This window comes from Musa acuminata, chromosome BXJ3-6 (assembly GCF_036884655.1).
Source record: "Musa acuminata AAA Group cultivar baxijiao chromosome BXJ3-6, Cavendish_Baxijiao_AAA, whole genome shotgun sequence".
Classification (NCBI taxonomy): domain Eukaryota; kingdom Viridiplantae; phylum Streptophyta; class Magnoliopsida; order Zingiberales; family Musaceae; genus Musa; species Musa acuminata.
Window position 1 is genome coordinate 33,100,260 of NC_088354.1, and position 142,150 is coordinate 33,242,409.

The following is a 142,150-nucleotide window of genomic DNA, read 5'->3' on the forward strand; positions in this document are numbered from 1 at the left end:
GCTTTCTATTGCTTTTACTTTTTGAGACCAATATGTTGTTGTAGATCTATTTATTTTGTTAGAAATTATTGGATCGATTATTGACACAGATGACTACGTTCATCTTATTCTTCATTTAGAAAAAAAAAATCCATGATTTGCTATCAACTAAAACAAAACGTGAGATAAGAACAAATATTATGTTCTCCATCTTTCCTTGAGTGAGAGTGATATGTGTTATAAATTGTTCAAATTAAAAAGAAAAAAATTTTATTTTCAAAAGATTTATTTGAAAAGGTGGTTTCTTTTGTAGTTATTTTGGTAGTTATTTTTAAGGTTATCTTTTGAGAAAAATATCTATAAATAAGTATTTGAGGATAAATAATGTAGAAATCTCTTTCATACTCTTCTTCTTTACTCTCCAAGTGATTGAATTAGATATTCTCTAATTCTTCTTTGAATATTCTTTATTGTTTACTCAATATAGATCTTCTAAAGGTTTATCATATCCATTAAAACTATTTGCATCAAACCAATAGCAATCATATTGAGAAGAGGGTGCAAATATCATTTTTTAAGAAAGTATTTATACACATTTCAAGCCTAAATATATTTCCTAAAGTATTCTTGATCTTGTGTTTGTTATTTGTTTTTATAGTGTTTTCATCATCTTCTTTGTCGTATTTTTTCAACAATCTAAAAATGATATTTTGTGAGTTTATACAAATTCACCATGAAGGCTACAAATACCATCAAATTATTGAATCAAGATTTTGTTCGTTTGGATCGTTTTGATGGAACGAATTTTACCTGTTGGCAAGACAAGATGAAGTTCATGTTGACTGTTTTAAAGATCTTATATGTGCTTGATCCAAATCTTTAACCAATTCCTGATCCAACCGACGATGACATCGATGAAGTAAAGGCTGAACAAAAGAAGAGAAATGAAGATGAAGTCATGTGTAGAGGACACATTCTCAATGCTCTTTCGGACCGACTTTATGATCTTTATACGCTGGAACCATTTGCAAAAGCAATTTGAAATGCTTTGGAATTTAAGTATCATACCGAGGAAGAAGGTACAAAGAAATTTTTAATTTTTAAATATTTTGATTACAAGTTTGTGGATGACAAGTCAATTTTAGCACGAGTGCATGAGTTGCAGGTCATTGTTAATCAATTGAAGGCTGAAAAAATTAAACTTCCTAAACCTTTTCAAGTAGAGGCTATAATAGCCAAAGTTGCCTTCATCTTGGAAAGGGTATAGGAAGAAGATTTTGCATGACTCCAAGGATATCACTTTGGAGCAAATTCAAAAACATCTTCGAATCGAGGATGAGAGACAAGAGTGAGAACTCTTTTGACAATATAAAAGCAAATGTTGTGAATCAGCCTAAGAATTCCAACAAAGGCAAACAAAACAATAAAAATCATTTTGGCCCCAAAAGGGATCAAAGAAAATTTAAAAAACCAAAGAGTGGAGGCTGTTTTGTTTATGAAAAACCTGGTCATTTTGCTAGGGATTACAGATTAAAAAAGGGCCAGAAACCAAAAGTCAACTATGTTGAGGGAGATGATAATATAATCGCTACGGTGAGTGAAGTGAATGTCATATTTGGTAAGGTTTCTGGTTGGTGGTATGATACTTGTGCTACCATTCATGTTTGCTATGATAAGGCATTCTTCAAAACTTACAAAGAAGTCACAGAATGGCAAGAGATTCAAATGGGAAATAAAGTTCGTTCTAAGGTGATTGACAAGGGAAATGTGGAACTCACTTTCACTTCGGGTAAGAAAGTCACTCTTACTAATGTTCTTCGTGTACTAGATATGAGTAGAAATTTAATGAGTGGGAATCTCCTTGGCAAACTTGGAATTAAATCTGTATTTCAATCCGGAAAGTTAATTCTATCCCGTAATGGAACTTTTGTTGAAAAAGGCTATTCCGTTGAGGGAATGGTCAAATTATCTATTGTTGACAATGATTCTAAATTTAATAAAGATGTTACTTCTATTTATATTATTGATTCTTATTCATTATGACATGATAAATTAGCGCATATTAGAACTAGTACCATTAGAAGAATGATTAAGTGTGGCTTAATAAATTATAATTTTGATGATCTTAATAAATGTAAAATTTATGTAAAATCAAAGATGATGAAGTAACTCATCAAAAGTGTTGAAAGATATACTAATTTATTAGATTTAATACATTATGATATATGTGAATTAAACGACATATTAACAAGAGGAGATAATAGATATTTTATTACTTTTATAGATGATATGTCTAGATTCACATATGTGTACTTGTTGAAACATAAAAATGATACTTTTAATTCTTTTAAGGCATATAAAGCAGAAGTTAAAAATCAATTAGGGAAGAAAATTAAAGTTTTAAGAAGTGATAAAGGAGGAGAATACTTTCCTAATGAATTTAACTTGTTTTGTGAACAATATGGTATAATTCATGAATGTTCAGCACCTAGAACACCTAAGCAAAATGGATTAACAGAAAGGAAGAATAGAACTTATCTAGAGATGATTAATGCTATATTGTTGCATGCTAAATTATCTTATAATTTGTGGGGAGAAGCTTTATTGGCTGCATGTCATATTTAAAAAAAAATAAGATCTCTCCATATAAGTTATGGAAATGAAGACAACCTAACATTGGTTATTTTAAAGTGGGGGGGTGTCTTGCATATTGTAAGAATAATGATCCTCAAAGGATAAAGTTGAGACCTAGAGGATTCAAATGTGCATTTATAGGCTATGCCTTAAATAGTAAAGCTTATAGACTTCTTAATTTGAAGTCTAATATCATAATAGAATCTCGATATGTGGAGTCTTTGAACATTTAATAACTTCAAGTAATAATGTTCATCCTCCAACTAACGAAGAGTCACTAGTAGAGACATCTCAAAAGGTTGGTGAGCAACATAATATTCCTTAGATTGAATATCAATCAAGTTCACAAGAGGTTGGAGAGTAATATTATAAATTAAGGAGAAGCACTCGTGTACAAAAAGCAAAAATAATTCCTTTTGTTTTACAAGTGGAAGATGATCCATTCACCAAAGCTCTTATAAGAGAAGTTGTAAGATCAACATCAAAATGGATAGGGCTAAAACTCGAATAAAAGATCCACCAATGATAGCCACCTTATTCAACATTATGAAATGAGTAATGAAGAGTTCAAATGGTAAGAACAAGTCATTGACATGTTGTCACTGACTTAGCTGGTTTTGCCTAAGTTGTGCGGCACCCTTGCATATCCGTCCGCAAAGGTCAGCCTTCTCGAAGCCTTCCATATCCCTTAGGACTCACAAAAGAGAGAACGGGTTAGAGAAAACGTCTCATTCGGGATCCACAGGCAAACATTTCCGAAAACACTTCATAGACAATGCAAATTACAAACAAACTTTACAAGCTCTGAACAGTTGCACAACAAAGGGTAAAATGGTCCATTACAGACCGAACTAAAATGAGACTATTAAGCCTTCGGCTGTCCCTCTACATGCTAGTCAAAGTATGAACATACCAAAAGACACGGATATATATAAGCATTACATCAAACATCTTGTTTAGAAGTTTGTCCGTAACAATGTGGAGTGGTTTAGTACTTTGAAATATTTAACGAGTCTCATCTAAAGATGTTAAAGTGTTGGTTGTCACCAAATGAGGGTTGAGTTAATTATACTCTTAATGAAGTTTAGTTAAATTAGGATAAGTATTTCAAAGAGTGACAAAGATACTATAAGAACTTCACCTATATGAACTTAGAAGTGGTGCCACTTCGATTGAGAGTTGGAGTTTTCTCTCATAAAAGTTCATGAACTTGGATGAGCCCAAAGCCATATTAGGGCTGAGCGATATTTTATGAGGAATACAAAGATGTTATATTTATGTGTATGGTATCACTAGTGTTGTCATTAGGAATAACAAATTCAAAGCTTTATGCTATTTGAGATTTCGACTTCACTTTGTGATGCTTACACCAAGGTAATATTCAAATCGAAAGATATATTACTTTATTTATAAATACTATTTAATCACTTAAAGAAAATTTTTAAATTTGAACGAGTGGGGGATTGTTATAAATTATTCAAATAAAAATAATTTTTTTAAAAAAAGATTTATTTGAAAAGATGGTTTCTTTTATAGTTATTTTGGTAGTTATTTTTCAACGGTTATATCTTTTGAGAAAAATATCTATAAATAAGTATTTAAGAGTAAATAATGTAGACATTACTCTCGAAATGATTGAATTAGACATTCTCTAATTGTTCTTTGAAGATTCTTTATTATTTGCTCAATACAGATCTTCTAAAGGTTTGTCATGTCCATTAAAACTATTTACATCAAACCTATAGTAATCTTATTAAGAAGATGGTGCAAATATCGTTTTTAGGAAAATGTTTATACACGTTTCAAGCCTAAATATATTTTCTAAAGTATTTTTGATCTTATATTTATTATTTATTTTCAAAGTGTTTTTATCATCTTCTTTGTCGTATTTTTCCAACAATATATGTTTAGGAATTACCACTTGTTTTGATATGTTGATATATATGAGCTAATTGAACTTGCTTGGAGCTAATGACAGTAAATTTATTACTGTTTGTCTCAACATGCTGTGCATAAAGCTACTGGCTATATTTTGTTCCTTTCTGGAAGGTTGACTGTACTTTATGACTCAGACACTATTCATACTTAAAACAAGAGATACATAATTGAATCCAAAAACAAAAAGTATATTATCCACGGGCTAACTATTTACAGATTGAATAGTTACAATAAGCAGATGGCCAATTAAGTTCCAAATTCTCCTTTTTTTTTTTTTGTCATAAGATGTATCCCTTTTGCCCAATTCTCTTCGAGAATTTACTCTACAAAACAAAACAGGTACCATAAGCTCAACAACGAAGCAACCTTATTTCACTCATTCGTATTTCTTAATATTATTAAATCACTTACTAATTTTGTGTTGACTAATTTCATTATCATCATTATTATTATTATTATTATTCTTCAGTGGTAACCTATGATCGTAATAATAATTTTAAATATTATTAAAAGACACTTAGGAGGAGACGACCTCATAGCATGTTTACGCACAGCGCTACAATAAGGTGCTACTCGGGCGCTTTATTGAAAGCGGATTCAAATTTTGATTCGATTGGACTTATAAGTTGGTTCAATCGAACCAACTAACATGATTACCCCAACACCAGCCGAACCGTCTCCCTCGCCCCACCCAGTGAGAAGAAGAAACCCTAGATCTGTCGCCTTTCTTCCCTCTGCCAGCCGCTGCAGCTCAGCCGCCGTCGCTGCTACTCGTCGGCCAATGCAGCTCGTCTAAACCCTAAACCTCTTCAACCGCTATAACTCTGTCTGCTGCTGTAGTAGCTCTGGCCGCCGCCGATGGCAACCTCTTCCATTGCCTTCGTTCGCCGCCTTCGCACGCTCCGTCCGCCGTCGTCGACAACGTCGTCTGCTGCCTTCGTCCGCCACTGCAGCTTCATCGGTTCAGAGCTGCAGTTTCGTTCGCTGCCCTATACTTCCCCCACCTTCCTGTTAATTAAACTGCGAACGGACGAGCAGCAACTCGTTTGGAGCAATTTAAATATATTTGTTGTATCTACAACACCATGGGTAATATGCACTTTGATTTATACAAGAAACTCCCTTAGCTTTTACTTGATGATGTCTTGTAGCAGCAAAACATTTTTGGTTAATAAGATGGTTCTGAAGCTGTTTAATAATAACATAGGTCTTCATAAACATGTTTAGCGTATTTCTATTTAGTTGTATATTATTTTAATTATAATATTTGGGAGGCGCGGCTACTGTCTCGGGCGTTTTGGGACCTTACTGCCTTTTGTTGTATTTTCATACAACACATCGTAGGATATTATAGTGCTTTATCTAAAAGATTCCCTCCTTGAATTTGCTGAATCCACACTAATAATTTTTATGCATATTTCTATTTCATATGTTGGTTCTTAAATTCTTAGTTGCACCTTTCTGTAAGAGACCATATTTGATAGCTTTTCTGTACTTGTTTACAGCTGCTGAGACATTCTCAGAAAAATTTTCTGGACATTGCTTTAATTACTGTTCAAAAAAACCTAGAATATTCTTTAATTTTAACCTTGTCCTATGTACCGACTGCTATTGTTGTTACCTGAAAACGTTTGTTAGATATCTAAAACAATTTTTTTGGTCGCAGCGAGCTGGGGCCGGTGGCAACACGCACTATTGCAACTCAAGCAGGTCATAGGCCTTTACGATCCCACTCCATTTTTTATTGTAATAAGTGAATTTCATTAATGCATTTGGAGGGTCATTTTTTTACACATTCGACCACGTGATATGCAGTTAGAAGTTGGATGAAGGGCGTTAATAACATTCATGAGATCACAGCATCGAATCTCCAAGCTTCTCAAATCAGATTTGGAACATGTGGTATTCGGTAGCCATTTAATGCACTTATTGGGGATACACTTAGTATTCTTCCAGATTTCCATTATTTTAGTGCATAGATGCTTCTTGAAGGGTTAGCTATCTCGAATGCTTTTTTTCTAAGTGCTTAACCTCCCTTAATTTTTCAATATCTTCTTGTTAGTCTTTGTTGCCCTTTATTGGCGCTTATATTTTATCGTTTTGGACCTTTGGTATATAGTTTGAGCATGTTAGTTTGACGGTTGCTCATTTTGGAATTTGTGAAGCTAATTTGGTAGCGAAATTTGTATGGGTATTGCTTTTGAGCAGCTCGTTTGTTTTGATCATTTGACCTGTACTAATTGAATTATATTTTAATATTTCTTCATTTTGAGTTTGATTTGAAGTTTGAGATTCCCTTTTCATTACTGATTATGTTGTTGTGTGCTGTTATTATATATTAAAGCTCACTATTTTTTTTGTGAAGTGATCATTTTGGTGTGGCTGCACATATGATATAACTTGGTCCGTGACCTTTTGGTGTCAGCATTATGCCACTGGCATTTATGTAAATGGTTCTGTGGGTTAGAATTTATTGTAGTGTTTCTGGTTATATTGACCCTTTATTGTTCATTGATATATCTTTGTTCTTTATTATCAGGGTTCATAAACCATTATACTATTATAGTGGGGCTTGCTAGCTGAATTATTCATTTTTGTATATTGTAATTGTTCGCTAAATTTCTGACACCTTTTAGTAGTTGTAAATGATTTTGTTTGGAATCTTATCATTGTTTTTGGTTGTTTACTCAAAAATTAAAGATCAATGACTAAAAATTGATTTCTAGTATAGGATTAAAATAATATGTTATGTACTTGAAGCTAGAGATTCTTGCCTTTACGATTGTTTATCAGTTTTAAAACTTTGACACTACTTTCAAGCCAATGTTACATACATCAATAGCAAACGACCACCAGGTTAAGTGTTCCATGGGCCTGATCCTTGGGAAATCTTATGGAATGGTTAATCAAGATAAGAACTGTCTAGCTGGTACTGACATGAGGTTGAGATTTTAATCATTGAATGAAGGTATTTCCTCGTCACCTGGCATGTATGACCTTAGCATTTAAACCAAGGTTCGCTGTACCATATCGTACCGGCATTTCGACCCAGGCTTGGTACGGTATGGTACCGGTGTACCGGGCGGTACATCAGGGCATACCGAGCGGTATGCTCTGGCAAGGTTCGCAATACCGTACCATACCGGAGTTTCGACCTGGGCTCGGTACCGGTACGGTACGGTATACCGCTCGGTACACCCAGGTGTACCGAGCGGTATATTCAGACGTGCCGAGCACTGTAGCAGTGCTACACTGCTACAGTACTGCTACAGTGTCGGAACGGTAACATATGGTCCGCGTACCGAAAGTCTGGCGAACCGGTACGTACCGCCCGTATCGGGTGGTACGGACCGGTACTGCAAACCATGTGCTCTGGTGTATCGAATATTTTTTTTATTTTTTTCATATTGTAGCAATTCTACAGTATAGTACTGTAGCACTGTAGCGGTACCGGACGGTCTGTGCACTGTAGCGGTACCGAACGGACGGTCCGTGTAGCACTGTAGCGGTACCGGACGGTCCTGGTATGAGCGGTATGCTTCGGTACGGCAGACCTTGATTTAAACTCCTTAAACAAAAGTATTTTTGCCAAACCCTTGGAAAGATTTTTCAGACTTGCATCAGTTGCATGCTATGGCAGATGGCAGCAATACTCTGGCACCTGGCTACCTTGTTTCTATCTCCAAGAATAATCATTACAAAACAATTTATGGTGTGGAATGAACTATGAGATGTTAAAGTATTTAACTAGATTATAACATGGAGGAATTTTTTCCTTGATTACGTAACTATTATAACCCTGTTAGCCCCACTGACAAGTTGAACTATAGCACTACTATGGCACAATCTTGTTTTGTGCTGGTCATAAAGCAAACAATTATCTACTTTTTCTTTGTATTTTATCTTTTTTTTCCATGTATTTCGCATTGCTCAATTTTCCATGTAGGATTGTTATTCTTGTAACTATTTAAATTCAGTTTTAACTTGACATTCTTATTCTTTATGTTCAAGGAATTTCAGGCCACAAGTATTCGTATACACTAAATTTAAGGCATGCCTTCAGTTCAAATATAAGCCAGTTGCCTGTCATTGCTGACCCTGATATAGAAGCTGCAATGAAGGATTTGTTGGCGATTAACTGGGATGAAATTCCAGACTCTGTTATAAATGAGACAAAGAAGGCTCTGTCAAAAACCACTGAAGATAAAGCTGGCCAGGAGGCTTTGGCAAATGTATTTCGTGCAGCTGAGGCATCTGTGGAATTTAGTGGGGTACTGGTATCCCTTAGAATGGCACTTGATGATTTATGCGGCTTAAGTGGTGAGGTCAGTCATTTTGTTTATGTAGACTTTGAACTGAGGAACCTAGGTGCTATTTATCTCAATTTTCAAGCAATTGTCCATTTTGTTCTATTATTGACAAACATGATAATGATTGTCCACAGAATGTTGGACACCTGCCAGAGCATCTGGAAGATGCCATAAGAGCTGCATATAAACGATATATTACTTATTTGGATTCATTTGGTCCTGATGAGACCTTTTTGAGGTAAAAGGTTGAACTTGAATTGGGAACGAAAATGATACACTTGAAAATGAGATGCAGTGGCATTGGTTCTGAGTGGGGAAAGGTAAGCAAACTTTACAATAATGTGTTTTGCTGCATGAATTTTCACAGCAGGACTTATATTAGTTAGTTATTAATTTTTAAAATATATTATGTTTCTTTTAAGCTTTGAATTACTGAATTGTTTGATGTTAATGATCTCAAAACTCAGAAACCTGAATACAACTCTGTTTTTCTGTAATATTATATGTTATGCCTGTAATTAAGCTTCCCATATACATTACACTGTAGTTAGCGTCATATCTGATAACTCTTAGGGCCTTGGAGCGGTGTTCTTTTCCCTAAAAGTATGGATTACCATGTTGGCTGTATCAGCTATGTCATTTTTCGTGCCAACATGGTGCTGTGATTGACGCTTTCTGTAAAAGTTTATGATGTTATTGCTTGACACGGCCTGGAAGGTAAGAAATACTTCAGTTTTTACTATATTTGAAGCCCGAAGCAAACCAAGATGATCCGAGCCAATTTTCACCAATTAGTTTTTTCTTCGTCTTTCCATCGGCACGCCTATGGTGGTGTTTATCAAGCTAAGCCACGTGCCTTCTTGGCCGGTTGCCCAACTAGCACTCCTGTGACACAATTGTTTAGTTGGTCTAAATATAGCTGGTTGTTTGTGCAAAGCAGGCATGCTGCTTATAGGTTTTTTCTGCTTGCCATTAACATATCCGGTTGTGATATTAGAATAGCAGCAGAAGCCTAATTAGTTGGAAATAAATAATCGGTGTCTGTCTATCATGGCCCTCCCTAATCTTTCAACACAATCTGTAGGAGATTAATACCCTTTGACTGGCCATCGGAAACCTTTCTCCATGGTGTTTGGATACTATGTGATCATTGTTAGATATTTTAAGGTGAACCAAGAGTTTGATATTGAGAATAGGCAATCGACAGAATGATAACCCATGAGTCAACTCTTGGTTAGCCATGTTTTAGTTGACTTGTTGCCTACTGCATAAAAGTTGTAATGCTTGCTTGCTTGCATGTGTGTGTATATATGTGTATTTCACGAAAATGTAGCAAACTTATGATCAACTACTGTTACTTGCAGGTTACGCTTCTTGGCACCTCTGGGCTTTCCGGGTCCTATGTGGAGCTCAGGTCATGATAAGTGATTCTGAGAGCGCTTTTGGATGGCTTTCCGTTCTGTTGCGTGTTGTCGCGGCCATTGTTGGATATGTGGCTGTCTCCTTTCTATTGAAGTATAACTGCCTGCAAGAAACAAAGGAGATCCTTCGCCTACCTTTATCGTTCGGGCCTTTCTTTCGTAATAAATAAGTATGACTTCAGTACGAGATACAATATGTCGGTCATTCGCCTGACATTTTTCTACCGTACGAGTCCACCATGTTGGGTTCAAAGCCTTTGCTTGTGGATGTGTGGCATAAGTAAGAATGTAAGATATATTCATCTATCAAATCAGTTATCGTCCGTTGGCCATCGCTGGGATCTCAAGACTTTCTACTAGTATCAGTTCAAAAATTTAGCATATGAAAAAATGTATGATATAATACTTTTCCAAGAAATTTACTTGTATTGGATGCATTTGACTAATTGATAAAGATAGAGATTTTGAATCTAAGATCTTACAATAATTTATCAAAATCTTTACTCATCAACTTCCACCGCTTGATTCATTTGACTATTTGATTCTTGCGTTTTAGGAGTTAAAAGCTGCATATATTATAGAATGATGGTAGCTCATTGAATTCATCAGCCAATCCACCATGACGTATATAGTCTTGGCTGGTGATCATCGAATGCCAAAACCTGCATGTCATTTTAGACCTGTCAATTCGTGATTTGGAGTGCTCTTAACCACTAAGAATCCCTGAAAACCCAGAGTTTCATGTTCAACTGTTCGAATCTAAGTAGACTAATCATCTGGCCATTTCAAGTCTATGTTTTCGAGAGATCAATTGCTTATGAATGGTCTGATCATGTACGTCAACCCCAACAAAACAAATCTAAAGAACAAGAAAAAGAAGGTATCCGTAGCTTGCTTGTGATCGATTAATCCTTAGGCTTTTGGTTGCTTAGATGGCATATTATTATCGATCATTTACTTGTTTGTATATGACTCGAGCTATTTAAGTAAGAAGTAATGCAATAGACTGTCCCAACTCTAGCAATGATCAAATTGGTCTTAAAATTAATTTTGAACTACGTTATTGTCGAGTCTCAACTCGTTTGCATATGAATCCAGCTCACTCGAGTGTGGAATCAAATAAATGTTAAAAGTTATCTTGGGAATAGCCGGTCCGACGAGATGGTATAAATCATTCTTAACGTGTCCCGAGGTATTCTCCACCTAAACCGCATTCTTTAAAAATAGACTTAGCTTATAATATACATATCATTCTTTGACGCAATAATTGGGCCTATGCATGTCATTGAAACAAAACATTATGTGATAGACCATGTAAATTTCTTGCACCTAGTGTCCCTCCAAAATATATATATATCCAAGTTAACCACTTCTAGTCCTTATCAGTCATATTTTAATAGAATAAAGTATATAATTATTCCTTATTATTTATATAATTCTAATGAGTTTTTGGAGATATTAATTGAAGTTAAAGAGTTTCATCAACCAAGAGTCATCTTATAATGGTTAAAGAAGATTGACTATGGCGAAAGGGGTATGTATAGAGATGCAAAACTAAATTCCAGGAGGATCAACTTTTGTGGCAATGGCAAAAGACGTAACATGCATTATTGATTCCAGAAAAAAAAAAGATGTATTAAAGCGATGGAAGACGAAGGGATGAGGTTTCGGACATGAACCAATAAGAAAGAGAAAGCAGTCATCCAATCAAGAGATGAGATTGAACGTTGATTTAACAAGTCATGTGCAGGGAAAGAGACGGGAGTGTGACTTAACAAAGCCCCAAAGCACATGAGTTCCTGGCTTTTCTAGTCTTCTCTGGAACCCCAAAAGCAGAAACCTCGAAACCCTCATCGCTGAAAAGATGGCTCGGTTGGGTTTGGCTCGGCAGAGTCGTGGGCGGGTACAGCCGGGCCGCCTACGTCTATTATAAACCTCCGGATTACATGGCTCGTAACATTATTAGCACGCCGCACAGAACAGCGAACACCGTCGCCATGATGCGCGGCATTGGGAAATGGGTAATTCATTGTTCCTGAGAGTCCATAATTATCCTGCTGTGACACCTCATAATTTGTCTCCGTAACCCGCGGTGAATGATTAAAGTAACACCCGTGGGGCCGTCCGCTGGCCCCGCAGCTTGGCCCCTCATCGGACACTCTCGGGGGGAGGGATTCGACAGGGTTTCTCTTTGCGGGTTGTGTTCCTACACGGGTCGGATTCGAGTTCATGTACTCGACACGGTCCATCGTAAGCACGGTGGGGCCCAGTGTCCGATGGTCCCACTCTCGGGTACCGGTCAATCGAGTGCACGTATCCTCGTGATCTGAGACCACCCATCTTTTGACCTGTTGGCCACGATAAAGAAAGAAAGAGGAATGATGACTCGGTTACCCTCACCAGACCCAACCTGAGCTTGGTTTACGCTACGTAGCTCTGCTCTGGATAAAGCCGGGCGAGGGGAGTGTGTGACTTAAGCCTTGTTTTATCCCTCCGAAGCTCTCCTTTATATAAAGGAGGGCGAGAGGCGTGGATGCATCGTCTCACGCCGCATCCCTCTCCCACTTCGCTGCTGTTGATTGGTTGGCGTTGAGTGACGAGGATGGTTCTAAGGGTCGTCGTCACCCTCTGCATGGCTCTCATGGCGATGCTCTCGCCTCGATGCACCGCCACTTCGCCTTACTATGGCAACCCGCCACCGACCCCCGTGGCTAAGCCTCCTTCCGCTTCTCCGCCACCCTACCACCACCACCACCTTCCAGTTCCGCCGGAGCACCACCCTCCAAAGTACCACCACAGAGCACCACCAACACCGCCCAGCCATGGAGCGCAGCCTCCAGTCTACTATCACCCACCGCCAACCGCTGGTGCGCCCCCGCCGCATCACCACCACCACCACCACCATCATCATCACCACCACCAACCTACTCCTTCACCACCGACTCACGTCGGACACCCTCCGTACGACCACAGTTCTCATCCACCGCCGCCGAGCCATGCCCATATGCCTCCGTATGGCCGGCACCCGCCGCCTCCGTCACATGGTTATCCCGTCCCTCCAACTCACAAGCCCCAGACTCCGCCGCCGTCGTACAAGTCTCCACGACCACCGCCGGCACCATCGGTCCACCACCCTTGCCCTCCGTTGATGCCGCCCCACCATCCTACGTACCCGCCATCACATCCTACGCCGACGCCACCGCCTGTCCACAAGCCCCTTCCTCCGCCCGTTTACCACCACAACTCTCCTCCACCACCAGTTTACGTTTATCCGCCATCACCAACTCACATGCCCCATCATCAACAGCCGCCGCCGCCACCGCCACCATACAAGACCATCCCCGAGCATTCTCCCCCGCCGCGTCACGATCACTCTTCGCCGCCGCCATCACCACCGCCATACAACTAGTCTTGTGCTTGAATGCTTGCATTTCAATCTTCGTAAATGTTATCTCTTTACAGAATGATGCAGTGTCGTTTGTAGCGATCAGGGTTGCAAATAAGGAGCGCCATGCCGTGCCAAAGTTGCGATTAGGGAATGTGAAGGTTGTGTGCCTCCGGAGGAGCGTTTCTTGCAGTGTAGTCTGTAAACCGCTCTCTCCATGTTTGGGTTTCTCGATCTGAATGAATCTAGAGTTGGTGTTCAAATTATTTTGAAGCTACTCCATGCTTTTATTCCATGCTTTAACCCAATGAAAGCTGCCATGAAGCACTGCAAGAATAAGATCGGATACATTGGCTGTAAGGACGATTAAAACGACCGACGAGCATGACAGTCAAATAAACAAAACCAAAAGAGTTGGACCTGCACCTGAAAGATTTAAGGTCAGCAGTAGCGGCTGACCGCTAAGATCCATTGATGGTTCTCTATCAACTCTGAGACCTCTGTTGAATGTGGCGATGCATTCTATGAAATTCTCAATCATCATAAGTTTAATGGTGAATATGTTGACGTAAAATAATGTCAACAGGTAAAACGACAATTAACCTTGTCCTACAAGTTAATCTGATTGCAGAAAGAAAGCTATAATCAAAAGCGTGAAATATGATCGAGACAAAGGAGTTAAGAATGAGTTTTTTTACCCCAAGGAGCGAGGAGGGTCGTCGGAATTGTTTCTCGAAAATTTCTGACAAGCCCAAAAGAATGGTGCCGAGATGAGTTGAATCTGACAGTACGATGACTCGTCCAGCATCTGCAGCGCTCCTGCCAAAAAGCTAGAAGACCAGCTTGACCCATTCGACTTTGATACACCACAAACTGTTCATAATTTGACGCCATAACAGTCAGTAGGAAAGCAAGCTTGAGAAAAGATCCATCAGCACAAGCTCTGCTTATGCTTATGCTATAGGAGCACATTACGGCTCTCAAAAGTAGTGAGAAAACTTCTGCTACAAAATGGTCCCTTGATTTGCAATTCAAGTCGTCTCATAGAGGACTTTAGATTTGCACATTACGGCTCTCAAAAGTAGAAAAGTTCTGCTACAAATGGTCCCTTGATTTGCAATTCAAGTCGTCTCATAGAGGACTTTAGATTGCCAGAAGGCAAGTGCTTGCATTTCTGAGTTGCATTATAGCTTTTGATGTTTGGTTGGCTTGTTGCCGTGAAATGCAGCTTTTGATGTTTGCTTGCCTGCGTTTGAAACTGACCTGCAAATCCAACCAGAGATGTTATGTCACGGAAGGTTATGATGAAAGAGGAATGGCAAAAGGAGATGACCGTGGCTCAGGCGGTGGTGATCGTCATTGTAAAGTGGCACTCGGATGAAGGTTGAAGGTGGCAAATAACGTGTACTACGACTCGCAGCTTCTTTTTGCGTGCAAGTCCAACTGCAGTAGAAAGATTACAAGTTGCGAGTCCAAATGCCAAAACCTCGCAAGCAGTTCATACTCATTGAACGGTAATAATCCTGAAATCAGGCTGGCATAGAAAATAAAACATCCAATTTGTCAGTGACCATATCATCATTTAAACATGGATGAATCTCCTGCAGTGCAGACTATTAGAATTTTATTCGAATTAAAAACATCTAGTGATGCACATACAGAACTAGGGTAAACTCTGAGGATACAAACAATAATTTGGTGGGACGAACAAGACCACCTAATGGACTAGGTGTACTGTTCATATATCAGAATCCACATTGAAGATGAAAATATGGTAGTTTTTTTTTTCTTGATTTTGACCTGGAATATCTTACAAATCCGCATAGAAAACCTCATCCTCAATGATCAAGGTCTTTCTGTGTTCTCATAAGGAACTTCAGCGACACCATTAGATTCTGCAGGAGAATGAAAAAGAGAAAACAATGAGCAATCTGTCTGGCAGGCAATCGAGCTGCTAATGATTAAGCTGTTAATTAAAGAGTCCACATAAAATATCAAGAAGTTACGATAGAGTAAATGAGTTGGTAGACCAACATTGAGAACAGGCGTCATGAAGGTTTGTTGACAAAAATTCACTAGTATATCAAAGATAATTTCCCACAAAGACAAAGTAAAAAAAGTTAGTCTAGTGGTCCAATTCCCACAAAATGAAATAGAAAATGCTGCCAAAAACAGATTCTTATTTGTTATACCTGCATAACGAATCACATGTGACAATGAAGGACAACCACAGTTAACACAGCCAACTTCAAGTCAAGTCAGTATTATCACGAGGGATGGAATCTTCAAGACTAGTCGGGGGATTCTCGGAGGAAGCCTTTTCCGGTACTTGTAGAGCACTAACTCCAGAGATGTGACAAACCATTGGTCAGTCAAAGATCTAGACTACCAAAAACATTAGGAGGACCAATCTCCTCATTTACTCAAGTCAAACATGTCTAGATTATATAATGTTTAACAACCACTAAGTCTTTTTTCTAGTATCTATTCATTGCAATGTACTGTTTCAGTCTTTATGTAACAACAAGATCACATAATTCACATTACCTTATTTTGTGTTTACACCAATAACCAAAATCCCCTTAAAGTCAATTTTTTTCTATCAGAAGAACTTCTAGACAGTTCCTAGGCTTGTTTTTTTGAATTCAGACATCTTCTTCCCCTCTGCAACACTAGTGCAGCATTTCATTATGACAATTGGGGTTTGGGGCTTAATGTGCCGTACAGATGCGAGTACTCCATACCTTTCTCTGGCCACTTCCCCTACCCAATGTGACACAGAAATATTTCCTAAGATAACCTGGCCCTGCATTGTGCGTCCTTTCTGCTTCTCTGCCAGCATACTCGGCAAAACCATTATGTAGATATACCTTCCAAAATTTTCTCAAGACACTTGACCATCCTCTGCTTCTAGGTTTTTAGGCAATATTGGCAAGTAAGAATCAGTTTGAGTTTTAATTTTATAAACAGAATGAATCAGTTAGATCAGATCAAAGTTTGGCATCTTATCCAGAAAGTGATAAAAATATAAGGAAATTAAAACCAATGATTAACTTAGCAACGAAAAGAAGGCACTACTTTTCCTCCTTTGACACACTAGTTGGTGTTGTTGGCATCCTAGTTCATCTGATGGATTGGAAGAAAGGGGAAAACAAAACCAAACAGGAAAATAGTGGCAGCTGGAAATGTGTAGACCAATCTGGCATCAACATAGCTCGACTGTGATGCTGACTGGCTGATTCACATTGCTGGTTGGGGTAGCCATTGAGATATCTTATCCATCTTTCATCTCAAACCAAAGGGGAAGGATGTGGAAACTAAAAGACCATTTACAACTTTCATCCAATTTCTTGAGAATAGCAAGGAATACGACAACAATTACACTTGAGTCTCTAATCCAAAAGAGATGAGAAAGCTACTAGAGCAGAAAATTTTATTTCAGTTATTCATGCAGTAATGACTTTCCACAGAAAATTCCCATGCTAGTCGACGATCAGACAGGTTATTAGCACATGACCATGTCTATATAGGATCACTAGTACGAGGAAGCAGAGAAGAAAAAAAGAGAAAATGGATAAATAAACTAAAAAATTATGCACCTCTCAGCACTCCCCAGAATCAATGCCTCTTCAACAATTAGAAAGAGGAGAGGGAAGCAGAGTACATGAGAAGGAACAGGGCAGATGGTCCAAGTAACTGAGTAACTGGAACAACCTATGAAAAAAAGATTCTAACACCAATGGTCATAATCCTAATCTTATCTGGTTCTTATTTCGCCTAGTCTAATTTAGCAGGATGGAAAACGAGACACCAATGATACCATTTCCAAAGGGTATCAAAATATACACCAGTATTAACTGTCAATAACCTTTTGGTACTATTGAGTATTCACCCAAATGGGAAATTCATGGATCAGCTTTCATTTCTAACTCATCTAATACATAAACATGCTCAATAATTTCTTCAAAAGAATTGATCTTTGCTTTGCTAGACCTAACAACAGAAGTATTTTTTTTGCAGTTATTGTCTTGCAAGGAAGGAACTTTCAAAAACTAACAAAAAAAGATCTTGCATGTCATCAAAATTCCAAGAAAAGAGCTTCCGTTTTAAGGTTCACCTTCTTTGTTCATAATGCAACAAATTGGTAAAAAATACTAAAAATGATCTAAGAGAAAAGATGGATATCTTAAAATATAATCCACATATCTGGGCAGCTACGAAAAAAAAAACCTACTATCTCATCTTAGCCATCAAGATATTGTGAAAAACATAAACTACTACGTTGCCTGTCAAGATTAAAGCTAATACTCTCTAGGCTTCCCCAAGATTTCACAAAGAGAGTGTGCAGAGGTAAGGCTCAAGAGCTTTGTGCTTTGGCTGCTTTTTTTTCTATGTAGAAGAATGACAAAGGAGGAAGAAAATGCAGGAAAAAGAAGAAAAAGGAAAACACATATTCAACAACGAACTATATCTTCAGCTAGACACCATATATGTCATTGAACTAACAATTTAATCAGTCTAAGAGTTCTCCCTCAACTAAACATTAAGCAGCCTATTTCATCTTATCTTTTATCTATCCTACCACAACCCCTTGTTGACATCCCAACGAAGTACCATAAAATTTTGAATAGTTTGCCCCTTTTACAATTCAAATTCTGAACTAACTTGGACTCACAGTAACTGCAACAAATAGACCATTTGCAATTTATAAATACCAGTAAGTTTAAACTTTGAAATTCATGTCTTCTCAGTACATAAAAGAATGAAAGAGGAAAACTGAAGCATGCACGAACTAGGAAAATAAAGACCAACACTCGAGACACAAAAGGAAAATTAACATAATGTGGAGCAAAAGGCAATATTTTAAAATAAAGTGTTTGACCACACAAATTACTCAGTTGGAAGTGAACAAAGTTCCTGGACTAAGGGCACAAAAGCAAAATGCAACCAAACTATGATGAAATTGGATATTTGAGTTATCATGATTATCAAGAGTTTTTAAGATGGTGACAGAGAAAGTTCCAAAAGTTAATCACTGAAACCAACTTTGAGTAGTACTAGCCGCAATGCACTGAAGCCAAATCAACTCATGCTCGAATCCATATCCACACCTATTTTTAAGCAATTTACAGAATGATGAGTCAAATATTAACTCAATCATTGGATAACATAGATCACAAAATGCCACTTTTTTATTTATTCATTTCTTTATTTTTTAAACTTGTAATAGATGAGAAATAGAGATCTTGTTATTCCATATTAAAGATGTTTGGGATGTTTAGGTGATGATGAAAAAAATTCTTGCCTTCCAGACAGCCCTAGTGCAAATAAAAGTATCTATAATCTTCAAAGTTCATAAGAAAGCAATGATTGGATACACTTTGCAACTTATGTTCGAACCAACTGGAAAAAAAAAAAAAAATTGAAGTCACTTTGAATAGAACTTGGGTATGCCCTTCTCAGAAAATGTAAATTCTCTTAAACAACCACACATCAAGTTATTCTATATATTATCCTCCCATGCCTCTCTTACTTCTTAGTGTCTGTAAATATTGTTAGTTTCTATTTATTAATAGATATTCAATATATTGTTCTTTTCATCTATGCCTACTGTGATTTTCAAGTTGAGGTAGTGAAATCTGAATAAGAGTCTCGTGTGCATAATGTCATACTCTTTCATGCTGATGAGAACAGGCCAAAAATTGGCCTAGCCATGCATCAGTATAGCTGACATGACCCGGTATGGACTGACATGATTATCTTGATTCTACTATTCTCTTGTTTGAAAAGCTTTTTAACCAAGTCTCTTGAATCTTGACAACAATTGAACAAGAAATCCTCAAACCTTAACAGAAAACTTTGGGAAACCTTTAGCATCTTGTTTTTTTTTTTTTTTTTTAATGTTTAAGACATGTTAAAAGTCAATGCAATTACTCTTGGGAATACATCTGCAATGTTTGTCACCATCATTACGTCTGGAACAATCCCTCATAACTAGGGTCTCTTCTTCGTGGGAAAGAAAGTTCAAAACAAAGACATAATTGTACTACTGTAATGCTGGAACAAAGAAAAGACTGCCTGACCATTTATCTGGGTTCTGCAGTAAGATAAATAGATATTATTATACTTATAGTGACAGAAAGTGATCGTGCCAGATCACCCTCCTATAGTATCATCTTGACCGACCCCTTATTGGAATGGTCAATGCTCAACCAAATGGAGTTGGTTAGCCCATCTCCTGATGAACAGATGGAGCCAGGAATGGCTAACCTTGCCCTGATTTGGCAACTATTTGCTCCCTTGTTGGGACTAGGATAGGAAATTGCCACATAAGCCTACTACAATCATCTCTAACCTGTTCTCGTAAGAGATAAGAATCATCATCTGCTGATCGAAGTTTCACAATGCTAAAAATAGATTCTACCAAGGTTACTACAACCTTAAGATGGCTCAGCCAACATCATATGACCACCATGGCAGGATGAATAGGGGCCTATTAAGCGCCAGATAGTTCTAAGATGGACCAGCGAACCTGATGTTTGGCCAAGAAAAACTAAGACTGCCAGGAACATCATAATATGTTATAAGAACACAGATTAATTATTAAGTCAAAGATCCACTTATCCTTCCTCCATCGAGTCCACCAATACCTTTTTAGACTGAGTCCAGTTTCACCGAAATAAGCCAGGAAGTTGTTATAACTAGTCTCACCTATCATGCATCCTAATTTATCAGGGAAATCACTATAGATATCAAAGAATAGCATAACTGATAACAAGTATATCAAAGATTCAAACAATAAGCATGATGGCTTGCACCTTGAGATTTAATTTTCTAATAGACAACATCCATTCTATGAAAACTCTTCCAGGTTGGCAGGAAATTCAAGTATTTGTACTGTTAAAAGTATTCCCAAGTGAAGCTTATGACTTATCTGAGGCCATGTTTTTTTTTTTTCAATATATGGCAATGTAATTGGTTGATATAAAAAATTGAGAGTTCTGGTTGTTTTATGTATGTTGGTTGTGACTTTTATACATAATTTTCTCAATTATCTTTCATTGATAGGTGAAAAATACCTAAATTTACCAAAAAAGGCTAAGACCATAAACCAATGTTAATAATTCACTACAGTAACAAGAGCAAGTGACTGAAGGAAATAAGCAGTGAGATCAAAAAACAAACGACAGAGTTGATCCTTTAACTTGTATGGCTTACCTCTGGCAACCTGTACGTAGAAGAATGCATGACAGTCGTGGAAGCCTACTAAGGAGAATCAATTTAGGTACCAGCCATCTTAAAAGAACTAATTTGCCATCAAGGAAGTAGGTGGTAATCCTCATTTACCAATCCTTTTGGTCTTGACCTCCTTGCAATATATTTCACAAGATATCTATCTGGTGATGTAATACTATTATTTTCTTGTACTTCAGATCCTTCTATGACATATCTTCGACATGTAGATGTAAACAATACAACATCAGATACTTTTTTCTTCTCATAATCCAACGATACAGAGTCAGTGCTACAAAAATTTGCATCAGAACTAACAATTCTATCAGAAGAGTTGCCCTGATCCTCCTTTGGTGGCATAACAGCATGACCATCTCTGCCATTATCATCAATTAGCTTCTTCGGCTGGTTCCTGTTGGATTCTGAATCAACATCTGAACCCTGACCAAACACAGTTCTCGCTGCCACATCAAGAAAGGAATTATCTTCAGCACAAATCTCAGCTGCTTTGCAAATTCTGCGATCACCAGAATCAACATTCCTGCTCATCTGATCACCACCTCGGCCACACACTTTCTTTACGTCAATTGAACCAACAGCACCTGAACTTAAAGAGCAAGAAGAACTCCTTGAGATCCTCCTAGACCCATTCATAGCCAGATGTAGCTGGAGAGCCAGTTCTTGATCGGTAACTACAGCCAGATCAGCATTCTGCTCTGAAATGTCCCCCTTGGCTGCAAGAACAGCACCTAACGCATTACTAGCCCGTTCTGCGGCAAGTTTTGCGGCATCAGCCTTCTTCAGAGCATTTTCCCTGGCCCTGGCAGCTGCCTCGATCTTCTTCTCTGCCACAGAACTGGCTTCCCTCACCACCACCTCGAGCAAAACCCTAGAACCAATTCCAGGTTTCCTGCCCCAAAATTTAGGGATCACACAGCAATCGACGCAGGTGAAGGAGCCCGGCTCCAGGCCACAAGGATCGAGGCAGCGGTGCTCGCGGTCGACGCATCCGAGATGGACGCGGCAGGAGCAACTGAGGCAAGTGAGGGAACGTTCGGCGTCAGCGATGGAGGAGAAGGGGGAGAAGCAATAGGAGCAGATTTCAGCTGATTTGACGCGGGCGAGGCAGGTGCGGCAGAGGAGGGCGACGCGCCACTGGGATCGGAGGTGGTCGAGGGTGTTGTTGTTGTTGTTGTTGGACGGGAAGCGGAGACCACAGCTATGGCAGAGGAAGAGGTCGGGGGCGTACCGGGTCTTCTTAAGCAGGTGGTGAAAACAGGAGTAGGAGGAGCAGGAGGAAGTGGCAGCGTTGCGCTTACAGGGGGAGAGACGAGGAGGATTGGGAGAGGGGTGGCCCAGGCGGTCGGTTCGCTTCTCTCCTCTTCTTCCTCCTCCCGCATGCTGCTTTTCTTCCACCATGACCAGGTGGTTAGAACGAACCAGGAATCTCCTGCTTCGCTGCTTCTTATTCTTCTCCTTCCTCGACTCCGCACGCCAACGCGTGAGCGGCGCAGGAAGACCAGATGTGACGGGGTTTTAGCGAATGAGTGTTATTATTATTATTATTATTATTATTATTATTATTATTATTATTATTATTATTATTATTATTATTATTATTATTATTATTAAAATGAATAACTCGTACGGTTTGCTATTATACCGTTTATTACTGCGTTCACAACATTTATATTCCCTTTCGATTCAGTTAACCAATACAGATTAAATCAATTTTAATTTAAAAGATATCAATCGATCGTGTTTATTGCCTCCGCCTTTAATTGACCCAAAAATTCTTAAAATCCACAAATATATTTGAATTGGTGATCAAAATCGAAGAACAATAGTTACGTGTTGGCCTAATTTTAATGCCAATTTCGATCATAATTGCACTAAGATTCACGTTTCGTTTAATTGATTTTGATTCAGCTAAATTGAACTAATTTGTTTTAATATATATATTTTAAATATTGTTTAAAATTATAAAATCAGTTACTGGTTAATTAAACCAGATTAGTCAATCTTAAATCAGTTCAGTTAGTTAGTTAGTTAGTTGGCTTGCGCTCGCCTGAGCCGAGGCGCCAGTTGGTTCGATCGAACCAACTAACATAGTCCAACCCCCTAACATCGTCCAACCGCCTCTCTCGCCCGACCCCGTAAAAGAAAACAAAGGTGAAAGAAACCCTACATCTGTCGCCGCTCTGCTAGCCGCCGTCGGCAACCTCGTCCGATCTCGTTCGCCGCTGCAGCTCGTCCACCACTGCAGCTCCTCTAAACCCTAAAACTCTTCCACCGCTATAACTCTGTCTGCTGCTATAGCAGCTCTGTCCGCGGCCGATGGCAACCTCTTCCATTGCCGTCTTTCGCCGCCTTCGCACGCTCTGTCCGACGCTGCAGCTCCGTCCGCCGTCGTCGACAACGTCGTCTGCTACCTTCGTCCGCCACTGCAGTTTCATCCGTTCGCAGCTGCAGTTTCGTTCGCCGCCCTCTGCTTCCCCCACCTTCCTGTTAATTAAACTGCGAACGGATGACCAGCAACTCGTTTGGAGCAGTTTAAATATATTTGTTCTATCTACAACACCATGAGCAATATGCACTTTGATCTATACATAAAACTTCCCTAGCCTTTTACTTGATGATGTCTTAGAGCAGCAAAACATTCCTTGTTAACAAGATGCTTTTGGAGCAGTTTAATTCTAACATAGGTCTTCATAAACATGTTTAGTATATTTCTATTTAGTTGTATATTATTTTAATTATAATATTCGAGAGCATCTCGTTTCGCTCACGCGTTTTGGGACCTTAGCGGCTTTTGGTTCTTACAACACATTGTAAGATATTATAGTGCTTTATCTAAAAGATTCCCTCCTTGAATTTGCTGAATCCACATTAGTAGTTTTTTATTCATATTTCTATTTCATATCTTGGTTCTTAAATTCTTAGCTGATTATTTTTTCTTTGCACCTTTCTGTAAGAGGCCATATTTGATAGCTTTTCTGTACTTGTTTACAGCTGCTGAGACATTCTTGAAAAAATTTCTGGACTTTGCTTTAATAACAGTTCCAAAAAACCTAGAACATTCTGTAACTTTAACCTGGTCCGATGCACTGACTGCTATTGTTGTTACCTGAAAACGTTTGTTAGATATCTAAAACAATCTTTTTGTTGCAGCGAGCTGGGGCCGGTGGCAACACGCACGATTGCAACTCAAGCAGGTAATAAGCCTTTACAATCCCACTCCATTTTTATTGCAATAAGAGAATTTCATTTATGCATTTGGCGTGTCATTTTTTTACACATTTGACCACATGATATGCAGTTAGAAGTTGGATGAAGGGTGTTAATAACATTCATGAGATCACAAGATCGAATCTCCAAGCTTCTCAAATCAGATTTGGAACATGTGGTATTTGGCAGCCATTTAATGCATTTATTGAGGATACACTTAGTATTCTTCCAGATTTCCATTATTTTAGTGCATAGATGCTTCTTAAAGGATTAGCTATCTCAAATGCTTTTTTTAAAGTGCTTAACCTCCCTTAATTTTTCAATATCTTCTTGTTAGTCTTTGTTGCCCTTTATCGGCGCTTATATTTTATTGTTTTGGACCTTTGGTATATAGTTCGAGCATGTTAGTTTGACGGTTGCTCATTTTGGAATTTGTGAAGCTAATTTGGTAGCGAAATTTGTATGGTTATTGCTTTTGAGCAGCTCGTTTGTTTTGATCATTTGACTTGTACTCATTGAATTATATGTTGGTGTCAGCATTATGCTACTGGCATTTATGTAAATGGTTCTGTGGTTTGAATTTATTGTAGTGTATCTGATTATATTGACGCTTTATTGTTAATTGATATATCCTTGTTCTTAATAAGCTTTCAGGGTTAATAAACCATTTTAGTGGGGCTTGATAACTGAATTATTCATTTTAGTATATTGTAATTGTTCGCTAAATTTCCGACACTTTTTAGTAGTTATAAATGATTTTGTTTGGAATCTTATCATTATTTTGGTTGTTTACTCAAAAATTAAAGATCTATAACTAAAAATTGATTTCTAGTATAGGATTAAAATAATATGTTACGTACCTGAAGCTAGTGATTCTTGCCTTTACGATTGTTTATCAGTTTTAAAACTTTGACCCTACTTTCAAGTTTCAAGCCAATGTTACATGCATCAATAGCAAACGACCACCAGGTTAAGTGTTCCATGAGCCTGATCCTTGGGAAATCTTATGGAATGGGTTATCAAGATAATATAATTAAGGAAAAGGTTTCTAGAAAATTGGGTAGCCATGGTGGATTTTCCTGCAAAGCAACTCGCCAGTTGCTACACTATGTGACAGTTTATAGAATGTCCTTTAGTGCTCTCTCAGATGGTCAGCGTTGATAGAGGTAATCTATGCTCAGATTGAGGTAGATAAATACAAGGTTTTAAAGATCTGTCCAGCTGGTACTGACATGAGGTCAACATTTTAATCCTTGAATGAAGATATCTCCCCATCACCTGGCATGTATGACCTTAGCATTTAAACTCCTTAAACATAAGTATTTTTTCCAAACCCTTGGAAAGAATTTTCCAACTTGCATCAGTGCATGTTATGGCAGATGGCAGCAATACTCTGGCACCTGCGTACCTTGTTTCTACCTCCAAGAATAATCATTACAAAGCTATTATGGTGTAGAAAGAACTATGAGATGTTAAAGTATTAAACTAGATTATAAGATGGAGGAGTTTCTTCCGTGATCAGGTAACTATTATAACCCTGTTAGTCTTAGTCCCACTGATAACTTGAACTATAGGACTCCTATGGCACAATCTAGTTTTCTGCTGGTCATAAAGCAAACAATTATCTACTTTTTCTTTATGTTTTATCTTCTTTTTTTCATCTATTTCACATTGCTCACTTTTCCATGTAAGATTGTTATTCTTGTAACTATTTAAATTCAGTTTTAACTTGACATTCTTATTCTTTGTGTTCAAGGAATTTCAGGTCACAAATACTCGTATACACTAAATTTGAGGCGTGCCTTCAGTTCAAATATAAGCCAGTTGCCTGTCATTACTGACCCTGATATAGAAGCTGCAATGAAGGATTTGTTGGCGATTAACTGGGATGAAATTCCGGACTCTGTTATAAGGGAGACAAAGAAGGCTCTGTCAAAAACCACTGAAGATATAGCTGGCCAAGAGGCTTTGGCAAATGTATTTCGTGCAGCTGAGGCATCTGTGGAATTTAGTGGGGTATTGGTATCCCTTAGAATGGCACTTGATGATTTATGCGGCTTAAGTGGTGAGGTCAGTCATTTTGTTTATGTAGACTTTGAATGGAGAAACTAAGGTGCTATTTATCTCAATTTTCAAGCAATTGTCTATTTTGTTCTAATATTGACAAACCTGATAATGACTGTTCACAGAATGTTGGTCACCTGCCAGAGCATCTGGAAGATGCCATAAGAGCTTCATATAAACGATATATTACCTATTTGGATTCATTTGGTCCTGATGAGACCTTATTGAGGAAAAAGGTTGAACTTGAATTGGGAACAAAAATGATACACTTGAAAATGAGATGCAGTGGAATTGGTTCTGAGTGGGGAAAGGTAAGCAAACTTTACAATAATGTTTTTTGCTGCATGAATTTTCACAGCAGGACTTATATTAGTTAGTTATTATTTTTTTAAATATATTATGTTTCTTTTAAGCTTTGAGTTACTTATATTATGTTTCTTTGATGTTAATGATCTCAAAACTCAGAAACCTGAATACAACTCTGCTTATGTAATATTATATGTTATTCCTGTAATTAAGCTTCCCATATACATTACATTGTAGTTAGCGTCATATCTGATAACTCTTAGGGCCTTGGAGCAGTGTTCTTTTCCCTAAAAGTATGGATTACCATGTTGGCTGTACCAGCTTTCATTTTTCATGCCAACATGGCGCTGAGATTGACACTTCTGTAAAAGTTTATGATGTTATTGCTTGGCACGGCTTGGAAAGGTAAGAAATACTTTTTCAGTTTTCGCTACTATTGAAGCCCAAACCAAACCAAGATGATCTGAGCCAATTTTCACCAATTAGTTTTTTCTTCGTCCATCCATCGGTATGCTTATGGTGGTGTTTATCATGCTAGCCACATGCCTCTTGGCTGGTTGCCTAACAAGCACTCCTGTGACACAATTGTTTAGTTGGTCTAAATATAGCTGGTTGTTTGTGCAAAGCAGGCATGCTGCTTATAGGTTTTTTCTGCTTGCCATTAACATATCCTGTTGTGATATTAGAATAGCAGCAGAAGCCCAATTACTTGGAAATAAACAATCTTTACGTGGCCCTAGTCTTTCAAGGCAATCTGTAGGAGATTTATACCCTTTGACTGGCCATCAGAAACCTTTCTCCCTTGTGTTTGGATACTATGTGATCATTGTTAGATATTTTAAGGTAAACCAAGGGTTTGATATTAAGAATAGGCAATTGACAGAATGATAACCAGTGAGCACCCTTGGTTAGCCATGTTTTAGTTGACTTGTCACCTTTATTGGGATCTCACTACCAACTCTGAAGAATCAAGGGAACCTGAAATTAATTGTCATGCCTGACCGTGGTCAGGCCCACCGCATAAAAGATGTAATGCTTGCTTGCATATATGTATATTTATGTATTTCAGGAAGTTGTAGCAAACTTATGATCGACTGCTGTTACGTGCAGGTTACGCTTCTTGGCACCTCTGGGCTTTCCGGGTCCTATGTGGAGCTCAGGTCATGAGAAGCGATTCTGAGAGCGCTTTTGGATGGCTTTCCATTCTGTTGCATGTTGTCATGGCCATTGTTGGATGTGTGGTTGTCTCCTTTCTATCGAAGTATTAACTACCTGCCAGAAATAAAGGACATTTCGTAATAAATAAATATGATCAGTACGATATGCAATATGTTAGTCATTTGCCTGACATATTCTCATTAGGTATGAGTCCTTTATATCGAAGTATAACTGCCTGCAAGAAACAAAGGACATCCTTTGTCTACCTTGATCGTTCAGGATTCTCTTTCCTAATAAATAAATGACTTGCTTTTTTTATATGGTATGACTCTACCATGTTGGGTTCAAAGCCTTTTCTTGTGGATGTGCCACCTAAGAATGTAAGATGGTTTCTAAATTTGTACTTCTACCCATTGGCCGCAAATATATGTCTACGAATCAGTTTGAGACTTTCTACCAGAATCGGTTCAAAAATTTTGGCATATGAAAAAAATGCATGATATAATACTTTTCCAAGAAATTTGCTTATATCGGATGCATTTGACTAATTGTTAAAGATAGAGATTTGTATCTTCCACTGCTTGAATCATTTGACTATTTGATTCTTGCTTTTTAGGAGTTAAAGCTGCATTGATTACGTAGAATGGTAGATCATTTAATTCATCTGCCAATCCAACAATGATGTATATAGGTGGTCATCGAATGCCAAAACCTGCATGCATTTCTGAATTGCATTATGGTTTGAATGTTTGGTTGGCTTGTTTCCGTGAAGCTTTTGATGTTTGGTTGCCTGCATTTGATACTCACCTGCAAATGCAACCAGAGATGTTATGTCATGATGGAAGAGGAACGGCGAAAGGAGATGACCACGAGGAGTAGTGCCCCTGGTGGTGCTGATCGATCCTCGTCGGAAAGTGGCACTCCGATGATGGTTGAAGGGGGCAAAGACTCGCAGCTTCTTTTTGCCAACAAGTCCCAACTGCAGGAAAAAAGATTACAAGGTGCAAGCCCAAACGCCAAAACCCCTCAAGCAGTTCATCCTCCTTGAACGGTAATCATCCTGAAATCAAGCTAGCTTAGACAATAAAACATCCAATTTGTCAGTGACCATATCACCATTTAAACATGGACGAATCTCCTGCAGTGCAGACTACTAGAATTTTATTCTAATTAAGAACATCTAGAGATGTACATACAGAATTACGGTAAACTCTGAGGATACAAACAATAATTTGGTGGGATGAGAACACCTAATGGACTAGGTGTACTGTTCATATATCAGAATCCACATTGAAGATGAAAATATGGTAGATTTATTTTTCTTGATTTTGACCTGGAAAATCTTGCAAATCCACATAGAAAACCTCATCCTCAATGATCAAGGTCTTTCTGTGTTCTCATAAGGAACTCCATGACACCATTAGATTCTGCAGGACAATGAAAAAGAGAAAACAATGAGCAATCTGTCCGAGCAGCTACTAATGATTAAGCTGTTAATTAAAGAGTCCACATAAAAATATCAAGAAATTACGATAGAGTAAATGAGTTGGTAGACCAACATTGAGAACAGGCATCAGGAAGGTTTGTTGACAAAAATCCACTAGTATATCAAAGCTAAGTTCCCACAAAGACAAAAGTAAAACATTTAGTCTGGTGATCCAATTCCCACAAAATGAAATAGAAAATGCTGCCAGAAACAGATTCTTATTTGTTTTACCTTCATAAAGAATCACCTGTGACAATCAAGGACAACCTCAGTTACCACAGCCAACTTCAAGTCAAGTCAGTATTATCATGAGGGCTGGAATCCTCGAGACATGTTAGGAGATTCTCATCGAAAGCCTTTTCCAGTACCCGTGCACAGCACTAACTCGAGATGTGACAAACTATTGGTTAGTCAAAGATCTAGACTTACCAATCTCCTCATTTTACTCGAGCAGAAACTTGTCTAGATTATATAGTGTTTAACAACCACTAGGTCTTTTTTCTAACATCTATTCGTTGCAATGTACTGTTTCAATCTTTATGTAACAACAAGATCACATAATTCACATTACCTTATTTTGTGTTTACACCAATAACCAAAATCCCCTTGAAGTCAATTTTTTCTATCAGAAGTTCCTAGGCCTGTTTTTTCGAATTCAGACTTCTTCTTCCCCTCTGCAACACTAGTGCAGCATTTCATTATGGCAATTGGGGTTTGGGGCTTCATGCGCCATACAGATGCGAGTACTCCATACCTTTATCTGGCCACTTCCCCCTACCCAATGTCTAGTTGGTGTTGTAGCCATCCTAGTTCCTCCTTTGATACACACTAGTTGGTGTTGTAGCCATCCTAGTTCATCTGATAGATTGGAAGAAAGTGGAAAACAAAACCAAACAGGAAAATAGTGGCAGCTGGTAACAAGTAGACCAATCTGACATCAACATAGCTCGACTGTGATGCTGACTGGCTGATTCACACTGTTGGTTGCGGTAGCCATTGAGATATCTTATCCATCTTTCATCTCAAAGCAAAGGGGAAGGATGTGGAAACTAAAACATCACTTACAACTTTCATCCAATTTCTTGAGAATAGCAAGGAATACCACAGTAATTGCACTTGAGTGTCTAATCCAAAGGAGAAGAGAAAGCTACTAGAGCACAAATTTTTTTTTTCAGTTATTCATGCAGCAATGACTTTCCATGGAAAATTCCCATGCTAAACGATGATCAGAAAAGTTAGCACATGACCATGTCTATATAGGATCACTAGCACGAGAAAGCAGAGAAGAAAAAAAGAGAAAATGGATAAATAAACAAAAAAATTATGTACCTCTTAGCAAAGTTCGTTTTACCATCATGGCATACCGCTCGATGTGGGTGGTACGTTCTGATCCAATAGAGGATTGGTACAGGCAGTACATCGGTATACTCCCATGTACCATGTGTCGGTACACTTAGTACGGGTTGGTACATACCATACCGATAGTTGATTGGTACACCGGTAAGACGAACCATGCCTCTTAGCGCTCCATAGAATCAATACCTCTTCAACAATTAGAAAGATGAGAGGGAAGCAGAGAACATGAAAAGGAACAGGGCAGACGGTCCAAGTAACTGGGACAACCTATGAAAAAAGATTCTAACACCAATGGACATAATCCTATTCTTATATGGCTCTTATTTGGCCTAATCTAATTTATCTAGGTTAGAAAAAGAGACACCAATGATACCATTTCCAAAGCGTATCAAAATATACACCAATATTAACTGTCAATAACCTTTTGACACTATTGAGTGTTCACCCAAATGGGACATTCATGGATCAGCTTTCATTTCTAACTCATCTAATAGGTAAATGCGCAATAATTTCTTCAAAAGAATTGATATTTTCTTTGCTAGACCTAACAACAGAAGTATATTTTTGCAGTTATTGTCTTGCAAGAAAGAAACTTTAAAAGACTAACAAAAAAAGATCTTGCATGCCATAAAATTCCAAGAAAAGAGCTTCCATTTTAAAGGTTCACCTTCTTTGTTTACAATCAAGGTATACAGTTTCGAATGCGGGCGGTACGTAACGGTTCGATAGCATACCGATACGTAGACCGCCCGTTACCGGGCGAAACGCTTAAAAGCATCCTGTATCATACTATACGGGGTTATATCGTGCGGTAGCGATCGAAATTTCGACCGTTACCGCCAGGCACAGCTTGGTAACAGTCGATTTCGACCGTTACCGCTCAGTAAGAAGCTCATCGTGTTCACAGCCATCGTATTATGGAGAATCATACGGGCAACAACAATACAGTGATACTTGGTCATCCTTCTCTGAGCAACAGTATGATATCGAGCAACATATTAGTAGAAGAAGTAGAAGCTCTGACATTCACCAATATATGTCTCAGGAGCTGCCTCGGACAAATGTGATTCATGACGATCAGTCTACGATCATCACCACATTGATGCATCAATGACATACGGTGTATCAATACATTATGTTATGGGATCAATTTCATGATTGGATCCAACAAGCATATCATATTGATATGCAGATATATAGGATCGAGGACCTCGATCCACCATCGTGGAGGCCCATCATTCGTTTTGATGGTAGAATCAACAATCAGGTATATCTATATATGTGATTATTTAATTTATTTAAATTTTAGAGTTTATATTGTAACAAAATAGTCTAACAATTCAAATGATTTTTCTATAGATATTTCAATATTTACATAAGGATAATCCGTAACGGACTGAAATACGAACCTTACACAAGACTATTCCTCAAAGCTCAAAGAAGATATGTGATACTATTCTTACCTAATTTACATTGATTTTGCTAAAGTTATACTATTACTATATTTATTTCTAACTTAAAAACCCTGTCCTAAATTTTTTTTTATTTTCAGATATTTTCGGAGGATTTTACACCTAAATTAGGTGTACCGCTCGGTACATAGTACCGTACCATACCGAGCCAAGCTCAAAACACTGGTACGGTACGATATTTCAATCATTGTTTATAATGCAACAAATTGGTAAAAAAAATACTAAAATTGATCTAAGAGAAAAAGATGGATATCTTGAAATATAATCCACATATCTGGGCAGCTTCAGGAAAAAAAATCTGCTATCACATCTTAGGCATCAAGATATTGTGAAAAACATAAACTACTATGTTGCCTGTCAAGATTAAAGCTAATACTCTCTAGGCTTCTCCAAGATTTCACAAAGAGAGTGTGCAGAGTTAAGGCTCAAGAGCTTTGTTCTTTGGCTGCTTTGTCTCTATGTAAAAGAATGACAAAGGAGAAAGAAAATGCAGAAAAAAGAAGAAAAAGGAGACCACATGTTCAACATAGAACTATATCTTCAGCTAGACAACATATATGTCATTGAATTAACAATTTAAGCAGTCTAAGAGTTCTCCCTCATCTAAACACTAAGCAGTTAGCAGCCTATTTCATCTTATCATTATCTGTCCTACCGCAACCTTTTTTTGACATCCTAGTCCAACTCTAAAACATCATCAAGAAGATTATGAAGAGAATCCCAATGAAGTACCAGAAAAATTAGAATAGTTTGCCCCTTTTACAATTCAAATTCTGAACTAACTCTGACTCAGTATAACTGCAAAAGACCGATTTGAGTTAGCATTAATAAAACATTTACAATTTATAGACACCACTAAGTTTAAACTTTGAAATTCATGTCTTCTCAGTACATAAAAGAATAAAAGAGGAAAACTGAAGCATGCATGAACTAGGAAAATAAAGACCAACACTCAAGACACAAAAAGAAAATTAACATAATGTGAAGCAAAAGCCAATATTTTACAATGAAGTGTTCGAATTATTCATATAGAAAGCCAAATAGACTTTGTTGATTCACTACTTAAGGAAGGGTTGCCCACACAAATGACTCAGTTGGAAGTGAACAAAGTTCCGAGGGTAAGGGCACAAAAGCAAAATGCAACTAAGCTGTGATGAAATTGGACATTTGAGTTATCATGATTATCAAGATTTTTTGAATTGGTGACAGAGAAATGTCCTAAAGTTAATCACTGAAACCAACTTTGGTTAGTACTAGCCACAATGCGCTGAAGCCAAACCAACTCATGCTCGAATCCATATCCACACCTACTTTTTTTAGCAATTTACAGGATGATGAGTCAAATATTAACTCAATTATTGGATAACATAGATCACAAAATGTCAGTTTTGTTATTTATTCATTTCTTTATTTTTTAAACTTGTAATAGATGAGAAATAGAGATCTTGTTATTCCATATTAAAGATATTTGGGATGTTTAGGTGATGATGAAAAAAACTTCATGCCTTTCAGACAGCCCTAGTGCAAATTAAAGCATCTATAATCTTCAAAGTTAATAAGAAAGTAATGATTGGATACACTTTGCAACTTATGTTGGAACCATCTGGAAAAAAAATGAAGTCACTTCGAATAGAACTTGGCTATGCCCTTCTCCAGAAAATGTAAATTTTCTTAAACAACCACACATCAATTTGTTCTATATTATCCTCCCATGCCTCTCTTTCTTCTTATGTCTGTAAATATTGTTAGTTTCTAATTATTAATAGATATTCAACATATTTTTCTTTTCATCTATGTCTACTGTGATTTTCAAGTTGAGGTAATGAAACCTGAATAAGAGTATCGTGTGCATAATGTCATACTCTCTCATGCTGATGAGAACAAGCCAAAAATTGGCCTAGCCATGCATCAGTATAGCTGACATGACCCGGTATGGACTGGCATGATTATCTTGATTCTACTATTCTCTTGTTTGAAAAGCTTTTTAACCAAGTCTCTTGACAACAATCGAACAAGAAATCCTCAAACCTTAACAGAAAACTTTGGGAAACCTTTAGTGTCTTGCTTTTTTTTGTTATGTTTAGGACATGTTAAAAGTCAATGCAATTACTCTTGGGAATACATCTGCAATATCTGTCACCATCATTACGCCTGGAACAATCCCTCATAACTAGGGTCTCTTCTTCGTGGGAAAGAAAGTTCTAAACTAAGAGATAATTGCATTACCGTAATGCTGGAATAAAGAAAAGGCTGCCTGAGCATTTATCTGAGTTATGCAGTAAGATAAATCAGTGATTTAAAAAACACTAGACGCCCACCAGATCAAAACAAAACGCTCCCGAATATTATAATTAAAATAATATACAACTAAATAGAAATATGCTAAACATGTTTATGAAGACCTATATTAGAATTAAACTGCTTTGTATGCTTGTCATTAATTCTATAACCTAATATATAATTTTAAAACAATAAAGATTAGAGATTTAACAATCTATTATTAACAGTATATTATTTATTATTACCAGTAGTTAGAGGGAAGAAAAAAACCGTTAACAGTAGCAAAGAGGGAGAAAAAAAATAAGATGGAGAAAAGTGTCACCGATGGTTGACAATGGGGAAGGAGAAAGCAGCGGTGACGGAGGAAGCAACGGATGACAACAACAGTGATGGAGGAAGTTGTGGATGACAATCACAATAGCAGAGGAAGCTGCGGACTGTCACAGACAAACTTCTAAACAAGGTGTTTGATGTAATGCTTATGTATGTCCGTGTCTTTTGGCATGTTCATGCCTTGTACAGCATGTAAAGGGGCAGCCGAAGGCTTAATAGTCCCATTTTAGTTGGGTTGGTGGCCTCTTTAGGCTTGTAAATAAAGGTTGTGTCATGTGGACACGTGCGAGAGATTTTCGGTCTGTAATGGACCATTTTACCCTTTGTTGTGCCACTGTTCAGAGCTTGTAAAGTCTGTTTGTAATTTGCATTGTCTATGAAATGTTTTTCGGAGATGTTTGCTTGTGGATCCCGATTGAGGCGTTCTCTCTAACCCGTTCTCTCTTTTGGTGGTCCTAAGGGACAATGGGAGGCTTCGGGGAGGCTGACCTTTGCGGACGGACACGCAAGGGTGCCGCACGACTTAGGCAAAACCAGCTAAGTCTGTGACAGATGGTATCAGAGCGGGACAAGCACTTATAGAAACACTTAGCATGCAAACGTGGGGGACCTAGCGGGGCTGCGTTGAGGGCAGTCAACACACGCGCGACAGTTTGGGGAAAAATGGGCATGGAGATGTAGGGAAAAGGAGTCGCTCAGAGGAGCGGGCATCTGAGATTGGCATTCAGAGGAATGGCCAACCCTTCGCGTAAGGGGCACCACGAGAACAGGCAAGCTTGGAAGAATGTGGAGCGCACAAAGGTTGGGATGGCTGAGTTTGAGCTACGGCTCAACGTTGACAACATATACTTGATGGTGCTCAAGGCAAGCGAGGTACTTGGTAAAGGATGAGACCATCCAAGGTGGAATGAGTTGCTCAACGACCAAAAGAGTTATGCAAAGCTCACAGAGGTGAGGGGAATTGCTAACTCGAAGAATTTGGTACTCATGCATGGGTTTGTATGCGGACGATGGAATGTTCGTGGCCATCCCAAGGCGACCGAAACTCGGCACCATGGAGCATTGAAACTTTCTCTTCGGCATGTGAAGGATACGTCCGTAGGAGGCTGAAGTGTGCAATGAGTTCAGCATGTTGCTAGGCCTTGAGGGGTGCAGCGGGGGCTGTATTGACTGGGAGTCGCAATCTAGCAAGTGCGTTTGCAGGAGGCAGAACAATGCACAGTTTGTTCAGCAGATCGGAGTAGTCCAAGGGGATAGTGGTCTCCCAAACGAAGAGAGATGTTGCTCCAACGGGATAGTTATCCAGGAGGGATAAGTCCCGGCTCTCCAGAGGGAGAATCATATGAGACGGACCTCACATGTTGAGGAGGAGTACCTCAACAAACAACAACTCCACGAAGCTCGATGGACTGAGCAAGCGGCGAGGAGTCGTCGCATGATCTCGCTTGAGAGAATGCATTGGTGGATGCATTGCGAGATCAAGTGGGGGAGCGACCCAAAGCAACTTAAATGAAGGCACACTTGGAGTCGATGTGGAGATCGGACTCAAGGGAGGGCTGACCCGTGGAATGGTGGGCGCGAGGGCCACCATCGACTCAATGTAAAAACGAGGAGCGGAGCAACTTGGGTGTAACTTGGCGAAGTACTCAAGCCGCATGAAGGGAGCCAGCATAGAAGTTGGAATGTGGAGCAGAGGCACAGTGCTTTCCTTAGACAGAGGTCAAGGACATGAACTCTTGCAGAGGCAAGAGTAGGATCATGTTGTTCCATGGGTCCTTCATTCTGACGGAGCGGACTCATCTTGTATGGTGCCAAAGACGAAGGGAGATTCGGGGCACATGCACCTTATCTCGGAGAAGCATTTGATGGAGGAACTAAGGCGACTCAATTTGCGGAAGCAAAGTTGGGTACAGAAGGCCTTAGCACGGGGCAAGAGGACGCAGAGGTGGGTACTCTTGAAGAATATGCCACAGTGTTGCCATTCAAGTTGCCATGAAGGAAGCAGTGCGCAGCGAAGATTGTGCTAGTAGGGGCAGAGGCCCAGGATCCAGACAATGGTACACAAATTATAGTGAAGTCGGTGGACTTCGAGAGCTACTAGGCGACGGACTGTCCTAGAGCGGTGCTTCATCTAGGTGTGACCCAAGAGTGGGTGGATGAAGGTCGATTGCCAAAGGAGCGAACAAAATCGAAGGTGGAAGAGACCCTGCGATGTATTGGCAGAGGCCACACATGGAGGGTTCACAATTCGAGTTTATTCCACAAGGATCAGAATGCAATGGAGATGTCACCAGGAGGCGACATGGTGCAGCGGATCGTGGTGGAACAGTTCGATGGCAATGCGATACACACGACCTAGTCTCGGGAGGGACTAGATCATATGGAGGTATGATCGGGAGCTACTGGAAGCTCCACTTCGGTGAACAACACGACGGCAAGAAGGGCTATGGATTCAAGGAGTGAAGGCCATGGTACCGCAGAGGCGGGTCTTCCGTGCGTGCATCGAATTTTGCATCGGATAAAAACCTTGGTCATCAGCATATGGGGGCTGGGTTCCACCAAGGGAAAAGTTCGAATGCAAGTACCAGTGAGTTCCATGGGAGGAACTTGATCATGCAGAGGTATGATCGAAGCAGTTGGAGAGTTGGACTGCTCCAGAGCTCATATTCGCTTAAGGGAGCCCGGCAAGTCAGAGGACAAGGCCGGGTAAGCGAGCGTTGCTACCAAGGAAGCTAAGGAGAACAGAATCGGTGCAAACCCTACAACGTGATGGCAGAGGCCATGCATGGGAGTTGCAGTCTGTCTTTCCATCGACCAAACGGACTGCTTGGAGAACACAGAGGTGTTGAAGCAGGGGGTCGAAAGGGGCGAGGAAGCGACGACGAGTCCAGAGGGACTTAGCTACCCAAAATCAAGCATCAGTTAGAATGGAGGTAGACTCAGAGGAGTGCCACGGAGACATATCTACTGATCGTGAAGAAAAGGGATGCAGATGCGAGGCGACGGATAGTAGGGCCATGGGCATGGCAGCGCCATGGTACCGCAGAAGCGGGACTTCCGTCAAAGTCATTGATCCCTTGCTCTCATGGAGGGAGAGCGCTTGGTCGTGAAAGGGGCCGAGGAGGTGGAGAATGCAGAAGCAATCTCCAAGTATCGAGACAAGGCTGAAGGGCAGAGGCCGAAGAACTTCGTAAGACCGGTGTCAATGTGCTTCTCATCAAGATAGCCGAAAGTGAAGGACTTCGGGTCATGCAAGAGTGCATAACCAAGGAACGAAGCAGGCAGTACGCGGTGCTGTACCTTTGCTACTCAGAGGAGTAGGCAGCAGGGTTGATGGAGAAGACGGTACAATCCCAGAGGCGACCAAACCTATGAGAAAATTACTCCAAGTTGGGGTGAAAATTTCCTGCATTACAGAAGTTCGATGGCATTGAGAAGGTGAATCACAGTAGCTAACTCAACGCAAGGAGTGCAAACACTTCAAGTGCTTCAGAAGTGTGAGCAAAGAGCAGGCGAAGACCAGTAACCAGCTCGATGCATGGAGTACAACCTCGAGGAGGCGGGCGAAGTCAAGTAACCTTTGCCTTCTCAACTCTTAAGAGAATGGGCGAAACCGAGTACCCCAATTCTCTTATCTATCCAGCAGAGGAGCTCTGCACAAGTTCAAAGACCCTTCGAAGATAATGGAAGACAATAGTTGTCAAATCCTCACCAACGGTGATCAGTGCTACTGAGAGTAGATTGTCTGCTTCATTTCCCAACGAAATGCCAATCGAAAGCGGAAGTGATGCGAACCTACTTGGATGTGACAACTAAGTGAAAGAAGAGTCAATGAGCAAATGTTGTGGAGGAATGACCCAAAACTTCAGAAGTTTGCGAGACGATGCTCGTTAAAGCTCCAACAAGCATTCACCCAGTTCAAGCAGCATGAGAAATTCGAGAGACTGGCGTAGTAGGGATGGTCTTTTTCTTCATCTGGGGGATCCGCAGGAATCAATAAGGATCAACACAACTCAGCCAACCTCACACCAGAGTCAGAGTCATTGGTGAGTTGAAGCAGCATGGCGGATCAAAGGTTCGACTACTAAAAAACAACAGCGAAGAGCAGCAAGGAGCCAAGAGGCGCATTGTAGCTGGAGCAGAAGATTGAAGACTCAGTAAAGACGAGGAGTTACAGTGTCGACAAAGGCTTCAACGAGGACGTCGAAGGAATAAGTGGGGGAGAATGTCACGGACAAACTTCTAAACAAGGTGTTTGATGTAATGCTTATGTATGTCCGTGTCTTTTGGCATGTTCATGCCTTGTACAGCATGTAAAGGGGCAGCCGAAGGTTTAATAGTCTCATTTTAGTTGGGTTGGTGGCCTCTTTAGGCTTGTAAATAAAGGTTGTGTCATGTGGACACGTGCGAGAGATTTTCGGTCTGTAATGGACCATTTTACCCTTTGTTGTGCCACTGTTCAGAGCTTGTAAAGTCTGTTTGTAATTTGCATTGTCTATGAAGTGTTTTTCGGAGATGTTTGCTTGTGGATCCCGATTGAGGCATTCTCTCTAACCCGTTCTCTCTTTTGGTGGTCCTAAGGGACAATGGGAGGCTTCGGGGAGGCTGACCTTTGCGGACGGACACGCAAGGGTGCCGCACGACTTAGGCAAAACCAGCTAAGTCCGTGACAGAACGGCAATTGCGATAGTGGCGACAGCAACAAAAGCTGCATACAGCAACGTCATGGACGGAGGAAGCTTCCAAAGTGTACGCTAGTCGCGGAGGAAGCTACAGTCATCTCCCTTAATAGTAGAAGGAACTGCCAGCGACGGCGGAAGGAAGCTACGGACGAAGGCTACGCCGTCGAACCCGTCTGTTGGCAACAGATGAGGCCTCGGTCCGCTACGTCTGCGACAGAGGCAGCGGCAGAACCATAGGTGGAGCGCTCCCTAGGGTTGATCGCTCGAGGCCGCACGGGCATGCGAGGGTGGCTTTTGCAAGTAAGAAAGTGCTTAGTTGGTTCGATTGAACCAACTAGCCACTGTTGAATCGAACTAGACTTAAAATTCTGCTTTGGTTCAACTATTTGAACTGGGCACTCGCTTGAGGCGCTCAGTGCCTGGGTTCGGGCAAGCACCCAAGCGATGCCTCATTGAAGTGCATCGTCTAATTCACTGTTGAGGCGCTCGGGCCTCGCCTAGCCTTGCCTGAAAGCCCATTTAAATCACTGAAAAAAATAGATATTATTATACTTATGGTGACAAGAAGTGACCGTTCCAGATCACCCTCCTACAGTATCATCTTGACTGACCTCTTGCTGGAGTGGTAAATGCTCAACCAAATAGTGTTTGTTATCCCATCTCCTGATGGACAAATTGAGCCAAGAACAGCTAGCCTTGCCTTGACTTGGCAACTATTTGCTCCCTTGTTGGGGCTAGGATAGGAAATTTCCACATGAACCTTCTACAATCATCTCTAACCTGTTCTAGTAAGAGATAAGAGTCATCATCTGCTGATTGAAGTTTCACAATGCAAAAAAATAGATTTTATCAAAGCTACTAAAACCTTAAGATCGCTTAGCCAACATCATATGACCACTATGGCTGCTGAATAGGGCCTATTAAGCACCAGATAGTTCTAAGACGGGCCAGCGAACCTGATGTTTGGCCCAGAAACAATAAGACTGCCAAGAACATCATAATATGTTACAAGAACACAGAATAATTATTAAGTCAAAGATCCACTTATCCTTACTCCATCGACCAAACCCAGTTTCACCAAAATAAGCCAGGAAGTTGTCATAACTAGTCTCACCTATCATGCATCCTAAATTATCAAGGAAACCACCATAGATATCAAAGAATAGCATAGCTTATAACATGTATATCAAAGATTCAAACAATAAGCATGATGGCCTGCATCTTGAGATTGAATTTTCTAATAGACCATGTCCATAATATGAAAACCCTTCCAGGTTGGCAGGGAATTCAAGTATTTTTACTCTTAAAAGAATTCCCAAGTGACGCTTATGACTTATCTGAGGCTATGTTTTTTTTCAATATATGGTGATGTTACCGGTTAAAATAAAAAATTGAGAGTTCTGGTTGCTTTGTGTATGTTGCTTGTGACTTTCATACATAATTTTCTCAATCATCTTTCATTGATAGGTGAAAAATACCTAACTTTACCAAAACAAAAGCTAAGACCATAAACCAATGTTAAAAATTCACTACAGTAACAAGAGCAATGACAGAAGGAAATAAGCAGTGAGATCAAAAAACAAATGGCAGAGTTGATCCTTTAACCTGTATGGCTTACCTCTGGCAACTGTTTTCATGATTGCACCCAAAACACGTGGAGGAAGAAGAATGCATGACAGTCATGGAAGCCTGCTAAGGAGAATCAATTTAGACATCTTGGAAGAACTAATTTGTCATCAAGGAAGTAGCTGGTAATCCTCATTTACCAATCCCTTTGGTCTCGACCTCCTTGCAGTATATTTCACAAGATATCTATCTGGTGTTGTAATACTATTATTTTCTTGCACTTCAGATCCTTCTATGACATATCTTCGACATGTAGATGGAAACAATACAACATCAGATACTTTTTTCTTCTCATAATCCAACGATACAGATTCGGTGCTACAAAAATCTGCATCAGAACTAACAATTCTATCAGAAGAGTTGCCCTGATCCTCCTTTGGTGGCATAACAGCATGACCATCTCTGCCATTATCATCAATTAGCTTCTTCTGCTGATTCCTGTTGGATTCTGAATCAACATCTGAACCCTGACCAAACACAGTTCTCGCTGCCACATCAAGAAAGGAATTATCTTCAGCACAAATCTCAGCTGCTTTGCAAATTCCGCGATCACCGGAATCAACATTCCTGCTCATCTGATCACCACCTCGGCCACACACTTTCTTTACGTCAATTGAACCAACAGCACCTGAACTTAAAGAGCAAGAAGAACTCCTTGAGATCCTCCTAGACCCATTCATAGCCAGATGTAGTTGGAGAGCCAGTTCTTGATCGGTAACTGCAGCCAGATCAGCATTCTGCTCTGAAATATCCCCGTTGGCTGCAAGAACAGCACCTAACGCATTCCTAGCCCGTTCAGCGGCACGTTTTGCAGCATCAGCCTTCTTCAGAGCATTTTCCCTAGCCCTGGCAGCTGCCTCGATCTTCTTCTCTGCCACAGAACTGGCTTCCCTCACCACCACCTCGAGCGAAACCCTAGAACCAATTCCAGGTTTCCTGCCCCAAAATTTAGGGATCACACAGCAATCGACGCAGGTGAAGGAGCCCGGCTCCAGGCGACAAGGATCGAGGCAGCGGTGCTCGCGGTCGACGCATCCGAGATGGACGCGGCAGGAGCAACTGAGGCAAGTGAGGGAACGTTCGGCGTCAGCGATGGGGGAGAAGGGGGAGAAGCAATAGGAGCAGATGTCAGCTGATTTGACGCGGGCGAGGCAGGTGCGGCAGAGGAGGGCGACGCGCCACTGGGATCGGAGATGGTCGAGGGGGTTGTTGTTGTTGTTGTTGGAAGGGAAACGGAGACCACAGCTATGGCAGAGGAAGAGGTCGGGGGCGTACCGGGTCTTCTTAAGCAGGTGGTGAAAAGAGGAGGAGGAAGAGGAGGAGGAGGAGCAGGAGGACGTGGCAGGGTTGCGCTTACAGGGGGAGAGACGAGGAGGATTGGGAGAGGGGCGACCCAGCCGATCGGTTCTCTTCTCTCTTCTTCCTCCTCCCGCATGCTGCTTTTCTTCCACCATGACCAGTTGCTTAGAACGAACCGGTAATCTCCTGCTTCTCTGCTTCGTATTCTTCTCCTTCTTCAACTCCGCACGGCAACGCGTGAGCGGCGCAGGAAGACCAGATGTGACCGGGTTTTAAGACGCTGTATTGTATGTAAGCATGCGTTTTTCACACCCCTTCCCAACGAGGACGACGGCGGATGAGTGTCATTGTTGTTATTATCATCATCTTTATCATTGTTATTACTATTAATAATAATAATAATAATAATAATGAATAACTCGTACGGTTTCCTCGATAAAGTTGCTATTATACCGTTTATTACTGTGTTCACAACATTTATATTATTTTTGCTGAGAATGTCCCGTTGGCCGTTGCAACGTTGGATCGACAATACTAACACACCGGGAGCAAAAGCCCCTATTGACGAAGAATGTATTATACCACCTCAATTTGATCTTACGTGGAAAGCGCAATAAGATTTATTTTGATCCATTCATGATTAATAAATATATTATTATTCATTTAAATATGAATATTTTGACTGAGTGATTTAGGTTTAATTTAAATAAGATTTATTTTGATCCACTCATCTCGTTACATCAGATTGTTACTTATATAAAATTTAAAAAAAAATAAATAATGAAATTAGATATAAGTCAGATTATATATATACATATATATATATATAATAATAATAAATTTTGGAGGTTGGGCTTGCATAATTTTCTGAGAGACATACACTTATGCCTATTACCATCCCCTTTTTATAATATGATCCTATTGTATTAAAAATTCATGGTAGGACCCGAGGACTAACGTACGATGTCTCTAATAGATATTATCATGACATTATATCATGCCGAATTAGCTCATTTTTCATGATGCCATAAGAATATATCATGCCAAATTAACTCATATTTGGATATGCTACGATTATCTACGTCACCTTTCTTTCCATATCACATTACTCGTACGATCTGCGCGTTCGCATGAAGGACAAATTGCGATGCTGCAGCAGATTGTTTAGTTCGTATGCGGGCGATGCTGGACGAGTCACTTCACGCAGATTCTCTCTGCGGTTGACTGCACATCAAGAATTACAATATAACAGACTAAAAATATCATGCGTTAGATATAGAAAAGTTAGTAAGAGGCAAAGCATTTAAATTAAACAATTACTGGTCGGGAACAAAACGAAAGGTGTGAAGCCTGTCAGTGTCACTGCAGCAGTTTTTAGTAAGACGCATACCGCACTGTGTATCGAACGCATTAATCATAGCAATTGGAGATTCATAAATTACCAAGGGATCAGTTCCATAAAAGAACCCCCATAAAATATACACATGGTGTGGAAACAAAAGGACAGGCATCCTTCCACTACATAAATCGATTAGCCGAATCAGCATTTACAATCCTCCCTCTACCAGAAGTACATAGCTTTAGTCCTCGTTGCTCCACAGATAAATTCCGTCAGATATATCCACAATCGCTGATGCTGTTAACTGGAGTATCTGAGACCAGGGGCTCTAATAAGACAGATCAGTTCTCCCAGATTTCATCCCAGTGAAATACAAACATGTGAAACAGCACAAAAAAGGCAACATATTCGAAGAGAAATTACTACTGCTTCATTCTATCGGATCGTTTTCTGTGACTATGGACCAATTATTTGTTGTCAGAGCACCGTCAATTCTGGAGGAAGACTTGTTTCTCATATTCTTTTGAGGCATTATTTTCTTGATGATTGGTTGCTCTAGCTTCCTGCTTTTGCAGTAGGATCAGAGTTATCTAATTTGTCCACATGTATAGCAAATCGTAATCTAATGCTTCCAAATTAAACAAAGCATTTTCCATTATCTATAAATGTTATTGAGCCTTTTTTGCATATATTTTCAGTATCGATGCACCTGAATCAATTGGAGAAGTTCCTCAAGTTCGACTCTGATATCTGAGAATGTGGGCCGTTCTGCAGGAGCTGCCTCCCAACATCTCTGCATCAAGTCCAACAATCTAGGATGCATGTATTCGGGCAGTACAGGACGAAGCCCCTAATATTGGAAGTAAACATGATATAAGCTTCTAAATGAATGACATCCATAATCGATAGCACAGTTACGTCTTCTGGTAAAAGCTTTTGATGATAAAATTTCCAGACCATGTAAAACAAACAGTGTATAGAAATAATTACAGAAATATATGACAGAAAGAAGGAAAAAGAATAACTAATGAAAACATTTGAAGAAAGGGTTTTTCTTCTGGGTTCTACAACAATGCATAAATGTGCTGGCATTACGTTATATCCTTGTGGCACCATCAACTAGCAAAATGGAGTAAAGTGGATATGGGTGTCATATGGATTATGACTTATGAGTGCCACTGATTAGCCATGTTAGCACCGATATTTAGTGTACATTTTTGTGTGGACACGGAACATCATACTTTAGTTTTTAAACATCCAATGATGGTTGGTCTATAATATTCTAACATCTTCTTGCCTTAATCTGGCTTCCGACTTTTTTTTATCTGCATGTGTGAACCAGCTCTTTACAGAGAGAAGCATAAATGACTGGAAAGGAACTGTACATTTGAAAAAAGATACTTCAAAGAGACAGTACACATGAAAGAAAAACTAATTGTGGTTTTCATGAATACGGACACGCTAATTGGTTCCGAACATGTAGTACAGTAACACATTTGACTCAAAAGCAGACAATCAAAAAGAAGGAATGAAAAACCAATTTTGTTGTTTATGGACATACAAATTGGTTTTAGACACTTACCATGAGCATCTCATTTGGCAAGAAGAACAAGAAGTGATAAATGGATAGAAGACAATTGCTTTAATGTCATATAAGAATTATGTTCCGATTCCATAAGAATACAAGCATAAGTCTACAAGGCTTTAACCAACTGGGTCCTGGCCTACTGGTGGTCTATCTCCCTCAAACCATGTTTAATTATAATGGCATTTCAGTGACCACATACTTTCTCCAAGACAAAAAAAGGGTCATTTGTCGCCAGTCATTACTAATAATATTAAAAGCTATACATGATAAATTTCATATAAAACAAATCCAATATTGGGACGCATTATTTGACATGATTCTTGTTGTTTGATTCAAGAATCCAATAAGAATGCCACAATTTCAATACTTTGAGATCGCTATATAAATCACATGAATAGAAAAGGTGACTTTTGTTCCATTTATCAAAATACAGACCTGTCTCACTCCTAGGGCAGCTTGCAGAGGTGTCATGGTCTCATATGGGATCTGTGTATCAACACATTATAACAATGCCATATTAGATGGTATGACCCTTCATTCACAGTCAATCTCATATAAACAAGTTGAACTGGGAAAGCTTTGTTAACCTTCGATGTTGTGAGCTCCCAAAGTACAATTGCAAAACTAAATACATCTGCCTTCTGATCATATGGTAGATGATTTATAACCTAGAGAAAGACATAAATATGTTTGAACCATAAAAAGATATGGACCATAACTTCAATTTAATACAACACAGAAAAAATAAGATAAGTAATATCTACATTATAGAAGAAAATGCTGATATATCCTACAGCAATTTCCAACCAGAAAAGGGGAATATATTTAAAATTTCAGATCTGTCTCACTGGCAACTGTAGTTTAGTATCTCTATTACTTCTATAGTACAACAAGGATATACAGCCTCCATGTCACGAATCAATCTGAGATGGGATAACTGATACACTTGCAGGTAACAATAGGTCCACCCATCTTATAAGACAATCTAGTCTTTATCCACTTTCAATGTGGAACTCAATGGGGTGTCACACTCCAGTTTCTCTTTTTAAGTATTGTATTACAAATACTTTTGCATTTTTATTTTTAACTAATCTTCCATGCATAGTTCAAAAAAAAAGGTCTGTACGTACCACATCGACCAAGAACTGGCACCAAGATCGGGTGATGTGCCCAATCTGGTCCATAACCCTTTTTTTTTTAAAATATCCTCAGCCTGCTGTTGACATCCAATGCATCCCCACTCCTCAGCCTCCTTTCTTCTCCTTTTCCTTCTCTCCTTTTTCTCCTCATTTTCGTACTACTTTCCATTCTCCTTCTTTCCTTCTCCTTGTCCCCCTCTTCACTCCCTCTCTTTTGTTTGCACCATCTGGTATGCTGGCATATCATGTCAGTATGCTGGTACATCTGGGACACATCAGTCTGCCAGGACTGGTACGGATGCAATATCGAGATCTAAAACCATGCATCAGTGTCCACATAATTACATGCATTTGTCCTTGTATGCACCATCTAAAACAAAGTTTATTGACTTATGAGATTTGAAAGACACCAAACTTAGTGCCCAACATATCATCTTTAAAAGATTGTGCACAGTCATGTTAAGTTTCAAGATAGTTTCTACTACACCTGATATATGCTTGTACATAAGAGCATGTTACTCGCATATCAAATTTTAGATTCATATGGAATTGTTTCTCTATATTCCATCCTCATTCTTCCTGATAGTTTTTGGGGCCTACAGCCTGTTCATGGTCCAGAAGGCACTAACTCATGCACTTAGACACCATTTATACTTACAGGCTAATGTATACAGAGTGCAATTGGACATTTATATATTATCTGGTGACGGTATTTTAGATCTGGTATTCAATAGAACAGAAAGATTAAAAGTGAATCTATTATTCTACGAGTAAAAGCAAAGTGATTAAATTGGAGCAAAGCATCTATAGATTTGCATGAATTAGATCACAACCATCTTATCCCCTTTGGTTCCCAAGATCTGGTTGACCCTATAACCATAGGTCAATGGCCTAACACGAGATGGTAGTGGCATCACATTAGGGCAGGTCACTTCGAGTCACAAAGGAGGTTCTGCAATCAACAATATGACAAATCAAACTTAAATATTTAGCCCTAAAATTCCATTAAATAAATTTGGACATATTTTTTCAAGGACAACTTGAACTTTAACCTAAGGGAACAACTGGGCCATCTGACTGAGAAAGGGAGGCAACCAGCTCTGCATAGCTTACCACTAGCATGAGGTCTCACAAGGAAGCAAAATGTTTTATAAGAGAAATAAATAAGCCATGCCTTAGATATTGAAATGTAATGTGAGAAAAGGAGACTCTGCAGAGCTGATCACTAGCATGGAGATCTCACGAGGAAGTGTAGTCAATATAAGGATGTGGAGGTGTATAGAATATTTCAAGAAAAGATAGAATAAGGAATGTTACTATTTGTAAATAATTAAGTGTAGCTCTGATGTATGGAAATAATTATTAAGATGTAATGGATATGTTTAAAGAAAACCTATTGATCCCTTGGTCAAATGAGACATACATTAAAACTGGTGGGACAAGAAGAGAGAAAATCTAAAAAAATAAGAAATAATCAAAGAAGATTTGATTGTTCATAGTTTAACTAGAAATTTTGCCTTAACCAGATCTCAATGGTTAAAAAAATTCATATAACTAATGGGCATTCAAGCTTGTTGAAATGATAAATAAAATATGAAGAATTAGATTCTTAAAATTCTGTGAAATTGTTCTCTAAATGCATATGTTTCAAATAATGGAATCTTGTCATTATATAATCTAAATTACAGCAAAAGACCCAATTAAAGACATACCTCAGGCGCCATCCATCTATATGTCCCAGTTTCTGCTGTCATAACTCCAGCTTGATTCTGTATCCGAGCAACACCAAAGTCTGCCACTTTCACAACCTAAATAATAATTGGTGGAAAGAAATCTTAATTCATAAAAGATAACTAAAGGAAACATCACATGCTTGTGAAAATGTTCTTGACACTAAAAGAGACATATATATCAGAAAAAATAAAAATTTAGACTATAGAAAACAATATACCAACTTAAATTCTTGTAACAAAAGCTGAGAACCAAAATGTTACACTATTTACAAAATATGGTTCGATCTCGATTTCTGGGTGGTGTCACAAATGGCGGACAGTCACAAATCATGAATATTCTTGACTCGTGCATTGGCGCAAACCCTAAGGCTTAAGCATCTTAAACAAAAAAGAAGAAGAAAAAAATAAAACCAAACCGAACAGCCCAAAGAGGGACAGTCGGTGTCTCAGTTCATGTCCAGACAAATAAATATCAGCTGAATCAAACCCCAGTCCAGACAAAGTCAAGTTCCATGAATTAAGGACACCTTCTCTTTGCTAAATCATTTTGTAGAATATAAAATATCTCATGTATATAGGGATGGCAGTAGGATTTCCAACTGACTTCAAATAGGGCTACTGGTTTTTTGGGTGGAGAATGACAGTCTAATCCTTTTTTTCTTTTGTTAATTTACTCAGATGTAAGTGGTGACTTTTGAATGTGTTTTAGAAAGTAATTAAAGATTGTATTCATGAGAAATAGTATGGAAAGCAGCTATGCCTCTTGATATAAGGGACATACAAGATTGCTATCCATGAGGAGGTTGGCTGTCTTCAGATCTCTATGAATAATGTTGTTCTGATGTAAATATTCCATTCCCTTGCATATATCAATTGCAAATTTCAGCAGCATAGTGAGCTCAAGGATGTTATGATGCTTATGCAGATAGTCATACAGGTTTCCTCCATGCATGTACTCTGTATAAAAAATGCAATACACACCGGATAAGCACAATATATCAACATGACCAGAATCAGCACAAAAGTATAACACTGAAAGTAGTTCTGCTGCTAAAGTGAAAGAAACATGAGAATGAAAATGAACATCTGAAAAACAGCATATCAACAGATATATCAACATAAAATAAACCAATGAAACTATAGGAGATTCTTAAGTCTATCGACTTGCAACACACAGCTTTTTGACATGACCAGGAAGTGAGCAAACATACACATTGAATAGCAATGACCTTATGAATGTTAAGATGATTAATTATTGCAAGCAACAGTGTGTTGTATGTATAAGTATTGTAGATAAGTAATACTCATTTGGTATACCATATACACATTATTTGGAAAAGAAAACTTTTAAAATAAATAAAGTTTAAAGTCTTAGTCTGGTGCTGATACCAATCAACTACTGGATTGGTATAATACCCGCATGGATTCACTGCACAAACACTCGATACAGGTTGATTACACCCAACCAGAGCGAGGAAGATGAGGATTGGTGGAGAGAGGAAGACGAGAACCGGTGGAGGTGGCCGAGGAGGATAAGGCGGAAGAATAGGAGGCAAAGAGGGAAGTGTAAGGTTATTAGGATCACCATTTAGAATAATCAAAATAAATCAATTAAAGCTGGCTTTGTTAACTATCATATTATAAATGTTTCTTTTTGGAATTTAAAATGTTTTTGGATTCTCTTTTTTTTTATGCCATAGAACCACCTGGTTTTTGTATCTTAACTTTCTCCCAAATATGTTTTTGGAACTTCATAATGTTTTTGGATCCTTTTATGCTTTTATGTAATAGAACCACATTGAATCAAAGTCCACAAAAAATGCTCATAATTACTCAAATTAATTCCTAAGGCCCTTATACATTATACAATTAACCAACTATATAACAATTCAAAAGACAGCTATGCATAAGAATCCTAACATAATGGTTTCTGTGAAACACTAAGATGCTTAGTATAACATGCAAATACCTACAACCCTCGAGCTGCAATAGGGTACCCTTATCACCACACAACTTCGATCCTAATCTCATCATTGTATCAAGATAGTTATTTTCAGACCTTTATCAACATCATATTTCTAGAACATGTGCTTCCTTCAAACTGATCTCTCTTATCTGTTACTGCACCCTGCTAGTCTGCTTTCTTCATTAACAACAATCTATCTGTGGCATGCCAAACCTACCTACATCATGCAGACAATGAACTTTAGATTTTAGACTTCTCATGCATAGATTAGGTGAAAAACGGAACAAACAATCAGCCAAGGATTCCCATTCTGGTTAGTGGGAGTACCACCCAGCATGTACTGCACCAAGGGATGCTCAGCTTCAGGATCATATAAACACCTAAATTGGCATCCTAAAAGCTATAGGTTAGAGTTGATAACTTTTAAGTTTCGACAAAATAAGTGAACTGTTGATGGTCCCCTCTCCTCCTCTTGCCTCTTCCTCATTCGCGATGATACCCTCTGCACTTCCTCAGCATGTTGTACTGTACTAACAGCAAGCATAGTACCAGCTGCCACAAGGCCCGCAACAAGTTCCAAACAGCAAATTCAAAGGCTTACTAATGGATATAAACAAGAGAGAGATAGAAGGTAAGATGAGAGAGATAGAAGGCAAGACGATGATGACAGAAGGTAGTGGCACCTCAGATACGTGCATACACCAACCAGGATAGAGTAAGAGACATGTTTTAATCTGGTGCCATAAACATCAATGTTTGGCATACAATTTTCTCAACTCCTATTTTCTTTGTTATATTTTATTGTTTTCTACATTATTTTATCATTAAGCTATTACTTGGTTGGATTTTGATCCCACTGATCTAGTCCAACTAATCCTGGTCATACTGTCTCTAGCCAATCCCAATATTGATACAGATTGTGAATTATTTATACTTGACGCCATCAGTGTTGTTATGATGTCACTGATGCAATCAGACATGTGAACACCCATTGGACAACAATCAGAACAAACACCAGTCACCAAGTTGATCCGTTACACATTATTGGAATATTTTATTACCTTCCTATATTCCTATTACAAAGACATTGCATGTGAAATTGGAAGATGACAAGATGTCTAAAACTCAAACCTGAAAGCATAAACAGAAGAGTAACAAAGTGAAAGATAGTTGTCGGAGTTTAAAAATAAGCAACCACCACAACTTACAAGGTTACTAACCATGAAAAATGGAAGTTCTTAAAGATCAAAAGAAGCATGTATAAGTTATAGAATACAATAGTCTAAATGATGGACACTGATTCTAAAAATTAACAAAGCAGGAAAAAAAGTCAACATAGCAAAACATCTTTCATATATAGTTATGAACTAGCTAGTATAGTTCCCATGGATGAGCTGGTCACATATAAACCTGATTTCAAATAGAAAGATTACCTGTTACTATGCAAAATTGTGAGGGCTTTGTGCACGCACCAATAAAACGAACAACATTTTCATGTTGGATTTTCCTGAAAGGACCCACAATTATCATAAGAACCTTGTAAAAACCAAGAAAGCACAATGCAAGCTAATTACTAACAAGAAAATCAATTAAAATGTTGTGATATAATTATCATCTTTCAGAGCATTCAATGACAAGCTGCTCCTCCAAGTAGCAAGTAAATTACCAGAATAATAGAGGACATGACAAAATTTCCATGGACAAAGATGTAATCATTTACTTTAAAATTGACACTTCTTGATGGAACTCTAGTAGTAGAGATTCATTTAGATGATCTGATCGAATAACTTTAATCGCGACATCCTGACCCAAATAACTGCCACGGAACCTGTAACAATTTTTTTTTAAATCATAACGAGCACATTAGCTTGGTCCATCATGTAAAGTGAATGATATTGTAGTATTATTTGACTTACAGATCTCCACAGGATCCAGATGCAATTTTCTCTCCCATTTTCAACAATTTTCTCTCAATATCCCAGTCATCAGCTTTTAGTTGCACAGCAAGTATCCTCTCAGTGGCTGAAGAATGAGATGAACCCGACCAGGAACCCTGTAAAATTCAAAAGACCACAATGGAAACTGTTTCTGCATTAATTTCACAATAGATTATCATATCCTAACCTCAAACCAAGATGGAGCCACAACGTAAGCATAGCTATCCAACATCCAAGATTATTAGCATATCTCATGAACAAAACACGGACGTAGCACAAATTTCCTAAAAATGACAAGTTAGCACTGAAGTAAAGGCAAAGGAAAGAGTTTTGGTGATCCACAAATTTAAAAATTATGTTCATTGAAGCAAGATTTTTAAAAATTGGTCCAGTACCGATTTCAAGGATCTATCAGACTGGGATGACACCAATAAACAAGCCACAAACCAACTTGTACCTTCTGATATCATTTAATAAAATAATAGAAATTTAGTAAAATTAAAATTCAGTAGCTAAAGTAGCATCCTCAACATTCAGTAACTAAACTTTAAAAAGAAGATATATCCAATCATAATCTTGTAATAGTTGAGACATTATTGTTGTAGTATCCTGTAATAAACATCAAGGTTATATATCTCAGTCCAGTACGAATACTGGTCGTTGGCCAAACCAGTTTGATGCTGGTACTGCAAGGTGTATGATGTGCGACCAGTTTAGGTCCAACCAGAGGATGGCTTCTAAAGAAATGTACGTGACGGTGTGAGTCCTAGTTGTTCCATTTCTTAGACATTGGAGATTACCAGCAGTTCGATGCAATTTGGTGATATTGTAGCACATTGTAGCTTTAAATGGATGATGCTTTATGAATAATCACATTAAATTGAACTTCTCTCAACAGCCTTTTCTTTGTATAGTGCATATAAGTACTTCTCTATTAAACCACCAAAAGTTTATCCCTCTAAAGACACAACATCTGGAGCAACTATATTGTGTAGATTTTCCGAAAGAGAAGATGTAAGCTACTTCAAAATTCAAAAAAAGGCGACACATCACAATGGTCCCCTAACAGCTTGGATATCTGAGCTAAATTCCCCATGTTTAGTTGGATAAAGAACAAAGACCGAAGTACCAGCACCTCATACAACTCTAAAAGAAATAAAAGTAACACATATCCATAGCAAAATGGTCTACTTCTTTGATGGAAGGCAAATGGATAATAACAGTACAAAGGAAAAGGAAAAAGATCTTTACACCTCATTTCTAATAATTGCTGCCTCAATCTCCTTGTGCAAATCATCTGTATCCTGAGCACAGTATTGTAAAATCAGCAACCCTTAGCAACAAGACCCTAGCATAGCATTAAAGAAATAAGAATCATGATGTCCCTAGGTTATCTAGAAGGGTCAACATGAGATGGCTGTTAATCAGGGAGCATCATGTGTTCATCAGTCCAATGTCTATAAAACATAAAGATTTCATAGTTTAAACAACACAGCAGCTAAGAGAGAGAGAGAGATAAAGATGAAATCAATGATAGTATTAAATAAGCTCAATCTGAGTCAAAGTTTAATACAACTAGATCACCAACATCAAAGATCAACAGACAGAGAACATAAGTCTTCCTCATAGAGAGGAATATCTATTCAGTTCACCTAAGGTTCATTTTCAACAGTTTCAGCTATGAAAATCATCAAAAATATTAAAATAAGAAGAAGAAAGAACTTGAGTTTCAACAGAGTAAACCAATCACACTGACCTAATTCAACAGATATCACTAACACTTTTGCATAATCAGCTAAAACCACTAAACTGCCCAAAGAACTCATAAGAAGTTTCACATCATGACTGGCATAAAATTAAAGTACTAAATTAAATGCTTCTAATAAGATGAAAATTACAAAGTATATCTTTGTCTTCTTTTCATAAGAAAAGGCAAAAAAGATACCCAAATTCATCAAGTTACAACAGTACAACAATTGCATTAATTAGACATACTAATGATGCTTCCAGCATTCTACCATGGTGTAGCACTTTCAGTTTAGTTTACTTATCGCAAAGAAAAAGAGACTGCATCTAGTCCGAATGTATGCTCCCCTTCAGGTCAATTTGAAAAGTGTGATTGTTTCATAATTTCTTTCTGTACAATTATATGTCTAGGCATAAGAAATAAATTTGAAATCAACAAATGGATTTCACACTGAAAGCTTACCTCTTCAGACCACCCATCAACAACAAATACGTCCAAAGAATAGCCATCTATTGTTGAAAAGACATGAGCCTCCCGGATGTTGAGTCCAATATCAGATAACAATGTTGACAGCTAAAAGATGACATTGCAGTCAGAATAGTTTGGATGGTGAATGAAGACACAAAATAATGAAACAAACTATATCACCTACAGTATTATCAAAATAAGTAAAGGGAAAAGAAAATATACCAAGTCTGCTTGTTATCTGGCAATTCATCGAAAAAAGAATGCAATAATCTTCAGCACCAAATACGAATATGAATGGTTATAATGTAAACAAAAATAGAGAAAACCACTCATACACGAGAAATAACTAATATGAAAATACTATTTCTGAAATCCATGTGAAACATGTCCTTTATACCACGTGCTGTGCAACAGAAGCATAAACCATCCAGTGAAATTTGAGAAAGAGAGGAAGAAGCACAGATATAATTTGATATCTGCAGCTTTGATATGACCAATTGGCCATTAACCAGCATCACAAAATAGTAAGATCAACATAAGAGGGGCTAAAGCTCATAACTAAGTAGAGCGTGTACCTCCATGCACGAACCAACATGAAAAACCATTCGTTTTACTGAAAATTCAAATACCAGCTGTACCACTCAGTACAGTCCAGTAGTTATCGCTCCAATAGGGGACCAAAAGAAAGAGAAGGTAGAGGAGGAGGTGGTGGAAAAGGAGAAGGTGAAAGAGGTAGTTGAGGAAGCTGCGAGTCTTGTGAGGAAGAAGAGGCAGCAACAGCGATGCAGCAGGATGGAGAATGCAGTGACAGCAGGAAGGAGGAAGAGGCGGAGAGCACTGCATGAAAGACAGAAAAGGGAGGGGGAGAGAGAAAGAGAGAGAGAAGGAAGGAAAAAAAACTGAGCTGTTAGAAGCTATAAAACATTAAATGAATTATGGGGTATCGGATAGTATGCTTACCAACCAGTACCTTGGTTTTAACTAGTAAAACAGAACGACATGCCTGGTAAGTTAATCATATTGAACCATAAGCCCGGAACACTTCAACTAGGCAAAAACTGGTGGTCCATGTGCCAGTATACAGTCGGCCTGACAAACAACAGTCTGTACTAGCCGCACGCCCTAGGCATTAGCTAGATACATATTTGGCTAAGTTATCACCTAGATACATACTGGGCTAGATACATAAATGCTCCTCAAAGTATAAAAGGATAGGAAAAGATGTCAGAGGCAATGATCCATTGTTTTGACAATTGGACATAATAGTAAGCAAATGTACTTACATGCCCCAAAAACCAAGGAATTAAATCTTGGGTAGAAATTTTGTATCAGTGCTAGAGGGGAATAGTACAATGTCATTACAATAAAAATATTGGAAACAACAATTCATGCTTAGAATAATAAAATAAGGGATATTAATGGATAACCTTGGATCAATGCATATTGACCATTCCATAACACACTAGACATTTCATCAACATCCTCAAGTGAATTGGCACCAGCCCGACATGCCATTGGCAAAAGAGAAGAAAAAGGAGAGATGCAAATCATAGGTCCAATTACATAAACTTTGGTTCAAAACAAATTTACTTTGAAAACCTAGTTTTAATTATCATATTTATACATATAAGTGAATTTAGCATATAATATATACGTATATGCTTTCAGTCATTTAGTGTATATAAAAATTACTTTTATTTTATCTGTTCCAATTCCTTTTATTTGCTCATGTAATGTCAATCACTACGTACATAACTTGTCCATCCTGAACTACACACAGTTAAACTAGAAATTTGGACTTTCAAGTACAAGTAGTAGTATTGCAATATACAGTAACTAAAACAATTTACTTATAGGCAGCATATTGAGCAAAGGAAAAATCTGAAGCTTTTGAAGAACCCATTTCAATATTATTAATTTAGAAAGTAAAGCATAGAAAGGTAGCAAATAAACATCTCAAAGAAAATGTTAAGGTTAAAAGGTCTGATGACAAATTAAGTGAGAAATTTGCAACGATTTGGAGGTGAAAGAATTCTACATTTTTAGTTGCTTCTATTTATAACAGGTCATAGAAATAGCAAAGAGGAAATGAAGGAGTATCAAAGGCAAGGAAATAAGTGGTTCAATATGGACACTGGCTAGACTATTCTATGCATATAAATTTACAAAAAAGATCTATGCCTATCAGTATTGTGATCCATACCTAGACTTGGAATGGACTGGTATAATTATAGTACTAGTCCAACCCAAGGTCAGTATTGATATTCAACAGGTATCTAAAGAAAACTCAATTACTACACTTTTACTATTAATTAGGGAATGAGAAAGAACCTTTGTTTATCCAAGCTCACTTCCTAACTCTGCCCAACACAGCATACTCTTTAGTGTTCAGATTCTAATACCACTTGGTACGGAGGATGTGTAGAGAGTTCAAACTAATTATCTACAGAAAGTTTCCAAAAAGGTTAAGTGCATCTTCATGTCTCATTGGGTAAGTATATGATAAAATACGGACATTAAGAGTAAGCTTTTTTGATAGAAGTCATTGTTATAAAGAACCTATATACTCACAGAATATTCATGCTAGACAATCGAATGACAAGCTTGTGTTCTGTTTCCAACTAGCATATTAAAATACATGATTTGGAAGGTAAAGCTAGTAGAACTTGACAAATGCAAATGGATGCATCAGATCCTGTTGTTGCAGAACCTGAAGAGGACCAAATGTACATAGAGATGCAAACCATTGCATCATATCCCGCCATTGCAGAGCCTAAGGAGGACAAAATGTACATACACTTGATCACTTGCATATTCATAGTTCAAAGTTCAAACCCATGATAGAAGCGGAAAAACCTGACCACTGTTCCAACTCCTACCAACATAAGTTGTAAAATGACAATATACTATGAATGCACCACAACAAAATTATGAATCAAAGAGAAGAATAAGCACACCATCAGCTGTCAAACAAATTTTATAAAGAAAAGTGTCAGTTCAGGAATTCCTAAAGAAATGAATCACTATTAGTGACATAAAATAGTTCGCCAAGCAAGTATCTTTTTTTCCAATCTAAAAGTGAGCTTCAAGCTTATAATATGAACTAAAACAAAATATGCAATCAAGGGCCAATGGACAAAAATTATATATAAGCAGCACAAGTACCTGGCTTAGGAGCTTTGGTTTGTCAGTAGTAGAAAAGATAATTTCATGAATCACAGCATACGTAACATCATGCCTGCAATTTGGATGGGCAAGATACAGCTTTTAATATAAGAAAATTTAAAAGAATCCAAGATGTAACAAGAGAACAACTGCAAATTGCCAGTCACCAGGTGTAGTACCAACTAATATGCTTTCTCAAATTTATGTTGTGACCCCAATTAAATTCCAGAAGATTGCAAGACATAATTGACATAGTTCCTATCAACATTCTAAATATCGCTTGGACCTATCTGTGTTGGGCAGTATTTACCGGTTTGAAATTGAATAAGTACATGGACCAATCCTTTCTGGGTGATCCGGTACTCTTCCTTATTTTTTTACTTTTCTGATTTGAGGTTAACACCACCACCACCCGCCCCTCCTCCTCTCCTTTTTTCCCCTCTCCCATTGCTGCAGCACCTAGCCTTCCTCACATCTAGTGACACCTACCACTGCCCTGCTACCGCCGCCAGCCCACATGCCTTCTCCTCCTCCTCTTCTCGGTACCATGGCATGTCTCGATATACCGAGTGTTGACTTGGCCAAGCACCTGCATGGGTCCGACACCCATGAACCATGGCTCCTATAAGCTATGGTAATATGATACGAATGTCTCTCACTGACATATAAAAGGGTTTAAGTTCATCCTGATTTTATATCACATAAAAGGAAAATCCAATTTTGTTATGCAACTAACACGCAGCTGAAATAAATAGAACTCACTTGTGACACAACATGAGAACCATCTAAATGGAAACAGAAACTATAAATCAGTAGTCGGAACTAAAGATAAACCAGTTTATTCTTCTTGCTCTATTTAATTTGCACATAGAATTGAGCGATATGACACTTGGCGGTGCTATCTCTTTATGCAAGATTAACTAGAAAACTCAATGTCACCTGTAAAAATATAGATGATAATCAATAGAAATATAGCACATGACATAAATTTAGGAAAATCTTGAACAACTGAGGATGGGTGAAACTAGTAAAACGTGCAAAACAGAATCAAAGCAGAGTTCCAGATAAGAAATTAGTTAGTCATATAATATTTAATCAGGTTATGCTAGATTTCAAAATAGGATCACTAAAAGGAAAGTCTTTTATAGGTCCATCATCGTGTGTATCACCTTTAGATTATAAGTCTCATATTTATAATACAGACAGCTATTACAAATAAATAATTTTACATTTGTTCAAATGGATCTTCAATATGATTCACATCAATTAATGCTTGAGATGGATACTCATAACCATGCAGCACTAATATCATTAAATTGGAAATAATTCTTGGGTACTAAGAGTAGGTAAACACCTTGCAGAAAGAGCATCTCCAAAATCAGATTCGTCTTCAGTGTCCTCATTGTTCTTTGTCACATCCAAATTTTGTTCCTCTAGCTTTGAGCAAGATTCAAAGTTAATTCCACAATCCCCATTTCTAACAAAATATGTATGTAAAGAGGAAAATCTATAAATGCATAGATAAGCCAAATAAACATATACAGGACCTCTAACAAAGAAAATAAAAGAACATAGTAAATCAGAGAAGTAGCAATTTCACTCAGAATTTAAAAGACAGATTGTTGGAACTAAAGAGGGAAGACAAGCAAAAGATGCAGCCTAAATTCATAAGCCTATACTACATTTTCCACCTAAAATAATAAAGTCAGAAACCTGGATACTGCATTTATGTGACTTCAAAGAAAATAACACCAAATTTTGATTAACATTGTTCAGGGCAAGAAGGATAGAGAGGCTGATGGCCTAACACTAAAGATAGTTAGAAAAGGAACTTGACAATCCATATAAAATACTCAGCTAATACCCAAAACACCTTGGTAGAAACACAAAAAAGCAAGGATTTTAATTTTATATCATACCAAAGTTTCGAGATTTGTTCGGTATGGTACGGTACTGTATACCGCTCGGTATATATATATATATATATATATATATATATATATATATATAAGGAAAAAAAGGGTGATTGCCTCGTCACCCTTTTTGGAACGTGGGGAGAAGTCCCCACGCGGGCAGAAAACCGAGGCGACATCGCCTCGTTATGTATATGTACATATACATACATATATACATACATATATATATATATACATACATATATATATATATATATAAGGGCGACCGCCTCGTCGCCTCATTATATATATATATAAGTAAAAAAAATGATTTTCGGTGAGCCCGCGATGTCGCCTCTTTTCTACTCGTGTGGAAAAGAAAGTAGGGAGAAGAAATTGTTTCTTCTGCCTGTGTGTGGAAAAGAAACGCCACCTCGATGCTCAGTTTCTTCTCCCCGCGACGCCGAGGATTCTTAGCCGACGACGTCGATGCCTCGTCGCCTCAGACGAGGAGGGAGAGCGACGCCAATCTCCAGGTTCTCCTCTTCTTTCTCCCTCTTCTTTCTTCTCCCTCAATTAATACCATCGGGTAGCGGGCGGTGACGACTGATTTAGGACAGTAATAGGGCGGAAACAACCCCAATCGACAGTACCGCCCGATAGCGGGTGGTCTGTGTACCGATCTGCTGGTGAACCGATATGTGCCGCCCAATACAGACGGTATTATTCCAAATTAAAATCCTTACAAAAAAAATTATAATGTGATCCAAAATATTAACAACCACTTATTAAAGTGTCCTCAAGATCTAAAGGCAACATAAAAGAGTTACCTTACAATCAAAAGATGCCTATGATCGTTGGTGGATGCAAAATGTCTCATGCAATACCAATAGCAGATTACATCAATAGAACTCTTGAATAGTAAAAGGAACAGAAGAGTGCCATATCATTTGTTAAGCTCATCAATAAGACAAAACAAAATAGTTTAGAGAAGGTCCATAAAACCCCAAAAATGCAAAAAAGTTGTCAATGGTTCAAACTATGGAATTGCATCAATTTAGGGACGGCTATATTTAGTGAATTATTTTGCATATTTGAAAACATCAATAAAGGTGAATACGCATTGAAGCCAAGGATTCAACACAAAATATTAGTCATTAGGATCCATCAGAGAAGTCCATCAAGAAAGAATATTTAGTTGCAATTTCAAAATTATCATAAAGAAGTTGCTGTACAATTCCCATCAGTCAAGGAGACAACAGGGAACAAGATACACTTCTTATTTGCGGACCATTTTGTTACTAACCTTTCAAGCCTGAAGAAAGACCATACTGCACAGTCCAGTGCAAATCAATTTAAAGAAAGACCACCAGCAAAGGAACTGATTGAATTACATCAACATCAACCTAGAAACAAGGGAGTTAATCTACATAACAGGATCCGAGAGCCCCAACAGTTACTAGAACACTTGCACAATTAAACCAATGGGGACAAAATATCTGCTGTAGAAGCATCATAATGCAATTGAGATAAGACATATGTTCAATTTTTAGGCTGGATGAGGCATAACTTTTCCAAATCAAGAGTTATGTTTTCTGATACTTTTGTGCAACTTTTAATACTTTTAATATAAGGTTTTAGAGAGAATATGCCTCATATGTTGTATTCTACTCTTCTTGATCTATAATGGGACTCCAATTTGTATGGTTACATCAACTAGTAGTAGGGGATGGGAAAGAAAAGTGACTAGTTTAGATCTTCGGTCAGGAACCTTTATCTCTTGACTAAATAATCCTACCGTGCATAAGAAAAGAAGTCATTCAAGAGATTACATAAACAAGATGGGTAACTGAGCAGAGACAGAATGCAAGGATCTATAGTATGACTTTCTCCATCTATCTTATGTATCCTTTCTTTCTCCGCTATCATTTGATCAAAGATATCCTCTGCTGAGAGAATAAGCTAGAGATAATATATCAATAAGCAATCCCTAACAACGACAGTGTGACTTACTGGTGTCAGTTGGAACTAACATTTCATTTACTAGTTCAATATTAAAGGTTAAGAAGGTCAATGAGGAACGTTTAGGATTTACTTTCCTGATGCTATCTATATAAACTCAAGTATAAGAAACAGAGAATAATCATACCTACATAGATTTTTATCTCATTTCATAACCATGAGCATAGCTCAGACTTGTATTCACATTTATGAAACAATTCTCCCATCCTCCTTTTCCTCTAGAGAAATTCATTCAAACAAAAAGCTATTATCACATTTAATGCTGCATCAAGCAAGAAGAAAAGCAAAAACGTTCCTCTGAGACATTCTAGGCAATCATTAAATAGACTCAAGTCTCTATCCTCAATAAGACTCCATTAGGGATGATGCCTAGAAGGCACATGAGTAAGAACAGGCCTTACAAGAGCAATTAATATGTTTTCCAAATAATTTATATCTCATCCACCTGCACTTAAAAACAACTTAAGGGCACAATATCTAGCATCAGTGCATCATAATAAAACCCGAGGAAAAGGGAGATATAGAACCGTCCCAATATCAATCTTGTTTCCTGGCAATAAACTCCAACATTTGATAGAGATGTATGCGATCAGCTACTATAATCTTCATACATTTTCTTTCCTTAAACCAAAGGAACTGAAAATTTATATTGGTTTAAAGTATAGATAAAGCATAACCAAAGCTAAATAGCCCATTATAGATGCATAAAATACATAGGTCAAATATAAAAAACTATAACATGACACCCTTTCTAATCAAAATTTTTGCCACAAGTAGATAAAATTGCATTTCATGCCAAAAAGAAGCAAATAGGGTCCAGCAAGAGAATACCTTTATAAAACGGACATGGAAAACTGGCCGCTTGTCTGGGTCCTTGGCTTCTGTTAGAACTTTCTGATGTATCAAAACATCTTCTGCTCTATCAACATTCAAATCCAATTTATAACTGCATAGAAGCACAAAATCAATTGCAGTCTATCAACAATTAAGAAGAATTCTTCTTTTATAAAATTTTGATACCAAGGTTACGCAATAAAATTTTATAAAACGCATATAACTTGGTTTAGGAAAATAAAAAGGAAATCGTTTGTTATGTCACAGCATTCATGATTTACGTCATAGCAATAACATCAACTCCGGAAGAAAGTTCATACTAAGGTGACAAACACAAACAGACTCGGAATATCGCTAAAACCGGATAATTCTCCAATCAGAACTTCTTTGAATTTAGTTATTAAGAATACCATAATTCTGATTTCTTCCTACTGAAAAATGTAAAATCAACAGAGGAAAACACATAAATGACTTGATGCTAGTCGATGAAACAGCATCCCTCTTTTAAAAAATATGCTCAGAATAAGGATAACTCAGTTACGCAAAGCAGAGCAGAAGGCAGAAGCCAAATCCGCACCAAGAACCGAAACAAAACCAGAAACCCACTTATGATCAACGATCCGACGAAGATCACCTGGCCGGCAACCGGCTGAAGTGGGCATCGAACTGCTCCTTGAAGTGGGGATTCGACAGCACCTCCTCGTTCCCGCTCGCCACGAGCCTCTCGTAGATTTCGTTCTTGATGTCGTACACCCCCGGCCCTCCGACCGCCCTCGGAGGCGACGAGCTCTCCCCGACCTCCTCGATCGGCTCCACCGCTACGCCGTCCATCCCCTGCTCCTCCCCCCGACCCGATTCAAGACGGCAGTCCCGTCGACATCAATCACGAGCGACCTCGAAGCGAGACTACGGCTAGGGTCTCGGTCGAGAGCAACCGCGGGCGAGCGGGGGAGAAGGGGATCTGTCTGGTATCCGACGGAGGGCTTCAAACGGGGAAATAAGGGGCTGCGGGAAGGGCAGAATGGTCCGCGGGAGAATAGCGAAATTGCTTCTGCTCGCGGAATGTTTGGGGTGGGGAGTGAGCGACCGATATATAGAGCCATTAACCAAAAAAATCGAATTTTTAATCTTAAAAATATTATATATATATATATATATATAAAGGTGGGGGGAAGTGGAGAGGATAGGGTTCGGATAAACACTGAGCAGGCGAGGGAGAAGGGTTGGGATGGTTTACACGGCGCACATGTAGTTGCTGCTCCTCCCCCTTCATCACGCCACGTGGAAGATAATGCGGCCCTCGTGCTTCGGTCCACGTAGCCTTTCGTCCGGTCAACCGAAGCTCCCCGGCACGAAATCCCATCCCCCCCCCCCCCACCCCACCCCCCAACCAACCCCAAACTTTAGGGAGGTGGTCCGAAGCGGGAAGAGACGGGGGCCCCACGTAAATACTAATGAAGGTGCGTAGAATGGTGGGCCCCACTGCTGGGCCGTCGGCTCGATCGGACCGAACCCAAGTGGGTCGCATCGAATGTCCCCCGGTCGACACGGGTTTACGACGAGCCGGTGGCCGAGACTCGGCCAGAATTGACTCACCAAGTGAAAGAAAAACAACAAAGATCGATGAAAACATGAGTGAAAAAGACGAAAATGCCTAATATAAGTTCGTTTGTTCGGTCAACATATGATATAACTAAACATACAGTCGTATTTTGTGATCATATTTTTCAGGACAACCGGTTTGGTTTGACCAACTGTTAGGTACATCAATCCACAGGACAAACAATAAGATGTCGACAGATCACTTCGATTCAAATCGCAACTAGACGACCAAGATGTAGACGTTTCATCTCTTGCAACTTGCAACACTTCCGAGAGTATATATATATAATTTTGTTAGGGTCATGTTAAGTTATTATAAATCAAGTGGTGATTCAAGAGATTCTCTTAATATCAGGAAAAAAGAAAAAGGAAAAAAGGGAAATAATTGATGAGGCAGAGAATATTCTCAAGGCACTAGAAACTGTGAGGGTGGAATCTTATTAGAAAAAGAGGCAGGGGGGGGTGAGGATTCTCCCGTGAGAGATTTCGTCTGCGGAAAGTGAAACCGACCTGTTCGTTTGGACAGGCTTAGTCTTGTCCGCGTCAGCACCTTAGAATAACTAAGGAGACGATGGATACATTATCTTTAATTGAGCAGACTGCGACCATTACATAAGGATTTGTTTGCCCCTATAGTTGTCGCCTCCAAGTGGAAAGATTCCAAGCTTTCATCCACCCAAAAGATTCCTTCTCGTTGCTGTTGTAATCGACTTCACAGATCGGACATTCTCTCGGCGTCTCGGTGAATTCTGCAGATGTATTGGCTTAGATCCTTTCGAGGCTTGCGCACCCTCCCATACGGAACAGATCGATGCTCTATTGGCTCAAAATGAAGAAAGCCGTCTTGCTACTGAAACTTACTACTGCATTTCTGTCTCCAATAAGGAGGAAGGCTTGCAGATGGTGGCTTACAAAATTGCGGCATTATGAGCCAATCATCACACACCAAGTTTGTCATGCCAATTGAATAGGCTTTGAGCGACGTCAACGAAGGTGACGGGGGCACGAATAGATCTGTATTTGCATGAAAGACGCTTTGGATTCCATAAACTATGCTGCTTATGGTGTCTTTCTTGCAGCAAGTGGCTGACTGCTACTGCTCCTTGTTGTTTAATAAGCACTATGGGATCAGCATGCAACACTAAAGGTGAAGCCAATAATGGACGCCTGAGTAAGGGAAGGCTCTTTGCTCGTCAGGTTGCGTGCACCGTTGCATCATCCGGTGCTTGATCGTTGATGCGTTTATGGAACATGACCGTGTTCATAATTTATATCACCTTTCGTGAGCAGGTCTTGGTTTGAAGTTTCCACTCGCCAAGCATTAGTTTGGACTTGGGATAGAGTTCCCAAAGCAGCAGCAGCAGCTGATGGAACAGTGCTTGTAATTAATGTCCGTGACGGCACCTCCATCTCCTGATAAGATCAAGTTTAGTTTGCTTAAACTTTTGCTAGCTGATGTGAAGGCTGCTTCGGTCTTGTTTGCATGAATAAGATGATCTAAATGTTTCACATGAAGCTCTCTCTCTCTCTCTCTCTCTCTTAGCAAAACAATTATTATAGGTGTATATGTCATGGTTTACTATTCAGAATGTTGATCAATTGGAAGGAATCTAAATGAACACATCACAAAACATTGATACTTTGAAATATTATGGTATAAACTTTCGAAAATGCTGACTAGCTTAGCTAATAAAGATCGATCCTCTTACACCAAAAAAACAAAAATCGTTTGGCTGATATGGAATTTAAGACCCTGAATAACTCTGACTTGTCATGCTCGAATAAATCACGGAATAAATGATATTAAAGCCTCTCTTGTGGATTATATGCAGATTATGCTACCTCTTGTGGATTAAGGAGGAACTCATTGGACGTGGAGACAAGTTCTAATAAGCAATAAACAACATTATTTTGGGAAGTTTTAAACTAATTTCATCAAAAGAGTCAACTAAGATTTGTTTTTAGATGAGATCGGGTTTGCAAGAAATTTGTGGTAACAAGTCAAACCAAAGCGTGTCAAAAGAGTTTTACCCTATAAATTGTGATTGTGTCATGAGGAGGATGTTCTACGCTTGGGCCAACCAACTATCAAGCAATGTAAATCATTCAAATCCAACAAGATTTCCTTGTGTTCCAACACACTCTTTTATAGTTCAATTGGATCAACCCTAATTATTAAAGACCAATTGAGCTAAAATTATGATGATAATTAACATTCTGACCACAAAAAGCCGGAATTTTAATTAATTTATCCATATATAAATGTCAGCCATATCAAAAGTCCACTTGTACATCCAACTATCCTCACACAAGTCAACCCAAAACGTGCAAGTTTACAACTAACTGATCGATATTAATGTATATTCCAAAGTATATGCTGGCCGATACAAGCTGTGCAATCATATCTCAAGTTGCTTTGTTGATCAAAATATGTTTAAATATAATTATTTTTTATTTACTTTTTAGGGGTTATTATTATTATTATTTGCATGGATGCTTTTGTAACACTCTGATTAGTCCTACATCGAAAATGGATAAGATTAAAATTGACTTATAAGAGTTTAATAAATATATTATTTTCAACTTCAACTTAAGTATTTTGATAAGTAAAATAAGTTAGACGAAATTGATACGCTAGATAGCTCATTAAACTTGGATTGTGATATTTAGTATTAGAATCGACTTAATAAGTAAGTGACAATATATCATCTTTTTAATATTTTTCTAAGTGTCCTCTCAATCATCCTTTCTTCCCTATTTTTCTCCTCTATTGTTATTATTATTATTATTATTATTATTATTATTTCATCAATATTCTTTTATATGTAATTTATTTATCTGTTATCATTATCTTATGTATTACTATTTTCATTTATATCTTTTAATTTTTTGAATGACGCATTTATATTTCTATGCTTACTTTATTTAATTTTATGCTTTCATTATATTTTCATTTATTCTTCATGTTATTTTATTCAATATAATATAATACATAATTTATTTTGCTTATTACTCCTGTCATGTTTTATTGTTTCAAACGCTCTATATTGAATTATTGGGAATGTAATTTAGGTAAGCTTGCAGTTGCTTTCGAATGGGTTTGATATTTTGGATTCCGATTCCCTCAACCAAATGCTACGAACGAGATGTAATCTAACATGGTAAGATCTTTGTTCATAATAAAGGATAAAGATGATTGCCCGGACGAACAGCATATACACACAAAAAAAAAAGGAAGGAAATTATTGCTTAATACATTAAAAGATAATCAAATTCTGATCCTTATTCGTGCATGGATGCATGTGAGAAGGAAAGCTGGGAATTAATTGTTATTACATGTGATATCAGAAGAAGAACTGCTCATGGAGACAACTCTTTCACTGAACTGAGGCTGGGTTTCCACCCACCCAGCGTTCCTATCTGTTGTTTCACCTTCTTGAATGGAGGAGTGAAAGGCTTGTTTTGTTTGTGTTGCTCAGCCCCTTTCTCGAACCTTTTCAGGAAGCACTCAGCCCATGTCTCCTTCGAAACGTAGAAATCCTTGGCAGAACAGATCGATTCATCTGATAACTCTTCTCTTTCCTCAGCATCTCTGACGCTTGCTTCCTCGACGGCTGCTGCTCCGAGACCTTTTTCTGGACCATTACGAATGTTTTGTCTCAGCTTCTTCACCGTCGATCGCGGCACAAGGTAGAACTTCTGGCCCGGGATTAGCCTTTCCTTGGGGCTCACAAGGGATTCATGGGGTCTCCTGAAGACGTCCGGCCTCGTGAGGCATAGTCCTGGGTACTTCTCCATCACCAATTGCGCTGAGACTGCACCTGCATAAAGTTCAACCATCCCACCTGCAAGAACCACCCTCACCACAGAATTCTTCTGCTGCCGATGCACTGTACCTGACAGCGAGATGAAGTCTATTGATACGACCACTTCTCTATCTTCGCCATTCTTCCTCCTCTCCCCGTCTCGTCCACTGCAATAGCGAGTGATATGGAAGAAGCTTCTGTAGGGTGCCATCAATACCCAGTTGCATCAGGAGAGAGCTCCGACTTCGAAGACCCAAGTGATCTCTCAAGGATGAGAGAGTGGTAGCTAATTGTAGTTCTCTCGTGGAAACATCTTCCTAGTTATAATTTCGATGCTTGTGATGATTTCGATGGCTTGTGGACAAATGATGGACGAAACAAGAGCCGGCCTTTAACGCAAGGTTCAGAGAGAGGACAAAAGGATAGAAACCTCTTGCTGTCTTCTTATCCTCATTGCTGCTGACTTTGATTTTAGCCCAACACTTTCAGATCATCCGAAACTATATATATATATATATATATATATATATATATATATATATGGATTTCAAGTCAAGAACTTTCGAAGTTCTCTCAAGCATGCATCGTATCAAACATTAGCTCTTTCAATCTAAAAGAGACAAGAAGCAGCGAAACTTGTACAGATTCGATTGGCGAAGTATGGAGTCCTGTGTTCCATAGGTTTGCACGTGATCCCTTGACTGGTGACGTGGTGGCGGTTTATGAGGAATCATTCAAACCTGCACATGTAATCGATAGCAAGTAGATGACATGTCCAGTTTACAGCTTGATTTGGGTACCTTAATGCATATCCTCGTATGTCTGGATATGCATGACACGCATGCACATGCAACTCCACGCATAATCCCAATCACGGATCATCTCTTTAGACGTGCGTTCAAGGCTGCGGCTCGCCTGTGTCAGCTGCGGCAGAAACCACTGCAGGAGTCGACTTAACCATAGTTTATAATAAGTATATCGTCCAATAAGATCGCAGCCCACTTTTAGCGAGGACCCACGGTTCCCTCCAATGATAGAGCATCATTTAGACGTTTCCTGTTTTACGTATGTCATCATCTTTGCTCGATGCGCGTATGTGGTTTTATTTCCTCTGTTGACGAGTCATTCGAGAAATAAGAATCGTCAAGGAGCTTCTCGTCCGGTCGTTATAAAGACGAAACCCTCGGCTGCGGTTCCCTCCCTTTGGCACCGCCGCAGCTCGCGATCTCTCTCCTCATTTAGAGCGTGAGAGAGAACGGAGGAGAAATCTGTGGTGATGACCTCCTCCTCCTCTCCTTTTTATTTTGCTCCATCCCAGAATGCTGATTTCTGCTTCCTTTATGCGGATCTGCGGTCATTTTGCCCTCTATTTTCCCTTGATTTCTGGGTGCTCTTTTTTGTGGATTTCCTTTTAGCTGATTCTTGCTGAATCAGGTGGTCTCGCGCCGATCTGGTGGTTGGAGGTACCCTCGGAGGATCGAGTCATTTGCTTGCCATTTTAGGGCAATTTTCTTGTGGCAGAGATGGTGGGGAGCGTGGGGAATGGCTTGATGGATCTGTGCGACAAGGGGAAGGTGGAGCCGTTGCCCAAGGAGTTCGATCCGACGGATATCGTTGAGCCGGTGCCGGCGCTGGATTTGGAGGGAGTCGGAGGGGAGGAGGGGAGCGCGAAGAACAGGGAGATCGTGCTTGGGAGGAACGTGCACACAATGTGCTTTACCATTAAGGAGCCGGAGGTGGATGATGAGGTGACCGGGGAAAGGGAAGCTTATATGGCCAGTGTTTTGGCGAGGTACCGGAGATCACTCATTGAGAGGACCAAGCACCATTTAGGTATAATTTGAGCTTCCATTTTCAATTATTTTCAGAAATTTCGCATTAACTGTAAGATAATTTGTGATCGGACCTTTTAGTTTAATAGTCAAGTAAGTGAAACTAATTTAAGCACTTCTCCGAGCAGCGTAATGCCTTTTACTTCTAATGAGAAGAAACATATTCTAAAATTCATGCCAAGATCATATTTTGTGTAAATGTTTGGCCAAATTTATCTCTGGCATTTCTTGATAAGGTCAATCGAAGTAAAAAAGCCATTTCTGGATATTATATAGTATATGGTTTAGTAGATTTTTGTGTTGATCCGCCTGTTAAAAGTTGAAGACTGATGTCCATTATGATTCCCATGAAAAATTAAGCTGACTGTGTGCCATGTGGAATTTGAAGTTTCGTTTCTCTGGAAAAATCTGATCTTGTTGTTCAACATACTTTGTAGATTCATAGCATATTGTCCTGTTGTTTTCTTTCTATGTATTTGACAATGAAACGTATGGTGTGAAAAGTTTTCAAGGATATATAATTTATGCAACTGGTTGCTAGATGCTTTGTATTGTTTAGGCTTCTCATACTCCATGTCTATCTATGTATGATTCTCTTATAGGTTATCCATACAATTTGGATTTTGATTATGGTGCTCTAGCTCAGCTGCAACACTTCTCCATCAACAACCTTGGTGACCCCTTTATCGAGAGTAACTACGGTGTCCATTCCAGGCAGTTTGAAGTCGGGGTGTTGGATTGGTTTGCTCGCCTCTGGGAATTGGAAAAGAATGAATACTGGGGTTATATCACGAACTGTGGTACTGAAGGGAATTTGCATGGTATTCTCGTCGGGTTAGTGTCTTTTCTTCACTATTGTGATTTGATGCTTTGAAAAAACTAGCCTGCTTAGGAAACACTTATTCAAATATAGTGCAAAATCTGCAAGACTGCTGCATGACAGTAAATTTATCTGAAATTGGATTGCCAGGAGGGAAGTTTTTCCAGATGGTATCTTGTATGCCTCGAAGGAATCCCACTACTCAGTTTTCAAAGCCGCACGGATGTATAGGATGGAGTGTGTGAAGGTTGACACTCTGATCTCTGGGGAAATTGATTGCATCGACTTTAAAGCTAAATTGCTTCAGAACAAGGAGAGACCGGCCGTTATCAATGTCAACATTGGTGAGACACTCCGTATTCCTTATTTCAGTCTATTCCCTAATGGCAATAGTTCTTGACCTCTTAGCTCATCTTGTGCAGGAACTACTGTAAAGGGAGCAGTTGACGATCTTGATATGGTAATACAAACCCTTGAAGAAAATGGCTTTAAGGGTCGATTCTACATCCATTGCGATGGTGCCCTCTTTGGGCTCATGATGCCATTTGTTAAACGTGTATGTTCCACTCTGTCTTCTATTATGACTACTAGCTTCCTATGCGCATATGCATAACCATCTTAATGCTGCTTCGCAAAAGGTTTTGTCATTTGACCACAATATCTTCATCTCATAGATCATATGCATTTACATCGTTGCTTATATTAGATTTTCTTTCTGGTACTAAAGTTTCCATAATTGCTTTACTATGGACAGGCACCTAAAGTGACATTTAAAAAGCCTATTGGAAGTGTGAGTGTTTCAGGTCACAAGTTTGTGGGGTGTCCTATGCCTTGTGGTGTGCAAATAACAAGATTGAAGCACATCAACGTGCTTTCAAGTAACGTAGAATATCTTGCTTCCAGGGACGCCACCATCATGGGGAGCCGAAACGGTCATGCTCCAATCTTTCTCTGGTACACCCTGAACAGAAAAGGTTATAGAGGTTTTCAGAAGGAAGTTCAGAAGTGCTTAAGAAATGCACACTATTTAAAAGACCGTCTGAAAGAAGCAGGAATTGGTGCGATGCTTAACGAGCTCAGTAGCACCGTGGTGTTTGAGAGGCCAAAAGATGATGAGTTTGTCCGGCGGTGGCAACTTGCTTGCGAGGGAAACATCACACATGTTGTGGTTATGCCTAACGTCAACATCGATAAACTCGATAGTTTCTTGGAAGAACTATTTCAGAAACGCTCATGCTGGTACCAGGACGGAAAGATGCCACCTCCCTGTATCGCTGCGGATATAGGCCAGGAGAATTGTTTCTGTGTTCTGCACAAGAAATAATGTTTTCTTGTACTAGGTCCTTCGAGATTGTTATTTGATTCGATGAACTTTTAAGTTTTTGGTTGCTTATCGTAGCCAGAGTAACAATCGACTATCGTCCTTATATGATTTGCTTTTATGTTGTATGTGTATTGTTTCGTTCTATCATCTTAGGGTAGCACGACATTTATCTGATTAGCTTTGGCTTTAACTGGTATCTAACAGTGGAGACGCATCATTCTTTGTTGTCAGAACATATGGAGTGGTGTCGAGCGGCAGTGCTGTGGATTTAGGCATTTGCGACTGACCACGTAAGTTATCTTCCTATATGCTTTTGAAAATGAAGATATCTTAAAAGAATAATAATAATAATAATAATAATAATAATAATAATAATAATAATAATAATAATAATAATAAAAGAAAATGTTTTGCTTCTTTGATGCAGATATGATGATTAATCTTATAATCTGGGATTTCAGCCCTGTACAGGTACTACTTACTAGAGGTAAATTATAACCTCCGCGCAAATTCAAGAGTAACTAAAAGCTTGGATTGATACATCCAAATGTAGTGTGAATTTACAATAACATTCCTTTGCTAATTATACAATTCAAGTAATGAATTTGATTTCATGTAAAAATTTATATTATTATGCATGTCGCTTGACTTGTAGGACTATGAGCATTCTATATCCAAATGTATATATCTTGAATCACACTATGTACTTTCACACTAAGCAAGCTAAAATCTAAGCTATTTGCCTCTGTCTTTGTCTTTGTTGCATAGAATAAATATAAATTTTTAGTTAAATCTGATTTTGTTTTTCAGCTGATTTTGACTCAATCTAGGTCTTTATTCTGAATTAATCTCAAGTTAAATCTTGTTGACACCGAATAAGCTTAACTCCTGTTGTGCCTGACAATATTCTTCTGATGCTTAAATTAGTAAGTGATTCAAATGATTTAACTAGCATTTTAGAATAGAGAGTTTTCCTATCAATGTTAATGGGAAACTTTTTTTATAGTAAGTTCTGAGTATCATTACCTTCGCGGTGTGCGTTAATCATAAAGATCGTGATACATGTTCCTAACGTGATAATGTTCGACTCACTCTATCATATGATGTCGATTATACGATGGTGAGATATCAACCACGTGATAATCATCGGGCATTGAAGTGTTGATCACTTAGCATTGAAGTAACGGGAGATATCAACAACTTGACGCGGAGGTGCCAATCACCTAACACCGCCTCACATTTACCTGTTTTCAAAAACCTGATACGGTATGAAAACAATTACGAGTTACAGCTTATAACTATTAAATTAAAGTTCTATCAAATAAAGTTCACCCCCTCCCTAAACAGGTTCGGTTGTTTTCATTGCGCCTAAAAATGAGAAGACAAGCTTCAATTGGAGCAACCGCTAAAGTTGAGTCAATGAGAACCTTTTTGCTTCAAATTTCACACTATGTTGATAGATACCTACAATACCATCAATAATCATACTACAATAGATGTAACAGTCTGAGGTACTGATGATAGAACACCAGTCCATGAGACTGTAATTAAAAAAACACAAAATAAAACAAGATACAAATTCCTAATAGCCAGACAGGCCTCTGAGTGCATCGACAAATAAGGTGATAAACATAACTTCACAAGTCTTCAAGTTAGCCACAAATTCTTAAACCTCAGTTAGTATCAGCACATAGGCAGTCATAAAACTGCACATAGGATGCACAAGTGAGAGTAGCCCTCTTATGGACTCCACTATATATGTATACTTAAACCTAAAAAGTTATAGACAAATCTAAATCAGTATATTTAGATTCAGTTTCTTCGAGCCAACGACATTCTATACAAATGTTCACGGAGATCAGTGCAACCAGTGCTATGATTGGTCATTATTGCCTGCAGACTTTGGTCCACTGTCAACATCTGATGACCGAGATGCACCTTGCTTAAGTATTGATTCTTTCAGCTCCTTGTACCTTCTCAGCTCCTCTAATCCCTCTGCTGCAGTCTTCGACTTCAAGAGCACTGAAGCTAAAATTTCTGAAGTAGAAGCAGGGCACTCGCTTTGTTCCGTGTTAGCTTGATCATGTTGGACACATGGATTCAAGGATTCATCCATGAAGACTTGAGGGGGTCTGCACAAATTGGAGAGATCTTGCCGAAGAGGTGCTGCAGTCATTAACATTTGTACAACAGCACCAACGACAGCATCTGGAGACCTCCTGATTGTCATAGAATAGCCATGTTTTCAAAGATGGCAGAGGTTTAATTCAAAAATTAAAAGAAAAAAGACAATACTCCTTGCAAGTGACCAACATGATATATGTCCATGGTGCAATCTTAAAGATAAATTGCATAGACAGGTGTCCTTCCAGTGCTACATGAAAAAATTTGAACCCATTCCATTATTTGACTGTGAAAAATATTGCAACACAGATTTGCTATGTCGAGTTGGACAAGATCTAAACATATTATGATTACTATAACCGCGATGACAAATAACAAAATTTCAATAACTAGTCATTCATCTACAATTCCAAGAAACAATTAGTAATGACAAAGTGCTATTTCTAAAAATCTACTTAACTATTTCAAACGATGTAAAGCAATACTTTACTCAATATCAGAGTGAAACTTGACCTATCCAGTTCAAGCAGCTACATGGACAGTTTTCTTTTGGTCAGATCTATAGAGGGAATAATGCCAGAAGCCTTAAAAGCTTTCTCATTGTTTCTTACACTTGGTCTTCCTCTCCGATTGGTGGTACTTGTATGCATCAGACAACTCATCACTTCATTTAAGAGTCTTCCTTTAATTGGTTTGAACCAACTCAAACAGTTTTGTTTTTACTTCTCATCCCAAACTTGCCATCCATCTCATAACTTAAAAGCAATGTATAGTAACCTATAAGACAGCGCCGTTGTCAAGATAATATGCATATCTAGAATCCACAATTCTATGCGATCCTCTAAGTTGGTTCATGAAATCTTCATCTGTCAAAATGCAGTCCAACCTACATAACTCATGCTTCACTTGGATGTTCCCCACCTTTTTTTATTTAGAGACAGATCTAAAGATATAATGACTATATAGCCGCAAGATTGTGCTTTGGTTGATGGTGTGGTGTACTTCGAGGTGACCGCCAAATATCCCCATTTAAGCAAACATTTGCAGATTACCATTGGGAGCCAATTTATAAAACAATTAGTCAATTTCAACCTAATAAAAGCACTTGCAAACTTTAACAAACATTAGAATTTTCAATTTCAAAAGTGCAATAATAATTAAATAAATAGTTCATAACCTGATTCAGTTCAAGCATATGGTTCACTATCTGAACTAGATTCAGTTAAAGGATACTACAATCCAAAAGATGAAAATCTACAATAAACCTTGATGGATAGTTGATTTATCTCAAACCAGAATGCCCATGGTATGAGAGAACTAAAGAATATGTAAGCCTGTACTCGCATTTGCACAAAAGATTAATAGGCCACATAGACGCCACATCGAATGTCAGTAAGTACCAAAACACTGTAAAAATACTGACAATTCCTTTCTTTGCAATGAGCACTATCTACTAGACAAAGCCTGAATGCTAGCAGCAATGAACAAAAGACCTTAGGTACAACATGCAGCATACTTGAAGAGTTGAACCAAAATTCAAAGAAGCACATCAGGGAATAGATTTAGCTGCTATTATTTCCAAATATACAAATTCACTAACTCATATGTACAGCTAGAGCTTCATAGTACATAATCCATGCAAAAGAAGAACCCAATGGATGGCGATCTTTAGGAACTTAAAAATACAGCAGGATACCTGTTGCATGATTCTGTTACATCTTTATAATCAGCAAATGGGCAAGCAAACCCAGAATCATCGAACTTATCCAAGAGAGACGATCCACTAAAGCTCCTAGAGAGTGGACCTTGTGTTGAACTGCTTGGAAGTTCAGCTAACTTTTCAGTGTCATCTTTACCAGATGGAAATCCCTGTATAAATAAATACCTTAGCAAATTTACAACCTCAACTAATGTTCGTCGATGGTGCTTTCAGGAGGAAAAATCATAAAGGCAGCACCTTCAGATAAACAGTTAATTTCAACTTTTCTAGATTAAAATGAAAAAAAAAAACATATTACCTTGACAAGGGTCGGGCCAGTCTGATAGTTCCCGTATCTTAATGTATCCATCTTTATTTGTAGCTTACCTTCAGAGGAACATGCCTTTGTTTGAGATGCAGTGATAGGGTGTGCTTTGGCAATATCAATCTGAGAACTCCCAGACCTGTAAAACACAGAAATATTGTTAAGTACATAGCTCAAGATTATTATCTCAATTGGGAAACTGAATACTGACTGGAGAGCATTTGGTGAACGTTGACCAGGCAAATGGGCTGGTGAAGAAGGAGATGATGTCGGTGAAAATGGAGAAGGCCAAAACTCATCAAAACTCATATTGTTTTTATGGGTCACAGCTGCATTCTGTGGTTCTGAGATTACTGGTGGAGAATGATCATTGCGATGAGTAAGAGGAGGAAGACACAGGCTTGGATTACAACGGATGCCACAAGCTTCGGAGCATGCAACTGATGGACAAAGAGGTACCGAAGCTAAAGCCCCATGGTCATTGCTCCAACTGTGCTGTCTGGTAAATGAAACTAATGCAGGAGATGATTGTGCTGAAGGAAGAGACTTCAGCCTTCTAAAAGGATCAGTGGTTGGACTACCAATATAATCCAATATAAATTGCAGAGACAAAGGAGCAGAAGGTTCGGATCTAATATCTTCCAATGTACGAAGGTACTGCACAGACAAACTCAGCCTACCTCGAGGAGTGTCAATTGGCACAAAAGTAAATTGGTTCATCTTGGCCTCATCCTCCTGAGTGAAAGGTTGAATGGAAGAAGATATTCTGTGAGACAGACTAAGCGGACAGATTTGGCCTGAGGAATTGAGCTCATGGAAAAGCTTGTACGTAGGTAGAAGCCTAATAAATACATACAAAGAGCGAAACAGAATGATATATCTCTTATACGTTTTCTTGTAGAATGCTGTTTCGGAAGAGCAGGAAGAACCCCCATTATTTTTCGTACCACATTTACGTATATCCTTATGATTCTTGCTACTGCTGCTCTTATGCCTTTCGTACTGCACAATCCACCTCTCAACAATCTTCCAAGATTTAGGCTCCAGAGCAAGATCAGAATTCTCAGAGAAATTCCGCAACAGGCATCCACCAAGAGGACGGGCCACATCCGGGACCAATGCCCTACGGATGAGGATGATATCGATGACCAAGGGCTCGAGATTGCTCTTCCGCCAGATGTCAAAATTCTCAAGAGCTGCAGGGCAGTCCCGTAATGCCAGGTTGAACCACTTATCCCTTGGCATGCTGCTTGACGAGGAGCATGAGGAGGAAGGAGACGACATAAATTGATCCACGGTATAGTTACGGGAGGAAACATACGGAGATCTCGACTCGAGTATAATGTGAAGGCTCTTTGCAAAGAATTCTGTGATCACTTGCTCAATGATAGCAGATTCTGGGGAGGAATGGCTTGGTGAAGTGGCCATTTCAATCCACAAATTCCGAGTAAGTCCTGGAAATCTCCACTAAAGATAGAAATCCTTAAAAGCAAATAGGGAATTGGGTCATCAAATATTCACAAAAACTCCACTTTAAGTCGAGTCGAAAAACTCAGTAAGCACCCAAAGCAGATTGCTTGCCGGGGGAAATCAAATGAGAAAGAATCGGCACATTATATTTCGCAATCGTGAACCTAGACTTCTCCGATTTCTGAAGAAACTGGTTCAGGAGAACTTGACGAGGTAGATCAATCGAGCGAATGGCAGCACGCAAGTTAACATCTCTCAAGTAAATTTTTCAATCTTGTCAGACACAACTCGGAAAAGAAAAAAAAAAAATCCTATTCCCAGTGGATTTATCGATCAACGACTGTGGACTCCAAAAAGAGAGGCTAGAACCCCAGAGCGAAAGTCAAAATCGAGTGCTATGAGCTTCTACCGAGAAATCAAACGACCATCTAAATAAAGGATTTCCAGCATTGACTAGACCAATCCAATCTACAACCAAAACATTCAACGAAAAAGAGATCCGACCAAAAAAGTCCCACCAAAAACAAGATCAAACAACGGTTTTGGCAGTCCGCAGTGGATAACCAATCAGTGATTACTGTAGGGAAGGGAAATAATCGGGCGATTAAAAGCGCCTACCTCTGGAATCGATATTTGACTCGACTTAAATCCCGAAACCGTTTCGAGTTGGATTGTTAGGGTTCCAAAAAATCCTCCCCTTCGACCTTTAATCTCCCACTACCGATATCGAGAAACCCTAGATCGACGGCATCGTGCGGAGAACTCTCCGACGCGTACGGGCATGGAGACGCTCACGTATATACTCCGTAACTTCAACGAATTTACGGATGGACCCGAGGCGGTGCACGGACCCCCAAGCAGTGAAACCTCCGACTCCTGGAATTTATAGTGCAGCCGGATATGATTACTCGAGGTGAGACATACATATCGGTGACCGCTCGTGCCATGGCCGGACTTCGCTCTATGGGAATCCATGATGCGCTCCGGTATGAGTTACTTTGGGCTCACTATGGCGACATCGTTGACCGAAATGAACGTTAGCTTTTACAAAGCTCTTCTATTTCACTTTAATGTGGAAGTCAATTAGTTTGGACTTCGGAACACCGGTAGATATAAATTTGTTGATGAACTTTCCTAATTAATTATATTAGACTTCTTAGAGATTATACATACTTGACATTATTAGAAAATTATAGATTATTAACTTTTCTAGTCAGTAATCATTGAAAGATAGGAGAAGACGAGTTTAATTCTCTTACATGTGATTTTTGAATTCGAGTATGATATCTCTATCATTTCATAATTAACGAAATAAAAATAATAAAGAAGGGGAAAAATAAAAAAAATATCAAATTAGATGTATATTAAATGTTACAATAGAGATATATATTTATTAACTTTCCATATATAATAAGAATATATTATAAATGATGTGTCAAGTGATATTCTGAAATGTGACTCCTATATCTTAATTATTGTGTAATTATAGTAATTCCGAATATCTTCTTAATTCTCATAAACTAGCACCAAAAAAAAAAACTCGATCCATTAAATATATTATGATATTTTTTTAAAATTATTGAATTATCTATCAATTAAACTACATGATTTCCTAATCACTTATTCATCTATTCATCCTTTTTTAGAACTTCTTTACCTCGTTTGGTCTAATTTTTACAAGCAAATATAAGATTTCTAAACTTATCACTGTTTCATATTTCTATATTTGAATTGTAATATTTATTAGATGCTTTATAAAAACAACTTTATCATATTTCCTTAATCCTCATATCATAAGCAATTTTAATCATTTTTCATATCATTAGTGCCTTTCTCAGTACATAAACTATTATAAATGTGCTTTGCCATACTTATAATTTTTTCCCTTTCGACTACTATATATATATATATATATATATATATGCTAATATTCCTCTTGTTTTAAAAATAATTATAATAAATTTTAAAAAAAATTTATTAGTAATTATTCTTTAAATACACAATCATATATCTCAGTGCATGAGTGATGGACCATTATGGATTACCACAAATAACTCACTCCATATTTTTGCTAGTTTAGCTTACTCGTAGATTGTATGTTTTGAATATATGAATCCAAAAAGGTTGCGAACAATACACCAACAAATCAATGCCTGCATAAAATACAAGTATGATGTGTTATGTTATGTCAATAAAAAGTGTAAAAGACATTTCATACCTATTTTAAGCTTGATATATATGCACAAACTTATCAAAATATGAATGACAATCAATTCTTCCCAAATAAAATTAATAATTTTTTCTTTTATCATCAACTTGTATGTCATATAAAAATGTATCACTTCTTGTTTACTCTTTAGATACTCTACGTAAAGTTATCTATCACCATATTTAATCATATATATATATATATATGAAAAAGGGTGTTTTTTTTAACAAATGATGTCTTTTGTTTCTAATAATGCTCAAAATAAGTGTGTTCACCTCAATGTATAGTTCTTGCCATTCTTGGAGTCACCTTATAGCCCAATCTATATAGTGGACGAATTCAAGTGGATGTTATAGTATTTTCACTGTTTTGATCATTGTAATAAAAAAATTATAAAACATACTTGAAAATATTATAAATAATACGGATACACTTATAATATTAGTAAGTCAATTTCAAGCTTAAGAATTTAATATTATAAAGATATACGAGTAAACTAAAATATATATAATATAATATCACTCATAATATTTTTCAATAGATTTACATCAATAAAAACTATAAAGTTGTTAGAAAATACTATGAGTGAATCAAATAAAATCAAAATATACTATGAATAATCTGATATGCCATATTATGATTTAAATACATATTTATAATAATTCATAAATATCACCTAAATAGGGATAAAAGAAATTTGACATGTCATAATGTTTTCGCCACTACAACAAAAATAATTTAAATAACTTAAATGAATTTCTAACATCCATCAAATCAATTATAAGACTAAAAATATTATATCATAGTAGCTTAAGAATGGGGTAATATAATATCACTTATAGTATTTTATAATATTTTTAGGACATCAACAAAAATACTATAAATAAACTAAATAAAAATCATATAAAAATACTATAAATTTTATTTTCAGAATTTAACTCCCTGCATATATATATATATATATATATATATATATATATATATTTCAATTATGTTGGCCACCATCATTTCCAGTTGGAATCTACCACGTTCAGCGGCCCCCAGTCACTTCCAATTGGGATTTGCTACGCTTCAGTGGGGCCCATCTCGTCTGCGCCAGCTAATCAAAGAGTGGCTGATGGGCTGGCGTGGGCGCACGCCCACCCGTCCTCGAACCTTCCAACACCGCACGTGATGCCGGACCTGATCCGACGGCGTAGATGACCCTGATCCGAGCTCCATCGGACGATTGGCGTTCCCTCGAGACAGCTCATTGACGAACACAAAAGGCATATTAGACTTCCGTGTATAGCTCCAGCGACAAAACACTGGGTTTAATCCTTTTATTCGACAGTCTCTGCGGGATCCGCAACACGTATCCTAAAGCCCATAAGTGGAGCCAATAGAAGGACCATTGAAGCTGTCTCGTCGCTGGGCCGAGACACAGGAGCTGCTTGTTCTTTTCCTTTTTCTCTCTCTTTATCTTTGATCTCGCGACTGCAATGATACCCGCAAAATTTTCGTGACAGAAATTTAGCGAAATCCATTCGATTTCTTCCTATTTAATGCCCTTCCACTCGGCTCGCTCCCCGTCTCTCTCGTCGCCGCTCTGCACCTCTCACTCTCCATCTCTTGGGGAAGCGCAGAGGGGCTTCGGTGTAAGGTCAGTCGACTTCGTCTTCCGATCTGTGTTAAGCATGTAGAATGCCATCGATTTTGGTTTATTTTTTAGGTTTTCGCGAGTTCTTTTGTAGGATCTACGTTGTATTAGATGCGTATAAATTGTTCTATTAGCTGGTTCAGAAAATGATTGTTGATTCGTATCGGTACATCGTGGATCGAGCGAAGATTTGGTAACTTATTGACCTTCGGTGTTCAGCTTCTCTGTTCTTGCCTTTTCTGCCTCATTATCTTGTTTCTTGATTCTTTAAGCTTGCGATGATAAGATATTGTGTTTGGATATTGTGTGAAGGATTGCTCTTCCTTAGGTTTCTGATTCTGGAACAATTTGATTCTCCCATATATTGCTTTTATATTGAGTTCCTCTATTAATATCTGTTTGATGATATTTTTATTCTGATGGTCGATCTTAAAATATGAAAATTACTTTCTGTTGATTGTTCATCAGCTGTGAAGCTGAAATTTGGAAAAGAAAATATTCAATAACTGCTTTTTTTAGGGAAAATATCGAATTATTACACCTGGAAATATGTTAGTTATGAACAATATGAAGTGGTCAATGATTTTACCTGATTAATTCTTGTCACATAATATCGATACTTGCTTTGAAACTTTCGAAACAGTTTCGTTGTAGTTTCTTGCTGGACATAGTTGCAGATTTCTCGATTACTCTTTTGAGTGTTAAACCAGCCTTTCCTGTGTTTATGGAAGGATTAGTGTATATAAATAGAAGATTATTTTGATGTTGAATTATCGGGTATTAATTTGCTAGAGCATGTGGGTCGAATTATATGTTCTTTCTTCTTCGATTTGGTTTTGCAGATATCCATAACATGGCTGACGGCGAGGATATCCAGCCTCTTGTCTGCGACAATGGTACTGGAATGGTCAAGGTTAGACATCCTTTTCCTCTCTTATGTTATAATTTGTCCCTCTTTCCCTGATCATGTTGCAAACAACAAATATAACTGTTCTCTTTCAGGCTGGTTTCGCTGGAGATGATGCACCTAGAGCTGTATTCCCTAGCATCGTAGGCCGACCTCGCCACACTGGTGTCATGGTTGGGATGGGTCAAAAAGATGCTTATGTTGGTGACGAGGCTCAATCAAAGAGAGGTATCCTGACCTTGAAGTACCCTATTGAACACGGCATTGTTAGCAACTGGGATGACATGGAGAAGATCTGGCATCACACCTTCTATAATGAGCTTCGTGTTGCCCCTGAGGAGCACCCTGTATTGCTCACCGAAGCCCCTCTCAATCCCAAGGCAAACCGAGAGAAGATGACCCAGATTATGTTTGAAACCTTCAATGTTCCGGCTATGTATGTAGCAATTCAGGCTGTTCTTTCCCTTTATGCTAGTGGTCGTACAACCGGTATGCCTCACTTCAACTTGATTAAAGTCTCAAACATGACATGTAAATGCTGATCTGTGGCACTCTTCTTAATAGGTATTGTGCTTGATTCTGGTGATGGTGTGAGCCACACTGTTCCTATATACGAAGGATATGCCCTCCCTCATGCCATCCTTCGTTTGGACCTTGCTGGTCGTGACCTCACAGATGCTTTGATGAAGATTCTTACGGAGAGAGGTTATTCCTTCACTACCACTGCTGAACGGGAAATTGTCAGGGATATCAAGGAAAAGCTTGCCTACGTTGCCCTGGATTATGAACAGGAGCTGGAGAATGCCAAGGGTAGTTCCTCTGTGGAAAAGAGCTATGAGTTACCTGATGGGCAGGTCATCACAATTGGTGCGGAGAGATTCAGATGCCCGGAGGTTCTCTTCCAGCCATCTCTGATCGGCATGGAGGCTGCTGGTATCCATGAGACCACTTACAATTCCATCATGAAGTGTGATGTGGATATCAGAAAGGACCTGTATGGCAACATCGTTCTCAGTGGTGGTACGACTATGTTTCCTGGAATCGCTGACCGCATGAGCAAGGAGATCACAGCGCTCGCCCCAAGCAGCATGAAGATTAAGGTGGTTGCCCCACCAGAGCGGAAGTACAGTGTCTGGATTGGAGGCTCCATCCTTGCTTCGCTCAGCACTTTTCAGCAGGTAATATCTTGATCCACATTTGCAAATTATCAAGATTCAGAAACGTTTCGCTGCTATTTCATGATCATAAATTTTTACTCTTTTTTTGTTTAATAATGCACCAGATGTGGATCTCCAAGGGCGAATACGAGGAATCCGGTCCTTCCATTGTCCACAGGAAGTGCTTCTGAGTTCCATGGTCCCCAAGTCACGGTTACTACTCTTCATGCTGCTTTTCAAGACTGAATCACGCAAGTCTTTTTCCAAATTGATGTGGTTTTGTTGGGGGTATGTTGGATTTGCTCGAGCTGTACCTGTACTTTAGGCACCATAAATATATGTGAACTGCCATAACATCACTGCTTAAAATCTGTTTCTGCAATGAAGGCTATTTATCGGAAGTTGACAATGGTTGCCTGAGTCTGACAGTCCTTATATTTATTCTTTACATAACCACTTAATAATTTGCTTCATTACGAGATTTCTCATCTCGACAAAAACTTTTGCTTCATCACAGCAAGTTCTGCCTTCTTTCTTTTGACATGTCGATGGGATCTGAAACAACTCGAGGTGGTCATATGATGCAGAATGCTGTGAACCATGTGAGTTTTTTCTCCTTGGCTTTCTTTTTCCTTGTGGACCAGAAGGGGACCTCTATCAGAAAAAGTACAGGACTTGTTCCTTCAAAGACCAGTGATCACATGTTCCTCCATTCTTGTTTCGTGGGAATCTCCATAATTGCTCCTTGTGGTGTGGTATATCTCATTCTTGTTCCTTGAGAATCTCCATGATTGTTCCTTGTGCGGTCTATACGCTTTAACTTATCTGTAATATTGGGTGCATTTCCCATCACATACTCAATATCCTTAAGCATGTCATACACACACAACTCCAATGTTTCTCCCTACATTTAAACCTCTATTTTTTGTAATATGTACTCGGTCATGCACCTTTACATTTGGAGGAAGAAGCACAGCCTGTCCTGTTTTCAAATATAATTGTGAAAACTTGACTTTATTTAATATATGTATATATTTCTAAAAAATAAGTAGAATATTAAGATTATTTCTTTATGATCCGTGAGAGATCATGATTCGAATCATAAAAATAGTCTGTATATTTACCCTCCTCTTATCATTTTTAATAAACAAGAGAAATATATATAATATTTATCAATTCTATTCTAAAATTTAAGCTCTGTAAGGTGATTTAGAGAATCACAAATTATATAATTTGAGATGAGAAAGTATTTATCCTGTCATGCATCTAAGTTGATACATATACCTTTTTTGTTTTTGCCTATATGCTCCTCTTTTTTTTTCTTTTTTTTTTGCATAAATTCCTTCTAATCACTACAATCTCTCATTATCTATCTATTTATAATATCATGCTATAAATTATATATCTATAAATGCAATCATAAAATGAGTAGCCATATTTGTAAAATATACAACTGTAATATAAATGTACATGTTGAATTTACTAATACTTGTATTATCTAATGCATTTGCATGCACAAAAACCATGGATCCAATAGCTCGTACTTTTAGATAAATTCTGTTCCTTATAATATCAAATGTAAAAAATATTTTTAGTAATAAATAATAATTACACCATCATCTCCGTCATCAATAGGTAATGGTTATTCCCTTTTCTTCCATGATCTTGCATCTTCATTTGCCTTCTTATGCTTCATGCTGGAATATAATTTTTTTCTGGTGATAATTGGTCTCAAATAAAAGAGAAATAGGAAAACAGGAGATAAATGTAAGGTGAAATCTGTTGGAACTTAAAATGAGGTTCTAATTATTCTTCACTTTAAACTTATTGATAGTTTTAAAGAGAGAGTTAAAAGAAAACTGTAATTCTTAACTATGTTCCCTATGAGACCGAGACGTGCGTCTATGTGTGTCTTTAATCCCTAGAGGTCCTGTCTATTTATAGACGAGAGCAGAGGATCTAGGATAATATATTATGAATCGTACTTTAAGTGGACTTCTATTCTATTAGGTAAAATATTTCAACAAAATCTAATTAGTTATATTATATATCTTATCCAATTATAAAGAGCCATAAAATCTAACATTCTCCCACTTGACCCATTAATTGATAAGATATAAAAGAGATATTCAAAATCAAAATAAATAAAACAAAATTTGTTTGAAAAATAATTTTACCTAATTGGATTTCAAAGAATTTTGAAAAAAATATTTTATACATGGCTATGAATTTTAAAACAAGCTAATAAGTCCAATAAATATAATAATACTATATTAAGTCCAACCATCAATGTGAGTCATAGCGATTGTATTTCATCAATGTCATACTCTCTTCTATGTACCACAACATTATTAGTCTTTCCTAATATAGTCCATAATGACCCCCGTAATTTATCTTGTCAAGACAATCCTATTATTACATTCAATCATAATATGCATAAACATAAATGTAAATAGGATAGTAGAAACAAATCACTTTACTTAAGCAAGAATAATGTCAATAATAACATCCACATAAACATGCATCACCATATCTTTTATGACTTACTCACAAGCCCCATTCTAAGAACACGTTCTTTGAATAATTTACACTATAAGGCTTTTGTCAATGGATCAACAATCATCATAGTGATGCTCAAGTTCTCAATTGACACTTTATTTCTGGACTCTTTCTCTAACCACTAAATACTTTATCTCAATGTGCTTGGATCCACTAGAGTACTTGACATTCTTAGAGAAGAAAACTGTTACAGTGTTATCACAAGTCCTGAGATGAAATTTCACAACCATAAAGCTTGATTTGTGGCTTCAAAGCATGCCACAAATTCAGCTTCCATTGTTGATGATGCAATAAGTGATTGCTTTGCACTTTTCCAAGAAATTGCCCCACTAGCTAACAATAATACAAATCCTGAAGTGGACTTCCTTCTAGCGAGGCAATTTACAAAATTAGCATATGAATATCTTGTCACTTCAAGCTAATCTGATCTCTTGTATGTGAGCATATAATCTTTCGTCTCTTGTAGATATCTCATTACTTTCTTTGCAGCTTTCCAATGTTCCATTCATGGGTTGCTTTGGTATCTTCCCAACATTGTAACTGTAAAATTGATATTTGGTCTTATACAGGTTTGAGCATATAATAGACTTCCAACTGCGCACCCATAATGAATATTCTTCATTTGATTTTTTTCTAAGTCATTTCTTGGACATTGGTTTTGACTGAATTTTTAATCTCTAGTAATAGGTATATCATTGGCTGAGTAAAGCTGCATATTAAATCTCTCCAAGATACGATTAATATATCCTTTCTGGGACAATCCTAATAATCCTTGAGATCTATATCTGAATATCTCAATACCAATAACATATGCTGCCTCATTCATATAAACCATTTTAAAGTTCTTGTTGAGAAATATCTTAGTTTCGTGTAATAATCCAAGATCACTATTGGCAAGTAAAATATCATCCACATATAAGACCAATATAATAAACTTGCTCCCACTTACCTTTAGATATATACACTGACCAATAGTATTTTCCTTAAATCTGAAGGAAGTAATAGTATTATGAAACTTTATATATCATTGTCTAGAAGCTTGTTTAAGGCCATAAATGAATTTTTTAAGTTTACAAGCCCAACCTTCTTTTTCTTTTTCTATGAATCCTTCAGGTTGTTCCATATAGATTTCCTCATCTAGATCCTCATTTAGAAATGTTATTTTCATATCCATATGATGCAACTCAAGATCATAATAAGCTACTAATTCCATAACGATTTTGGAGAAAAAGTCTCATTATAGTCGATGCCTTCCTTTTGAGAAAAACCTTTAGCCACAAGTTTGACTTTATATCGTTCGATATTGCCCGTTGAGTCATGTTTTGTCTTAAAGATCCATTTACAACCGACTCTTTTATAATTATTGGGCAATTCAACGAAATCTCAGACACCATTCTGGACCATTGATTTTAACTCTTCTTTCATTGCATCATACCATTTTTCAGAATTATTATTTTCTATGGTTTATGAAAACGATAAGGGGTCTCTTTTTATTCCTATATCATAATATATACCACATAATCATCAGAAATGACATGTTTCCTTTTCCTTTGAGATCTTATCAAATCTATCAATTGTGATTGTTCTACAAGATCATCAGCAACGACATCAATATCATGTGAGAGTTCTTCGATGTTATTTTGTTGTTCACCCTCATCAATACTCTTATTGATTTGAGAAATAACAATCTCTCGAATAGGAGATGATATGAGAGAATTAACCTGAATCTCCTCAATATCAAAATTAATCCTTCGAGATTTTTCACTCCCACCGATTTCACCATTTACTAAGAATTTTACATTACCAGATTCTACTATCCTCATACTATGATTAGGGCAATAAAATCTGTATCCCTTGGATTTTCCTGGATAACCAATAAAATATCCTGAAATAGTTCTTGGATCTAATTTTTTTTTCATGTGGATTGAATATTCTTATCTCTGTAGGACATCCCCAAATATATAAATGTCTTAGACTGGGCTTCCTACCAGTCCATAATTGTAATGGAGTTGATAGAACCGACTTATTATGAACCCTATTTAAGATATACATAGCTGTCCTAAGAGCTTCACCCCACATCAACTCAGGTACAAAGGAATAACTCATCATGCTCCTAACCATATCCATAAGAGTACGATTTCGTCTTTCAACAATACCGTTTTGTTATGACACACCTGGTAATGCCTATTGAACATAAATACCCTATTGTTATAGGAATCTAGCAAAAGGACCAATATTCTGACCAGATCCATCATATCTGCCATAAAATTCATCACCCCTATTAGATCTGATAATTTTAACTTTTCTATATAATTGTCTCTCGATCTCATTTATGTACACTTCAAGAGTATTAATGGCTTGAGACTTTTTATGTATTAGATAAACATAATCATATCTGGACCGATCATTTATAAATATGATGAAATACTTTTCTCCACTAAAACAAGGAATATGGAGTGATCCGTAAATATCAGTATGAATAATCTTAAGAAGTTCTTTACTTCTTGTGGTATTTTTCTTTATATGTTTAGTTTACTTTCCCTTAATGTAATCTATATAAACATCAAAATCAGTGAAGTCTAAATGTTCTAAAATATTATCCTTCACTAATCGTCTATGCCATAATATAGAAGATTTTTTATTATTGAAACTACGTTTCAATCCAACACTTAATTGTAGGGTCATTAATGTCTTTGCAAACTCAAGATCCAAATTAATTATGTACAAACCATCACAGATTTTCAAAACTAACTTTTATTGAATCATAAAATATATTGAGTTTATCATAACCAAAATAAAGACAATATCCTAACTCATCAATTCTAGAAAGAGAAACTAAATTTTTAGAAATTATAGGAATATAACGTGTCAATAAGATCCGTTAGGTGACCTGTCTCTAAGCGTAGACGATAAGTTCCCACTGATATCATTTTCGCTTTAAAATGATTTCCTATAATGATGAATCTTTTATGTTTTTTTTGTTTTCGAATTGAAAGAAATCCATGCATGTTATTGGTAACATGAGTTGAAGCACTAGAATCAATCCACCAAGTGTTAGAAGGAACTTATGTAATGTTTGATTCAAAACATACAAAGGTCGAGTTAATACCTTTATTTTCGAACCAAATCTTGCGTTTGATGCAGCCCTTCTTTACATGTCCTTTCTTGTCACAAAAGAAGCACTTTATAGTAAAGACTTTCTTTTCATTAGTCTGTTTAATATTTCCAAACCCGATAAATTTTTTTTATGGATAATATTTTAATTTTATTTTCTTATTACCAGCTCCTTGAGTAGTAGTCATGACATTGATGGACATTAATATTACACATTTGAGTGAAATATTAACATATCTAGTGTTCATTCAAGAATATTTATGGAGGACTGATACCATACTTGTGGAATAGTGTTGTTACCTTTGGGTATATAACCATAAACTGTAAGGATATCCAAAACAATATCATCATACCTCATCACATAATTATTTGAATTAGATTCTCCTTTGGAATTATCTAAATCTCTTAATTATGTGTCATTATGAATATTATTTCCTTAATATCATTTAAGACTAATTCCTTAATATTATTTTATAAGTCATTAGTCTAGGTCACTTTGATGGCTACAAATACAATAATGTAAAATAAAATTTAAAATATCCTATAAATGATAAAACTTTTATTGTAATTCATATCACAAAAGTCTTTCATCCCAAGCCAAGCCACTTTGGCAGTTAAAAGTCAGATAAAACTTAGGGAGATGAATTACAAATAATATTAATCAAATTTCTTTAATTTATGCTAAGCTGTCAATAATAGAATAACAACCATAATAATTATTGAACATTAATGTTAAGTGGTTTAATAATAAAATAACAACCATAATAATTATTGAACATTAATGCTAAGCAGTTTAATAAAAAATAACAACCATAATAATTATTGAATAAAATAATAACCATAATAATTATTGAACCTTAATCAGCAAAAGAAAACTCATATGATAATTATGATAACATATAAATCATGCATTCATGAAAGGTAAACATTATTTCATAATTTCAAATATATACATGTGAATAAGTAAATAAAATTTCAAGAACAATAATTGGATTTTGATTTTATTTACCACATGAATAATCAATAATTTATATGAGAAAATAATAAAACTAAACCATAATTTATATTTTTTTATCAAAATTAAATCCAATCAAATGATCAAAAATATAATCTTGATTAAATTTAATCATAATTATAATAAATCATATTTATTAATTTTATAATTGAGAACATAAACTAAATTTCTCAATTTCATAATGATAAAACTATAAATATTTGATAGGATATAAATCGAAAATATGTGATTTATGAAGGGTAGAACTATAATTTGATAGAAATTAGACACGTGGGCAAAACTATAAATATGTTGACAGAACATAAACTGGAGTTACAAAATTTGCAAGGGACAGAACTATAATTTTATAAAACCCTAGCCTCGAGGTCAAAATCGTAATTATGTCAAAACCTTAATCTGCTTGCGTTATAGCCGCCTGTGCGTGCGGTGCTGCCGCTACGACGGTTCCTGCCTGCGCCGTTGCTCGCGCGCGGTCTACGGCCTTTCCTTCCTGCGCATGGTGCGCACGGTTGCCCGCGCGCGGTCGTTGTCACTGCGGGGCTGCCTCTGCCCACGCATGGTCGCTTTGGTGGTTCCTGCCCGCGCGTGGCTGCTGCTAGCGCGCAACCATTGCCTGGGCTGTCTGCATGTGTGTGGCCGACCGTCGCATGGGCATTGTGATGCTCGCGTATGGCTACCGCTTGTTGCGCTGCAGCACGCACGTTGCCTAGCGCAGCTTTACCATCAATAAATTTGCAGCAAGGTCGATCATCGGAAAAAGGAATCAATCATGCATCGTAAACAAAATAATAGATCTAAGGTATTTGATCTCAAACACTTAGGCTCTAATACTAATTGAAAGTATAAGAATCTGTAATATGCTGTATTAAAATACAAACATAACTTTTATGCCAGGATTGAAATCAAATACTTAGATCTAGTTTAACGATGCGTACCTTTTGATGCCATATGTTCAAAGATTTCTATTTGATCAATCTGCATCGTCTTTAATTCAAGATCGCTATCAATCTGCAAGGAGGAACTAGATCATTTCTCGTCTCTTCCTATCCTTTCATAGGACCAACTAAATTAATGGCTTTAGGAAGAGAGTTGAGGAGAAAACTGTAATCCCTCAACTATTGTGCTGTGAGACGGAGACGTACGTCTGAGCAAAAGGTCTAGGATAAGATATTAGGAGATTTTTTCCCATTAATATTATCTCCTTAAGGAATCGTACTTTAAGTAGACTTTTATTCTTTGGCTAAAATATTTCAATGGAATCCAACTAGTTATATTATATATCATATCCAATTATAAAGGGCCACAAAATCTAACACTTATGAGATCGATCTCATTTTTATCGTTTTTGATATACGACAAAGTGAAATCATTCTTAATAGAGATGAAATGACAGACATATAAAGTACTGAGTATATATAAATCAAACCATACTATTCGGTTAGTACACTTGTTTTTGGTTTAACTGTAATTATCTTTTATAGTCAATTTTTTTTTTTCCGTATTGGTTGATAAGTAAGAAATTGACTTATAAGTCCATCGAATAATTCTTATCCTCAAAGATATCATTTAAGGTTCATATGTCTTGAAACGACAAACTAGTACAAACATATCTATTAATTCACTGTCAACCTGCGTAATGACGGTCAAATTAAAGTTTGATAAAGAATCGATTAATTCATTAGTTCATATTTACAAATTAAGATATATTAATGACGCATTCCAATTGTTGGTTAGAAGATTAAAAATTCAAAAGTTATTAGAAAATTATTCTTTTATGATATGAGAATGATGATATGACTAACCATACCTTATTGTCATGCGACCCATACCCTCGTACCATATTATCGATACAATGATATTCTACGACTAATATAATATTATTCTTTAGATATTACATCCATAATTATTGTAAGTTATCTAGATTTGATGTGATATGATTCATCAGGAAAGATGTGTAATTGTTTCGACATTAATTCATATTGTCAATCATAAAATAATCATAAATCTTAGGATAAACAATCGATCAAGTAGGTTCGTCAATGCGCTCCAAAACTTTAAATTTTAATACAAAACTCAATATGGGATCAATAACGTGCTATGGAGATTAACTTAACCATCGATTTTGTTGGCCATGCTTCTAAAATAGTTTTATAGATTCAACATAATTCGAGAGGAGATAAATACAAAATATGATGATTCAATAGGAGAGATACATTTGAAATATGATCCTAGTTAACTTCAAATCAACATTCTGATCAGGCAACCAAGATTTATATTAACACTATCAATTACCTTAAATATATTTTTATAATAATTTTGATGTATAAGAATCCTGAGGCACAATTATTTTCCACATATAAAATCATAGATATTTTTCTAAGCCTAAAAATGTAATGGGGACACACCTTTCAAGTTAGCAAACCCTCATTGCACAATTATCTTTAAAGATGAGAAATTATATTTAAAAGTAGCCGATACGAAAGAAAAATTAACGTAATAAATAATTTCGTACAATTTAATTTAAGATATTTATTACCATTTATCGTTCAAAATATTCCCTTAAATATGTGTATATGTGTCCGCGTGGAGCTCTACCTGAGATCAGGCCGACGTCAGTGTAACTTAGACAGCAGTGACCGCACCCATTATGTATACCCGGCGGGTGAAGACGGATCAACCAATAAACACTTTCGACGCCCTTTGCTGACCGCGGAGCAAAGCGTGAGCCACAAAAGGCGGTGTCGCCGATCCCGTCCTTTACACCCTTCTTCCAGCATCTTCAAATCCATCGCCAGATCTGAAGGCCGATAGAGGCGGAGAAGGAAGAGGAATTGGAGAGAGAGAAAATAAATGGCGAGTGACAGCGACATCGACGAGGACGAGCTCCTCCAGATCGCTCTCAAGGAGCAAGCGCAGAGGGAGGTCAACTACAAGAGGCCGTCGGCGAAGGCCTCCAAGCCGGTCGTCAACCTCATACAGCCCCCGCCGCCGCCCCACTTCATGGCTCAGGATCAGCATCAGCAGCGAAACCCCAATCCCAGGGCGAACCCCGTTCCTGGGAAGCAGCCCCCGCAGCAGCATCAGCGGAAGCCCAGCCGCGGCGGCGGGGTCGACGACGACGATGATTCCGACGTCGAGATGCTGAGCATCTCATCCGGAGACGAGGACTCGTCTAAGGACCGCGCTGCGCCGCAGAGGGGGCGCAGCGGCGAACACCGGGCGTCCAGGGACGATTTGGATCTGGGGACGGACGATGATGAGCCCAGCAGCTGGAAGAGGGTCGATGAGGCGGAGGTAATCTCGATCGCCTAATTGTTGATTGTCCAATAGTGATCTGTTTGTTAATTCTTGGGATCGAGTTGTGCTATTGGTGCTGACTCTCGTAAATTTTTATTGTGCTATCTGATTGTTTAATTAAATGGTTCTAGATTTGCTCAAGTTTATGGAGCTACTGCCGATGATTCTAATTGTTCTCTTTGTCTTATTATGCCCAAGAAAGTTTGCTTGACCACTTTTTTTATCTTTAAATTGCCTCGTCCAAAAATCTTGATGTCGAGAAGGTCGTAAAATTGAGAGATCCTGCTGTTGTCTCTTGAGTCTTGCATCCAAATTGAAGCTATGTTCATTATCATAACTTCTAAATCTTTATTGTTTTAGATTTTCTTTCCTAGTGTCAATAGTTTTTCTCTAGCAGAAATACATTTGGCTGCTACACTCGGATGCATGAAATTGAGAGCCTCGGGCTTGGAAATACACAGTTGGCATCTAAATGTTAAGGCCACATCCAGTTGTATCTTTCATCAATAGGAATGCTGAATTTGGTATAATGTAAGCTTAGTCAAAGCACCAACCTTTTTAATCATTTTGAGAACGTTAGTGGAATTATGGATCAAATTCTTGGTCTTTAGTCTAATCTCTAGAGTATATTAGTTTTCTCTTTTTCCTCTTTGAGATCGAGCATAACAAAGTTCCCTATTGTTAGTATCACACTATTATTCCATATGATGGCAAGAATTCTGCTCTATTATGATCTTCGAAATGGATACTAGAAATGGGCTGAAAAGATAAAGTTGACAGGTGTAGGAGAAATTGAGAAAAACTTAATATTCTGCCATAATATTCAGAAAGTTTTCGATGGGAAAACTTAATACCTTCTTACCAGAAAGCATTCAACTTGTGTTTTACTTTTTATGATAGATATTGTGAGCACGTTAATTCACCCAAGTTCCAGAAGAATGTTATTTTAGAAAATAACATATTATTTACCGTGTTTCTTATCTCAAAAAGGAATCAAGCATGACGGGTGAATTAGGCCTACATTGATGGCATGGACCAACCGGTTTTAATTGGGAGTATCTTAACAACATAAGCAGTAATTTTAGGGGATTCATCAAGAAGGAAGGATGTAGACTTCAGGTGTAGGGTGGTTCCTAAGAAAACTACATACAAGGATCTTGAATTGTTGTGCCATGTTATGGATGAATATATTCTGGTTGGAATGACACTGAAGCTTAATGTGCGATCGGGTTAGGATCAGTTTGGGATTTGGATTTTCCGGATTGGTTCTACGCAATGGTTGGCTCGGAGCACGAGAACTAATTGGCAGTGCCCATCATGATTTGTTGAAAACTACTGGACTTCTTCATAACTTGTTAAAATTTGCTGAATTAGTCAAAAGATGGTGGAATCTGGTTGCATTGGGCAGAATTTGATGCAATTCTAACTGCTTCCAATCTGAGTCTAACTATTTCCCTTGTTTTTTAATTTGTTCCTTATGTTGCTCAATACTTGTCATGACATAGGTCCTCTGACCAGGATCAGTTTAACTTGAAAGCCGTCATTGAAACAGTAGTTATGGTAACTGATTTGATGTTCTTGAGCATACATACAATGTTGAATTATTGCTGTACGGATGTTTTTACCATGATAAGGTAAAATATGAATGACCCATTTCCTTTTTTTATTTTTCAGCTTGCTCGCAGAGTTCGAGAAATGCGTGAAACACGGGCAGCACCAGGTGCACAAGGTCTTGAACAAAAAACAGCTCCAATGGCTCGCAAGGGGCTTGCAAACTTGCAGTCGTTACCTCGTGGTGTGGAAGTTTTGGATCCACTTGGACTAGGGTAACTACATTATGGTGGCATTGATGTTTACGATAACACCATCATATGCTTATAATTTTCTTTTTTTTAGGTTGATCCTCATTGGTTTATTTGTTGGTTTTTTGTCGGGTTTAGTTTACATTCTCAATTTGCATCATCCAATGTTGGAAAGCATATCACTGCTATGCTTCTCTCCATGTGATCTGTTTATCATTTGTTGTATTTTTTTACAATTCCCAAACCATGAATAAGATAATCCAGCAATAAATTAGTTAGATAGTTCAATTAGCAGAAGTTCAATGCCACTGTAAGTAGGGAGATAAATAATCATGGCTTCGGTCCTGCCACTTCATGTCAGTCACAGAAACTGCAAATCAACGACACACTACTATGATTAGAAAAACTTATAAATGAAAATAAGGTACGTGCTAAGTGCTAACACATTTTTATATATGAATGAAGTGGGCAAAAAAAAAAGTTGTTTAACAATATAGCATATGTTCTGATTTGGTCAGTAATAAAGGTTCTAAACAGGTTGATTCTTTTTATGCATCAACCCAATTATTTTTAGATCGCAATAAGTTGAATGAATTTATGTATATATTTTGCAATTGTTAAGCCCATCAATTTATTTGTTGGGTTTTATTGGTTTTAGTTTACATTCTAAATTTGTGTCGTTTAATTGTTGGAAAAAAATTGTCAACGCTTATGGTTGTTTGTGTCATCCTTTATCATGCACAATATCTTCTATTTTATTTTTGATCCATGAATCAAACCTATCGAACAAAACAGTTCAATTAGCAAAACTTCAATGCCACTGTAAAAGAGGATTACTTGTTACCCCAAGATCAGAACATGGAAACTAGAAATTGCAGATAATCTTTCTTGAAGACTACACATTTAAGAAGTCTTAGAAATGGAAAAAAAAGCTAAAACATTCTTACAAAAATTAAGGAGTTTTAACTTTTAATGAAGGAATATGTTTGGATTTGATAAATAATATAAAAGTATTAAACAAGTGGATTTCTTTTATGCATTTAGGTTCCAAATCTCAATTCTATAATAAAAACAAACCTTTGTTGAATCAACAGGATACCTGTACATGTTGTACCAACACTTGTAAATGGTTGGTACCAGGATTCTTAATTTTGATGTGTATCGCCTGGTATGGGCGGTACGTACTGGTCCAAGAGGATACCGGCATGTGGACCGCCCTCTACTGGGCAGTACTAGTGTTTTGACCCTATATTGACTGATATGAGGTTTGTACCGGGTGTTAACGGTCGAAATTTGATCGTTATCGAGGCGTACTGATCGGTACGCTCGGATTTCGATCATTACCAAGGTGTACTGGTTGATACGTCTCGGATTTTGATCGTTACGCCTCGATGCGTACCGTACCTAGCAGGGCTTGGTATATTGGTATAGACTGAAATTGAGAACCTTGGTTGGTACCAATCACATTGACTAATTCCAGTTCTAGAGCCATCTAAATCCTTTTAAAACCTAATTTTGTGTGTAAATTACTCAATAACGATTCAACATGTGTTTAAGACCATGCATTACAAATATGTGCCAAAAGCTTGTAAATACGAGTTACATATGATATAAATCCTAGATGACTGTAAGTAGTCTTCCATAGATATAGATGGATTTAGCTATATCTATGTGGATCAAACTTAGATCTGCATTGATCTTGGTCGAATCCACATGGATCTAGATTAGAGTACGCCGATCTTGACTGAATTCACATGGATCTACCCTTGTTCTATGTCAAGTTGGTTGTATCCACACCATTCTAGTCTAGATCTATGCTGATTTTGATCAGATTAGCACGGATCTAGCCTAGATCCACATAGGTCTAACCAATACATGAGGGCTTAGCCTTTATCTTGAGGTCGGTTGAAGAAGAAAAACATGAATTTCAATTAAACATTAAACCAGAATATGAATCTATTTATCATTATTGATATTTAAGAATAAGCAAATAAACTGAAGAAAATAACATTGGATTTACCTCGATTTCAGAGAATAATGCAATGTTTTGTAAAATCCAAGCTTAATTGATAGGCTTACTATAGTATCGATTGATTTATTTCATTAACATTGAATACGCACATTTTGCTGAAGTTGCATAAAAACAAGTAACACAATCTGATCTTGTTGATACTTTTCATTATTGCTTGGATTGCGTCCATTGGTTTGTCTTGGTTACTTCTGTGTGGATTTCACCTCTATTGGTCTTAATAGCTCCAATTGTGTATCTATCAGGGTAATTGATAACAAATCATTGAGGCTCATTACTGATGCTTCAGTAAGCTCTCCAGTTTCAAGAGAAAGGTCTGGTACTTTAGATCCTACCGTACGAGGTATTGTTTGTTTTGATTCCTTGTGGATAGTTGTAATTCATCTTGTTTGCTGTGTTTTACTTTATTGGTTTTTCATGCTTAAGTTGCTATTCATCCAAGTTTTGGTGTGTTCATGTGTTTTCAAGTTCTAAGATGTTGAAGTTTGAGAGGTTTGCATAGCTACGTAGGATCTGTTGATTTTATGGTGTGACTAATATATCACAGGGTCCTCAAGTCTATAGTGTTTTGAGTTTCTGTCATCATTACCTTGTTGTTCTTAGAGTAAGTTATGTAATAAATTTTGTACGTTTTGACTGCTTAAACTGTATTCCTTAACCAATCAAAAAAGTTTAAGGATCTAAAATATCTTGAAAGGTTGTTTTTCCCCAAAAGGAACATTATATTAAATTAAATAAATGATTACAAAATTCACCCTGAGCATCTAAGTGAATTGAAAACATCAAACTGGAGGGAAAATTCATTCTCCTTGTTAACTATAGTAAAGCTTGCCAACCAGTGGACAGCCCCAGTGCTTCCACTTTAAGGCCAAAAAAAAAAATCTCGTGTAGCATTAGTGTATTTAATTGTATCAAGTATTCTCCAAGGAGGAGACTTCTGGTTGAGGATGTCCACAAGAATGTTGAAATATGTAGTATGCTATCTTGCAAAGCCTTTCGAAGTCCTTCCTTGATTGTATCCTTCACAGTATAGGCTGTTGCTATCATCAACAAACTCACATCCACCAAAAGTACAAAGTGCGTTACAATTCCTAACTACAAGCTAGTCCTGCCATTGCAATTTTAGTCACGAGAAACATCACTATTAAGCTTGCACCACCCTAACTGAGGCCTCCCCAATTTTAAGAAAGATTCAACATATCTTCCGTTGTCCTTCAGAATAAGACCATACATACAGCACTTGTAAATCAGCAAGGACTTTACAAAACATAGCCACAGGGTTACAAACTGTATCATTGAAGATGGTGTCATCAGGAAAATTACAAATCCGCCAACATACAGTTGCAATCATAGTCCTCATAACATTGGGATCAGCAAACATACCATCACTCTTCTCATTTAACCAATGCTAAATTTTTCCTCACATAGAAACCACATTCTAGCAGAGAAAGAAAATTGAAAAATAGGTGCTTAATTCAAGGTCATTGCTGCACAAAGTTCCAGCTTATCAGATGTCAATAAGCACCATCAGATGTCAAGTGGTCATGGTGCAAGTGAGGATGGTGCAAAAGATTTCGTCAAACAATCTTCACCTTTTCAGGTCTAGGAAGCTTCCACAAGATCCGCTGCTGGTCCTTATCATCTGAATGTTCCAAGCTTTGGGAAAAAAATAAAATTAAAATCAGATTCAGTGGGCATCATTCCATTTCTATCATATCTCCATAGTCAAATACCATCACTAAGATTAGGAGGTATGCCAATTCCCATAATCATCACAAGCAAGGGGCCAAACATAGTGTCAATCCTAATAAGTGATCAGTCTCTGATCATGCATAATGGAGGAGTTCTACAGAAAGGAGGCCTTAAGCCAGTAGGAGTATCAAGGACTCAGCCATTCGAATTGAAATAATACTAGAGTCATCACCAATTAATTTAAAGAGCTCAGATCCTAAATCCTCAAGCGTCCTCTAAGGAAAAGCCTTCAGTTCCAACTAATATTAGGAGGGTGACTCAAATTCCAAAAGTTAACCAGAACATGCTTAGCTTTGAAAATCCTCGCCCAAATAGACATGTCTAGCTTGAAGATAAATTTAACCAGAACTCAAATTCATCAACACTATTAAGGTGGATTTTAGACATGTCTAGCTTGAAGATAAATTTTGTTAGTGTGGATATTCCTAATCCCCAAACCCCTGAGATGCTTAGGAACAATATTCCAAGAGATCAAATGTGTACCCTTGACATTATCTCCAATTTTCATAGAAAATTTCTAATAAATTGATTTAAGCAATTCAAAGCAGCCTCTGGTATGCAAGTAACACTTAATGAATGTAAAGGAGGGACATTCAAAGCAGAATTAATAAAAAAAAAATCTTACTAGCTTGGAGAAGCATGGCACCCTCTAAAACACCTATCTTGGATCTAAAAAATTCTGCACCATATAATTATGAGCAAAAATAGGATTCTTCTAGGAGCTATAAGGATACCTAATTACTGAAAAGGGAAACTGCCATCCTTGAGAAGCAATTGGTTGCAAATACCCTCTCTTATCCCTACCGACAGCCTTAGGAGAATAAATTTTGCAGCTTATGGTAAAGACAAGTAAGGCTAAGTCATCATCACTCAGACCACTACTAGCTTCGCTACACTCAAGCTCAGAGATGTGAAGGTTTTGCAAGGCGAGACTCAAGTTTTCTCATACAATATTTGTTTCACTAGTCTATTTATTGATCCGCATCTGAGCCAGGCTAGGGCTAAGGTGTATGGGCTTCCAAGTGTTGATTGAGCTAGGTCAGATTAGCTCATCTGAGTTTTCTGAGCTCAACTCTATGTGGCTTACTGTGACTTGGATCTTTCGAAAACTCAGTCCATATAGAGTCATGCTTCTCTTCGACCTCCAGCCATGAAAAGGAAAAAAGAAAACACTCCTTTGAGTCCACAGGATCTGCACTCCTTCCTAGTTGCTATTGGTGTTGGCCACCAATGCCTCTCCTCGAGTTGATCAGCATCTTCTCTATGATTGTCATCAACAAATAAACCTCACTGCAGCACGACCCCATCAACAAGGATAGTGGCAGGAGCCTTGCTTGGGATATTACCCCTGGCTTCTCCATCTGCCTGCTCGTATCATCCTCTATGTTAGCTGCTTTGAGCACACCCTTGGCAACGCAACAGCAATGTGGTCCGTATTTCCCTCATTGCTGGATAATACCCCAGTGGTAAGCCCTGCTCAATTTCCAAATTCATCAGATACCAAGTTCACAAGCCTTATCTTAGCATGCCTTACAGGGCATACTCCATCTCTTCCATGATGACTTCACTTATAGCCTCCACCAACCTGGCAGAAGGATGGCACTGAGAACTGTACTATCTCCAACAATGCTGTGAAATTGTTATGCTACTACTATTGTTGAAGCGAAGGAAGAGGGAAGATGACAGAGGGAAGCTGGGGAAATGGTGGTGGTGACATATGCCGGGGTTACCTAGGATGCTTTATAGTGGTGGAATAGTAGAGGAGCAAAGTTGTTGCTCTAGTAGTGGTGTTTTCTGAATGAAATGATAGCTTGTTTCACTACTTGGGTCATCAGGCATGTCCTGGCCCCAGCGTTTTATATAGTCAGGCTAAATGCCTTTTGATATGGACTTGAGCTGACCCAGGCCTAACAAACAGTTGGAGCAGGTTGGGCTTTTATAGGACTAGCCTGTGCCTGGCCCATTACCATCTCTGCATTTTCTGTGTCCTCTCTTGGAGAACTAGATATAACTGTATTAAAGTTATCTTCTCAATGGCCTAACTTCGATCAAATTTTCATTTTTCTGAATCTGCCTATTTATGCTTGAAAGTTTCACTTATATCACAAGTTGTTTTTTGGTATATCCGTTATCTGATTTGATGTAGTTGATTATATAGGTTTGTCTATAAACCTTTTGAAATTTAGTCATATGTTAAGCATGATTATGGAGCAACACTGAAAGCATATGGAAGCCAAAATATGAGTCTAACCCTTAACATATCTGACTACAACTAACACTTACACATTAATGGTAGAGTTTGTGCTTATATGTGTAACTTGATTCTCAATGCTCTTGATAACTCAACATCATTGCATAGTTTGTATTTTTTTGCAGAAAAAGTAATCTATTCATCTCCTCACTTTGACCCCAAGATTTTTCTTTCACGGGTTCACCAAGAGACAAGTGCTGCGGATTTAGAATCTGGTGCCCTTACATTAAAAAATGATCTCAAAGGAAGGACTCAGCAGAAAAAACAGTTGGTAAAAGAAAATTTTGATTGCTTCGTCTCTTGCAAGACCACAATTGATGGTACTTTACAAGATCGTTTAACACTTTTGATGAACTTCATTTCTCATCTTACGATTTTCTTGAGTTTCTTTGTTAACTTTGGATAGTTTTCTTCCAATATTCTAAGAAGTCAATTGTGTTTGGTAGATATTCAGTCAAAGCTGAGACAGATAGAAGATGATCCAGAGGGTGCAGGTACTGCTCGCCTGTATGAAGCCACCCAAAATATTAGTCAAGTTGCAAACCATGCATTTCAACCTCTATTTGAGAGGCAGGTAAAAACTAAAATTTCATATTTGGAAGGCTCATATCCTAATCTTTTTCTTTGAGGATGATTGCCAAGCCTTATGATCATTATTTCACATCTTTCCTGATAATAATTAGGTGCAAGCTGAGAAAATCAGATCAGTTCAAGGAATGCTTCAGAGGTTTCGAACTCTGTTCAATCTGCCAAGTTCAATTCGTGGGAGCATTGCTAAAGGCGAATATGATTTAGCTGTTAGAGAGTACAGGAAAGCAAAGTCTATTGTTCTTCCCTCTCATGTAAGCTCTATATTTCTGACCACACTTTATGGAAGATAGATATCAGCCTTATGTTGGTTGTCATCATTGTACAAAGTTTATTGGTATTTCTTATTCCATAAATCATCATATATTGTTCTCCAGTCTGATTCTCAAAAGCAAGATTGGTAGAAGAAATGGGTATGATACAAAAATAAATTTGGCTGACTTAAGCAGTTAAATTGTTAGTTATTTAGTGTCGATCTGAAGAATTAGTTGTTGTAGAAGGAAATGAAGAAAATTATGACATTTGGAAAGGACTGCCTATGATATAATGGTGAGTGACATGATCACTTCTCTTCAAAATGGGATGACTACTGATGGCTAAAGCTAACATTTGAGAATCCTATAATATGTCCAGGCTGGTTAGCCATTTGCACGGGCAGCTACATTGTGTACATTCACATGTGGCCTTCATAAACAATGATATGAACATTCATGGACATATAGGGCATTTTTTTCCTTTTAGTTCCTTTTTATTGTCAGGTATTTTTGTATGTTAGCCAGTGGTGATTCGGGTTTGTTCAACAGTAGCCTATATATAAGACATTGTAGAGTGTAGACTCTACAATGGGATGTAGACTACCGATGGCTAAAGCTAACATTTGGGAATCCTATAATATGTCCAGGCTGGTTAGCCATTTGCACGGGTAGCTACATTGCGTACATTCACATACGGCCTTCATAAACAGTGATATGAACATTCATGGACATATAAGGCATTTTTTTCCTTTTAGTTCCTTTTTATTGTCAGGTATTTTTGTATGTTAGTCAGTGGTGATTCGGGTTTGTTGAGTTCAACAGTAGCCTATATATAATACATTGTAGAGTGTAGACTCTTAAGGCACATCTCTTGGTATCATTTCATTATTCTCAGTTAGTGTTTCACTTATATTAGCTCTTTGGAGGTCTAGAAAAACTCTAGTCATGAAGGATGTTTCTAACAATATTTTGACAGAGGGATCACAATTCGATCGACTAGGTACCACTCATTCACAAAAACACTTTATATCCATGTGCAGACCCTTATTTCATAAAGTAATAACAACTTGCTGCAATGTCCCAACTATTTATTTGGCTTTCCCATCATAGCTTTATCAAGGGTAATATCATTAGTCTAACTAGAGCTATCAAATATTTTTTTTATTCTTTTTTATTTAGTTCTCTTAGGTTTTCCTCTACCTTTCTTTCATTGTTCATAATTTTTAATTAAGGGTAAATTTTATTGTTGTTGTATATCTAAAGCTTAATTCACCATAGCCTCTAAAGGTCTTCTTTGGGCATGTCATTGAAAATCTTATTTTATAAGCATAATGAATTAAAATTGACAGGTTTCCTTTTATTTTTTTTCATAAACAAGCTTATACAACAACTATGGAGATTATTCACATCAATTGTAAGTGAAAAATGCCAATATTCAAATTATTGTGAAGCCTTCTATAAACGATATTTGTTCCTACGTATAGGTTTTATTATATGACAAACTTTGACATTTGATAGTGTTAGAATAGTTAGTCGTATATGATGATACATAACAAATAGTTGAAACACTTCTAACTTTTTGATAGTTGAAAAAAATACTTTTACTCATATAATATGTCAAGAATGATAAAGAAAATGCTGATGATAAATTTAATAAGATCATTCTATTAATTGTATCAATCTTTGATACTTAAAATATTCAAAACAAACAATATGCAAACAACCTCTTATCATATATTCATCTTTATAGTTGAAAAGTTACTGCCGAAGAAAGCAAAATGCTCAGGGTACTGAGTATTGATGTAAACAAAATGCTTACAAAGAGTATTGATGACATATTTCATAAGCATCTAACAATTATTTATCAAATATGTGATTTTGAGTTACAAAGTAAATGCATAAGTTGAGTGCATGTATATTCATAGCTCAGTATTTTCTTAAACCCATTATGCAGTCGATGTAGTTTATGTTCCATCTGCTATTGTGTAAGCTTTGTGTTGGGAAACCAGAAGAGAGTCCTTGGGATTCTTTTTTTTTTTTTTGCTTGTAAAGGAAATAACTTTGACTATTGTTTGTCACTTTTCTGTACTTCTCATAATTCTTGGGTAGTCTTGATAAAGTTTGATGGGAAATCCTTAGATACTTGGTGAGCCATCTCTAACCTCCATTGTTTGTCTCATCTCAAATCAATTTCTCTTACTTGTTTTGGTCTGTTATTCAAGACAAGTGAAATAATATTTCCCCTTTAGTATCCTTTGATTTGTGAAATCATTGGGTTTGGACATTTTTCCAATGATCCTTGCTACTTTGAAAAAGCAGCAGCATATCTTTTGTTTTTTTTTCTTGTTATTTCTCTCCATAAACACAGAATACAAAGCATTGATTCCCCAATGATATACTTTTATTTAGTCAATTTTGAAAAATATACTCTTTTCTGCAAACTTGGATTGGATTTAAACTTTCGTTCTATTTCATATGTTGTGGACAGATAAGTTTTATTCAATGATAATCGCTAATCCTATTTATATATAATACGCGTCCATTGAACTTCCATAGACCTCTATTTGCAGTGGCTCACTTGGTAAATGTAGACACTACGTGGCCTAAAATGCTCGTCCAAGTTACGAGTAATGACTACTGAGGTCATCAAACATATGCTAACCAAACTTGTCTTCAACTCTCTATGTGGGACTAATCATTCTCCATATGCTGAGGTCATCAAACATATGCTAACCAAACTCGTCTTCAACTCTCTATGATGTCCTTGTGAAGTTCCAACTCATAACCAGCTGATATTTTGACATGGACCTAATTCATCTTGCTGTGCATAAGGCAACCCTTGTCTCAACATGTGTTGGCCCACACGGAGAGCCCATGGAGTTGTTTTGCTTCATATTGTCAAGAGAGGGCTCAATAGACCTCCTGGCTCATTATATCGAAGATTTAGAGTAAATAGGTCTCTTAGGATTCATCACAACATGATTGGCAGGAGCCTTAGACACTAACTTGCCCTTTTCTTTGACATGGACTTTTTACTCGAGGCATCTCAGGAGTCCTAGTCGATTGTTAATATCTCTGTACAACAAGTTCTTGCTTGTTTGTATGTTCATTTTCTTCATTTGTAATTTGTATTGAATATTATTTTTGAGCAAGACTCTCTCAACAGTTCTCAATTTGTTTATGGACTCACTTGCAGGTTGGTATACTGAAACGTGTGCTTGAGGAAGTGGAAAAAGTAATGCATGAATTTAGAGGGATGCTTTATAAATCAATGGAAGATCCAGAGCTTGACTTAGCTGATGTAAGTTGGCTCCTTCCCTGTTTTTAGATGATGAAACAATGTTTAGGGATGAAAAATTGGAAATGGATGTTCTGTAAATTTTATTGCGTCCTGTGTTTATGCATGTTAAGCTTGATTTATCTTGGTCATTTGAAGCAATATGGTGCATTTGTGACAATAAGAAACCTATATGTGATTCTTAGATGCACAGAGTTAAAAAAAAATATAGCAAATTGAAGTAAACCCCGTCCGTCTATTTTTCCTCCCAGTTTGCTTTTTTCTTACCCTGCTCTCATGCTGTGGTGATATCTTATGGATTGAATATAGTCCAAGTAATTACTTCTTGTTTTTCTGCACATTGCTTTGTTGTCGCTTTTGGAAGAGTGTTAACCATCATTGATGGCATTAAAAAGATGTCTAATGTCTGCCACATTTTTGTTTGTCCTGTATGCTTGGTAACATTATCAATCTAATACTTAAAGAATTTTGCACTATTAAGATTTCATATTCGAAGTTTTACATTCATTATCATTTTGAGGATTCTACTTGCAATTCTGTATCTGTTGTTGCTTTTAATTAACTATTGCACTATATCTTACCTTTAGTTTCTGTCATGTGCTTTTTCTAGCTTGAGAACATTGTTAGGCTTCTGTTGGAGCTGGAGCCCAGTTCAGATCCTGTCTGGCGTTATCTTAATATTCAGGTTTATATCGAATAGTTTCTTTTAGAAAAATTCAGACACATCTGATTTGTTTTCTTTGCAGTTTCATGCTCATGCTAAGTTAATTCTTGGCTTATGTTATGGTAAGGCTCCTGAGTTTTATATCTTTTGCTAGAATCGGAGGATTCGAAGTTTGCTTGAAAAGTGCACTCTAAATCATGAGGGTCAGATGGAAATTTTGCATAATGAGATTCGAGAGAAAGTCAAATCTGATGCAAGATGGAGGCAACTTCAGGAAGACTCCAATAAACTGGTAAGAATACGGTTGACATTCTAGGTCCAGAAGGATTTCTTGCTACTCGTATAGTGGATTATGAACTATCAAAACTTGAAATAGCTATTATGTACTTGCAACCAAGGTTTTGAATACCGTATCATACCGGTGTACTGATCAGCTGTCAGTACGGTACGTATCGAACTGTACCAAGTTGTCCCGAGTGTCCTGACACATGGTACACTAAGGTGTACTGATGTACCATCCATACCAGTCCTCTATCGGACCGGTATGTACCGCCCATACTGAGCGGTATGGTACAGTATTGCAAACCATGCTTGCAACATCTATGGTACAATCAATGACTTCTTTTAAAATTTATGTATGATGTTTCACGAATATGATTGAGGAGAAGATCATGGTTTGCGGTTCCGCTGCCGAGTATGGTTTGGTATTGGTGGTGTTTATCAGTCTGACAACATACTTGTAAGCACCCAACATAGGGCCTGTATTGGCTGGTACACCTGGTTCAATGCCTGTACTACCTGTATAGGATGGAATAGCCGTGTACCAAGCAGTTCTTTTGTTTTTTCAGCCTTTTTTAGGCTTTTTTTGAAACTTGTTATGGGCTGGTATGGTATGAGTCGGACGCTGACCAGTACATGAAATTGTGAACCTCAGATAGGATTGTGATAAATTAAACATTCTTTGTGTATAATGCAAGCACAGATTCTAGTTAGTTTTTGGAGTTGCTTTAATTTTTCCATATTATTGTTGTAATTACTTGTTTATTCTTCTATTGCGCTTATATTTTGACTTTCTTTTTACTTGTATATTATGTTTTACTCAGCTAGACACAGAGTCACCCTTGGATGACTCTCCTGAGGTAGACATGCATCCAGACGTGGAAGAAGTGGATGCTTTAAGAGGAAGGTACATCCATATGTTAAATTCTGTACTCATCCATCATATACCGGCATTTTGGAGATTATCTTTATCTGTTTTCAGTGGAAAATTTGCAAAGGTATGTTTATGTATCATTCATCTTTTCCTTCTGTAATAGTTCTAAATGGTTGAAATATTCTGCAATGGTGGAACTGTTTTAAGAAAATTACATCTATGAGCATGTTTTTTGTTTAACACTTTTGTTAGGTTTTACCCTATAGTATCTTGTTATTGAGAAAGACATTAATGGCTTTGTGTTTCAAGGGATGTGCCTTCATCTTTCATCTTTTCCCTGTTGGGATTGGGGATACTGAGCCACAGTCATCGATTTTGCAAATTTATATGTGTTTGTATTTATAAGATAGGAATGAACCTTCCTGATCCACATAGATATGAAAATCTTTACAGGTAACCACTGGTGGTGTGCTTCTTGATTCAGAGACAAATGCTAAGCCTGCCTTGAGTAAGAATGAGGAAAAAGTTGGTGAGATCAAGTATTCCACTCATACTCTTGAAGAAGTTGCAGCCATGATTCAGGGTACTATAACTGCATTTGAGGCGAAGGTATAGTAACAGCTGACATCTTTATTTGCATCTCTGGAAATCTCATTCATGCATTAGTTTGAAAATTGTAAATGGATGCTGGATTACAAAGGGTATCCTTGTTACTTTGTTATAGAGCATTTTCCTAAATATTTTATCGTGTATGTGGAATTCAAGTTTCTGTAGGCGGCTACATAATTTGGTTCTTATTCTACCTGTTTAAGAAACTGGCTCTTTTTCATATTAATTTCTTCAATACAACTTTTACTTTTTGTTTGTGTGGAAGAATATGTTTTCATGGTGAATAAAATAGTTTTTCTTGTTCTTGTTGTTGTCACTTGCTAACAGTATAATTTCTTGCTGAATAATTTAAGCAAAGGCTGCTCAATTATGCCAATTCTTTATATGTGACCAGATGGATTGTTTTTTCACTATTTAGGACAACACTCGATTATTCTGAAGACTTGATTCTTTTACTATTTTCTTTTGTTGGTCTTCTTTGGTTTTCTTTGCTTCACACAGCATTGCTGACTCTTCTAGACTTCTTTTAAAATTGTCTTCATGGAACATCTCCAAGCAATCTTAAACATCTTGTCTTATTTCATTCTCAACTAATGCTATCTCTAGCATACCACAAACATGTTTGTTTATATGTAACACCATTAAGATTAGTTGCCTCAGTACTTATTTCATGTACAACAAAAACAAAGCCGTAAAGATGGCTATCTGGCAGTACTTATTTCATATGTAGTTTTTAATTTCTTGTTGTTCTGATTCTTAAAAATGGCTATCTTGCGGTTATTATCCTTGATCCCTGCTTTTCCAGTTGGCTAAGATTCCATATGCGTTTTGATGTATAGGATGCTACTTGATGTGTGGTAGTCCATGTGAGCTTAGCATAGGCATCTTGAGGTTTTTAAATGACTATTCATTAGTGTTCTGAAAAGAACTAAGCTCTGTAAAGTGCCAAGATTTCTTGTTGTCTGAGGTGCTTATATTGTAAAAATTATATGGATAAAGATAGTCATGAAAACAAGAATTTCAATCAAACCATGGGTTTTATATCATTATGTATGCAAGAAGATTACCACCAAAATACCAAATTACATGTTTCTATACATTAATAGAGCACTCAATCATCATGATAATTAGTTCATATTTAAATAACAAAACAAACAAAATTTAAGCATCTATCAATCTGAGAGCTCTTATGATCATAAAGGTCCGTCACATCACCATCAATATCGTCCATGTTCTTGTCTTCTCCATTACTTGATTTTAGCCCTTCATCTTTTTTGTTTCGTTAGAATCAACTTCCTGCTTTCAGTTTTTTAGGGCCTTGAACTTGGATGTTTTTGCACTCATCTTTAGTCTTCTTTGTTGTCTAGTGGTCCTTATTTCTCACTTTCTCTTACGTCGAATGCCCTTGCCACATTTTTACGTTGAATTGCCATCATCGAAACAATCATCTTCTACATTTGACTTGTTAGCACCCTTCTCCCTGATTATCTTTGTGGTGGTTGAGGGTGCTGGAATATGGAGAACAGGATTGAAGAAGAGGGAGGAGAAATAAAGGGGAAGAGAGGACATTTGGCGGTGGTGGAGCACCAATGAAGAGAGGGCTGAAACAAGAGGTAGGGAAGAAAAGAGGAAGCATATGAGGGAGAGAAGATGATAGGGGGTGGCGGTCGATGTTAATAACTTGATTCCACTGGGGCAAATAAATGGAGGATTATCTATGCGGATGTGATCCTTGCAGTGGAGGGGGGGGGGGGGATTCCCACATCTACTAGAAGTCAACTGTCGAGTTTGTGACATACATATATGTATATGTATGTGTGTGTATGTGTGCGCCCGCACATGTGGCTATGTTCTATCATACTTTGTTTTACTGTTATCTTTTCATTTTGATTTATATATGACAAATTCTGGAAATGATTAATAGCTGAGCTAATATTTTTGACAGGTCCAAAGTACTTTCCGAGATTTTGATGAATCAAACATTCTACGACCATATATGAGTGATGCTATAAAAGAGATCGCTAAAGCATGCCAGACACTGGAGAGCAAAGAGTCTGCTCCTTCATCTGCTGGTAACAAAAATTTCCATTAGAATTTTCTTGTTGAATTATTAAAATTATTCTTAAGTGTATTTTCCTGACCCTTCCAGTCGAAGCTTTGCACGCCCTTTATTTTGAGATCACAAAGATATATATTCTGAGGCTCTGCTCATGGATGAGGGCAACAACCAAGGAGATTTCCAAAGATGAAACATGGACTCCTTTGACTACTCTAGAGCGTAACAGATCTCCTTATGCAATTTCTTACTTGCCCCTTGCATTTCAAGCGATGACAATATCAGCTATGGATCAGATTGATATGTGAGTTCTTTCTCTTCTATGTGTGATACCTGTAACTTCTTCCAATTTTATAAAAATGACAGTTTTTGCTGGCTGATTTTGAGTATGAATTTTGTTATCATCAAGGTTTGCCATCTTGGGTATCGGATCCTTACTGGTCTATGGGTGGGCTGGCATGAGTCTAGTATGCACCGACATATTAACACGTGGTATGTTGGTACGTATCATGGTACCAAAGGGGGTTGGGAGGGGGAGGGGTGTGTGTGTGTGCACGGACGAGGAGGAAGGGGGCAAGAAGTAAGAGGGGAGGAGGTGGCTATAGTGGGGGAGGAGGAGAGGAGCACCAGGTGTATCGGCAGCGGCAGGTAGCACAAGCAGTGGGCTATATATGAATGCCACGAGCAGAGGGGAGGGACGAGCAGTGCGAGGGGGGCAAATGCTAGAATAGAAATCAAGAGAGAGGTCAGCAGGGGTAACCTAATAAAAAATAAATAAAAATGGGGCTTGAATCGAGTGGTAATGTTGATTCAGAAGACTTACTACATCTTCATTCACCTCCGAACCGGAAAATACCATCCAGTACATACCGGTCTGAATGAATGGAGATCATAACATATGATTTTCTCTTATAGGATCCAGTATTTGTGTTTTATCATGGCATAAGCTTATAGGCTCATGTGAATAGGCTTGAAGCTTTGAATCTTTGTTTATTTGATGTCAAATTTATCAGTTGAAGGACATCTTAAAATAGAACTTGGAGGAATAACAATGTTGGGCTAATGGTAATATTGTATAAATGTACTTTTGAATAAATCTTTCCACATTGATGCACCTAAAGTCAAGTACATGAATTATTTTTGTGCTTTCCATGATTTAGCTCCACTACTGACTCCATTACTTAATAGGGGCTAAAACCATGTAATTTAAATTGCGTCAGCCCAAATTGATAATAGTAAACCTTATAAACGATCACAATAATTCTTCACTTCGGATGCGGACTATTCTAGTTGTTACAATCTTTCCTAATCAACACATGATATGCTTATCAAGACCAAGGCCCAATAATTATGTCATGCCAAGCTATACCTTGAAAGCAGATCATAGCACAGTACACATTAGCAACATACATCAATATGTCATGATCCACTTACAAAAGATAATTTTCTCACATGATATGCATTTTTCTAGTAGCATCGCCATGGTATCAAATGCTATGATTGACTAATTTTCTCTATTATGGTGACGGACAAGCTTTTAAATCTTGACTAGTTTCATACCATACCGGCTGTATCAGCTTAAAAATATTAGAAAAGTTGACTGGTTCTGGACCATATGATCCCATACTTGACTAGTTTTAAATCTTGACTAGTTTCTCTTATAATTACTGGTTACATATTGTACCCATTAATACATGATGAAACCATGGCAGATCATATGTTTTTTGGTTAGCATGATTCAGAAATTTGACAAGACTGAATTAATTTGGCACTATTGATCTCTTTACAACTTCCATTTGCAGGCTTAGGATGACCTTTTCACTCTCTTTACAATCTTAGTGTCAGAGATAACCTTTTGTATTTATAGTATGAGAGAATTTACATGCAAATTTTACACTGAAAGCTCACAAAGATAGATTGCATGCTAAAATCAAGCTTAAATTAACAACGCACAGATGAATGTGAGCTAAAATGCAAGAATCTATCTCAAAGATAAACAAATATAAGTTCAATACCGTGAGCTGCGGCATGATGCAGCGATGAAGATGAGCAGCAAAGGAGGAGAATCAGCAGTGGTGAGGTGACGACATAGCAGGGAGTGGGAAGGAGAAACATCATAGGTAGAAGAAGAGAAGAAAATTTTAAAAAGTATGATGAGTACCAGAATCTAACTCTCACTGTAGCTTAATATTGATTGGCTAACCGATTGGTAAGTCCACCACAGTAAACTTAACCGACAGCAAGCTCGGAATCTGACGTTCACTATAGCTTAATATTGATTGGCTACTTGCAGATGCTATTTTTGATGGGTTTGTATGTTTATTACTTAGTGTATAAATTTGAGAAGTATTTTCCTGGTTATTAAGGGAAAAAGATGCTGAAATTGATATTCAGTAACCATCAGTTTCTTTAACATAGTTTAATTTTTTTCATTATATTATATCCTAAAGTTTATTTATTTCTCTTCTAGCATGGTTCAGAGTCTGAGGAACGAAACAACTAAGTACCAGTACGTCTTTGAACATATTCAGGAAATTCAAGAATCGGTTAGACTTGCATTTCTTAACTCTTTCTTGGATTTTGCAGGTATGCTAGACCACTACACTTTATAGTAGCTCAGATCTTGTTTGTGAATTATCATCATGTGTTTTTTTCCCATTGTGCAAATGTTTCAGGTTGTCTTGAACGAATTGGTACTGAACTTTCTCAGAAGAGATCAAGCAAAAAAAATAGTCATTTGCAAAATGGATATCTGCATAGTCTCGAGAAAGATTCATCTATTCTGTATGGTGGGCGTGCTGCTGCTTCTGATTTCCACAAAAAGCTATTAATAGTTTTGAGTAACATTGGATATTGTAAAGATGAACTTTCCCATGGTTTGTATAGTAGGTACAAGCACATATGGCTGCAGTACAGGTACACTATCAACTTTGCTGTCATCTCTTTTGTGGAGTAATATCCTCAAAATAACCCACATTATGGTTTTCCTTCCACATTCTTTGTATCTTTTGAATTAATGGAAAGTAGGCACAGAAAACCTCACAATTGATATAGCTATGACCTTAGGATTGGATGCACCTTGCACGGTTTTGACAGCAGTTATTTCAAGTGTGTAGTTTGAACTTTAAAGTCGTAGGAGAAGAATTCTTGCAAAGAAACAATGGTATATAATGGTATATATGTTACTAAGAACTTGAAATAGGATCTTTTTGACCCCATTTTGCATTGCTCCCACACAAGTATGCCTTGCTCACCTGTCCTCTTTTTGCGGGTTTGAAACTGTACGTGAACAACAAACACAATCCAAATCTTTAATTTTCAGGCTAATTATTTTCAACCTATATCAAGCATGTTGAGAATGTCTCAAGATATCATTGTTGTTCTTCTCTAAGTTACCCAGTAATGTTTCTTGGACATGGGTGTTCAAATTTTGGACCATGATGTCCGCGATGCTATCATTATTTTTAGGGCTTTTTTCATGAATCAGAAGCATAAACGTAAGCTGATCTGATTGTTATATTTCGGAAATTTCTTATGTATTTTAGCATTAGGTGCACGTATCTCTAATCCAACTCACAATTTGCAGTATTCTTCTTGATAAATTTAACTTGCAGTTTTTGCATACAGAACCAAGGACAATAAGCCTGCACCCAAGGTATTAATGTAATGTCAGTAGAAAGGTAGAAAATTATAATTTAAGTATTGCATGGAAGCATCATAATTAGGGGCGGTGATCTATGTGGACTGGATTGGGTTGTTTTAGGATTGACATGAAATATGCTTAAGCTGAAGTGAACTTGATCCATTAATGATTAGATTTGGAAATCTCAGTCACAATTGGATTCAATTTAGCCAACAACAACAAAACCCTTGATTTTTCCAACTGTTTGGGTCAGCAGATTTAGTTAACCCAATTAAATGTTATTTTATCATATTAAAAGTTGCCGTTGACAGTAGCAATAAGAATACCTTTAGAAGGTAGAGCAGGTTATAATGATGACAGCAAGGTATTGATGACCAGAGGATCTATGCTTTAGGATTGAAAAGAGTTTACCTATTAAGCATATATGATAACAAGGTCGACAACATTTGTGTTAAAGGAAATAGAAAACCTGTAAAACCTACAATTTCAATTTCTCTCTAGTAATCAGATTTCACGTTTATCTATTCAGAAAGTAAACCTGAAGGACCCCCACCATGTTTAGTTTGAACTTTGCTGGTTCAATTTCAACGGAAGCATTTTAGTCATTCAAATCTGACATATTCAAGTTGGCTGGCGGGTTCAAAAAAGTGTAGCCTGTCCTAATTATGTTGTTGTGATGTACAATAATAAAAGAGTAAAAACATGTGGTGCTTGTATTAATCTGGAGAGTTATAAAAGAGATAGTAAGCAAGCCTTTTCCTGATATGATCCAATTTTTTGTCGTGAAAAGTAACAACCATTAAGGGTTTTTTTTTTCTGTTATACAAGAAAGTTGAAACAATCTACTCTAGTTGGTTAGGAAAAGAAAAGACACATCATACATAGTAGAAGTTCCTAAATAGTTAAAGCAATCTCGACAGATGATATTTAAGGTTGGTCCTGTCAACAGTACTTTAATTTCTTAAATGATGAATGGAAATTTTATTGCAGGTTTAAGTACTATTTTCCAATTGAAGTTCCAAAAAGTTACAGAAACAATCCTTGTGTAACAACTATACACCATAGGGGGTTTGTAAGCAGTTAATATTTTTTTTGTGGCTAAGATATTCATTGCTAGATGAGCCTAACATTATGATTGACTAGTGCCGTTGTAAGTTGGTTAACTTGCCCTATAACATTGTCTTGTGGCAGTTTGGAGAATCAAGATGTATAGATCAGGAGTGGAGAAAAGATTTTTGGGTCATAATATCATTTCGTAGTTTGCATGCTTAAATTAACTATTGTTACATAACATGTATTTTTATGTTAAACTGATGGAAATTTAGTCTGTATGTGCAACTGATCCTTTGAGCAGTTTGGTTTTTGGCTTCAAAATCTAGCTATGAACCATGAGTTAGCACTTGTGATACTGAGACAAAGTGAAGAAGAGGAATTTTTAGATAATTGAGGAATAAGATAACTGCATATGTTTAGGTTCATTCCCAGGTCCATGTAACAAAATAACTAGCACCAATTTATTCAACATCATATACAAAAAACATATTTGAAACCAGGGACTTCAATTTTATTTTTTGGACCCATATCGGTCCATGGCTGGACTAGTCGGTTCCAATGTACCGACAGATGATATGCCAGAACATACTGAAGTACTGCTATGGGAGATAGGGGGAGGAGGAAGAAGGAAGGAAGAAGAGGAGGGAATGGAGGAAGAGATGTACGGTGTACTATAGCGGGTGCTTGGGCAGCAGGAAGTGGTGAATGCATGGACAGCAGAGGACGATTAGCGCATGGACAGTGGCGGTGGAGAGGAGGCTCTCGCATAAGCCTTGGAGCATCACACATAAAAAAGAAAACCAGTTTTTAGCTGACCGGATTGGATTGCCCGGTTTTAAGTGGTCCACATCTCGGTCACTGGTTGGACCAGTAAATAACGGCTGAACTATACCAAACCAGATGAAATTAGAAACTTTGCTTAAAACTCCTCATACTTATCTGTTGCCATTTGCACAAGCTGATGGTAGGAGGCACTATGCTGTTGCTATTTGTTATGATCTCAATCACCTTTCTATTTGAGTTAATTCAACCTGAAAGCTAAGGTCAGGACTTCTATCCTTTCAAATATTCATTCTGATTCCATTGTGTTTTTATTTACTCTCTAAATAAGTCCTTTTCCAGTTCTGTTTTGTTCCCTTGTAGAATAGTTTTCAAAATGAGAGATTCGCTCCCCCTACAAAATTTTAATTGGCATTTTTGGCCAGAACATATAACACTTTTAGCTAGTTAGTGCTCTAAGGTTATTGGTTTGAATCTCATCATAGTTGTTTCATTTCACTGTCTTACTATTTGATTATCTAACAATTTTCCAGGGATAAAGACGAACAAAAGGCTGACATGCGAGACCTTGTAACATCTTTTTCTGCACTTGAAGAGAAAGTCCTTGGCCAATATACATGTGCTAAGGTACTTATCTTCCATTTTTTTTTTCATCAAAGAAAAAGAAGGTTATCATTAAAAATTTTATGTTTTCTGCTTTGGTTGCATTTTTCTGTTTATTCTGAATGTTAAATGATCTATATCACTTGATGGATGTACAATCATGAAATAGAAAATCAGACAACAGTTAAAAAGTTTATATAGTTTGGCTAAAAGACAAATGCAGCTCTTAGGTTGTTAAGTCTTGGTGGTGCAATTTGTACTTTCAAGTACTCCATGAACAAATATGTATGCTAGAATGTTCTTATTTTAAGTTTCTTGGTAAGTCACTTTAATTAAGTTTGCAATTATTTCTCTTAATTTTACTAGCTTCTTGTGTCTCGCCTTAGTGTTTGTGACATTTATTTTTTCCAATCAAGCAGTCAGATTTGATTAGAGATGCTGCTCAGATCTATCTTCTAAATTCTGGCATCCAGTGGGGAGGAGCACCTTCTGTCAAGGTATATGATGTTGAGTGGTTGACTTGTTTATCAATTAAATAAGTCAATATGATAAAGTTGTTTCCCCTATTGAAAATGAAACATCTTATGGGTGCTTTCTATGGCAGGGTATACGAGATGCAACTATTGATCTACTGCACATTCTTGTGGGCGTGCATGCAGAGGTGTTGCACAGTATTACAGTCTAGTTTAAATTTAATGTGGTTGGATTACTTCTGTCCTTTAGGCAATTATATTATAATTCTGTTGAATTCCTATAATAGCATCCTTGGTTGAACAATAATTTTACAGTTAAATCCAAAATAAAAGAACAGAACATTTATAGTGCTAAAGCTTTGGAACACTGAGCCTCTTTTACTTTGAGGTGTATGACATATCTGATAGCTTATGAAATTCTTGAAGTTTATTTTCTTTATTGATGTCTTGGAGATGGTTTCCCTAGTATTAGTCACATTATAATTCTCAACTGATATAGATCTTCCATTCATTTTCATCTTTTCTTTTCTATTTGAACTTCAATTCCTATTCTTGCAAGTCAGTTATGATGAGTGGCACACTTATCAAACAACGGATGTTGGTTCATATGTATACATAATGTAGCAACCTTTAACCATCTTTACCAAAACATTTGGCCTTGGATAAAAAGAATATTACATTGATGGTTGAGGCTTATGCTTGAATATTAAAGAAGAATGCACCACCCTGTTCTCTTGATCTTGCCATTTGTACGTACTTGTTTGTGGTGTAGGCTTCAACTTAAGCAGATTATACTTTGAATTTCTAAGATTTCTGTGATGATGCTTAGATTTGTTAAATTTATATTAGTTGAAAGAATCTCATTCAGCAAATATTTAATTGCAGGTATTTTTTGGTGCTAAACCTTTGTTGGAGAAGATTTTAGGCATTTTGGTGGAAGGCTTGATTGACACTTTTATCAGTCTTTTCGATGAACATAAAAATAAAGATTTAAAGGTGCTGGATACAAATGGTTTCTGTCAACTCATGCTTGAGGTAAATGACACCACTTCTGTTTAATGAAATGATATTTGTTTGTAACTATAATGGCTAAATTGCTAGATATTCTTTCTTATAGCTATATCATTTTTGCAGCTTGAATATTTTGAGACTGTTCTGAACACATACTTCTCACCTCAAGCACATGAAGCTTTGAAGAGGTTGCAAGGATTGCTTTTAGAGAAAGCTTGTGAGAGTGCAACTGAGCCTTCTGAAAATCCTGGGCACCAACGCAGGTCAACTCGTGGGAGTGAAGATGCCATGGTCGAAGACAGGCAGTCGACTGTTTCCCCAGATGACTTGCTTGTATGTTCTCTTCTTATATGTTATATTTATCTTTGGAACAGAGAATAGCACATAAACTTTACCTCTGCATCACTAATAAAATCCTTATACAACTTGTGCTTTGCTAGTTTCCAGCAAAATACATATGATGCATTCACATGAACACGGAGATGTGGGAAATATTGAGATGTAGGACATGGCACCGAGTGCATACTATAATTGATAAGATATAGTTTGTATATGTTACTATATCTTCATATGTTAAGATGTATTATCTAGGATCTAGCTAGTCTATGATCATCGCTTTATGAAAACGTTCCAAAAGATAGACGTATACATGTGTACATATCAATGTAAGTTAACGTACATGTACTTGATACATGTGTGCTAATTTGTTTTCAAGTACCCAACACGGTTGAGGATATATATATATATATATATATATATATATATATATATATATATATATATATATATATATGCTTTATAGGTTGAGTACATATGCTTTATAGGTTAATGCTTGTTCCACAAATGGAAATTTTATTTGGAAAAGCCTTACTATAGAACATACAATTATGGGATTTGACATATAAATTAGTTAATGGAAGAAAAAGGAAAAAGTAAATAATAATTCTGAACTTGTTGTTAGAAAGTCAAAATAATATGAAAGCAATTTAGTAGAATGTAACTTGATGGTGTATGGAACTTGAAAGAAATGATACTAACACTGTATTCACAGTAATGACTAATTATTTTAAAAAAGGATCAATAATAAATTCTTGGAGACTCTAAAAGCCACTACCATTGAATTAATGAAAATATCATATTAGAAAAGTAAGAATGATGAGAATATTGAAGATAATATTTCTTTAGAAAACAGACACACTGCTAAGAGTTGGAAGTAGTGTGATTGTTTTTCAAAAGGAAATTATTGCAGAGATCATATTAGTAAAAATAAGATTGGTGAAAATCTTGAAAGGCTTCAACATTTACAGAACAAACTAAAGATGAACAACTTGAATTTCTCATTATCTTGATGAAGTAAAGGAAGATTGGAGTTTTTGAGTAATAATAGATATGCAAAAAGGTAAATATCATTTTGCAAAAGATACTGGCCTTAGGAAAGATGTAATGACTTCTAGGACTTATTTAATAAAGTTCATACTAACCTAGTTTTGGATTTAGAAAGTAATTATATGATTTCACCAAAGGAGACTATGAGAGATAAGATTACTTGTGAAGGTAGGTATTCAGTAGAAGTGTATGGGAAGTGAACTTAACTTGGCTAAATAGTGTATTTTCAAGTTCTTTAGATAAGAAAATACTTCCTGAAATGACGAAAAGCATATTGGTATCCATGTTAAATAATATAGGTGGAGTTGCAGAGAGAGTGCTCAAATTATCTAAACATTGTATGAATATTCTTGAAACCGGTGAGGTCATAAAAAATTCGCACTAGAAGTTATATATAGGATTTTCTTTTACTTTTCGGTGCTTGCTGATTTTACGACAGAAAAACCTATAGGATTTTTCACACAAATTTTAGAAGCTAATACTTCCACCACCACCACAACACTAACAAAGTTATAATGGCTCAACAATTTGAGGATTGCTGCATCGATCTTTAGTTGCTATTGAGCATTTTTTAATAAAATTAAGAGCATTTTAATTTTTATTTATAGTTTCTGAGAAAGTTGTTTAGACTTTCCTCTTCCTTTCTTTTTAAGGTTAAGATCCATGTTCATGTCATCTAACAGAGTTGTACTGGCTGTTAATTACCTAATGCAATCCTTTACCTTTTCATCCGGTTTTGGGATTGGCAATGGTAGTGCTGCTCATGAGATCCAAGAGATTAACGAAGACATTACTCTCATGAGACTAAAGCAATATGGTCAAATGGGATGCCAAGTACCAATTGATTGAAAAGGAAATATAAAAGTAATTGTGCAGAACTGCAGATATCATTTTGCTGAATGACTGGTAGGAAACAACATATACAAAGATTATGGATTAGGGCATGGTACATCTAGGAAAAAGATAATAAAACCTTATATTTATTGGAAGCAAGGTTCGCCATACTACTGCTTAGTACGGGTGGTATGTACCGGTCTGATAGGGGACTGGTATAGGCGGTATATACTGGTCTGTTGGCATGCCCCACTGTATCATGTGTCGATATGTCGGTATATATCGTACCAATAGTTGGTCAGCATACCGGTATGGATTGGTAAGATGAACCATGATTGGGAGTTATTAGTAATATTTGTCGTGGCTTATATATTAGCTGAGACATTTAAGGTGATCAGAGACAGAAATGAAAATAAATTATTATAAGTTTAAGAAGACATGATAACGTGGCATTCAATGGATATTCTTGTGACTAGTCCTTAACAGAGCTAAATAGGAAAGGATCCTTTCTAACCAATACTAAGTTGTTGCAAAAGAATGGGTTAGCATTTGGTCTTTTGGATTTCTAATTTGAAGAAAGGAACAATCAATTTTTGGGAACAAAATGAATCTAATCTATTATTATGATCAAATGTGAGATTCATTTAAGGTTATCATGATGAATAGTATGCTACAGTTGTAAAATAAAAGATATGCCTGTTATCGAATCTGTTGTGCAGCCAAAGGAAGTTAATGGCATTAGCACTTTTGCCAGTTATATAGGCTATTATGATGGACTTTTGTGGGTGCTCTTTGTTGCAGTTCTGTTGATTTTATTGATCAGTTGCTTTTATTGAAATTGATAAAGGATCAGTAGCTGGACATGACATAGGAGATGACTTCCACGAGAATCTGATTTTCACTCACCTATTTTGATTGTACTCTTTGTCATGTATGGTATATTATGAAAACATTACCACTTTCATATCGCAGATGTGATCTTATAAGCGATGTTCTTCAGTAGTTAATTAATTCCTACGGTGACTTATGTGATGGTTTTTTAGTTTAATTTGGACTAATTATCATCTATTTTGTGTGGTGCTGAATTTGAAGTTACGCACATATACAAAGGACATCACAATCATATTGAAATGGCTAAAGTTTTACTGCTTATGTCCATTTGAACTTAGTTATGTGCATGTTCATTCCAATGTAAACCTCTTCCAGACAGTCTTTGGCTGGGCAGCACTCTGTTAGCATCATCGTCCTTTGAGAATGTGTTCCTTTTTCTTTTACTGTTCTCTGGAAGAGTTGCTGGTGCAACCTCCTGGGCATTTTTTGCAGTTTTGATATTCCTTGAAGCATAAACTGGATAGTTCCTGGATTTTCATTGTTATTACAACAATTCGTTGCTGCAGCCTAATTAAGAAACTTTGTAAAAGATTTTGATATTGTCTCTTCTCTAGGTGCTGGCACAGCAATATAGCAGTGAGATACTTGAGAGCGAACTAGAAAGGACTCGATTGAACATAGTATGTTTTATGGAATCTTCTCTTCAGCCGGCATCATTTACAGGGCCCCCAAAGCCTGCTTTTGCTTCACATCAAGGATCTGTTGCTTCTCCAAGTTACAGGAGGCAGCAGACAGTGGGATCTCCAGCTTACTCACGGCAACGACGCAAATAAGTAGTAGGGGAGAAAAGAAGCCAGCTTTCGTTAATTTTTCCTCCCATTTTTGGTTCTTTTCTTTGCATCGCTGGCTTTCCGTTATTTCGTATCCTGTATAGCGGGTGAATCATGGGCCATTCTTTGGGTGTTTGTAGAATCTTCTCATGGGTTGAGGAACTTAGAGAGTTTCTTTGCTTGTATATTTTTTGCAACACAGTATCTATCATTGGCTTGTATTGACACTGCATTCTCTCCTTGGGTTCTTGAAGAGTTCTCAACCAAGGATGGCATTTTCATAAGTTGTTTCCAGTAAGGATAGTTTATGTTTTTAGAAGTAAACGATAATTTAATTAGCATTATTGATGCTGGAAATTTTTTTTGGATGGGTTCAATGAGAGACTGCAGGTATGGCGTGTTGTGCTAAAAAATGGAATAAAAGACACTTGGAGAAATTGTTGTTGTTGATATCATCGAATTTTCCTAGAACAATTTGATATTATTCTTTCTGGTTGGTAATTAAAGGTTTTCTATTGTCTTTTAAACAGGTTGCTAGATCATAAATTGACCTTCTGGTATCCTTTGAAGTTCATATCATGGTATTCTGAGGTATCCCAGTTTTCACATCCTATGTGAAGATTAAAGAGGCGGGAGGCGATCGTTCCACACCAAATGAAAAAAGGTAATCGACGTAGAACTTTAGCAGGTGTTCCTGATCCCGAAATCTTATTGTGTTTAAACCCCTCGAGTTCTTTCTCTTTTTGGCCGATGACCAATCTGAATTCATCAGTCTACAATTATTATCACTTATGCTAATTACAATTGTAAGATCGTAGAAAATAATGGCTTATAAGGCCACGCTTCTAAATCGATCACAGTGGTATTCAAAATGTTATTTTGATCAATATATTAACAAAATATTATAAGTAGTGCTTAAAATAATAAAAACAATAATTATATGGAGTTTTCATCTTATAATATTAATTGATTTCATACTTAAGCGCTCGTTTTTTATTATTTCAATATAATTTTAGATATAATATATGAAAATGGATAGAAATGTTATAAAAACTCAAATTAAATTTACAAGTTGTGAAGTATATAAAAGAACTATGATAAAAGAGTGTAACATTTTTTAAGATTATTCTAAAAATTAGGGTTTTATTTGGTAATACTTCCTACCAATAAGAATAGTAATAAAAACAACAATATCAGCTCCTTATATTGGAAAAGAATAATAATATTCTGTACTTTTATTATATTCTGAACTTTTAAAATAATAATAATAATAATAATAAATGTCATAATATGAATACCCTAATTTTCTTATTGGGGAAGTAGTCCAAACTGATACCCTTACGAGTTGTACGTATTGGTTAGTAGTGTCCCAATAGGAACACGACACAAGTGGCCATCAGTGAATACATATAGGAGCAGTGGTGGACATCAGCCTTCACACTGCGGAGATCTCCCAAGGATGGCGGCGTACCGCTCTTCCTCCATGGCCTTCCGCCTCATCCCCGCTGCTTCCAAGACGATAACAACTTTCCGCTCCTCCTCCTCCTCGAACGGTTCCATCTCCTCGCTACTCCGCGGCGACGGACTCTCCCGGGTGCGCCTTTTTCTTTTTCGGTGATCGACCAAGATTACGAACCGTGTGATGGTTCTGACGACGGCATCTACTTGTTGGTATCCTCAGGGCCCGGCTTTCGGGTGGGGTTTAGGCGGGTCTCGTGGCGCTGCGTCTGCCGCCGCGTGCTCGCCGTCGGATCCGGCGCAGCTGAGGAGCGCCAGGGACGACATCAGGGAGCTCCTCAAGACGACATTCTGCCATCCTATTCTGGTGCGATTCGCCGTCTCAAGAATATTATATACCCAGATGCTTTGTCTTTCACATCATCGTTGTTGGTAGTAATATATTGGAAGGATATGTATGATATAATCGTCGGCGTGTGCTCGAAGTGATACTGAATGGTTGGATTTAGCCTCTCATTTGTTCAGTTATTTATTTTCAGAAAGTGAAATGATTATGCATGACAGGAGGAGAAAAGTAATTTTTAGCTTACTGTTCTTGGTCCAAATTTCCATATTTGTGATCCAAATGACTTGTGATTTAAAGCACCGTGAGGGCTGGGTTGCGAGTTAAAATTTTAATTTGGACACCCCTTCTCCCCTCATGTGGGCATCCAAACAAATTCAATTGCAACTACTGCTTATAGCATTTGCTTTTGCCTGCAATTGCTATTTGCATGAATTTTCATTTGCAAGCAACCTAACGCCCCTTAGATTCATGGGTGCTAATTCTGATGGCTAGAGACCATACAGAATAGCATATCAAACAAAAAGTGTAAAATCAACTTTTGATTCATGAAGAGGTAATGGAGCTCTCCTCGTCAAGGGTCCTAAATGACATTATAATTCATTCATTTAACTTCTTTTATCTCTTTAAGGGAATTCTTCACTGTTACGTCCCAATCAAAATCCGGGTGTAACATAAACATTTGATGTGTAAGTTTAACATAAAATATGTGATTTGTGTGGGTGAAGTCTGGAAATCAGAAATTTGTGTTTTAACAGCATTCTTAGGGTTTGTTAGCTCCTGCATTGTGACCATCTTTGCAACTTTTTACTTCCTAAACCTTTGATGTTCTGTTTGCTCGCTCTTCTTTACTGTTCATATAATATTAGTTTATTTAATGTTGATTACATGCCTTCAAGTTTTTCATTGCAACAACAGTTCAGTCAAACTCTATTGGCAAACTTCTTAAGATTTTTTTTTTCAAATATATTTTCTAAATTTTCTGTGGCGTTACCATAGTTTCTTATCTGTTTCATGATTCTAATGACTCTGAAAGAGAATCCTTGAATGGATTAGTTTTCTTGTGTTGCTATTTTGTTGCATTCCCTTCAAAAAGATTAAAGCTCCATTGAAATAACCTTTTACCGGAACATTGAACTTGCTTTCATCGAGAAAGGAATGATCGCTTCATTGAACTTACCATAGTCATGAACTTCTTATTTTCATAACACCAAACAAGATGAACTATTTGTGGATAGTAACTCTCCAACTACCAAGGTAAATAATGACACATTAGATTGCTTAACCACCATTTCTCACTTAGATCACAATTTTCATGGAATTACAAATCAGTATAACATCTCCTGAGTTGCTGAGCTTGACATGCTAAACTCTGCTGTAATGTTCTAAATACTTGCTTGGTCAGAGGTTTGGCCAAACTAAAAATTCTTGCATTCATTTTTCAAGTCATGCGTTTTGCTCTTAGTATTAATAAGTCTTTGTGAAATTTAAAAATTTCCGAAATCTTCATACTCTCCTGGAAGTTGAGTGGGATTTTGGATTACTAAAACACATCAAGTTTAATACTGGTAAATAGAAAGATAAGAATCTAAAATGCAACTTGATTTACAAATTAAAACCTAGGGAAATGAAGAAGGCTTCTGCATATAATTTGAAAGCCATAGAAGATTTGTGAACTGAAGACGATCATCATCAAAATAAGATTTACAACATCTGACAGTGTGATAGACTTTGACAAGATTACTGTGACCTAAACAAACCTTAACGAGTTATGGAGGCATCAAAATCTGACTCTAACATTGTAGGAAAATATTGATGTAGCCATCCAAGAATTTATGGGTGTTCATCATAAATATTCCCTTCGTGTACATGGATAACGGATAATGGAATAGATTTCAGAAAGAAAATATGTAGTAGTTACCAAATGAGGCTGTTGTATTTATGTCTTGAAGTTTTTGGAATGGTAATTGACCACAGAATCTTGTGATGTTGGAGGTTGTTCTTGATCTGATATGCAAGTTAGAACCTGATCATGACCTAATTATAATGATAGGTTATAATTGTTTGATTAGAGCCTTCCAAATTCTGGATTCAGGATGATTCTATTCCCCTTTTTAGATCAAGTTCTATCTCAGTCCTTATCTTTGGACTGGAGTCTTCAGTTAGAGGATTTAATTACATGATTTACTGCTTATTTAATAATTCTTAGGGTTCTGGTATGTCTTGCTCCAGCATATCCTTTTTCTGGTAACTTCTGTTGTAGATACTCTTTATTTTAACTATAGGTCCTAATTGACTGGCTTCTAAGTGGAAGGATTGAATTTTTATTTTATGCAAGCAAATCACACTGAGCAATTATTGCCAGAAGCTCTTCCTTTGTGTTTGTAGATTTTGAAACCTAGTAATGATTTGGAACAGATTATTTCTGGAAATGCTGGTGAGAGCACGAGTACAAACTCATGGTTTTGGTATGATTGCACAGGTCCGTTTGGGTTGGCATGATGCTGGCACATACAATAAAAGTATTGAGGAATGGCCAAGGCAAGGCGGAGCTAATGGAAGCGTGCGATTTGACAAAGAATTGAAACATGCAGCCAATGCTGGTACTTCTTCTCTCCCATGCAGTTTTGTGATATACTGTTGGGATCAGGGCTTTTCTGACAATAAATGGGATCACAGGCCTAGTAAATGCTTTAAAGCTTCTTCAGCCTGTCAAGGACAAGTATTCAGGTGTTACATATGCAGATTTGTTCCAATTAGCCAGTGCTACAGCTGTTGAGGTTATTTTATATTTTCTCCTTGCTGATTTGCTACATAAAATATATTTTTTTAAAGCATAAATCTTTTCTGTATACAACTAAATGAAGACATACCAATGATATATTATAGGAAGCTGGTGGCCCCAAAATCCCAATGAAGTATGGTAGGGTAGATGCCTCTGGACCTGAACAGTGCCCTGAGGAAGGGAGGCTTCCTGGTATATTGAAATTCTTATCACAACTTTCTTCGGTCCATCACTTTGGATATTGCTTTAGAATAATTTGTTCCACTGTTTCATACTTGGTATTTTGGTAATTAAAAAAATGCAGCATAGATTGCTAATACTTTCATGAATCTTTCTCCTGGATTATCTGTCCTATGTTTTACTGTTTTTTTCAGTTCCTTTTTTGGTTAATTGATTTCAGAAGGTTGCCTCCATGGCCCAAATGGAAAATAGTAATATTATCTTGTTTGTTGCCTGATAGATGCCTGATTTAGTGCTAGTTTGGCATGCTTCTATCTGCATATTATACATGATATAATAATGCATTACTTTTTGTTCATTTTCTATTTCATCGTATTCAGGGATTATTGTTTTCACTAATCTTTCACTATTTGATTTTATCTCAAACTTGTGGAGGGCATATTTACTTTGACTAATGAAATGAATTATATCTTTTCCCTTTGTAAATCAACATAGCTGGATGACTTTAACTGATCCTAGTTCTAGAAATGAATGTACATTTGCTGGCAGCATATTTAGTTCACAAATGTCACCAGTTTCTTTTATGTGCAAAGCGCCTGTTTTAAATGGCAGGAACAGAGATTCAGGATCTGTAAATTTGGTTTGCATGGTGTGACAGGAACAAAGATTCAAGATTCATGAAGGGACAAAGGAGGAAGTTTAAGATAAAAAAAATGAGGTGGTGGTGGCAACTAGGTAGGGAAGAGGAGGAAGTAGCAGCCACACGGTGAGGAAATGGAGTAGAGGAGAGAAAGACAGGATGTGCAAGAAAGATAAAAAAGAAAGAGAAAAAATGTTAGTTGTGATAGCTATTAAAAATTTAAAAATATATATTTTTTAAGAAAAATATAATAAAAGATAGTAGAGTGGTACAGTTTGGCACTGGTCTGCTTAGCATCCAATAAGCCTGATATAGTGAACGTATGAAGCAGTATAACCTGTACTAAGCAAAACTATGGGACTAATACTATCAACACATATCCGTCAGTACTTTAAGTTAGAATTGACGTAACATAAGCCTATTTGTGCGAAAGCACCATGGAGAGCAACAAAAGTCCATAGACCACCTAATTGGCACCGAGTAAAATCTCCTTGTGCTTCAGGACCCCATAGTAGCAACAAAGAATACCTTGAATAGATAGAAGTATAAAGAATTAAGTTAAATTGAAATTGCTTTCTTTATGCACGAAGAAAGATTTTGATTTGATTGATATAATAAGATCAAATGAGTTCTTTATTCATTCATTGAATGATAAATTACTACAAACGAAGCTTACTGATCCATACCGGTGTACCGACCAGCTGTTGGTATGGTACATACCGAACTGTGCTGACATATTGATAGTGGAGCATACCGACAGACCGACACGTACTGCCCATACCAATCTCCTGTTAAATTGGTATGTACTACCTATATCGGGTGGTACGATGAACCTTGTTTAAAACCTTGCTCAACACTATCCTTAGAGGCTACATTGATCCTTGTTGATAGTACCTGAATCTTCGCAGCTGTCCTCTTCTCCCGGTGGACCTTTCATTAGAGTCCCATGGTTTGTCAACTATGGCATGTGGTGGTAGTTCCATCAAACAACAGGCTATTCTGTTAGAGTTCCATTTGGAGCTTCTCTTTCATCTTGTCCTTCTTATAACACGATCTAAAGTCCTTTTGGTAAGTTGGCTGGAATCATGGTATGCAATTTCAAATAGTACCGCCCGGTATGAGCGGTACGTACCGGTCCGATGGCAAACCGGTACGCGGACCGTCCGCTACCGGATGGAACGTGCTACAGTGCTACACTGTATTGCTCGGTACACGGTACCATACCATACCGAGCCAACCTCGAAACACCGGTATAGTATGGTATTGCATACCTTGGCTAGAATAATGATTTTTCCAGTAAACTCGAAGTTCTAGTCCAAGTGGTAGTTCATCCCAGAGATCTAGCAACCATTGTCTAAACGTAGCCAAACTCTAATGCATATGCACAGGCATTCTTGCTAGACTACAGGGGCAATGTGGCTCTGTGATCCATCCGTTGGCTACCAAAAATGCCATTCTGCCACAGAGAACCTTAGATGGCCAATTTTCCAGTCCCCTAGCTACAGCTTTGCCATCCCAATTAAAACTGATGCGAAACCTTCTGCCTTGTCATTAGGTTGAGGAAGTGGGCTTGAAGTTGCTGGAATTTTGCATTACAAACAGTGGCTACTGTTTAATACATTTAATATGACCCTTTTCATGAATAAAATAAATTGTAACTAATGGACTACTACTGACGACAATATTTAGGATTTCTATATGTAAACAAAATCAAAATACTAATAATTAACCCAAATTTTTTGAGCCACGTTGACAGATTACTTAACAAACTCAAGTAGGATTCGGGTGGAGCACAAGATTAATCTCAGATTGTGGGCCTTTGGTAGACAAAATAATTGTCTAAGTAAGATGTGGTCGGTCTGGAGCTTTCTCTCAGTTATTCCTTTATTCGTTACACAATAGGTAGTCCTGGATTCACATTGAATCATATTCAAAAAAATTATGCGATGCTTAACAAGTTATATTTGTGATGGAGTTTTGTACACTTGTATATGTGTATGTATCTTTTGTTATCTCCACTTCTAACCATTATTTTCTTTCTCAATATCTTAGCCTGTTTCCCACCGTTATTACCATGACAAATCACCCACTATTGTTCGACTACATTATTGGCTAAAAACCTACTCATGTTGCGTTCCTCCCACAGCCACTACTTCCTGCTTGTGTTGGATTCCAGTTTTGTGATTATCTTATATTGTCAAATTGACATCATGCTGCATTAATTGTAATCACTAATCTATAGTTGCAGTTTTAGCTGTTATGATAGTTGATGGTTATCAAGATGATGAACTGCTCTGTTGCTTTCTATAAGGAGCATATGCTAATGCCTACATTTGCCACAGCCCTTGCTTTCTTTTTTCCTTGCATCAGATATTCATCTCTGAATCTTGCTTTATTTTTGGTATTTAGCTGCTGGGGCACCTTCACCAGCATCTCATTTAAGGGACATATTCTACAGAATGGGTCTAAGTGACAAGGTCTTAACTTATTTAAGTTTTCATCTTTGTAGTCTTTAATGCTTAAGCTGTTCTTTTATAGTTCTGCATTATCTGAATGTAGGATATTGTTGCATTGTCTGGCGCACATACTCTAGGTAGGGCCAGTCCGGAACGTAGTGGTTGGGGAAAACCAGAAACAAAATATACGGTATGCATTTCTCTGCATCTAAGTAATTTAATTTTTGCATGCCCATTTTATTTGCTAAACACATGCTGTTCTTGTTTGGTGTGATGTCAGAAGGAACTTCCACATATTCATACTACTGTGTGCTTTTATTTCAGTCATTATATTCAATTTCCCTTTTTAGCTTAAGCTTTTAGAAAAATTAGCAATGTTTAGAAATTTAACATGGTATTAGATGGAGAAGTTGTATTGTTATGGAGTGATTGAACCCCTAACCCTCCCCGTACGGGCCTCATCTTGCTTGGCCCTTGATCGGGATTCTTGTTTCTATGTTCAGACAGGCTGCATTCATAATTTCAGTTGCTGTTTCAAATCAATACTAAATTTGAATTGTATTCTTATGTTTGAGCCTGTTTTAGTTAAGAACAAGTTGGGAGAGTACACAAGTCACAAGACATCATGATTAGAGATTTCTAAATTTGTCTTTAAATATCATGGAGCTCATTGACTTCTAGACATCATGCTTTTGGTTGGATTTCTTTTCTCTTTTTACTGGTACTTGTAGATGTCTTTGCATCCATACTTTTAATTGCTATCTTAGTCTGAGTTCAGAGTCATATTTTGAATTGTGATCCTACTTTTGAGACATATTCTAGTTACCAGTATGGCCAGGAAAGTCCTCAAGCAATTAGGAGGCATTTTCAGAGAATATTAAATGTGCTTTATTTAGGATTTTATGGAATTCAGAGATCTCTACTCTGTGTTTCTTCCCTTTTTTGTTTACTTTGTATAGCATATTACAATCTCTAGAAGCTGTCTTGTGTTGGTACCTTCATTTGTCCCCATGGAATTATCATTTTCCAGTAGCTGATTCTTCTTTTTCTCTCTCTTCCATCCTCCGGAGTCCACTTCTCCTTCTTGAATGTGAAAATACCTAGAACTAGTATGGTTGATGTCCTAACATGTTCGAGTCTCTGTGATCCATAATTTTTTCCTTTAATTTAAATTCCATGCATGATGCTTAAGCCATTTTATCAAACCAACTTAACCTTGACTATGGTTCCAGAATCGATGATTTCAATTCTTCAAAATCAGGAACCGGAACCAAACCAGCAAAGGTTGGTTTTGGAACCAAAATGGGAATCGATTGTTCCAATTCTGGTTCGAATCGTAATTTTTTTATTATTTTTAATTTAAAATATAAAAATTATAAATTTATTTTTGAATAATAAATAATAATTTAAATTTATGAAACCAGCGGTTTGAATCAGAACCGGAACAAGAACCGACAGTGTCAAAATCGACGGTTTCAATTTTCCAAACTTAAGAACCGAAACCGAATTGCCATGGACTGGTTTCGGTTCAGTTTAGAATCGGCGAACCGCCAGGCCAATTTGGTTCTGGTTCGAACTGAATAGTGATCAGGCCTAAACCAACCAACATGACCTATGTACTTAGTTATCTAGTAGGTAATTTTATGATAAAAAAATGCTACATTTTCCCTTCTCTCCTACATCTTCTCCTTTACATAAACTGAACTAGTTTTGGGATTTGCTACAACATTTTACTTATTTCTACTAGATAGACTGGGATAGTTCCTAGGTTGAGCTTTGCCATTATGGTAGCTTTGCTCCTTTGCATTGTGAGAGGTTAGGTTTTCAGTCACCAAGAAATAAGCTCTCTATTTGTGTATCAGACTACATGCATTGGCCATTGCGCAGCTCCTTTATTAACAAAATCCTCATGCACTAACTGGAAATTTCTTGTATGAATACTGTAGGTCCAATTCTCACTAGACTGTTGTAATTTTCTAGTAACCTACACCTATGTCCCACCTTTGTGAAAAAGACAGAAGCTGCTTTGTTAAATTGCATGGTCTGATGATCTTGCGGGAACTAAGAACCTGATGTACACTTTCAGCTATTGGTTTGAAAAATTGTGCATTATAATTTAGTTATTGGTGGTTCTTAAAAAACATGATGAAGATTCCTGTAATACAAAGCTCTTTAATTGATTACTGTACTTCATTAATTTAAGTTCAGCTTTTAGTCTGTGCAAGAGATAAGTTGTCTTGTAAAGTTATTGTCATTAAATGATGTCTGCAATATCTATAATGACACCTTTTCATGTCGAGTTCTTCATTTTAAATTGTTGGACTATCATTTTATATGCAATATCTCAAACCAGAATTCCTTATATTGCTTGGTTCTTTCCTGGCGGACACAATTAACTTCTCAGTATTGAGATTGCTAAACTATGAAGTATTAATTGCCATGTACATAAGCACGAGGTAGTCTACCTGATTTATGGCATTGCTTGACAGAAAGATGGCCCTGGTAGACCTGGTGGACAGTCATGGACGCCGCAATGGCTGAAATTTGATAATAGCTACTTCAAGGTGATGTCTTTTTTCTCTCTCTCTCTCTCCCTTTTCCCTCTAATGGCAGCTGTTCAGCAAACTGAATGCAGCCTGCAACAATTTAGGAAATCAAAGAGCGAAGAGATGCAGATCTGCTAGTTTTGCCCACAGATGCTTCTTTATTTGAAGATCCATCCTTCAAGGTAAACAAACAGAAAATAGTTGTTTCGATCCAACATAATATGGTCACATTCTGTATTAGCTAATGAACCGTATGACACATAGGTATATGCCGAGAAATACGCGGTGGACCAGGATGCATTTTTCAAAGATTATGCTGAATCACATGCAAAACTCAGCAACCAAGGTGCCAAGTTTGATCCTCCGGAGGTTGGTGATTCGACCTAACCGTAAAACACATTGCTATCTGCTTCAGGAAGAAACATTTACTCAAAAAAATAACAAGAAAATCAAAATGATTTCCCTTTGATTTGTGACACCTAATGTGGTGGAAACATTTTTGCTCAGGGCATCTCAATAGAGCATCACTGAGATACAAACATCTGCGAAACGGTTCCTTGAAGAGAAGTATTCATGTGGTGAGAAAAAAGTAGTTAATTTTAACATTAATTTTCCTTTTCATTATCATCTGAAAGTTCAATTTAGAATAATGCATGCTAAACAACATGTCAGAAGATACTCTTGTTTTGCTACTTCTATCTTTCTGGCTTGAGAAAACATAATTAATCATCTCCTGTTCTGCTGCATCTTTCTTGAAGACTACTTGATCAAGATTTTCCTCAACAGCATGAACCGATCAAACTAAATGAATTTTGCTTTTGACTTGCAGAGTTAGCTACCTTAGGCTATGAATTAGAAGACAACTGCAGAGTGTGGAAGAGGCAGCCCACATTCCTCCTGAATTTATTAATTCTGAAGTATCATAATCTCTATTGCTGGCTTTGGTTTCTGCAAATGTCTTCTTGCAAACAGCATTCTGAATTGGATTTTTGTTTTCCACCGCTACCCTGCCATCTTTAGGTGCCAGAAAATGATGCCTGTATAATAAATCAACTACGAGGCAATTCTGCCAGCAATTTTGCATTAAAATCATGTGCAATGGTGGTGGCTTGGCCTCATCGATCTTATTCAATGGCATCACAGGTAAATTTGATTGGAGACTTCGATCTAGTCAAACCCTGCAATGATATTGCTGGGCCTTCGTGCCCATGTTGACGGGGTGACGAACGCCAAAGAAAAGTCAATCCGTTGACTAACTCAGTTGGCCTGCAAGGCGTCGTCGACTCCTGAGCTCCTCGTTCTTACGTCAAATTCTTCGGTCCTTCGCTCATATCTTTTTTGGCTGCGACTTCGAATGTTTGACTGGACAAAGGATGAGACGACAGCTTGCACTGAGAACTTGGCATCAACTCTGCAAGAAGGAATGCAATTGGTCTTAGCCGAACATAGTTTGCGTATCTTGTTATATATCATCAACGATGCGCCATACCACATCCTGTCCGTCCAGTTATGGATGGATAGACCTCGTCCCACGTCACGCACGCATCATCCCAAACTCCATTAAACTCCATCGCTGACTCTTCCGGATATACCCCATTGCGCGTTCAAAGATGCTGATACGTGGCAGCCAATTCCTCCTCATAACTTGACGTAACGTACACGAACGGGGGTCCCCATTCCCATTTCCCTTATCCATTTTCGAACGCCCATTCGTCACGTGCCTAAATTCGACATCTGTTCCACCTTGTAAAACGTGTTCCACGTGTCGCCCTCCGCTCCACACCGTTCCAATATCCGACGCGTGTAACTCGACGCATCGGCGACCACGCTACGCCACCAACCGCCGCGTCTGTTACCCACCTCCGGACGCGTGTCGTGTTTCGACGCTCAAAGTCGTCGGACCGAGCGTCCCGGTGGACCCCACCGCCGCCGTCCAAAAACATCACCCGACCACGTCGTCTTCGCCGCACGAGATGACGCCAACCTGTCCGATGGCGTCGGCCGACGTGTGATAATCTCATCTTACGTAAGCCGTGACAGTATGTCCCCCTCCCGCCATCGTCAGCCGTCCACGTATGTGGTGACCTGCTCGATCTTCGCCACGCGTCCGTCGTCAGTCAACTCGCCGTAGCCGTCGTCATGCACACGCGTGCGGTTCTTGACGTCCCTCAGCCGGTGGAGACGTGGCGAGGAGGTTGACGTCGAGAGACTTTCCCGACATGGTAATTTATAAGACGCACTCTCCTCCTCCTCCTCCTCCCGCTGCTTTGAGACGGAGGAGGTAGAGAAGAAGACGCAGTCGAAGCGAGGAGAGAAGGGAAGAAGAATGAACGGCGGCGATTTGGCTCTCCCAGCGGGGTTTCGATTCCATCCGACGGACGAGGAGCTGGTGACGCATTACCTCTGCCGTAAATGCGCGGCGATGCCCATCTCGGTGCCCGTCGTCGCCGAGGTCGACCTCTACAAGTACGACCCGTGGCAGCTCCCAGGTGACCGCCTCCCCCCTCCTTCCCGTGCGTCCGATTGGGATCGTACGGCTCGGGGTCGCTGATCGTTCGTGCTGATGTGGGTGCAGGGATGGCGTCGTACGGGGAGAAGGAGTGGTACTTCTTCTCTCCCAGGGACCGGAAGTACCCCAACGGCTCACGCCCGAACCGCGCCGCCGGCTCGGGCTACTGGAAGGCCACCGGCGCCGACAAGCCGATCGGCACGCCCCGGACGGTGGCGATCAAGAAGGCGCTGGTGTTCTACTCTGGGAAGGCGCCCAAGGGGACGAAGACCAATTGGATCATGCACGAGTACCGGCTCGCCCACCCCGACCGGTCCGCCACCAAGAAGACGAACAACAGCCTACGGGTTCGTATCTGTTCCTCGTCTTTGCAATACGTATTGCATTCCGACACGTTTTATCTTTTTTTGGCGTTTTTTGGTTTCTTATGCGAAGCTGCCGCCTTTCGCGTTGCAGTTGGACGACTGGGTGTTGTGCCGGATCTACCACAAGAAGGGGGAGATCGACCCCGGGCGGAGGTCCACCGAGTCGAAGGCGCGCCCCTGGGTCGAGCCGAAGCGGGAGGCCACGTGGCAAGTGACTGCGGCGGCGCCGCCCCCGATGACGGACCTGCTCTACCTGGACCCGCCGGAGTCGCTTCCGGTGTTGGTCGGGGCCTCGAGCTGCTCGGAGCACGCGGACCTCACGTGCGAGAGGGAGGTGCAGAGCCTGCCAAGGTGGGGGGAGGACTGGGAGAGCGTCCGCTGGTTCGGTATTAATAACGAACATGCCCCGCTCTCGCCCTCGTGCGGAGACCCTCTCCAGGATATATTCACGTACTTGCAGAAGCCCTTCTAGAAGAGTTGGCACGTGTGGAGGCGAGACCCGTTGGTGGCTGTCGGATCGAGGCGGTGCTTCGGAGATCGTGCGGTGCCAATGAACCCGTGCAGACATATACGAACTCCCGTGTATAGATCAATGGGGGAGATGAGAGGCTTTGGTAGCGGTGAGGGTAGGTCGTTTCTGTTTCTGTTCGTCACCTGCAAAATTTTGTTTACTTGATGTTTGATTCGTACAAATGTAGACGTGTTGTGCGATATATCGAATGAAAGAAGGATGGCGTTAGAGCTGAGATGATGCAGATTTTGTTTGCAAGGATGAATGCATTTACAAAGGTATATGTTTTATAGACTATTTCTGCAGTTATTTTCCTAGAGAGAAGGATTCATCGAGTATATCAAAAAGCAAAGAGATGCTACGGTGACTCAAATGACTGAACAAAAAGCACGGAGAAGGCTGGAGATCACATTGCATCAGTTATATTTAAAATGATTTTAGAACCCTAAATACAAGGAAGAACATATGTTTATCAAATACAACACAGATATTATATGCTGCCACCTTTTACTCTGCTGGATAAAACATCACTCACATGAGAGTTCCAGGTTCATAAAGTACGTGTTAATTACAGAATAATTTACCTGTACAAATTTGAAAGATTCCTCTCGTCGCCATCAACCTGAACAAGGAAAAGCCACGAATGATCTCACCCAGCTGGTCGGTGACTATGGCCAGCTTATAAACTACAAATTTTGACGGATCCGTTTATTCCTCTCATCCAGAGACATGCATGGCTGTGCATATTCCAACATTAGCTACAAAATTGGAGTTTACAAACTCGCATCACAAAACTAATGGATGTCGGGGATCATTTGATCATGGATTTTGCTGCCATTCCAGATGAACAGTGCAGGCCACAATTATCTATCGCTGACCTGATTCACATGTCATCGCCAGATGTCCGATTAGACCATACGATCTCGATTTCAAGTGTTCGCGAAGATCCATCCCTGTTACCATCATGATTGAGGCTGAAAAATCCATGGTAAACTCCATCTGTAACAACCTTGTCTATTTGAATGGTGACTCTCCCCAGGGTACTCTATAACACAATCCAACATGCCAGTCCGTTAATAGATAGTTAATCTGTCGTGAGACAAAGCGTCATACTCTAGAGAGAGAATGTGTGCATATACCTTCCCAAACGTATTTTTGCTTTTGCAGACTATATAAAGCTTCTGTCCTTTCGGCGGAACGTCGAATGCCCAGGTAAAACCTTCCTTCCATTCTGGGCACGCACTATGGCTTACCACCTAAATGTTCATTTGAGAAATTTGTAAAAGAACTGACGAGAAAATATATCAGACCGGTAGGTACATCTAAAAGATTTTGTCTAGGATATTTCTTGGAAGCTTACCTTGGTCTGTCTTGGAGGGCCATTTCCTATTTTAAGCTGACAGAATGCGTTGGTACTCCCCATTGTCTGCTTCAAGTTATTTCCACGTTTGATGGTCACCGTCAAGCACCCTGGTAAGCAGTTCAGTAAACTGTCTGCCCTTTCCTGAAAACTGGGTGGGCAAGTTTTCATAAGCAATTGCAATATAGGTATGGCCTCAGCCGCAATAAGGGCTTGTGCTTTTGCAATGTCCTCATTCATTTGTGACCATGACTCTTTCAACAAACAAAGAGTATCCAAAACCGACTCCTGAGCAGCCTCAGTTCCTGTTCTTAAAGCACCAACTAAATGTGGGATGCAAAGGGTGGCTGCTTCAGAAGTGCGGAGCTTCTTGAAGTTGGTAAATATCACAAATATGGTTCTCAGAACTTCTTCATTGTTAGTTGCAGAGGACCATGATTCTTTCTCCAAGGCAGCTGCAAAACACAGAAGGTAAAGCCATCAGAGGTCCAACAGCTGAATGCAGAATTATACTGAAGGATAATTACACAAAAGAATTAGGAATTGACAAAAAACTATGAGCAACCTAACCTACTCGCTCCACACGCTATTTTATAAACATCATAAGACCATAGTATCATCAAAAAATTAACTGATTCTTTAGAGCCAAATAAAATTTATACTATACTTATTTTTTTTTTAAATTACACTGTACTAGAGGAGAGTAAAAATGTTTAGAAAATGGTTCCTACAGTTCATATAAGATATGAGGTCGTCACCACTCCATGTGGAGAACCAAATAATTAATCCAAGATCCATTTAAAACTTTTGTCCACTGAAGGAAGCATAAGCTGTCACCTGGAAACCAGTCCAATTTTCTACGTATACTGTTCTATGACTGATCGATACTACCTGATGGAAATCAACTGTCATGCCAAAACCATTTAAATCTATCTGAAATGTGGAGAGTTTCAATATATCTACTATAGAATAAACCTTAGAGATGATTCTTGATCTGATGCGGAAAGAGAATAATAGTGATGTTAATGCTGCTATATACAAGAAATTACATCAAAATTGACTACCAAATATGAGGAATAAGTGAGACCTGACATTGCCTGATCTGATATGTGGAAAGTTTCAATATATCTACCATGGAATAAACCTTAGAATGGTTCTTGATCAGATCCATGGAAAAAGAATTATAGTGGTGTGATGTTATATACAAGAAATAACATCAAAATTGACCACCATATATGATGGAAAAAGTGGGGTGGCAGATGACCTGATGTTGCTTCAAATTATCATGAATATGAACACATCAAGAAATACTGTTGAGGATGAATGAAGATGTGAATATTTTGCGAGTTTAACTATTTATCCATATATACAAAAACATATGCTACAATAACTATTTTTTTTCTTGGAAAGAGCAATAACCTACATTCTAGATGTAAATCTTATACTATGATTCCTGGCAGAAAAGGTTCATTACTGAGGATTACAATTTTGATGACAAAATAATCTAAAGACTAGTTTATCTAGGATCCTAGTGAGAGACAATTACATAAAAATTCTTGAACAATGATAGCGCATTTCTCATTATTGAAAAGTAACTAGAAGGAATAAAACATAAACTTGGAGGCTACAAAGTTTGGTTCATAATTACGTCGGTCATGAGATATACATATATTAATTTTATTCAATCAATAAATTTGAGTATAATAAAAACTATTTCACAACCAAACTCTTTTTTTTATTCTCTTCACTTTTTCTCTAAACTTCTCTCCTCTTATCATCTTCTCTCATAAATATAAATTTTGTTCAGAAAATTTTGTTCATGAGAATCAATTTCTCTCCCCTGTGCTGCATGAAAGAGAAACCCTCATTAACAACAGAGCAAAGCATCTCTCCATCATGTTGTGAAACAACTAATACAAAAGTAATAGAGAGCCAACCGCATTTCTAGTTTGCTGGTTTCGTGTTCTCCTCATTCTCTTCCTCCTCTTCTTTCTTTATGGACCTTGACTCGAACACTATGGTTTAGTTCCATATTAAAAGTGAATAAAAACATGAATCATATTATAAGGATTTGATACTACCATTAACCTTGCTTAAGCATATTTTGATCAGTGATTTAGATTTATCAAGTTAGTGAGTGAATTATCCTATCAAGTTGGATTCTAAGATTGGCAGCCAACGTGAACCACACGCTACCATAGGTTCTCTTCTTCCTGTTCTTCTTCATGAAACACCCTTTTCTTCAGTCCAGATGTGCCATCATGATCTAGCACAAAAAAAGGACCAGCAAATTATGATGCTCGATCCAGTTCAGAATTTCAGGGATAATGTAGCAAAATTGACAACTATAGTCTGGTAATCAAAGGAGTGGAAGCAAAATACTTTGTATGAATGCCAAGTAGATATTGTGAAGACATGCCAGAAGATGAAAAGAAACGAATACTGGATGTTAAAATGATATAGCAGTAACGCAAAAATTACATATTGCTCTGCAACTTAAATACCAAAAGTATCAGGGAAAATCTAGTATCCCTAAGAAACATTGAATGTGGAGAGCTATGCACTAAAAAAAAGTAGAAAACTTTCAGATTATTATATTAGTTACAATTAATTGGTAGATTTAAAAATAAAAGTAGGGTGAACTTAAGACAAGGAAGACAATGATATGGAGAGAAGATATAAGCTTTACTCAATAGCAGAATAATAACTTACCAGTCAGCGACCTTATAAGTTCATTTGATACATACTCTTGGAGTGTATGATTTGAAAATAGATACTTGATAAGCAGTGCTGCCTGTCCAGCAACATCAGTATTTGGGGACAGTAACAACTCCTGTACTACCAGTATTCCCCCAGCTTCTGCAACAGCACGCCTATTTGTTCTACTGTGCATAACCAAGCTTTGCAAAGCACATATTGCCACCACTTTCATCTCTTCTGTTGGCTGGTCTTCAAGCAGGCTGATTAAAGCACGGCACGCGGATACAGAATCACTTGCTCTGGCAAGTGAATCATGCTGGAAAAGATTGCCAAGTGCAAGAGTCACAAGAAACTTTGCAGACTGAGATCTCGTCTGTGGATCTAATAAATATTGAGAAAGAGGAGCTATTGCATATTTTACAAGTTTCATTTCTCGCACTCGTGCATTGTTAAATAATGCTTCAAGCAATCTTCCACAAGCTTCTTCGCAATGGTGTAATCTTAGAAGTTCGAGCAACGCATCAATAGCACCAGCCTCAGCAATCATTACAGAATTTGAAGGATTCTTTCTCTCTTGAACAAGAAGGGCACTTAAAGATACTGAAACAGTAGCTTCTAATGTGGAGTGCAGCAACCTCACAAGCACAATCAGTGAGACCTTAAGATAGTAATCAGAATTAGACTTGACAATATTTGATAAAACAAGTGCTGCAGACTCCCACAACGCATGACTTGGCTGGGGATCATCCTGAATGATGACCTTAGAAAGCTCAAAGATTCCCCCTGCATCAGCCACAGCTTTGGGCCAGCTCAGAGATATACTCTCAAGTGCTTTGATTGCAGTTTGTTGTAAGCTCAGTATCCCAATTCCTGCAAGCTGTACAAGGGGAACAATTGCATTTTTTGTAGTAATATCTTGTTGGAAATGCTCCTGTTCCAGAAGATGTGACAGTAATTCAGTGCCAAGCTGTTGGATGGCTTGGGATGGGGACTCGAGAAATGATATCAATGGCTCAATGACTTGACTCGGAGTTAACTTTAAGGCTGTCAGGCTTTGCGGTTTCTCCAAGATATTTACGAGTGCTTGCAATGAACTATGCTGTCCCCACATAGTAAAATCTGGACGTTTTAGAACCAGGAAAAGAGGTTCAACCATTCTCGCAGCAGCTGAGCTTTTAGCAATACCACTATTGTTGGTCAAGATGCGAAGCAACTCAGCAACTGAAGAACTAACAGAAACAGGTGCATCAAGGATCATGTCAAGTGCATTGTCAATTATTCCAGCATTGACCATTTCAAGTTTACATTGAGGCCGGTCCTTTCCCAACTTTATAAGAGCACTTATGCTGGCCTCTGAAAGTTCATAGTTTGAACCAGAAACATATCTCACAAGAAGATCCACAACTTCAGTTGTTGCTGCAATATCTGCATGGTGTTCATCGTCAAGCAACCTCTCTAGAGCACGAACACCAAACTCTACTTCTCCACTGGGGTCTGATGTTATTAGAGATATTAAAGGTTGAACACATTCTGAGGCAATAGGCATTGTTCGTATAGTTGAATTTCCAAATAAGACATAGCATAGCTGTGCTGCATTTTTCTTTAGTTCCAAAGATGAACTGGATAACAAAATCTTGTGGAGGCTTTCAAGTGGATTACCTTCCACATCAGTTAATGCTGATGCCTTTGAAATATTTCCATCAGTCAGTTTGATCAAAGCAACAAGTGCAGCATGTTGTTCCTTATCAGTTCCTGCATTGAGCATGTCAACTAATGGTTGAATAGCTTGTCTAGCCATTTCAGTATCTCTGATATCCTCCACATCAAAGAGTTCCTGTAAAGTCCTTGTGGCACTAAAACGAGCAGTTCTTGAGCCCATTCTTAAAACAGCTACAAGCTGATTCAAAGTACTAAGAGAACATTCATGGTGCACCAACTCAGAGTTGCTATACAAGATTCTTAAAAGATCAGTTATGCTAGTTTCCGTTGAGTCTTGAGGACTCAAAGAAAGGTATTTCGTTAAAGATTCCAAAGCCCCAGCTTCAGCCATAGCTAGTTTGTTTGCTTCACTTCCTTCTGCTATCTGAGTCAGAAGGTGAATAGCAATTGGTGGTGCACCTGGTCTATCTGGCATTGGTCTTAGAAGGTCAACTAATAAGGGTATGGACTTGCGGGCCGTTGCACCAATCCTCACGTCTTCAATTTGAAACAGATGCTTTAACACAACTTCACCAGGGTGTTTTTCTAAATTAAATTCTTCAGACAGAGCAAAAAGATTTGGGATATCTGATTCCTCATGTCCAATCAAAGTTGTAAGGCCTCCAACAGCACCTGAATTTGCAATAGCAAGTTGTATACCCTTGTTTCCATTACAAGCAAGACTAGCCATTGCTTGAGCAGCAAAATACTTGTCAATGACTTCATCAGACTTCAGCAAGAAAGCCAGACAAGGTATAATGCGCATGGTTGCTGAACATTGAACAACTTCTGTGTCCTGGAACAGTATAGCCAAGAGAAGTGAACTGGTCCAAATGCCTTCTGCATCTTCATATTCTGCCTGCAAATGTATAGCTTAAAAGTCATTATGGTCCAGAAAACTGTAAGTGAGACCAGTTTTTTCTTCTGTAAAAGGAGAAAAACAAACATTTTCAGTTTGACTACAAGAGATTTGCTAAGACATTAATATGACAAGGTACAGTGGACTGTGTATGCTTAATGCTCCAATGAGGCTGGAGTCTCATGCTCCGAGCAGCACTTTAATTTACCAATAAAATATCACAATTCACATGTTGCTTAATGCTAGAAATTAAAGCATGTACACCTAAATCAAAGGCACTAGCCGACTCTGTACTCATAGGAGTTGTTTGTGTCTTCAATTAATTGTGGAAGAAATTTTTTTAATGAAAATTGCATCAAAGAATATCACTCAAGCTATCTTTTATATGTCAATTTAAGTCATATAAATGTTTTCTACATCAGCTCTAGAGAATGCTTATCATGTTAGTGAAAAAAAAAAAGGCATGAACTCTTGTGGTGGTCTTACCAACCAATGCCCACTACCCTGTAATACAACAGCATAATATTGAATTCCTTTTTCATTTGTGTTCCAGTAAAGATACGGTCTTATGCTCATTCCCTCACTCAAGATCAGTGCATTTTCATCTGTTTTCTCTGATTGTGCATTACGTTTCAATTTTACAAATTGTAGAAAATGGTTTTATAAGAAGTTCAACAAAACAAAATAACCACTTCTCTCACTTAATAATTAAAATCCAAAATCAAATTCCTTGACGAATTTGAGTTGCATATATGCATCCTATCCTAGGATATGCATCTGAGACAATTTATATGAGTGCATTGCATGAGTACACAAAACAATGCATTTAGTGAATAAGTTAAAGGAGCAAATTTCCTTTACAGTTAATCAACGAGACAAGTATAAAATTGCTTAACTACTTTAGCAGCCATATGTCCG

The 142,150-nt window shown here is 37.8% G+C and overlaps 13 protein-coding genes across 20 annotated transcripts in view; 7 read left to right on the forward strand and 6 right to left on the reverse strand.

The window, feature by feature from the left end:
• Window positions 1-5,191: 5,191 nt before the first annotated feature.
• Window positions 5,192-10,753, forward strand: LOC135639507 (succinate dehydrogenase subunit 5, mitochondrial-like). Of its 2 annotated transcripts, none has more exons than XM_065153278.1 (6): window positions 5,192-5,525; window positions 6,218-6,261; window positions 6,367-6,453; window positions 8,572-8,876; window positions 8,996-9,181; window positions 10,226-10,753. In XM_065153278.1, exons 1-5 carry the CDS (start codon window positions 5,410-5,412, stop codon window positions 9,101-9,103), a joined length of 660 nt encoding a protein of 219 aa, XP_065009350.1. In that variant the 5' UTR covers window positions 5,192-5,409; the 3' UTR covers window positions 9,104-9,181; window positions 10,226-10,753. The 2 variants fall into 2 exon arrangements, with proteins under 2 accessions (XP_065009350.1, XP_065009349.1); XM_065153277.1 differs by having other exon boundaries at window positions 8,563-8,876; window positions 10,226-10,752.
• A 3,105-nt stretch (window positions 10,754-13,858) lies between these two features.
• Window positions 13,859-22,419, reverse strand: LOC108953161 (uncharacterized). Of its 2 annotated transcripts, XM_065153858.1 has the most exons (6): window positions 20,886-22,419; window positions 15,468-15,562; window positions 15,001-15,201; window positions 14,366-14,930; window positions 14,094-14,189; window positions 13,859-13,994 (listed from the first exon to the last, which is right to left on the reverse strand). In XM_065153858.1, exon 1 carries the CDS (start codon window positions 22,317-22,319, stop codon window positions 20,985-20,987), a length of 1,335 nt encoding a protein of 444 aa, XP_065009930.1. In that variant the 5' UTR covers window positions 22,320-22,419; the 3' UTR covers window positions 13,859-13,994; window positions 14,094-14,189; window positions 14,366-14,930; window positions 15,001-15,201; window positions 15,468-15,562; window positions 20,886-20,984. The 2 variants fall into 2 exon arrangements, with proteins under 2 accessions (XP_065009930.1, XP_065009929.1); XM_065153857.1 differs by lacking the exons at window positions 13,859-13,994; window positions 14,094-14,189; window positions 14,366-14,930; window positions 15,001-15,201 and having other exon boundaries at window positions 15,249-15,562.
• A 616-nt stretch (window positions 22,420-23,035) lies between these two features.
• Window positions 23,036-27,974, forward strand: LOC135585451 (succinate dehydrogenase subunit 5, mitochondrial-like). Of its 2 annotated transcripts, none has more exons than XM_065153860.1 (6): window positions 23,036-23,371; window positions 24,072-24,115; window positions 24,220-24,306; window positions 25,885-26,198; window positions 26,318-26,503; window positions 27,609-27,974. In XM_065153860.1, exons 1-6 carry the CDS (start codon window positions 23,238-23,240, stop codon window positions 27,663-27,665), a joined length of 822 nt encoding a protein of 273 aa, XP_065009932.1. In that variant the 5' UTR covers window positions 23,036-23,237; the 3' UTR covers window positions 27,666-27,974. The 2 variants fall into 2 exon arrangements, with proteins under 2 accessions (XP_065009932.1, XP_009406065.2); XM_009407790.3 differs by having other exon boundaries at window positions 23,037-23,371; window positions 25,894-26,198.
• An 821-nt stretch (window positions 27,975-28,795) lies between these two features.
• Window positions 28,796-42,487, reverse strand: LOC103989055 (uncharacterized). Its single transcript, XM_065153859.1, has 3 exons — window positions 41,032-42,487; window positions 40,884-40,954; window positions 28,796-29,083 (listed from the first exon to the last, which is right to left on the reverse strand). The coding sequence occupies exons 1-3, from the start codon at window positions 42,343-42,345 to the stop codon at window positions 29,077-29,079; spliced, it is 1,392 nt and encodes a 463-aa protein (XP_065009931.1). The 5' UTR covers window positions 42,346-42,487; the 3' UTR covers window positions 28,796-29,076.
• Window positions 42,488-43,604: 1,117 nt separating this feature from the next.
• Window positions 43,605-63,094, reverse strand: LOC135641022 (serine/threonine-protein kinase STY17-like). Of its 2 annotated transcripts, XM_065156004.1 has the most exons (15): window positions 62,658-63,093; window positions 62,021-62,135; window positions 58,627-58,709; window positions 57,273-57,345; window positions 54,102-54,212; window positions 53,146-53,196; window positions 51,872-52,008; window positions 51,676-51,783; window positions 51,389-51,462; window positions 48,771-48,946; window positions 47,969-48,064; window positions 45,705-45,785; window positions 45,553-45,603; window positions 44,239-44,379; window positions 43,605-44,092 (listed from the first exon to the last, which is right to left on the reverse strand). In XM_065156004.1, exons 1-15 carry the CDS (start codon window positions 62,852-62,854, stop codon window positions 44,018-44,020), a joined length of 1,569 nt encoding a protein of 522 aa, XP_065012076.1. In that variant the 5' UTR covers window positions 62,855-63,093; the 3' UTR covers window positions 43,605-44,017. The 2 variants fall into 2 exon arrangements, with proteins under 2 accessions (XP_065012076.1, XP_065012077.1); XM_065156005.1 differs by lacking the exon at window positions 53,146-53,196 and having other exon boundaries at window positions 62,658-63,094.
• A 3,759-nt stretch (window positions 63,095-66,853) lies between these two features.
• LOC135639821 (uncharacterized) lies at window positions 66,854-67,848 on the reverse strand. Its single transcript, XM_065153760.1, has one exon. It carries the CDS (start codon window positions 67,640-67,642, stop codon window positions 66,986-66,988), a length of 657 nt encoding a protein of 218 aa, XP_065009832.1. The 5' UTR covers window positions 67,643-67,848; the 3' UTR covers window positions 66,854-66,985.
• A 660-nt stretch (window positions 67,849-68,508) lies between these two features.
• Window positions 68,509-71,532, forward strand: LOC103989057 (serine decarboxylase 1). The gene is made up of 6 exons (XM_009407797.3): window positions 68,509-68,704; window positions 68,866-69,264; window positions 69,866-70,097; window positions 70,234-70,427; window positions 70,506-70,639; window positions 70,838-71,532. Exons 2-6 carry the CDS (start codon window positions 68,955-68,957, stop codon window positions 71,405-71,407), a joined length of 1,440 nt encoding a protein of 479 aa, XP_009406072.2. The 5' UTR covers window positions 68,509-68,704; window positions 68,866-68,954; the 3' UTR covers window positions 71,408-71,532.
• Window positions 71,533-73,030: 1,498 nt separating this feature from the next.
• LOC135585458 (autophagy-related protein 13b-like) lies at window positions 73,031-77,897 on the reverse strand. Of its 3 annotated transcripts, none has more exons than XM_065154970.1 (5): window positions 77,644-77,897; window positions 75,767-77,022; window positions 75,550-75,694; window positions 75,228-75,400; window positions 73,031-73,626 (listed from the first exon to the last, which is right to left on the reverse strand). In XM_065154970.1, the coding sequence occupies exons 2-5, from the start codon at window positions 76,981-76,983 to the stop codon at window positions 73,281-73,283; spliced, it is 1,881 nt and encodes a 626-aa protein (XP_065011042.1). In that variant the 5' UTR covers window positions 76,984-77,022; window positions 77,644-77,897; the 3' UTR covers window positions 73,031-73,280. The 3 variants fall into 3 exon arrangements, with proteins under 3 accessions (XP_065011042.1, XP_065011041.1, XP_065011040.1); XM_065154969.1 differs by having other exon boundaries at window positions 75,767-77,037; XM_065154968.1 differs by having other exon boundaries at window positions 75,767-77,897.
• Window positions 77,898-80,720: 2,823 nt separating this feature from the next.
• On the forward strand, window positions 80,721-83,338 carry LOC135641074 (actin-3-like). The gene is made up of 5 exons (XM_065156101.1): window positions 80,721-80,876; window positions 81,716-81,786; window positions 81,876-82,269; window positions 82,345-82,958; window positions 83,063-83,338. The coding sequence occupies exons 2-5, from the start codon at window positions 81,727-81,729 to the stop codon at window positions 83,126-83,128; spliced, it is 1,134 nt and encodes a 377-aa protein (XP_065012173.1). The 5' UTR covers window positions 80,721-80,876; window positions 81,716-81,726; the 3' UTR covers window positions 83,129-83,338.
• An 8,980-nt stretch (window positions 83,339-92,318) lies between these two features.
• Window positions 92,319-121,186, forward strand: LOC135639467 (exocyst complex component SEC5B-like). Of its 2 annotated transcripts, none has more exons than XM_065153233.1 (21): window positions 92,319-92,919; window positions 94,597-94,748; window positions 96,999-97,096; window positions 100,882-101,076; window positions 101,203-101,330; window positions 101,440-101,598; window positions 104,795-104,899; window positions 105,507-105,581; window positions 105,715-105,852; window positions 106,664-106,837; window positions 107,167-107,322; window positions 109,268-109,394; window positions 109,472-109,682; window positions 111,849-111,964; window positions 112,054-112,294; window positions 115,388-115,481; window positions 115,877-115,954; window positions 116,062-116,118; window positions 116,816-116,965; window positions 117,065-117,274; window positions 120,607-121,186. In XM_065153233.1, exons 1-21 carry the CDS (start codon window positions 92,476-92,478, stop codon window positions 120,823-120,825), a joined length of 3,327 nt encoding a protein of 1,108 aa, XP_065009305.1. In that variant the 5' UTR covers window positions 92,319-92,475; the 3' UTR covers window positions 120,826-121,186. The 2 variants fall into 2 exon arrangements, with proteins under 2 accessions (XP_065009305.1, XP_065009304.1); XM_065153232.1 differs by having other exon boundaries at window positions 92,331-92,919; window positions 115,874-115,954.
• A 1,058-nt stretch (window positions 121,187-122,244) lies between these two features.
• LOC135641075 (probable L-ascorbate peroxidase 6, chloroplastic/mitochondrial) lies at window positions 122,245-132,198 on the forward strand. Its single transcript, XM_065156105.1, has 12 exons — window positions 122,245-122,416; window positions 122,504-122,647; window positions 125,106-125,226; window positions 125,303-125,403; window positions 125,513-125,600; window positions 128,638-128,705; window positions 128,788-128,874; window positions 131,174-131,248; window positions 131,335-131,412; window positions 131,495-131,599; window positions 131,738-131,808; window positions 132,060-132,198. Exons 1-11 carry the CDS (start codon window positions 122,282-122,284, stop codon window positions 131,759-131,761), a joined length of 1,026 nt encoding a protein of 341 aa, XP_065012177.1. The 5' UTR covers window positions 122,245-122,281; the 3' UTR covers window positions 131,762-131,808; window positions 132,060-132,198.
• Window positions 132,199-133,507: 1,309 nt separating this feature from the next.
• LOC135641076 (NAC domain-containing protein 2-like) lies at window positions 133,508-134,850 on the forward strand. Its single transcript, XM_065156106.1, has 3 exons — window positions 133,508-133,719; window positions 133,806-134,086; window positions 134,196-134,850. Exons 1-3 carry the CDS (start codon window positions 133,557-133,559, stop codon window positions 134,574-134,576), a joined length of 825 nt encoding a protein of 274 aa, XP_065012178.1. The 5' UTR covers window positions 133,508-133,556; the 3' UTR covers window positions 134,577-134,850.
• A 165-nt stretch (window positions 134,851-135,015) lies between these two features.
• The window catches only part of LOC135585468 (protein CELLULOSE SYNTHASE INTERACTIVE 3-like), an 11,671-nt gene continuing 4,536 nt past the window's right edge, over window positions 135,016-142,150 (reverse strand). Inside the window, exons 5-8 of the mRNA XM_065156104.1 lie at window positions 138,688-141,232; window positions 135,976-136,430; window positions 135,755-135,871; window positions 135,016-135,660 (exon numbers count right to left, since the gene is read on the reverse strand). Coding sequence (XP_065012176.1) covers window positions 135,499-135,660; window positions 135,755-135,871; window positions 135,976-136,430; window positions 138,688-141,232 — 3,279 coding nt within the window. The 3' untranslated portion in view covers window positions 135,016-135,498. The remainder of the gene's footprint in view (window positions 135,661-135,754; window positions 135,872-135,975; window positions 136,431-138,687; window positions 141,233-142,150) is intronic.

What these genes read in the sequence shown, in the direction of transcription:
- LOC135639507 (XM_065153277.1), top strand. Translation starts at nt 5,410, where the DNA reads ATGGCAACCTCTTCCATTGCCTTCGTTCGCCGCCTTCGCACGCTCCGT. An exon ending in CACTATTGCAACTCAAGCAG is followed by an intron (nt 6,262 to 6,366) that starts GTCATAGGCCTT and finishes CGTGATATGCAG; the next exon opens with TTAGAAGTTGGATGAAGGGC. An exon ending in TATGCGGCTTAAGTGGTGAG is followed by an intron (nt 8,877 to 8,995) that starts GTCAGTCATTTT and finishes GATTGTCCACAG; the next exon opens with AATGTTGGACACCTGCCAGA.
- LOC108953161 (XM_065153858.1), bottom strand. Translation starts at nt 22,319, where the DNA reads ATGGTGGAAGAAAAGCAGCATGCGGGAGGAGGAAGAAGAGGAGAGAAG.
- LOC135585451 (XM_065153860.1), top strand. Translation starts at nt 23,238, where the DNA reads ATGGCAACCTCTTCCATTGCCGTCTTTCGCCGCCTTCGCACGCTCTGT. An exon ending in TTCATCCGTTCGCAGCTGCA is followed by an intron (nt 23,372 to 24,071) that starts GTTTCGTTCGCC and finishes TTTTTGTTGCAG; the next exon opens with CGAGCTGGGGCCGGTGGCAA. An exon ending in TATGCGGCTTAAGTGGTGAG is followed by an intron (nt 26,199 to 26,317) that starts GTCAGTCATTTT and finishes GACTGTTCACAG; the next exon opens with AATGTTGGTCACCTGCCAGA.
- LOC103989055 (XM_065153859.1), bottom strand. Translation starts at nt 42,345, where the DNA reads ATGGTGGAAGAAAAGCAGCATGCGGGAGGAGGAAGAAGAGAGAAGAGA. An exon ending in GGTCGAGACCAAAGGGATTG is followed by an intron (nt 40,955 to 41,031) that starts GTAAATGAGGAT and finishes TCTCCTTAGCAG; the next exon opens with GCTTCCATGACTGTCATGCA.
- LOC135641022 (XM_065156004.1), bottom strand. Translation starts at nt 62,854, where the DNA reads ATGGACGGCGTAGCGGTGGAGCCGATCGAGGAGGTCGGGGAGAGCTCG. An exon ending in GGAGATGCTCTTTCTGCAAG is followed by an intron (nt 57,346 to 58,626) that starts GTGTTTACCTAC and finishes TCCAAATTGCAG; the next exon opens with GCATGATGTTACGTATGCTG. An exon ending in CAGCAATTATTAGAAATGAG is followed by an intron (nt 52,009 to 53,145) that starts GTGTAAAGATCT and finishes TGAATTTTACAG; the next exon opens with GGTTCCTGGTCGGGTTCATC.
- LOC135639821 (XM_065153760.1), bottom strand. Translation starts at nt 67,642, where the DNA reads ATGGCACCCTACAGAAGCTTCTTCCATATCACTCGCTATTGCAGTGGA.
- LOC103989057 (XM_009407797.3), top strand. Translation starts at nt 68,955, where the DNA reads ATGGTGGGGAGCGTGGGGAATGGCTTGATGGATCTGTGCGACAAGGGG. An exon ending in CGTTATCAATGTCAACATTG is followed by an intron (nt 70,428 to 70,505) that starts GTGAGACACTCC and finishes CATCTTGTGCAG; the next exon opens with GAACTACTGTAAAGGGAGCA. An exon ending in TGATGCCATTTGTTAAACGT is followed by an intron (nt 70,640 to 70,837) that starts GTATGTTCCACT and finishes TACTATGGACAG; the next exon opens with GCACCTAAAGTGACATTTAA.
- LOC135585458 (XM_065154970.1), bottom strand. Translation starts at nt 76,983, where the DNA reads ATGGCCACTTCACCAAGCCATTCCTCCCCAGAATCTGCTATCATTGAG. An exon ending in CGTTCACCAAATGCTCTCCA is followed by an intron (nt 75,695 to 75,766) that starts GTCAGTATTCAG and finishes TGTGTTTTACAG; the next exon opens with GTCTGGGAGTTCTCAGATTG. An exon ending in GTAACAGAATCATGCAACAG is followed by an intron (nt 73,627 to 75,227) that starts GTATCCTGCTGT and finishes TATGACAATCAG; the next exon opens with GAGGTCTCCAGATGCTGTCG.
- LOC135641074 (XM_065156101.1), top strand. Translation starts at nt 81,727, where the DNA reads ATGGCTGACGGCGAGGATATCCAGCCTCTTGTCTGCGACAATGGTACT. An exon ending in TGCTAGTGGTCGTACAACCG is followed by an intron (nt 82,270 to 82,344) that starts GTATGCCTCACT and finishes TCTTCTTAATAG; the next exon opens with GTATTGTGCTTGATTCTGGT. An exon ending in CGCTCAGCACTTTTCAGCAG is followed by an intron (nt 82,959 to 83,062) that starts GTAATATCTTGA and finishes ATAATGCACCAG; the next exon opens with ATGTGGATCTCCAAGGGCGA.
- LOC135639467 (XM_065153232.1), top strand. Translation starts at nt 92,476, where the DNA reads ATGGCGAGTGACAGCGACATCGACGAGGACGAGCTCCTCCAGATCGCT. An exon ending in TTTAGATCCTACCGTACGAG is followed by an intron (nt 97,097 to 100,881) that starts GTATTGTTTGTT and finishes ATTTTTTTGCAG; the next exon opens with AAAAAGTAATCTATTCATCT. An exon ending in GAGGAGCACCTTCTGTCAAG is followed by an intron (nt 115,955 to 116,061) that starts GTATATGATGTT and finishes TTTCTATGGCAG; the next exon opens with GGTATACGAGATGCAACTAT.
- LOC135641075 (XM_065156105.1), top strand. Translation starts at nt 122,282, where the DNA reads ATGGCGGCGTACCGCTCTTCCTCCATGGCCTTCCGCCTCATCCCCGCT. An exon ending in GAATGGGTCTAAGTGACAAG is followed by an intron (nt 128,706 to 128,787) that starts GTCTTAACTTAT and finishes ATCTGAATGTAG; the next exon opens with GATATTGTTGCATTGTCTGG. An exon ending in CCAAGTTTGATCCTCCGGAG is followed by an intron (nt 131,600 to 131,737) that starts GTTGGTGATTCG and finishes ATTTTTGCTCAG; the next exon opens with GGCATCTCAATAGAGCATCA.
- LOC135641076 (XM_065156106.1), top strand. Translation starts at nt 133,557, where the DNA reads ATGAACGGCGGCGATTTGGCTCTCCCAGCGGGGTTTCGATTCCATCCG. An exon ending in CGACCCGTGGCAGCTCCCAG is followed by an intron (nt 133,720 to 133,805) that starts GTGACCGCCTCC and finishes ATGTGGGTGCAG; the next exon opens with GGATGGCGTCGTACGGGGAG. An exon ending in AGACGAACAACAGCCTACGG is followed by an intron (nt 134,087 to 134,195) that starts GTTCGTATCTGT and finishes TTCGCGTTGCAG; the next exon opens with TTGGACGACTGGGTGTTGTG.